Source organism: Myxocyprinus asiaticus, chromosome 34 (genome assembly GCF_019703515.2).
Source record: "Myxocyprinus asiaticus isolate MX2 ecotype Aquarium Trade chromosome 34, UBuf_Myxa_2, whole genome shotgun sequence".
Classification (NCBI taxonomy): Eukaryota; Metazoa; Chordata; class Actinopteri; order Cypriniformes; family Catostomidae; genus Myxocyprinus; species Myxocyprinus asiaticus.
The window spans coordinates 15853344-15997522 of NC_059377.1; the positions used below are offsets into that span (position 1 = coordinate 15853344).

At 38.5% G+C, this 144179-nt stretch overlaps 5 protein-coding genes across 13 annotated transcripts; 3 read left to right on the top strand and 2 right to left on the bottom strand.

The window, feature by feature from the left end:
• The first annotated feature begins 8823 nt into the window (after positions 1-8823).
• Positions 8824-14532, top strand: LOC127424814 (syncoilin-like). 2 transcript variants are annotated; one of them, XM_051670260.1, is made up of 5 exons: positions 8824-8972; positions 10775-11531; positions 13372-13797; positions 13901-14029; positions 14162-14532. In XM_051670260.1, exons 2-5 carry the CDS (start codon positions 10788-10790, stop codon positions 14213-14215), a joined length of 1353 nt encoding a protein of 450 aa, XP_051526220.1. In that variant the 5' UTR covers positions 8824-8972; positions 10775-10787; the 3' UTR covers positions 14216-14532. The 2 variants fall into 2 exon arrangements, with proteins under 2 accessions (XP_051526220.1, XP_051526219.1); XM_051670259.1 differs by having other exon boundaries at positions 8829-8972; positions 10772-11531.
• A 2278-nt stretch (positions 14533-16810) lies between these two features.
• Positions 16811-24377, bottom strand: LOC127424816 (histone-binding protein RBBP4). The gene is made up of 12 exons (XM_051670261.1): positions 24211-24377; positions 23437-23584; positions 22190-22335; positions 21908-22081; positions 21609-21724; positions 18545-18705; positions 18252-18378; positions 18058-18135; positions 17902-17978; positions 17704-17761; positions 17353-17463; positions 16811-17107 (listed from the first exon to the last, which is right to left on the bottom strand). The coding sequence occupies exons 1-12, from the start codon at positions 24224-24226 to the stop codon at positions 17045-17047; spliced, it is 1275 nt and encodes a 424-aa protein (XP_051526221.1). The 5' UTR covers positions 24227-24377; the 3' UTR covers positions 16811-17044.
• Positions 24378-31461: 7084 nt separating this feature from the next.
• LOC127424817 (eIF5-mimic protein 1-like) lies at positions 31462-79756 on the bottom strand. Of its 2 annotated transcripts, none has more exons than XM_051670262.1 (12): positions 79662-79756; positions 57290-57360; positions 51476-51652; positions 44458-44561; positions 38306-38371; positions 37938-38073; positions 37646-37755; positions 36475-36645; positions 35381-35527; positions 32082-32220; positions 31871-31993; positions 31462-31780 (listed from the first exon to the last, which is right to left on the bottom strand). In XM_051670262.1, exons 2-12 carry the CDS (start codon positions 57351-57353, stop codon positions 31752-31754), a joined length of 1266 nt encoding a protein of 421 aa, XP_051526222.1. In that variant the 5' UTR covers positions 57354-57360; positions 79662-79756; the 3' UTR covers positions 31462-31751. The 2 variants fall into 2 exon arrangements, with proteins under 2 accessions (XP_051526222.1, XP_051526223.1); XM_051670263.1 differs by lacking the exon at positions 79662-79756 and adding an exon at positions 57570-57698.
• An 8542-nt stretch (positions 79757-88298) lies between these two features.
• LOC127425191 (ankyrin repeat and MYND domain-containing protein 2-like) lies at positions 88299-99534 on the top strand. 7 transcript variants are annotated; one of them, XM_051670905.1, is made up of 7 exons: positions 88299-88395; positions 91356-91438; positions 92163-92301; positions 93940-94049; positions 94138-94308; positions 97309-97439; positions 97877-99534. In XM_051670905.1, exons 1-5 carry the CDS (start codon positions 88368-88370, stop codon positions 94153-94155), a joined length of 378 nt encoding a protein of 125 aa, XP_051526865.1. In that variant the 5' UTR covers positions 88299-88367; the 3' UTR covers positions 94156-94308; positions 97309-97439; positions 97877-99534. The 7 variants fall into 7 exon arrangements, 3 of the variants coding, with proteins under 3 accessions (XP_051526865.1, XP_051526866.1, XP_051526864.1); XM_051670906.1 differs by having other exon boundaries at positions 91374-91438; XR_007894578.1 differs by lacking the exon at positions 88299-88395 and adding an exon at positions 90452-91239.
• A 4359-nt stretch (positions 99535-103893) lies between these two features.
• Positions 103894-106215, top strand: LOC127425186 (sclerostin domain-containing protein 1-like). Its single transcript, XM_051670899.1, has 2 exons — positions 103894-104107; positions 104972-106215. Exons 1-2 carry the CDS (start codon positions 103909-103911, stop codon positions 105379-105381), a joined length of 609 nt encoding a protein of 202 aa, XP_051526859.1. The 5' UTR covers positions 103894-103908; the 3' UTR covers positions 105382-106215.
• Positions 106216-144179: the final 37964 nt, after the last annotated feature.

Here is a 144179-nt window from a genome sequence, read left to right on the forward strand (position 1 = left end):
TTGATGTGGTTTACCTACTCTATGGCTGTTACTCAATGTGCATTCCTATGTGTTCTTACATTCTCATGGACTCGTTCAAGGTCATCATCCACTGCCAAAGTTCAATTTCAAAACTCAGAAATATGCATTCTACGTCCTCCTGTCATTCCGAGTTTGTTCTTCCAAGATAGCTTGGCAAGACTGGTCTTTCATAAGAATACAAGTCTGTTCTCTGTGTTCTTAGCATTGAGAAACACCCTACGTTTCAATGTTTGTGTAATATCATGAGAGAGTTATCTGATGTTTTAAGAATGTCAAAAATGGCAATTCATATTGTTATTTTCAGACAGTAAAGGATTCTTATCACTGCAATCATTGCTTTTCATGTGACATTCATGCCTCAACATTGTTTTGAAGAGCCACAGAACAATAGATCTGCTCGTGGTATGTTTTACAACACAATGGGGAAATATTTCTTCGAACTTAAAATGTTCTTTGAGATAAGCCGCTTTGTCTTTCTCTTGCCATGTGTTGTTAATGGTAGTTTATATGTTATTAGAAGAAATTGACACCCAGCAATAAATAAAAGATCAAAAAGCTAGTCTTGCTCCAAAAGCAGAATGTTTCTCAAGAGTTATAGTTCCCCAAAGATTTTTATAACAATACAACAATTGTACAAATCACAATTCAGATTGCATGCACAGAATGTTTGGGTTACTAAATCAAAACAAATCAGAGATTATAATTTCAGAATAATTGTGCTGTTGTCACGTTTAATGTGTTTTTGTTCATGTTTTATGTTTCATGTCATGTGATTTCCTGTTCTATAGTCATGTGTTTCCTGGTCATGTGATATCCTGTTTCCCTCCATGTTCATGTGTCTTGTTTTCATTGGTTCATTGCTTGACTTACTCATTATCATTCTTGTCTTTTCATTGGTTTTAGTTTATTAGTCTTATTATCTTGTTTATAGTTCTGTCTGTTCTTTGGTTGTCTTGTTACCCTTGTCCATGTGTTTATACCCTCATGTTTGCCATGGTCCTTTGTCAGGTATTGTAAGTGTAACATTGTTGTGTAACATTGTTGGATAAGTCAAGTGAAGTCAAGTCAAGTCCATGTTTCTGTTCACGGTTTTTGGTTTTCACGTTTATGAATAAACTGCACTTGGGTCTTTCACATCATCATCGTCTTCGTCATTGTCATTGCCAGCCATCGCTACAGAATACCTGACCAACAAAATGAACCCAGCAGATATCCTTATACGTCTATGTCAAGCAAAGCGATCTATAGAAGATTACATGGAGGACTTCTGCATCCTGGCAGACGAGGTAGGCTTCAATGAGTTCGCCCTCAAACACTTCTTTCGTGCTGGCTTGAATGAGCCGGTGCACTCCTGGATGCCTGCCAGTTGGAGTACCTTCAATCTGGCTCAGTATATCGACCTTGCCCTGTGGATAAGTGGTTCAACTTTCACTGTGGGTGAGGTGGATAACGAGCCAGAGATCCACGTCATGGCCACCAAGCCAGAGTTCCACGTCATGGCCGTCGAGCCAGGGTCCCACGTCATGGCCGCCGAGCCAGGGTCCCAAGTCATGGCCACCGAGCCAGGGTCCCACGTCATGGCCTCCGAGCCAGGGTCCCACGTCATGGCCTCCGAGCCAGGGTCCCACGTCATGGCCACCGAGCCAGGGTCCCACGCCATGGCCGACAAGCCAGCTTCCCACGTCATGGCCAACGAGTCAGTGTCCCACGCCAGGGTCCCACGTCATGGTCGCCGAGCCAGGGTCTCACATCATGGTTGCAGAGCTTGCACCACCTTCTGCTCCGGATCCTGAGTCTGCTCCATGCCATGTCACAGCCACGCCAGAGTCTGCTCCATGCATGTCACAGCCACACCAGAGTCTGCTCCATGCCATGTCACAGCCACGCCTGATTCTGCTCCATGCCATGTCACAGCTACGCCTGAGTCTGCTCCATGCCATGTCACAGCCACACCTGAGTCTGCTCCATGCCATGTCACAGCCACGCCTCAGCCTGCTCCATGCCATGTCACAGCAACGCCTCAGCCTGCTCTATGCCATGTCATAGCAACGCCTCAGCCTGCTCCATACCATGTAACAGCAACGCCTCAGCCTGCTCCATGCCATGTCACAGCAATGCCTCAGCCTGCTCCATGCCATGTCACAGCAATGCCTCAGCCTGCTCCATGCCATGTCACAGCAACGCCTCAGCCTGCTCCATACCATGTAACAGCAACACCTCAGCCTGCTCCATGCCATGTCACAGCAACGCCTCAGCCTGCTCCATGCCATGTCACAGCAACACTTCAGCCTGCTCCATGCCATGTCACAGCAACGCCTCAGCCTGCTCCATGCCATGTCACAGCAACACCTCAGCCTGCTCCATGCCATGTCACAGCAACGCCTGAGCCTGTCACAATAACGCCTCAGTCTCCTTCACGCCATGTCACAGCCAAACCTCAGCCTGCTCCATGCCATGTCAAGGCCAAGCTTCAGTCTGCTCCATGCCATGTCTCAGCCAAGTCCCAGACTGCTCCATGCCATGTCACAAGAAAGCCTCTGCTCCATGGTCCAGACCCGCCTCTGCTCCACGGTCCAGGCCCACCTCTGCTCCACGGTCCAGGCCCGCTTTCGCTCCATGGTCCAGGCCCGCCTCCACTCTATGAGCCAGCGCTCATGCCTGCCACGGCCAACGAGTTAGCATCCACGCCTACCATGGCCAAGTCAGGATCCTGCTGTACCATGTTACCACGTCATGCCATGTAGCCACATCAAGTCACTACAAGCATACATACACTGCAAAAAATGATTTTCAAGACAAGTATTTTTGTCTTGTTTTCCTGTAAAATTATCTAAACATTCTTAAAACGTGATTTATTTACTTGTCAAGCAAAATGGGATAAGATATTAAGTCTTGTTTTAAGATAAATCTGACAAAATGTGTGAACTTTAGACTTAAAACAAGAAAAAAAAAATCTGCCAATGGGGTAAGCAAATAAACATGTTTTTTAAGTCTAAAGTTCACAAATTTTGTCAGATTTATCTATATATATCTTTTATCTACTTCTTCTGTAGAACACAAACAAAGATTTGTGGAAGAATATTTCAACTCTGTTGGTCCATACAGTGCAAGTGAATGTTGACCAGACATTTCACAAAGGCAGCATAAGCAGCATAAGCAGGGATGCGCCGTCCATATAAGCAAGGCAGTGCTTACCTAACTGAAGGGTGAAAAGTAAAATGACACTATGATATATTTAAATATAATTGTTAATATAAACTACTGTTTTCATTTAAATGCGTCATTTTTCATCTCAGTTGAGCAGCACATACAGTTATTCATTTATTCGCTTTGGCGCCACCCTCAGGTATAAACACTTTATGTTATGTTTTCTCTTGTTCCATAGTTTACCTGTTAAATGGCCAAGGTAAACATACTTACCAAAACGAGTAAGCCAATCAGAACCTCCTTCCTTAAGTCATGCTATCTGAAAGGCTAGATTTTTTTTGTCAACACATTCAAGTACACGTAACTAATGTGTTATTAAGTGCTAAAATAGATATCTGCGTAACCATCTGCGACCTACGGGGATTTTAAACTTGATTTCAATGGAATTGAGAAAGAGAGGCTATTGCAACTTAAACAAGCAGGCGACTTTTACAGCAAAGTGATGGAGATGTTCATTCGCAAGGAGAGACACTTGATTTTGTGTTCAAGTAAAGTTAAGTTCATATATTTATAAAAAATCTGTGTTATTGCTTACTTTATGGCTTTATGGTAATGTATGGATGAAGAATATTGAGACATAGTTTGTACTTTCTATTTCTGAAATAAAGAAAAACAAGAGTATTTTTGGATTTGAACTCAATTCTTTATAGCATGTCACAAATGAGAAACTCCCTGGCTTAGTCTCTCATTGGCTTTTAGTCTGTCCCTTAAGTAGCCGCTATAATGTCCTTCTTGTGTTATGTTCTGTCTGTTTTATAGTTCTAACATTAGGGCGCAGTGTCTGTTTAAAATAATATATTAAGGGATGTAGACTGCCATGTCTATGTTACAATTCATTCAGGTTAAGATTGTTGTCTTTGGTGGTCAGATTAGTTAATGGTAAAAACTGTAACATAATTGTTTCCATTGACTGGTGGGTTATAGGGCATTATAGTGGTTATATTTACATCAATAACATTTCCGCGAAATTACATTCACCCGTATAATGTGTTTTAGGCATAGCATTTAATAATGTGTATTACAAATCTTTGATGCTTACCCAGTCTCAAAGCCCATGGCATGTGCCTGGACTCCAGTGGTTAAATCTATATCTTCAGAAGTGATATGATAAGTGTGGGTGAGAAACAGATCAATATTTAAGTCCTTTTTTACTAACAATCTCCACTTTCACTTACACATTTTGAAAGTGACATACAGTAACCCCAAAAAGTATTTGGGCATTTCAGCCACATTTATAAATGTATGAATGCCATTATATTACAAATCACATTATTCACTCTGTGGCATTTATTTTAAAGAAAGTATGTTTTTTTCCTGCTGTTCAAAGGTCAGACAAAAGTGTTTAGACATTTTCTGGTTGTGATACACTAGTGGAACACGTCCACTGTTAATATGATAAACTACACATGTGGTTACTCTGAGTCTGTTAGGACACCTGTGTAAACCTGAAGGGAAACTGACTTCATACGTCCACTAAAATTATCTTTGGACCAGTTTGTTAAAAGTAATTTCAAAATGCCTCAGAAATGTGAACTTAGTTCTGAGACAAGAGCTGTGTCCCAAATGATGCACTATGCCATCTAGTGTGTGATTTTTCAAAGTGTAGTAATGTCTCAAATGGAACACAGAGTTTTTCAGCTGATGGAAGTGATGTTTTAAGAGCATTTCACGAGTTGCCGCTAGCTTAAGCTCGTTAGCCAACTTCAGTCCAGCACTTACGTCTCAAGTATTGTACATATTTACACTGCGTGTAGTGATGGTAAAGCATTCAACTCACATTTCCAAGATGCTGTCTTCACAGAAGTTTCAGTGCATTCACCATTAATTACAATGTTTTGTCAGGCCAGGATCGCAGCCAAGTAATCCTGCTCCATCTTCTACATAAGAAAAGTGCATGAAGTGTCCAACATTCCACACTCTGTTTTATCGGTTGAAGAAGTTTATTATCTGGGTAGTCAGTGCTGTGTTGTAACGGATTACATGTAACCTGTATTGCGGAAGGTTACAAAAATCAAGTACTTAAGTGTAAGTGTATTAAATTATATATATTTTTTAAATAAATGCACTTTTACAACAACTTTTGTGACTTTTTTTTTTTTTTGATGTTGATTCACAAATATAACTGGCCTGATCTGTTACCACACATTGGTGGTGTTTGTAATGGCACTGGAGTAAGAAAATTTTAAGTGCCTTTTTAATTTCACTCAGAAACAAATAGCAAGTAAAACACACACAAATAAATAACTAAAATAAAATAATTTCTCATATTTTGATCCATAAATAAATTCTTGCACCTTTTTTTTTTTTTTTTACATCTAAGCAACATTGTTAAAATGGTACAAGCTTATCCTACTCAAATGCAAGTGACATCAAATAAACAAGAATTAGGCCAGAATTAATCCAGAAGTAATCTAAAAGTAGATCAGTTAAATGTAATCCAATAGATTACTTTACTGACACCGGATGACACCATCCAGCTGGCTGAAGCCCACATGGCAGCCTACCTGCAAGCTGGCGAGCAGCAGTCCAGATCTCTCTCTCTCACTCTTGCTTCTCCTACTCCATCCAAGATGCACCCAAGACCGGCATCCAGCAATGGAGGTGGAGACGTGGATTCGGGACCCCAACATGCCATGGACTGTCCCCAATCAAGCAGGGGCGTACAGGATACCGGCAAAAATTAAGGGCAGTACATACAAAGCCCTGATGGATTCTGGTTGCAGTCAAACCTCGATTCACCACGGTTTGGTTCATGACGAGGCTTTGGGTACAAACCACAAGGTGATGGTGAGGTGTGTGCATGGGGATATTCACAAATATCCGGTAGTGACTACCATCATTCAATTTCGTGGGGGTAAAACATAGAGTGGAGGCCACAGTTAATTCCCACCTCACCCATCCACTGATTCTGGGAACAAATTGTCCGGGGTTGAAAAGGTTATTAAAAGCGCTGTGTGTGGATGGGTCCTGCAAACCAAAATCTCAGTGTGTGAGGTGTGACGCGATGACTGGGGAGGCGGAGCCGGGGCCATCCACGTCTGCTCAGTGTCAGAGTGATTCCCCCTTCAAGCTCCTGTATGGACGCTGGCCCCACGGCGTGCTTGACGTCATACGGGAGGCGTGGGAGGAAAATAAAAACAATATTGCATTACTCGTAAAAAAAGTAATCTGATTACTTAATGCGCATTACTTGTAACACGTTACCCCCAACAGTGTGTCGGACTCTAAATAAACACAATAAACATGTTGCATTGATGCTGCTATACTGTATGGTAGTATTTAATTAGGGATGCAAATAGCATCTAACACTATTTGCATTTTGTGCAAAGAAGATGTCTTTTGTCGCTGTTTACACTAAGCAACAAAAGTCTCTGCTTTCTATATCTATTTTATACTTAAAAGCTGCATATTCACACAGTTTAATGAGAACCTATAAAGGATGTATTTTACACCTTACTAGCTTTTGGTATCGTTTGTTTTTACCTAATAAGTTCATTCTTAGGAAAAAATAAATGTAAAGAGGCTATTAGGCAAGGGTAAAATATCAGCAAATAAAGGCTTAATAAATACCTTATAATCCTAAACAAGTCAGTAACTAGTCCCTTACAAGTCCAGTTATTAGTCATTAACCACTGTCTAATTTTTTATCCCTAAATTAAAGTGTTACCCATTTTTATTATTATTATTATTTTTAAGTATGGCTTATGTATTCTTTGAGGCCGGTATTGTATCTGCTCTTCGGGCTTGTTTCCATTTCCACAGCATTATTACTCCATTGTAATTCATGTATAAGAGATATATAAAACATGGACACCTTATTAAAAAGCCATTAGGAATGGAAAACAACTGTGATTTGTGATGTGACGGAAACAGTCTTGTCCCTAAAGATGGAGGAGGAGTAAATGTCCTAAAAAGGGGCTAGGATTCTTGATTTTTGGAGGAGCAGAACATGAATGTGTATAATTACATTTAACAAGCTGATCTAATCAGAGTAAATGAAGCTGATACATACTATGCTATAGTGGTCATTACTAAGTTCAGTCAGACCAGCCATCACTCAACACTGGTTTATTACGCTCAAGCTTAAGTTCCTCTGCATTTCACAGCAAAGGCATATTATTATTATTTATCCTGCCTTCCTATAAGAGATAAAGACAGAGAGACACTACTTGGGCTGATCAAAACAGTAAGAAAAGGGAAAACAATATTCTTCATTATTCTTGTGTTGAGTAGTCTAGTTGCAATCTTTGGAATAGTTTATTTCAGGTCCCCATTGCACGAAGTATACACAAGCCTAATTTAGACAAGACTAAATTCATAAAAAGAATGCAAATATGCCATGTATGAGTAACCATGGAGGTGCACAAAGAGAAGAGGGTTGAGATTTATTTGTAGATGACCGGCTAAGACACTGGAGAAGTTTGCAGAATGTCAAGTTCATTCACAGCACCTCCAAGTGGTTCTGAGAGGAACACAGCTGAGGAAAACCAGGTGTTTAATTCCAGGAAAACTCCTACAAAAGTTGCTGACCCACAACGATTGCATCCCATTGTAATATGAAGCTGAATGTTCTCTCTGTAGTGGATCAATCCCTACAGAAATCATTTTCACCATTCCAAGATCTATCTTTTTCAGTCAGTCTCTCAGGGGATTTTCACACTATGCTTATCCCTGGGTTAAAGCACTTTTTAGAATGGCACTACAATTTAACGTGTGAAAAACCCATCAGAAATAGTTAATTTCTCCGAACTACATCAATGAGAAAACATTAAATGTCCTAACTTCCTCTGATTGTTGTTGTTTTAAGTAGATTATTTGGACCAATAAACAGCATAATACTGTTTTAAGAAGGAATCAGAGATGGCACAATGGTTCAGATGTATATAGAAATACTTGCAAGATTATATTTTCATCCTATTTTGGAATCACATTCCGACCCTATCCTGGTTTGCATAGCCAGTGTTAAATGTAATCTTTTAAGCCATGTTTTCACATATAAATGATCAATTTTGTGGTGAAACTGGCTGTCTGAAAATATCTGCCTTGTATCAAATAAGCTGTGAAACATCTATTTAGATCGGTTCCATCTATTTAAAGTGGATGGGATAATCAGCAGGCATGGAGGGAATGTGGCACCGTTAGCCTTCGAAACAAACACTCACTCTTTGATTATGTTTGTCTAAAATGACTCTCTCCGAGCTGTCTGCTCCCACTTGGTTTCAAGCCTCTCCATGCTTAATGATAGCCAGGCTTTCAGGTCATAAGTAAATGTAGGTCAGTGCTGTTTTGGAAACCACATAAGTGATGTCACTTTTCACAGACTGGTACCTATTGGTGACTGCAGCATGTCTCACTTGTGTAGCCACCCCTCTTGAATTATTTTCCTGTCATGTCCATGTGCAGACCCTGCACTTATCATCCATTGGGTACAGATTTTTTTATTTGCATAACATTTTCCCCTTGGTTTCTTATTGGTTCTTGAGAGCAGGTCACCTCCCAAAGGACCCCATGGTTACTGATTAGCTCGAGTTGGAGCCCGCGTTGTACAAGCTCATGTTTCTTTCTCCAAGTGTTTATTAATAAATGTAAACAGACTAAAAGTTGCCTTGGAGACCTGCAGCATATGTTTAAGCTCAGACAGAGAGAGGCCAGGCTGTCCTGTTTTCCTGTTCAGTTGGCTACCAGCTCTCCACTTTGGGTCAGCTTCATGGTTATTGTCTTGGAAACTTTTTATTCGAGATAAGGTGAGTTTATACATTTATAACAGGTTTCTGCTCTTAGACATTGCATATTAGCCTATTTACATTGGCACGGTATCCTACCTCTATCTCTTGAGCTATCCTAAATCTCTGCCTACTCAGTGCATATGGAAAGCTGGAGGCAACTTATTCAAAGGCAAATGTACATCTACTTTGTGCCTTGATTGACATTATTTCTTATAGTCACCTCAAAACAACACACATTTAAGTAACTCAAAAAACAGCTGAAGAGAAGAAAATATTAATATTTTATATACCGTGCATGTGTAAACATGATGAGCAGTTGTTCGGGATGGGAATTTTGAGGCACTGGTGGAATGTGCTCTGTCTGTTCATGCTGCCAGCAGCTGCTCTCTGTGCCCCACCAAGACTGGCATGAGAAATACCAGCCCTGTCTATCAAGATGCATGGATGTCTATCAAGATGGTGGATGAGAAAGTTAAAGGTTTTTTAGAGGTCCAATGCCAGTGATTGACTATATTTTGATGAAGTTATGTGTATGTTTACATTTTATTCACTTCCTGGTTATTCAGGGTCATGCATGTACATGTTCTACATCACTAATCAGAGGTCCATTTGCACACGTCAATCTAAGCTCTTCATGTGGTCACTGAGTTTAAGTATGTTTCATTATCAGTCAGCTGTTCATCAAGTTTACGCAGCTGTCCCTAAATGACGCATTAGCTTCAGATTTCCCTTGCGGCAGCAGGTGCTTTTCAAAAGTGGGAAAACACAAACTATTATTTTTTGTGTCTGCAATGTTGCTCCCAAAAGCTGCTCAAACTATTATTCAGATGGTGACATTGCTCAACAAAAATAAAAAAAAAAGTTTAAAACTACTTTTGCAACAAACTTTCCGATCAGGAAAGCTGAAATAAATGTGTTACATCAGATTGCAAATATCAGTGTGTGAACACTGCGCTCGACTGCTTTTACACGGCATACGCTGTCAATCATGTACATTACCGTTTCAATTATTGGTCAACCAATCATCATATAGAGCAGCCAGGCTTCCAGGCAGGACAAAAATACATTAAAGGAATATTCCGGGTTCAATACAAGATTAAGCTCAATCGGCAACATTTGTGGCATAATGTTGATTACCACCAAAAATTATTTCGACACGTCCCTCCTTTTCTTCAAAAAAAAAAAAAAAGAAGGAAAAATCGAGGTTACAGTGAGGCACTTACAATGGAAGTGAATATTTCTTTAATTTAAAGCCAATGTCCAATAGGCATGTAAATATTGCGCATGAAGATCCTATAGACTCCAAGAGAAGCATGGCATCTGGACAGGACTCAAAGTGACATGTTTAGAGCCTGTCATCTTTACTCCAATGAAATCTAATGGTACAGGTATCTGCCATAGACTCCCATTGACGCACAGCTTCAATAACTTTTATTTACTAAAATACTGAAATGCACAAAGAGCAAAATGTAATTTATATAGTTTATTTGTACATATATTAAACTCATTATTGCCACATTTCTTATGAAATGTTAGAAGTCGTGCCTTTCGTGTAGTCTAAAAACAATCGCCACTGCTTCATTGGTCTCTCTTTTGCATCACACAATCAGTATGTACAAGTCCATTGCACAAAGTACATTTGTTTACAGATGTTTAAATTTTACTTACTGTATGTGTTCTCGCTAAACCACAAGGATGATAATATTTTGACCAATGTATCAAGTCTTTCGAGCAATTTAGAACTCTCCAAGTTTTTGTCTGATCTAAATTTAACTGGTATTCAAATAACATTCACCTAATTTCACCTCTGGTCCTAGTAGGGAAATATATACAATGGAGGATCAGGAGGTTGACTTTGAGCAAGCTTATGGGTCTCTATCAGAGACAGAGGGAAAATATGAACCCTTATTTATTGATGAGGAAGACGAAGACTACTTTGAAGATTGTTTGGAAGAGATCGAGGCTGCCCTAGCTCTGCCTGGAGAGTCCTTGCCTTACTCACGACAATGCAGAGAAGCTTTACAAGCTGAGTTTAACGGACTTATGCACCAGATGGTGGCACAGTTCGATATTTTTGAGGCAACCCATCCAAACACATCTACACCACTGCCTTTATTTTCAGAAACAGATAAAAAGGACACAGATGGACTCACAAAAACAATCACATTTGGAGAAACACACATTCCAGAGAAAGAGAAAACTGTGTTGTTGGCTAAAGACGAAGCTCTTCCACTTGAGGCATGGCCTGAGTTGTGTACTACCATGGAAATAAAAAATCTGAGAGCAGCATTTGAGAGCTGTATTGAGGAGGTGGGCAAGTTGGAGCGAAGAAGGGATGATTTGGTTCAGGAGCTTTTAAAGCTTGAGGAGCCCATGGCCCAGGAGCTGCAGACTGTGAGGGAAGCTTTGGGGAAGGAACAAGGCCTCCTGTCCAAAGTCAGACTACAGAAACAGAGCCTGCAAGAGGAGACTCAAAGGACAAAGTGGCGCCTTTTCATAGTGGCCCGAGACTGTACACAAAAACAAGTAGAGCTTGAATTGCAACAGAAAGAGGTGGAGCAGCTTAACCAAGCTCAGGTAGTGTTGAATAAACCATACTTTGTATCGGTAGGACAAGTGACATTCTTTTTTATAATTGATTTAATATAATTTAAAGCCCTCCTTATATGTTTGTTAGGTGTACCTCAATTCCTGTCACTCATCATGTCACATCAATAGGCACTCTATTGCTGGGTTCCAGAAGTAAAATTCACAATCATTTTTCCATAGGGGAACTGATTATTAACAATAACTAATAAACCTTTAAAAACAGACCTACCGTGAGCTCAGAGGTTGTTAATCGATGCTTCTTGAAGCCAGAAGTTTGCATTATTTCAACGTTTTTTTTTAAATCATGTTTAATAGCAGAATTCCTAAACTACACTACCCATGAATACTGAAAAGAAAGATCCACCAATCAGAGAGTCGTAGTAAACAAAGAGCTGCAAAAGAGCTCTGCAGTGACCGCCCACTCCCAAAATAAAGGCCCTAAATGTAATAGCATTTGGTCTTATATCTAATAAAGGCCTTAAATGCAAACATTTTGGTCCTAAACATAATTAAGGAGTCTAAATGTAATGACTTTTGGTTGTAAATGTAATAAACACCCTTTATGAAATAACAGAAATGAACCAAAACGTTTGGTCATAAATGTAATAAAAGGGGTACTTTTGGTTTTAAATGTAAAAGAAATTGGTCCTAAATGTTATAAAGGGTCTAAATCTATGTTATATTATAAATATAACTGTTGGGCATTAAAAGGTGTAATTGTAATAACTTTTGGTCCTAAATGTTATTATTGTTAACACTTTACATTAAGGTTCTCTTTGTTAAAGGGTTATAAATAGGTTTGTTGATGACTAATAATTCTGTCAGTGTTGGGTATGTTACTATAAAAAATTATCCACTACAAAGTACTAACTACTTCTCTAAAATTATAATCAGATTACTTTACTGATTACTTCATTGGAAAAGTAATCAAATTACTAATAACTTTACTTTTAAGTTACATTCTAAAATGCTTGTCACATTTTTTTGGTCCGCTCAACAAATTCAAAATAATGTCTATTTTCTCCTTGTTCATTATCACACACATTTTAACTGTAATACACAAAAAATTACTTAAAACTTTCATTGAAAGTCAGTAACTGTAATCTGATTACACTACTTTTTGCCCCTAAAAGTAATTAGATTACAGTAACATTTTGCTACAGGTGTCAAAAAAAACAGGGCTGCTCCACATGATCTCAACTGCTTGTAAACATTTTATAACTCTAACTGATAAATGGTTAATTGGCGGAAAGTGTTAGAATTATTACAATTAGGGCCTTTATTACAAAATCCCATGTAACAAAAAAAATTAACAAAACGTAACAAAAATTATAAAATTCCAGATTTTTATTACATTTAGCACAAAATGTTATTAAATGTTATTAGGGCTATTATAACACTTAGGACTAAAAGTGTTTGCATTTGACCGAAAGTTGTTTCATTTAGGGCCTTCAATACATTTAGGTCTACATTTTTATTACATTTAGGGCCTTTATTACATTTTAATACATTTTAGAACATGTATTACATTTGTGCCCTCAGCAATGCTTTATGGGGTTGTAGTTCATTCCTTCATTAAAGACATTAAGTACACGGTATTGTACCTTCTTCTTTTTGTCTGATTTTCAAAATGTTGTTTTTATTTTTTATTATTCAAATCAAAGCTTGTAATCTTGTGATTCACCTTGGTTCTGGTTAATTTGGTTCATGGCTTGGAACTCTTTTATGAAGTACTGCCTTATGCATATGTTGTGCTCTATAATGATAAATGAGTGTCCAATCAACTTTTTTTTTTAAATAAATTATATTCAAAACATCTCTGACTCAGGAGGAGCTGAACGCCCTTGCTGTTAAGCTGACCGAGGATCTCGCCAAGCTTCATGCAGATCACAAAAGTGACTTGCTGGCCCTGCAAAAGCAGCAGAACAACATCACTCAAGAGTCAAGCAAGAAGAAGACGACCCGCTCTTATGTGACACAAGGACGAAGGGCCTCTTGTGACCTACAGCAATACCTGCAAGGAGGGATAAAAGCTTTGGAGGAGTTTTACGAGCCCCGGTTAGTGTCCCTACTGAAGAGACGGGAGGCCACTGTGGATGCCCTCAGTAAGGCCAAAGAGCAGTGCCAGGAGCTGAAGGCCCAACTAGGGCCACTGAGAGAAGAAGAACAGCTGCTGAGACTTCACAGGACTCGTCTAGAGGAGAGGATCCGACTAATGGAGGAGCAGAGGATGGAAAATGTGGAACAATATCGGGTAATGGAGATAAAGTTGGGATTGTTGCTGAGCTTTTTGATTTGAATCACATATGTGTAACATTAGATTGCATAGTATTAAACGTTTCAGGTTCTTTATTCAGAAGACAGCTGACCTCCTTGAGGAGAACAGCCGAGAACTAAAAACTGAGCTTCAGATCCAGATCAAGAAGACAGAAGAATTGGAAGTGCTGAAAAATAGCATGGCCAAAGAGCTGCTTCTCTACAGGCAAGTGCTAGCACTTTTGCAAATGATTTTTACTCATTGCATTCTTCAAAGTAATATAAGAGAAGAATAACCGGCATGTGGTTGGGACATGGTGTTAAACGACATATATTTTACACCCTTATTGTTTTACAGAGAGAGCGTAAAGGGTCTCTGCAAGCAAGAGAACACTCTGCTGGTAGAAAAAACCTAACTATCAAATATTTGCTTTTGATTAATTGTTTTCATAGATAAATTCAAGCTGCCTCTCTTTCCTATCATTTATAATCATTAATCACAACGTATCAGACTATAGACACGCATGTTGATGTATTCCACAAACTTCAAGGCAGATTATTAGAAATAAGAATAGACTGCACTACAGCACTTGGACCAAGCATGCCAGTAACTGAGGGCTGTTTGTGTCCAGATCTTTATCTGACAAGTCACACAGCGCCGAATGTTCTTTATTGTTGTTGTAAAAGTTGTCCATCAGCCAATGGAAAAGAAATAAAGCTTTTATATCCAGTGGTACTTGAGAACTGAGTGTTTTCTCTTATAAGTGAGGTGGGCATTAACAAGGACATATTTGGGTACTGTAAGAGACCTCTCTAAACATACTGACAGGATGATGGCAGAAGGTTTAGGGACTATGAGAAGACTGATTAAGCAATTTGCTGGATTTAACATGTTGATAAGGTCAACATGTACAATTTAAACATTTTGTTTATATGATTCATACCTGATTGCAGAGATACAAACTCAGTCAGTGACAGGTGGTCCTGGGGCAATTTTTTGCTCTGTCTGTTCTTTTTGGCTTTCATGTGTGAAACAGAATCCACTAAACATTTGATCAATGCAAAATTTGATTTTTTGGACTGTTTTCACTTCAAAGTAAACATAACAGACAGAGAGACAAAGGTCTCAACAATTATGCTTATTCCATTCTTCATCTTTAATCACATTGTAAAACTGTGACCTGCAAGCTATGCGAGTAATTTTACTTCATTACTATACACAAATATTATTTTGGGGAATTTGTGCTTTACTCAATTACTACTGAAACATTTGTAACCATACATTTTTGACCTTCAGAGTTCAACTTTAATTTTCTTTTGAATTTTACACCTCCGTATGAGCCAAATAATATCTGTGAAGACTATCAACTTTCAAATTATTTTTAAATTCCTGCTTTAAAGGTGCACTCAGTAATTTTTCCCTTATTTAAAAAGTTTTACTTCTAAATAAATGAATAGAAATTACATTTAAAATCCTGACCACTCACGTGAGATGATGACTCCAGACATATCAATAAGTTTTTAAAAAGCCATTTTATTCTACATGGAGAGGGTCCGCACATGGGGGCTGCCATTTTAGAATCACATGACCAGCCAGACTTGCTTAACCCTTTCATTGGACACTTTCACTAAGGAATTAAATGAATCCTGGCTGACTATGAATAATTAATTTCTACAATGGCATTTCCTTAAAGGTGCTGTGAGCATATGGGGGGCCTGGGTACCACCCCTGGAGTTCCCTAGTTCGAATCCCAGGGCGTGCTAAGTGACTCCAGCCAGTTCTCCTAAGCAACCAAATTGGCCCGGTTGCTAGGGAGGGTGGAGTCACATGGGGTAACCTCCTCGTGGTCGCTATAATGTGGTTTGTTCTCGGTGGGGCGCGTGGTGAGTTGAGCACGGATGCTGCGGTGGATGGTGTGAAGCCTCCACACGCGCTTTGTCTCCGTGGCGACGCGCTCAACAAGCCACGTGATAAGATGCTAGGGTTGATGGTCTCAAATGCGAAGGCAACTGGGATTCACCCTCCGCCACCCGGATTGAGGCGAATCACTACGCGACCACGAGGACTTAAAAGCGCACTGGGAATTTCAAATTGGATGAAAAATGGGAAGTTAAAAAGAAAAGAAAAAAAAGTGCTGTGAGCGATGTCTGTGCCATTAGCAAACCCAGTATTTGCATAAGTTACTGAGATTTCTCAAACACTCCCCACCCCTACAGGTAGAAGCGCCCAAAGTCACATTATTAAAAGAAACTAGCCTCCAAGTTTTCTGATTGGCTAACACATGTGGGCCAATATATTAATTTATTTTTTGAATATTATAAAATCTAAAATAAGTGTTCAAGACACATAATTCAGTCATAGCCATCTGGTAGTAGGAATATTTTGAAGCATTTTCAAAATCAAAAGCCCTTTAGGACATATGCGAATGACCAGGTACAATGGGTGGCATACCCCTTCTAGATTTTCAGACAAAGAGAGATCCTATTGCCCACCCTAAAGGACTAAATGCCCCTCTGAAAATCACATCCTAGTGCCGGCCCTGCATATGAGTGGCATATTTTGGATTCAAAACAGCACATTTCACTAAAGCTGACTAGTGTGCATGAATCCAACTAAACTGTATCAACAAAAACTGTTTATTCTTAATGTTCTGTACAACAGAATGGACATATAGGAGAAAGACACTGAAAAGTCACAATATTAAAAAGACATTAAACAACATACCACTTCATCATTACATGAAGCTCAAGAATACACAAGAGCTTAAGTTATCAATATATCTAATCATGTATTTAAATGGATGCTTGGAATTTCTTTTTTTGCTTTTGTGGGACAAGTTAAAATCTACTGAATATTACCAATGTACCACTGCACTCGTGTTACAACAATATACTACAAATCAGTATACATTTTAAATATTTTAAGTAATACTTTTAAAGCATTCTTAAACTGCAATGAAATCCCAAAGAGAAAGTGGTTGGAAAGGGGAAAGGGTTATTTCTCTCACATTCTGGTCAATGCTGATGATCAATTAATGGATATAGCTTAGAAAAATATTCTATTAACATAGTAGAAAAGTGTTCGATGAAGATATAGTCAATTGTTCCTATTTCATTATGTAGGGTCGAGCACTTAAGATCTTCACAACATTCTAGATGTGACAGAGTTTTGAAAAGAGCCGTCTTATGCTGTGACTGGGGTGGCGTGAAGATTGAGAGCTGTTGTGTTTTTTTTTTTGTTTTTTTTATCCCTGGACCTCAGTATCTGCTGCCCCCTCTGGATCCTCATCATTGTAGATGTTCTCCGCCTGAATAAATAAAATACATAAAACATAACTTTGAATTACAAATCTGAAGCATTTATTTTTGTTAGACTTAAAACTTTTTCTCTAACATCCAAACACAAACATATTAGCAGGTGGCATACATAATTAGAGGGAATAAAAGAGGTTCTATCATGAAGGAGCAGATGTTGATTAGTCACTGATGCAATCATGTGTAAAAAAATAAAAAAATTAAGAAAAAAGCCTTAACAAGCACATAACGTTCTCACCATCTGCCAGACTTGCATGATATTGTCTTCAGACACTGAACAAATCACCCACGGTTCATTTGGATTCCAGGAGAAGTCTGAAATCTTTGCTGTATGGCCTCCATGGATAAACTGAATTTAAAAAAAAATAACAATATATATACATATATATGTGCAATAACGGGATACTGATATTCTGCTTCTGTCTTTGCTTTTCTTGAGACAAAGTGTAAATTTGCATTAAATATTCAAATTCATACTGAGCACAATTATTTAATAGCTCAAATAGAAACAGTTATGCAACCAGAACTTATATATATCAACATAAGCAATAAAAAATAAATAAAAAACCTGTAGAGCATCAGTACTCACCAGTAGCTCTGGAGGTCCGTCCTCTGCATCTTCTGGTGACTGTTCCTCACCGATTTTACTGCAGAAAAAACAAAACAAAAAAAACATGCCAAAACTTATTCACACTGAGAAAAGATATTTCAAACTAACAATGAAGGTTTTTTTAGGTACATTTTTAGAGCCACAAGTGGTGTGTACAATAACAATGAGACAACCCACCTGAGGTCCCACACATTGAGTCTCCTGTCTGTTCCACTGGAGGCCAGGATGGTCTCATTATGGGGTGACCACTGAACCTATGGACACATTCAGAGTCATGTAATCTCATTGCAGAGGTTGAAACATTTGCACTAATGTTAAGAGAGGTGTCAGTACCTGGAAGATTTCGTCTTTGTGTGACTCAAAAGAGTGAAGTTTTAGCTTGAGGTTTCGCAGATCCCACAATGCAACAGTCTGTGACAGAGAAAAAAAAAAAAAAAAAACACTTTCACCCAGAGTCCTACATAAAGAACCACATTTAATGAGTTAACAGGTACACCAGAACTTAAAGGCCTTTTTATAGTTCTCACTTTGTCAGCAGAACCGGTTGCCAGAATGAACTCGCTGTAAGGGTTGAAGGACAAGCAGTTGACCTCTGCAGTGTGTGCATCCACTGCATGACTGGGCTTGGATGTGTTATTGGAGCGTGTGTCCCAGCTGAAGAAAAAGAGATAGATTAAAATATTGCTCATTTTACATAGCCACAGGTTGAACAGATACTGATGGCACACTACTGTTACAGCTTTGACACTATTACACTGTTATACGCTGAAGGCAAAGAGATTTGTTAGAAGAAACATATAGCGGAAGAAGAATTACTTACATCATAAGCTTCTGGTCATCAGCCACAGACCCAAAGAGTGACTCGTGTAGCAGGTGCCAGGACACATCCTCCACTACAGCAGTGTGACCAGTGAAAATTGTCTTGGCGTCCACTATCTTTCCTTCCTTAGGCACTGTGCTGATGTCCCAGAGACAGATAGTCTGCAGAGAAAGAGAACACGTGGAAACATGAACACAAGGCGTGCTATCTACAATTAATGCATAAACCATAATTGCAGAATAACACATGGAAGATCAGGTTTTCCTGCTGAAAAACAAAGAGTCGTCAACATATAAGTAAACCTCTTCAACTATGGGGCATTTTTGGGCTGCCATCTTCAATTTTTCACACCTAAATTTAAAAACTCACCATTTACTAGGGGTGTAATTCGCAAGATTGTATCATAATGAAACTTACATCGATTCTCTTAGCCAGCAATCCGATATTTTCCGATACTTCAAAGTCTGCCGCGATACGCTTTTGATTCGATTCAGGGGCCTGCGATCGATATTACGATATTATGTGCTTATATTTTATGAATCAATTACATTTATTATCTCACAAATGCAACCAAATTATAATTTGAATATTTTGAGCTCTTTGAAAAATGCAAATCCAGTATCCAGATTGGGACATCCACAACAAAATAAGGTACTTCAGTTGTTGAAAAAAATAAAACAGAAAAATAAATACAAAAAAATAAATAGTCACATACATGTGATCATAAGTCGTATGATGACAGCTCATTGCCTTGTGGAATGAGCTAACACTACAGTGACAATTTGTTATCTCTACAACAATTAAGCAAGTCTTTCAATCCAAAATACATACATACCCACGATAGGAGTGTAAGCGCTATCTGTGTTTTTCTTGGCTACAACTTCCACAGCTGTACTGAAAGATTCACAGTTCAATGTGATAGTGTTAGTAAGTGTGCTTGTGAGTAGATGTGAAAAGTCTTGTAATTGATGCCGGTGCAGGGCAGGTGTTTTCTCTTTCCCTTGTCAGCGCAGTTCAGAATATTGCAGCTGTTTATCCATTTAAATTGGTTGAATTGCTCCATAATGCTTTAAAATAGAAAATTCTCATGTAGAATTCAAATGTGTTGCATGCGCAACAATATCGAGGGAAGCCCGATTTAGTCGTGCATGTAAGCCACTTGCTATCCTGTCGCTGGATCTCGCATCCCTGTTGACACGCATGCACATATAGAGCACAGTGCAACTTCAGGCTTCAGTCACTCCAACCACATCCGTGTCCCACATGAGAACCATATTTAGCGCTTATAAAGCAAGATGAATATCATAATGTTGCTGCATCACCTGACAGAAATACGTACGGACGTGGCTGGCAAGAGAATTTCAAAATAAAGCTGCACCTTAAAAAAAAAAAAGATACATCGATGTTTACGCATTGAATTGATGCATCGAATCTTTAGTGATTTGATCGATGCATTGATCCAGATCGATGGATCGTTACACCCCTACCATTTACACATACTGTGGACTAATTGCCAAAAAAATTGGTCTTTGTTTTTTTTTTTTTTAATCAATAGTCGATAACATTTCCAATGATTTGTTTAGCATGCTTTTCCTGCTGGACTGCATATTTTGTTCTGAACATCTAAGATATAACATTGGAATATTCACACAAGCAAGCCCACACACAAGTAACAAAAAGCTAATTTTTTAGAAAACTGCCTAAGGTAAAAGTAGATACAAAGTTTAACTATTTGGGGCTTACAGCAGCAATGATCATGAATAAAAGGGACATTTGTATTTGATGTCTTACAGAAATCACATTTCACTTTGTGATTTTTTTAGAAAATCTTTCAAACTGTGGAATTAGGGCAACAAAAGAAACTATAGTCGCATTTCTGAGAATGAGAGCATTCCGCATTTTATTTTTTTTATTTGATTTAATTTTTGATTTCTTGTCATAAAAAAATAAAATATAATGCTGTATATAATATAGTAAACGTGAACATATGGGTTATTGTGCACATATGGGTTATGTCTGCTGTACTGTGTTTTATTTCATTTTTATAGCTGCAAAAAACAAATAATATCATCAGTCCATTGTGTATGTGTGACAAGTGCTAATGTAAACAGACTTGGCTGCATGCATCGGATAATCACGCTCGATCAGCATGTTTTCACTGAGTATACGAGTTTTAAATGGTTATTGTGGTGCTTTTGTGATAGTTTGGCTGTCTGTTTCAGAAAACAAACATTTTATATGCCTAAAAAGATTGTTTGAGTTGCTGTTTGTGTGAATGAAAACCGCATCTGCACCTAATAAGTAGACGTAACTGTGTGCATGGAAAGATTGCAAGTTTAGATATGATGGCTTTGCATATACAAGCTGTGAACTGTTATTGTGGTACTTTGGTGACAATTAGGCTGTTTGCTACATAAAATAAACATATGTGCTTGAAAAGACTCTTTGAGTAGCTGTTTGTTTGATGAATGACAACCGCTACTAATGGAAACAAATGGCAGAAGCATTGGAGGAAGACCGCGTTTGATGTATTGACTGTGTGTATAAGAGCTGTAAACGTTTTATTGTGGTACTTTGGTGATGAGTTGGATGTTTGTATATAAAATAAACTTATTCTGTGGTTTAAAAGACTGTATGAGTAAATGTTTGAGCTAATATAAACTACAGGTGCTTGACCAGTGCAGCCTGTGTCGGTGCAAAAGCCAATTTGAGTCTGGCAGCTTGTAATGCAACTGGCTGTTGCAGAAAGACATATGTGTGATGCTACTATGTGGGGCCCAGTTATTAGAAATAACACATATGTGTGACAGTACATATGAAAGGGTTAATATTTCTACTACATGACCTCTAGGTGGCGCTGATGTGTGACGCGAATGTTTTCAGGCATAACAAATGCAGAAGTGAAGGTTATCTATGGAAAGTTCAGATTCAAAGTTTTCAAACAATACCACATATGCATGACTTATACATTCGGAGACGTGAACATTTTAAGCGTATACTTTTGGTGGGTTCGCAGAGTTGAAGAGGTTAAAGAGTTTATAGGGATTGTGCAAATGTGTCTTACATGATCATCAGATGCACTCAGCAGACAGCCGCTCAGGTTGGGGTTCCAGGACAGACCATAACCCTCTTTCTGATGCCCCCTCAGACGCAGGTCAGGAGTGCACTCTCCAGAGGGGTCTCCAATGGAACAGAAGGAAGAGAGTTTATAAATGTAAAACAAGTATTAAAATTCAAGCACCTGATATTTATAATATGCCTCAAGTCTCCCATAATGATATTTTCATATTGTGAAAGGACAAAATGAGTATATGGTTATCAAATAACCTCAGAACAGAACAATGTTTCCAGAAGTGCCCATACCAGGTTTTGAGGGGTGCTTGGTGTAGTCAAAGACCAACACATCACTTGTGGGGGTCTTGGTGGCAATGATGCAGGGGTTCTGTGGCATGTAGCGAGCCCTGTTTACCTCTCCCTCGTGATTAATCTTAATCTCAATCTCTATCTTGCCACTCACTGAGCCAAAACCACCAAATTCTGTAAACAGAGAGAGTAATGGACGTGATTACATGACATTGATTAGTGGAGAGATGCATTCATAATTTACAGTTTTTGATCCATATACACAAATAAAGACCCCCGCACCTCCTTTTTCACTGTCATAATGCGAGGCGTCAAACTGGGCGTCATCATTGGGCAGCTGGACGCTGGCAATTACCAAGTGATTCTGCTCGTCAGAGGTATGTGTGCCAAGAACCAGACGGTGCACACTAAAATCCTTCCCTTCAGGTCTGTGAAATACATGACAAAGGTGCATATTATTTACCCTGACCAACTGAACATGTAAGGGGATCAAACCTTTTATAATGTAATAAACAGTAATAAAACTATTGTAATAAAAGTATTGACACCGGCTACCTTTAAGCACTATACTGGACAATGACAAACACAAAAAAAATCACAAAGAGTAAATAAAAAAATACATACAAACATTGAAAAGAGGGTAAAGGTCCATCAGAAAGGTTAAAAAATGTATTTAGTAACCATCTATATTTTTAAAATTAGGGGTGTATAAATGCATCGTGGTGCATCGATCTATCAACGAAATTCTGATGCATAAGAATCAATTATCATTACTATACTAATGCCCAATGTGATGCCGAGTTTGGCTTTGTGTCATTATTCGAAACTGTTTGCATCCATTTGACCAAAGTAAGTTCGTCGTTGTTGCCTTCTTCCCCGATTACGACATATTATGTTAATATTGCTTTTGTATCCCCATAAAATGTGTTATTTCTCCATAAAACAGAATTTAACCATGAATAGAACTTGGCTTATATAAATGTAATTGGTGGGCAGACATATGGCTGTGAATGAAAACATGCACTTTTTCATCTTTAATTATTGGTGTAATAGTTACATAATATGCAAATCTATTACGCTTATTTCACAGTTTACTGTCTGTTTGTGTGTGTTTGCATTAAGTCATTATCTGACATAGTTATGCTTTATTCATATCAGATATGTATTACGCATTTATCATATCTATATGTTCAACACTGTGTCTTCATGTCTATAATGCATATCATGTAAAGCATTGTTTGTTAATATATGCAGCCACACATATAAGCCAAATCTCCTCGGTCCTAAATGCCTTTATGACTCTAGTATTCAAGTCTGATGCATTTCTGTGCGGTCTAAATTACGAATGTTCAGTAAAAACTTTTAATCTTTTTTCTGCATAGTTTTGAAAATAATTATGAATTGCTCCAAAAATAATCAAGTCATAACCAAATTTCATATTTCACGATGCATCGTAATCGTTAGGTCAAGGATCGTCACACCCCTAATTACAATGTATTCAATGAAGTCTAATGGTGTGAATGGGGTACCTGGTGACATCTGGCAACCACTGAGCAGTAAGACTTGGCCACTCCAGTGCATGGGTCATCACCAGATCATAGAGAAATGGGGTGTTTTTCTTCCATATTTTGTATTCTTCATTTATCACCCTCTCCTCCACCGCGTCATCGAATGCAGCTGTAACACAAGGGGGCGGGAGAACGACAAGAGATCTGTCAAAACGGCTTTAACAGAGGGACTTCAATGAAGCTCAAGTGAAACATACAAGTACTTTTTGTCTCATTTTTTCAACAGCTGTTTGACAAATTTTTTTATTTTCCATCTAACCTACATGCAGCTTAACTAGAGACTGTCCAATCTTGATTTAAAGCACGCAGCATAATCTTATACACATTATCTAGATACACAAATTCAAAACAACAATGAAAGCTTCCAGGAACATAGTGATAAATCTACTGAATGCATACACACTTTCACTTTAAAGTCAAACAAACTAGCCGCAGCTAATTCTGTCACACAGTTTCAATGTCTGATTACTATCTATAATGTTCCAATAATGAACTGAATGATCACAGGGGACTTGTGCTGAATAACCAATTGTTTTGCGAGTTAATACAGTCTGCAGTGTAAAACTGTAATGATGTAGCAATGTAGTGCAGTTATGGCGGGATTCGGCCTGCTCTTAATGTACACACACTAAAATCAGCTCAGCTCAATCAGCTCACATAAGTAGCCGCTACCGACTTCATTTTACCCGCCACCGCTAAAAGGAAGTAAAACGACTGGCAAGGAAACATACTAACCTTCTTTATCAGCCATTACTCCTCAACAAACAGCTCTCACACGTAGACTGAACCGATAGCGGGTTACCGGTGAAGTTTCACGGGAGTGCAGCAGGATGCTCTTTGTCTCGCGCCGGCGTGCACGTTCGCGCCAACTCCGACAGACACAGCAGAGCACGCGCCACCAATGAACGGCGAGGAGAAGAAGAGACGATGATGTTTCCACACTAAAACCAGCATACTGCCCTCTATTGACACAACACGTCTATAGTGCCCATTTGGACCAAGTCGGTTTTATTCAGAAACGTCATTTTAATTATTGGGGGGTATTTTCCCCATTAATGTTAATCAAATTGAAGTGATCTTTTGTAAGTTATGAAATATGATTTCAGCTTGTAATTAAGAGTTCTAAATGAATTAACTTTATAATCAAATTCAAGATTCTTGTCTTTCTCTCCATTTCAAATATTTAAAAACAGTAATGTCAGTGTGTACATGACACAGACAATGAGAAAGACGTCTATACATTTTCAACATTGTAGTAGACTGTTACCAGGTGTTAGCCTACATATTAGAGTTGGGGCACTCGAGTTTGGACTCAATGTAAAAGCCAATGTACTAGAAACTACACAGAAGTTTCACATGACACGGGACCTGACAACTGGTAAAATCGCACGCGGCGTTTGTGCAGCCAAGATGGTGCTCGCATCACGGTTTCATCATGGTTAAAAACTTCATTAAGTCAAGTCACCAACATCATGTCTCTCACAGTTTACTAAAACAACATATAAAATTACAAATTAAGAAAAATATGATAAATATTAGGCTATTAAGTGTTTTTAGGCGTAATGTATCCACACATGTAGTCATCTGTAGTCTCTTGTGGTGCACGCAGTGTTGTCAACTTAAACTGGTCCTTGATGAATTAACTCTAACTTTTTAAATAGTCAGGAAAATGTTGTTATTGCTAAAGCAGACTGCAAATCTGAAAACAGATAAACAGCACCTATTTATTGTTTTTCTATTTTAAAAGCATTGACGAGCTGCTTAAAATATGTTCTTTTATAGTTTTTTCCACAATAAAATGCACAATGAAATATAAAGTTATTTTGGGCAGCGAAATGTTTTGTTTATAATTTAATTATAGAGTGGGTGACCAGGCGTCCCTGTTTTTGATAGGGTCACTGATGTTTTTCTTAAATTAAATCGACCCATTGTCCTCGCTATTGTCTCTGGTGTCGTTTGCAGAGAAGAAAATCAATTTAGTTGCGTCGCACGTTGATTTGACGATACTTTCATTCTAGTCTTCAGCAAATCCGCTGAAATGTGTCTGGTTACCATGGCAATGACCTCACAATGCGTTTTCAACAACGGGCTGAAAGAAGCCGATCCATGTCTTCGTGCAACACGTGAACATGTAAGCGGGGTGTTTTCTGAATGTCCATTTTCCCCGCGAGAACGGAGGTAAATCAGAAAAGTCTCACATTCAGACAGATACACTGCACTTTTTACATAGTACATGCACTTAAAGGAATATTCCGGGTTCAATACAAGTTAAGCTCAATCGACAGCATTTGTGGCATAATGTTGATTACCACAAAAAAATAAAAAAAAATAAATAAATAAATAAATAAATTGACTTGCCCCTCTTTAAAAAAAAAAGAAGAAAAAAAAAAACTGTTCCAGTGAGGCACTTACAATGGAAGTGAATGTGGCCAATTTTTAACGTTAAAATACTCTCTGTTTCAAAAGTACAGCCAAAAGACATAAAGGATATGCGTGTAAACATGATTTTAGTGTGATAAAATCACTTACAAACATTTTCTGTGTAAAGTTATAGCCAATTTTACAACTTCTTTGCCATGACGTTGTACAAACCCTAAAGCCCTAAAATGACTGTAAAAATGACTATTTAAACAACTTTACAGCTCAAATAATACATGAGTTTTAACTGAATAATTAATGCAAGTGCTTTTATAAAATTATAAGCTTCACATTTATGCCTTTAAACCCTCCAAAAATTGGCCACATTCACTTTCATTTTTCCCATTCACTTCCATTGTAAGTGTCTCACTGGAACACAGATTTTTGCTTTTTCAAAGAAAAGGACGTACAAGTCTAAATACATTTTTGTGGTAATCAACATTATGCCACAAATACTGTTGATTGAGCTTAACTTGTATTGAACCCGAATATTCCTTTATATGTTATATGTGAGGATTGTATTTTGAATTTTGGGTTCCAATGTTGTGAATTTTGTGTTAAAATGTGTACCTAACATGACTACTCATAATTACACATGCAATATGAAATTTTATGGATAGAATAGGCTATTTGTGGAATTTGTAAATTAAAAAAAGCGTAAATGTGGTTAAATAGAAAAACAAAACATAAAATAAAATCGAAATTTTCACAAACTATATATTGCAGAAGTTTGCATACCCCTATTGTTTCAGGCCTATATGTTTTCACACCCCTTTCAGAATGTATGCAAATATAAGAGATAAAAGATTATATATGTAGTACTGCCCTTCAAAAGCTACATTACACAAAATGTACTATAATTTACACAAATCATCCTGTTCAAAAGTTTGCATCCCCTTGGTTCTTGGTCCTTGTGTTGCCTTCTTGAGCATCAATGAATGTTTGCACATTTTGTAATAGTTTTGTATGAGTCCATCAGTTGTCCTACATGTCAAAAGCTGGATGTCTATATCATTTAGCCACTGTTGGGAAGAACTCATATGTGCAGAAGATGCTGGGAAACCAAAGAATGTATAATATTTTTCTTAAGAAAAGTGGGCATCTTCACAGCTCAGGATAAAGCAGGGACTCATGAATAATTATTACACATAGTCATTAGCAACACACCATATTAAAGGGTTTGCTCTCATGCCAGCAGCTCTAAAGCTCTCATGCAGTCTGTCTCATGAACGTGCACAGATCAACAGTCGGTGAAGTGTTTCACTTAATAATACATCAGATTTCGGTTTGTTTCTCACCAAACCTTATCGTATTCCTTCAGAACAAGACATAAGTCGCATACAATAATTTGTTAGACTTCTGAATGATACTTTTGTGTCCTTTTGAAGCTTGAAGAGGTGGTCACTATAATCTGCCATTGTGTGATATCACTGAGCACAATCTTTGTTTTTCACAGTTTCTCCCTTTGTGTTAAGAAAAAGAAAGAAAATCATATGAAGTTATAACAAAACAGGGGTGAGTAAACAGTGACTGAATTTTCATTCTTGGGTGAACTAATCCTTTTAGAACCAAGGTAATGTAAACTTTTGAACAGGATCATTTGTTTAAATTCAGTTAGTATTTAATCTTGTGGAATATATGTGAGTATCTGTTGTCAAATAGCAAGGTAGTACTAAATACATTTTTATGATCCCTCTTATTTTTTTTAAATAACACATGGACACATCAGGGTTTTAGGTGCACCAGCAGTGCATAGAACTGCCCCATGTTTTCTGGGAATTAACAATCATGTCCATGTTAATAGGCCCTAGTATTATCAGTGGGCTTTTCCAGTGTTTTCTGATGTATCATTTGCAGTCAAGTCATGTGATGTAACTTCTCAGTGAGTGCTAATTACTACTGTGTTGACTTATTTTCCCAAACCAGTCAGCAGATAGAGACAAAAAAGAAAACTCAGTTTATATTATTTATTTAGATAGGGATCATTTTAGATAAAACTAAACTAAATTGAAAGGACAAATTGAAAATGAAGTAGAAATAAAAACAAAACAAAATTAAAATGTGAAACAATAATAACTGGTTGTAATGACTAACGCAGCTTTCACTTTCTTTAGTCTATGTTTGAGTGGAGAGGAAAAAGCAACAGATAATTGAAATGTCAACAGAACGCAATAAAAATTGTGCTGAAGGACAGTTTTGTCTTCATACACCTAAATTCATTCTGAAACCACTTTGAGGTTTGTTCGGCAGGAAACTAATTATAAAATATAAAGGTGTTTTTGTTACATTTATATTAACAATTGTTTTTTCTTAGTTGTGAAAGTTAAAATAAGCTTAAAATATTGATGTTGAGTTTACGGTTACAATTTGAATTCAGATTCATGAACAGATTCATTCGGACTCGACTCGGACTGTTATGGACTCAGCCCTTTTTGGACTCGAACCCAACACTATAACATATAATTTTGTATTACACTCATCTGCATACCTGTTTTGCAGAGTTGACTTTTTGCACTATTTTCATGGTTTATAAATTTTATTTGCACATTTACATTATTTATACACTCACTAAGCACTTTATTAGAACACTATACTAATACTGGGTAGGGCCTCCCTTTGCTCTCAAAACAGCCTCAATTTTTCATGGCATGGATTCCACAAGATGTTGGAAACATTCATTTGAGATTCTGGTCCATGTTGACATGATTGCATTACTGCAGATTTGTCAGTTGCACATTCATGCTGCGAATCTCCCATTCAACCACCTCCCTAAGGTGTTCTATTGGATTCAGATCCGGTGACTGGGAAGGCCAGTGAAGAACACTGAACTCATTGTTCATGAAACCAGTTTGAGAAGACTTTTGCTTTGTGACATGGTGCATTATCATGCTGGAAGTAGTCATTAGAAGATGGGTAAATTGTATCCATGAAGGGATGTATATGGTCAACAACAATACTCAAACAGGCTGTGGCATTCAGGCGATGATTGATTTGTATTAACAGGCCCAAAGTGTGCCAAGAAAACATTCTCCACACCATTACCAGTACCAACCTGGACTGTTGACACAAGGCAGGTTAGATCCATGGATTCATGCCGTTGGCATCAAATTCTGACCCTACCATCGGTGTGCCTTAGCAGAAATCATGATTCATCAGACCAGGCTATGTTCTTCCAGTCTATAACTGTCCAGTTTTGTTGAGCCTGTACCCACTGCAGCCTCAGTTTCCTGTTCTTGGCTGACAGAAGTGGAACCCGACATGGTTTTCTGCTGTAGTAGCCCATCCGCCTCAAGTTTCAACGTGTTGTGCATTCTGAGATGCTATTCTGATAACTACAATTGTACAGAGAGGTTATCCGAGTTACCGTAGCCTTTCTGTCAGCTCAATCTAGTCTGGCCATTCTCTGTTGACCTCTCTCATCAACAAGGTGTTTCCGTCCGCAGAACTGCTGCTCACTGGATGTTTTTTGTTTTTGCCACCATTCTGAGTAAACTCTGATACTGTTGTGTGTGAAAATCCCAGGAGATCAGCAGTTACAGAAATACTCAAACCAGCCCGTCTGGCACCAACAATTATGTCAAGGTCGAAATCACTGAGATCACATTTTTTTCCCCATTCTGATGGTTGATGCGAGCATAAACTGAAGCTCCTTACCCATATTTGCATAATTTTATGCAATGCACTGCTGCCAGATGATTGGCTGATTAGATAATGTAGTAGTAGTCTTTATTTATCCCCATAGGGACATTTTTGTTTCAGTGAATTTCTAAACATGGGCATTCTTTTTTTTTTCTCCCCAATTTGTAATGCCTAATTCCCAATGCGCTCTAAGTCCTTGTGGTGGCGTAGTGACTCACCTCAGTCCGGGTGGCGGAGGACGAATCTCAGTTGCCTCCGCATCTGAGACCATCAATCCATGCATCTTTTCACGTGGCTTGTTGAGCATGTTACCGCGGAGACATAGTGTGTGGAGGCTTCACGCTATTCTCCGCGGCATCCACGCACAACTCACCACGCGCCCCACCAAGAGCGAACCACATTATAGCGACCATGAGGAGGTTACCCCATGTGACTCTACCCTCCCTAGCAACCGGGCCAATTTGGTTGCTTAGGAGACCTGACCTGAGTCACTCAGCATGCCCTGGATTCGAACTCGCGACTCCAGGGGTGGTAGTCAGCGTCTTTACTCGCTGAGCTACCCAGGCCCCCAACATGGGCATTCTTGACAGTAAACAAGCAACTGGACAACATAGAAACCCATCCGACATCTCTAAAAAAAATGATGTACACATTGCACTAGATGAATTGTCACTCCTTTGATAATAGTAACACACGATGATGGCTCTTTCCTGAAATCTGTACACATCTTAGTTTTTGAAGTATTGAGAAGGAGATTAGAAGCATCACACCAAGAGAAACTCATCCAAAATAGGTCCATGTCTGTCCTCCTCCCCCTGGAGGAGACTAACTAATGCAGTATCATCTGCAAATTTAACTAAATAACTTCCTGGAAATAAACTAGTACAACTATTTGTATACAAAATAAACAACAAGGGTGAGAGGACACAGCCTTGGGGAGAACCTACATTGGTAATCACTTTGTCAGACAAAGAACAACCCACACGCACCTGCTGAACTCTGCAACTTAAAAAGTCCAACAACCACAATACCATTCCTCCATCTAAGGAGAACTCTGTTGCCAATCTTTGGGCCAAAATATGTGGTTGAATGTTATTAAAAGCTGAGGAATGACATGAATCACATGAATAAGTAGGTGTACAGATTGTTCCTAAAGTGCTCAGTGTGTGTATATTGCATTTTTCTCTTTAACTGCTATTAGCTTAATTTACATTTAACCCTTAGCTTAACTATGTGATTCAATGTATTTTCTTCTCTGGAGCCAACAGAAACTACATTTCATTGCCATGGTGTATCATTGTGAATTTGATAAACTTTGACTTGACATTCAATATAAAATGTTTTAATATAATCTTAATCAACATAACAAATGGCAGAGGCTGCATCCAAATATGCAAACGTCCCTATTATAGTATGCGAAAAACAGTAAGCCAATGGAGTGGGGTGTCCGAGTCCTCAGTATTCATACAACAGTAGACGAGAAATACCCGGATGACCTACTATGTGCAGCAAGATTCTGAAGCGCGCATCTACTGGATGTTTTACTATTACATTATGTCACGCAAGCTTCGGAGACGTCACATTCAACACACTGAATAATAAAATAAAAAGAACGAAGAAACCTGCGTCAGGGCGGCTCTTTTCAACTGTAACTGCAATACAGTATATAAACTAAAAAGTAGTTATTTGTGCTTAAACTGTACTTGATTGTACCAGAGTACATTACTTTCATGGTTGTTGTTATTACGTCATATATTCGGGTCACAAGATAATGCCCACATTACAGGATGTCCAGATATACATTTAAACTACTCACTTGCATACCTTATGAACATACTTTTTACCGGCCTTCATCAAATACAGTACATACTGTGATACCCGTGTTTCCAGGGTGTAAAGAAGAGTTGTCCGACAAATTAAAGAGGCACATTCTAGTAACACATAAAACATCTTTTAATTCATAAAAAGATTAAAAGCAGTCCTATGACACGTATACACGTTTGTCAAATGAAAATCGGCTGAAGGAAACTGATGTCTTTCAATACAGTGCCTGAACAGTGTTTGTATGAAATCCATGTTAAAGTGATTGTTATTAAAGGCTGTCTATATGCAGTACCCTGCACTCTTTACATAGAGCTCAGAAGCTTTTCCCTGGATTGTGCTTCAGTGTCTAGGAGTTGACAGTGTAAATCCCTACAATCTTCAGGATCCACATTATTTTAGTCTTCTTCCCCCTCTGACTCAGACTCTGTAGGACAGAAGTAAAAAAATAAGGTGGTTGAGATTCACAGCTTGTATGGTAGAGGCTGTTATTTATATGCATATATAATTTCCTTACCTTCCTCCGCATTCTGAAGCCACTCCACAAATGTTTTCATTTGCTCCAGAAAAACGCTTTTCCCTTTGGCAGCATGGGCATCTTTGTACCATTTTAAAATAGCTTCCTCACTAAGGACATCAGCTGTGCAACGAGAGACAAACACAATATCTTCATGTCTACATTATATTAGTAAAATACTCAGTTAGTGTGGAATGCTGTCAATATGTACCTTTGTAGAAGAGCACCACTATTTTGGAGAAGGATTTCATGAAGTGGATGTTGTCATAACAGTACTCCTGAATCTTCAGCAGCAAGACCAGCTCTGATTGGCCCTGAGTACTGAACACAGCCAGTAGAGGTGCATAGTGCTATGGGAAAAGTACAGGGAAATCCTTAATCACTAAGAAGATAGAGCACAGCCATAAATACAACTGACATATTATCATTTAGGAGTTAATTGATAAGCGATTCTATTGTAACTACTGTAGGATTGTCAAAACAATTAATACTGTATATTTAATTTATCTCAATTTATTTTGAATTTAACATGCTGCATTCAGTTCTCTTTTAAGAAAACAAAATATTTCTGTAATTATTGGCTATATATAATGTATATACACAGACACTGCATTAAAATACACTGAAAACAATGCAAATCTTCAATAATTAAATATAGCAATTTCCCACACCTTATGGACACAATCTTCTATATGTAACAATGATGGTTTTGCCGCTGACCTACTGCTGTAATATTCTGATTCCCTTCTTATGCATGTTTGTACAAAAGATGGTGTGTTTATGTCATAGGTGATATTTCACACTTGTTGAGGGTATATGGCAATTGTATCATTTTTTAGACCTTTTAGACAGAATGAAACTGTTATAATGTTAAAATGCATAAATGCATAAACAGAATTAAACTTCCCTAGTTATAACTGTTGACAGTTATTGTTATTAAGTTTGTATTATAAATTATAACTAGACAGTAAAGTTCATGGAGACAAAATTTGATGTTGGCTTGACAAAGATTTGTCCGAAAGTTTAAACTAGTTTATACAGACATTACAGTACGACAAACGACAGACAGATAGACAGACTGACAGAAAGACAGACAGAATGATGCTGCAGGGTATTGCTAGCATGTTGCTAGTATGGCCCTGTCCCAATACCCTCGCTTGCGGTTTTGGATTTGCCTACTTACCCACTAGTCTTACCAGGGTTTGTACAGATGCTTCAGTGTTAAATTCAAGGCACATTTTTATTTGTTTTCAAGGTCTATGCACGAGATATCATTAAAACTAATTATTGTTACTTTTAAATAAAAATCTTTTATTCATTCAGTTAATTTACTTTAATAAAACACCACGTATTACAAGTACAACATATCTCAATGAGCATCTTTAACTACATATTCTCAGTAACAATTCTTGGTTCATTCATCCCTTAAAACGCACTTCTCTTTCCAACATTAGTCCATATGACTCATGTGCTGTGTTCCATGTTTTCTAAAGTCACACAACAGATTTATGTGAGGAACTGACCCAAATTGAAAATGGGTCATTCACAAATTTTTTTTACTTTCCAACTTAACTCCGTTCAATTCAGTTTTTGCCCATAAACGCTAATGGTAAACATTTTGTAACATGATGACATAATTTTTTTTTCATAAAGGACAACTTGACTGTTGTTTTTTCTTTTATTATTTAATTTTGTTTAAAGAATGAAGTTAACACTAAGTTAAAACTAATGAGGGTTAAATGGGTTACAACACCACATTTTGAGGGTTCACTGGGGTAAAAAACCAAATATTTATGTGTGAAAATATTAGTTAAAATGTGAATTAATAACATTTTAACATGCTGGAAAAAAAAATCACTATACGCATATTTAAGCAGCCTCTGAACTTTGACCGTAAAAATTATTTTCCACAACTTTTTGTATTTAAAAAAAAAAAAAATGTTAAAACATAAAAAAATAAAAAAAATAAAAAAAAGGTTTTAACACTGATAACACCAATGTCATGAAATCAAGGGACAAACTATTACATTATTTAAATTATTAATAATCATTTTGTTTTGCTTTTTTTGTACACTTGTTCGGCCTTACACTAATGCTTGTATTACAAATAAGTGCAAAATAAATACATAAATAACTTTACATGTCATAGAAGTGGTGTACCAGATGAAAGGGACAAGGATTTTTTTTTTCAGGCAATTGACAATTTCAAAATATATTTATAAAAATATCAAATATATAAAACAGTCAAGCCATTTCATATCATTAAATGTCAGGTTATAGAATGATACCTTTTATTTATTTATTTATTTAGTATGCTATTTTAAAGCTTTTTATGACTTAAAAAAAGTCAAAGGACATGTTTGTCAACATATTTTTATACTGACTCAAATGTTGTCAGAAATAACCTATTTTGTGAGACACTAAGCTTTCTATACACAAGGGGGCGCAGACGGCTCACAAAACTGAAACTGAATCCTCCATTGATCTGCATTCAAATCTCAGAACGTTTTACATCTCATATAATTTTTTTTTCACTCTGGAGAGTAATTTTTAATTAAAACTGATTGTTGCAAGGATTCATACTAGTTAAATCCCCCACAGCAGTATCTATAAAATATATTTTTTTAATCCTCCAGTAACAATTGGTTGTGATTGGCCCATTCTGAACAGCACTGCCAAAAGTAACAGGTGACACGTTAAACGTATACTTTCAATACATAAATGCATGTACAGATGAGATAGAAACAGTGGTAGTAGTTAATAAAATGTACTACTGTAAATTCTATACTGTATGCCACACTGGCTAATAAATGACCAAACTGTCTAACAGGATTAGGTGAGAACAAACAAAATCAGGTGATTATTAGGCGAGATGAGAACAAAGAGGCATATAAATATACACATAAATATTTTGTAATAATTATGATGCTGTTAAGTAATCCCAACCAGTTGTGAACATTATATTGCACTTTATGTTGAATATATTCATAAATACAACAATAACATATGCTTCACTTCTGTTTTTACCATCTGAGTATAATAAATAACTTGTATTGAAAAGCTTTCCTTGACGTCATCATGGCGAAGATACAGCGATCGCTCAGGTAGGCAGGGTGTCGGCTCCTGAACGTGATGAACTCTGGGATATGCTTAGCCTGAAAGACCGCTAAGGAGCGGTATTCAGGCCAGTGCGGATTTAGTGTGGGTTACGTGCTCTGAGCTTTGGCATGTTTCAGACATGGGACAGTCTTGAACAGTGCCGCGTGCATGCACACTTAAGTTTCAAGACCGCAAGTGTGGGTATTGGGACAGGACATTTTTCTAGACGTTGCAAACATGTATTTCCACAAAGTTAGGTGTTACTAGCATGTTGCTAGGTGTTGCTAGCCTGTTCAAGTATGATGCTAGGCATTGCTATTATGTTTTAGCATGTAGCTAGGCATTTTTAGCATGTTGCTTGCAGTTGCAGACCTGTGCATGGCTGTAGAGTGATGGGTGCTGATACAGTACCTTCAGATGTTTGAGGGCCTGCTCAGTAACCAGCTCTTCCTTCTTATTCCACTCAACTGCATTCATGAGGCAGGTCCACAGTAAACCAATCACAGCCTGCTCCTGCAGATCATTCTTCTTCATCTCCTCTTTCACATACACCACGATCTGAACACAATTCACAAGTCTGTTCAAATGGCAGTGTAAGGCTTAGTGGTACTGCCAAGGTTACAGAGAATCTGTTTTTTCTTTATACATGTATTAGAACACAAGGAAAGACAGTAGTTAAAGGGATAGTTCACCCAAAAATGTAACTCATGCCATCTGAGATATGTATGACTTTCTTCTGCAAAACACTTTTGAAGATTTGTAGAAAAAGATCCAGGCTCAGTAGGTCCTTAGAATAGGAGAGGATGGCGATTAGATATTTGAAGGTCCAAAAAGCACAGATAGTCGGCAAAAAAGTAATCCATCCTGTCTCCAGCGGTGACATTGTCTTCTAAAGCAAATCGATCATTTTGTGTGTGAAAAAGAATGATATTTCTGCACTTTTTAACTATAAAAGATCGCTTCCAGTCAGGCATTGACAAATGGCTGAATTTACCCGAGTGCTACTTGTGACGCAAGTGCATTGGCACGTTCCTTCGACTCATTGGTTGTGTGTCTGTTACGCATCAGTTCATTTGCACTCATGTAAATTCGCCCATTCATCAACGCCTGACCGGAAGCGATCTTTTATAGTTAAAAAGTGCTTAAATATTGTTCTTTTTCACACACAAACTGATCAGTTCACTTTAGAACACAATGTCAATGCTGGAGACAGGATGGATTACTTTTATGCCGACTACCAGTACATTTTGGACCTACAAATATCTAATCACCATCCTCTCCCATTCTAAGGAACTGCTGAGCCTGGATCTTTTTCTACAAATCTTGTTTTGAAGAAGAAAGAAAGTCATACATACTGTATCTCAGATGGCGTGAGGGTGAGTAAATTATCAGAGAATTTTCCTTTTTGAGTGAACTATCCCTTTAAAAATTTAGTACAAGCACTACAAGGAATGATATGCAAATATGTTTATAGTGTGTGTGTGTGTGTCAACAGTAGGATTCACCTCTCTAATGGGACATTGCTGGAACAGGCGCTCCTGCAGCTCTTTCTGAAGTTCCTTGCGTGTGCCCAGAGACTGTTGTGAACGCAGAAAGTCTGACAGCTCTTTCAGTCCTGCCTCAGTGAAGTACTTTGAGAAGTGCTCCACATTCTGCTTGTTGACAGGGAAGAGTTCCTGAAATTAGAGCAGATTCCACAATTAGATTCATTACAGTGGGAACTCACTGTAAGCCAAAAATGCCTTGAAAGACATTGGGAATAAAAACAATTTTGAACATAAATAAAAAAAGTCAAATTATGACTTCTAAAAGGTAAGGTTTGTAATTTCTGTGCTACTAGTGACAACAAACACAACTGCAAAAATAAACGGGTCTCCTAAAAACCCCCCTGATAGCACAGGTTCATCCTCCAGACGTCTATTTGATGTGTGTGTGTGTGTGTGTGTGTGTGTTTACAACTGGAAGACATATTTTTAATGTTGTTTGCTCATCTGCAATATGTCTATAAGACGTACGTCAATAAGTATGTCTTGAATGTCATTCAACAGACGCCTTTGAGATGTTTATCCTTTAGAATGTTTGTAAATCAGATTTTTTAAAGATGTTTAGCAGATGTTAAATAGAATGTGATTTCCAGATGAAAAGTTCTAAAACAGACATCTGAGATATACGTGTGCTATCTGGGCCCCCTCACCCTCTTCCATTGGTTGGATAAACAGATAGCCCCCCCCAAAATTTATGCTATTGGTTGAGCCAATAGTCAGACAGGTCTGGCTGTTCAAGAAACAGAGCAATGTATTGATAGCACCACAGAGCCACAATGTTTACACTTTTCAATAGACATAATCCTTTGAATATCTTACCTATAGTTGTCAATGCACATTAAGTCAATGGAAAGAAATTTGCTTGTCATGCTCATTAACTGGGATTGAATACCAAACCCATATTTTTACAGAAGTCAGCATAAATTCTGTGGCACCCTCTGCTTCAAGGTCATGGGGGAGTTTAGAGGTATTATAGCACATGTCTGCCAGGTGATGAATGTCTCCATGGAAACATAACTTATCAGCATGACAGCTCATAATTTCCTCAACATTTTCAGAGGTTAAGAAATTCAGTATCAAAATGGATATGCACTGCAAGCTATCACACACACCACACGATCATTCTCCATACCAGCAGTTTCTTATCCAGGTTGGCTTTCCTAAGAGCAGATGTGACTGCATTGGCATCCTTCTCTGCTATCCATGCTTTAAACATCTTCACAGCAAAGGAGGCAGATATTCCTACAAAAAAGACAGAAGGGAAAACCACTGACTGATTAACAATGTTTTGCTTGAACAGTGTGTGCGCCTGTGATATCTTTCTATAAAAATATATAGAAAAATATTGTTTTATTTTCAAATCTTTTACTTTGTTCCTACTTTTATTTTAGAAGAAGCAGACATGATCGCTAATAAACACCAACCTTCTTTGACAATGTTATCGCTGAAGAGGCTGGTGAGGATAGGTGGCAGCAGTGTGACATTGGCCAACAGGATTCCTGTTAGCATGGCCAGTTTGGTCTGCTCGGACTCAGTGAAGGCTTTCAAGAAGAGAAGCAGCTATGCAGGGATATGAAATATGGATCAGAAAATATATTAGTCTTTTTGGCTTACAGTGAAACTGATTAGCATTTAATGAATATTAATGGCAACACCATGGTAGCATCGAGTTCGTTTGTCCTGCAGTGGTACATTTTACACATGTGGGTGAAACAATACATCCTCCAGTAACGCACATCTCTTATTGATGCGATTGCATTAATAGCAGGAACATGATGTGCACATTAGTTACCTTTTTGATCTCCTCTTCAAATGCCTTCTCCAGATATTTGTACCTTCTGATAAGTTTATTGAACACCTGCGTATAGACACAAATTTATCCATCAGTCTCTGCATCAATGTGTCTTTAGAGTGGTCATCGTATCATATTGTACATTTGCGTAGCTGCGTCAGCTCTATTGTTTTTGTTAGCAAAATTTTACTCTGCCATGGGAGTCTATGGCAGCCCAAAGAACCGTTTGGAGGAAAGTTGTAAAATTTTGCACACTGATTAGGACAGGTCTAAATAGTCCCCTGACCCATTGGGAGGTCTCCAAGTCAAACCCTCCAGGACCAGCATCAGCTCAAAATTGGCTTTTTATCTGGGCAGTCCAAGTTTCTGAACATCCAGTTGGTGTTGTTCACATGTACATGTCAGCCATATGTCAATATGATCAATGAACTCTTTAGGGAAGTCATTAAATATTGATATACATAGATTATTGATCGGCACATTATTTTATCGTTATATTTATGAGGCACCAATATTAATGATAGCTGACATTTAAATTAGAAAACTAATCTGCATGATTTACAACTCACTCCGTTGGCCTTCTGTTTAACAGTCTAGCGTAATTGCATTGGGAGACCACAAGAGGGTGATATAACATTTACTGAAGCTGGTCACGGGTAAGAAAGGCACAGGTATCACAAACACAGGACAACCTGATGTGGCGCAGCAGATGGCAGTCCAAAGTTACAAAGGTGTTTCTACTTCTTCAAGAATGAACAAAATTAAGTTGATGAGTTTGCAGGTTAGTATATGAAACTGGTGTAACCACGCAAACCAAACGATTACAAATGGTGACGTTTATTATGCAATTTCTCTGTATGTAGCCTTGAACTGGTCTTTCATTCAAGCTGTTAAACCACAAAATGACATACTTGTACTGCAACTATAAAAACATTATGTAGGCTATATGAAAGATACATGTTCACAACAGATCATCTAATGATGGCTAGAGTAAATACCCCTGAGTCTTCTCTTTATTGTTGTACATGAAACTGGTGTTGAGCGGGTAGAATTCAATGAAGCTGTCAGCTGAGGATATGTGAGGCGTCTATTTCTCAAACTAGAGACTCTGATGTACTTATCCTCTTGTTTAGTTGTACATCTGGTCTTCCACATCTCTTTCTGTCCTTGTTAGAGCCAGTTGTCCTTTGTCTTTGAAAACTGTAGTGTACACCTTTATATGAAATCTTCACCTTTTTGGCAATTTCAAGCATTGTATAGCCTTCATTCCTCAAAACAATGATTGACTGATGAGTTTCTAGAGAAAGCTGTTTCTTTCTTTTTTGCCATTTTTGACCTAATATTGACCTTAAGACATGCCAGTCTATTGCATACTGTGGCAACTCAAAAACAAACACAAAGACAATGTTAAGCTTCATTTAATGAACCTAATAGCATTCAGCTGTGTTTGATATAATGGCAAGTGATTTTCTAGTATAAAATTAGCAATTTAGCATGATTACTCAAGGATAAGGTGCTGGAGTGATGGCGACTGGAAATGGGGCCTGTCTAGATTTGATCAAAAATTATTTTTTTCAAATAGTGATGGTGCTGTTTTTTTTACATCAGTAATGTCCTGACTATACTTTGTGATCAGTTGAATGCCACTTTGGGGAATTAAATTAATAGTTTCCTTCCGAAACAGCAAAATCTGTACAAAGATTTTTAGAGTCCAATTTGAAGGACTTCTCGGACTTTACTCAGACTCGAGCCTTTGGGACTCGGGATTTTGTTCCGAGTCCAGCTGAGTCCATGACATTTGTGATGCAATGAAAAAAATTAATAAATAACAAAACAGAAATTAATGAACACATCTCTGTCTGCATGCAGCTGTATTAGCCACTGAAGTCGTAGACATATCCAGAGTTGTTTCACTGTGTCTAAGCAAACACATGCACACACATACACACATGCACAGGCACACTAATCAGTCAACAAATAACCATGAATGTTACTACAGAGACTACTGTATAACATCGCCTACCGAGGCAGCTGGCATGACGAAAACATAAAGACGGGTATGTATCCAGTGTAATATAAACAAGGCAGTTTCACATGACTCGGGACCTGACAACTGGTAAAATTGCATGTGGCGTTTGTGCAGCCAAGACGGTGCTCGCATTGCGGTGTCATCATGGTTAAAAACTATAAATCAAGAACTTCACAGTTTACTAAAACCAGCATATTGAAATAAAAATAGTATTAATATTGGATATTAAGTCTTTTTAGGCATAATGTATCTACACATGTAGGCTTCTGTAGTCTCTTGTGGTCCACGCAGTGTTGTCAGCTTGAACTGGTCCATAATAGCTTGATGAATTAACGGTGTAAATTTTTAAATAGTCAGGGAAAAAAGCATTTATTGCTAAAGCAGACAGAAACTCTAAAAAGATAAACAGCACCTATTTATTATTGATTGACTATTTTCAAAGCACTGACGAGCTGCTTAAAATACATTCTTTTACAGCATTTGTCCACCATTCACAACATTCAACCATGCACAATAAAATATTAGGATATTTTGGGCAGTGAAATGTTTTGTTTATAATTTAATTATAGACTATAAAATAAATGTATTATTCGATGACAGAGTTTGTGTATGAAGCTAAACTTTATGTTACAAGATGAATTTAGTTGGTTTTTATTTTAAATTTTTATTTTATTTTTATTGTAAACCACCGGGTAACTTATGTACGTATTTTTTTTAGCCTACATCTGTGACACTTTTTTGAAGGACAATTCTGTTAAATTTATGACTCAAAATTATTATTCTCCATGTTTTTGTGGCTAAAGAAGAGCTCAATTAAATTTTCTTTGGTTGGTATTTAAAGATTTCAAACTAATTGCAGACCAACGCGGCAGCCGCTCAAGCAAATATATATTTTTTTATCTTCTGCAGCAGCAGCTGCGAGACGCACACGGACGCATCAGGGATTTGGGTACACGAGCAGCACGCAGAACTGTCCTGCATTGTGCAGTTTCCCACAAATTAACTAGAAAATCATGTCCGTGACGACATGGCCCTAATATTATCAGTGGGCTTTTCCAGTGTTTTTGGATGAAGCATTTGCAGTCAAATCGTGAGACGTAACTTCTCAGCGAGTGCTAATTAATTCTGTGTTGACTCATTTGTATGTATTTTCCCAAATTAGTCGGCAGATTGAGAAAAAAAGATTTTCAGTATAGACTATTATTTCTGTAGATAGGGATCATTTTAAATAAAACTAAATTGACAAAAACTAAACTGAATTCAAATTCAATTTAAAAAAGTAGAAATAATAACTAAAGTATATGCTTTCATTCTGAAACCACTTTGAAGTTTGTTCAGCTGGATACTAATCATAAAATGTATATATGAAAGGCAACAGAGGTGTTTTTGTTACATTTATATTGACAAACTGTTTTTCTTAGTTTTGAAGTTTAAAATAAGCTTAAAATATTGATGTTGAGTTTACGGTTACAATTTGAATTCAGATTCATGAACAGGTTCATTTGGACTCGGACTCGGCCTGTTATGAACTCGGTCTTGTGTCCAACTCGGCCCCTTTTGGACTGGGACTCAACTCGGACTCAATTGTTTAAAGACTCTGACTTGACTCGACTAAGGTGGACTTGAACCCAACACTAATATATACATATACATACATACATACATACATACATACATACATACATACATATACACTACCGGTCAAAAGTTTTGAAACACTTCATTCTTTATTATAATTTTTTTTCTTCACATTTTAGAATAATAGTAAAGTCATCAAAACTATGGAATAACATAAATGGAACTATGGGAATTATGTTGTGACTAAACAAAATCCAAAATAAATCAAAACTGTGTTATATTTTAGCATCTTCAAAGTAGTCACCCTTTGCCTAGAATTTGCAGACACTCTTGACATTTTCTCAACCAGCTTCTTGAGGTATCACCCTGGGATGCTTTTTAAACAGTATTGAAGGAGTTCCCATCTATGTTGGGCACTTCTTGGCTGCTTTTCTTTATTATTTGGTCCAAGTCATCAATTTCAAAAACTTTTTTTTAAATTAAATTTTAGTTTTATAATGAAATAAATTAATATGGTGGCACAATTATATTTTTGTCTACAAAACTAATTTCAAACATTAAGCATACACCTTCAGATCAAAAGATTTTTAAGATCATGAGAAACATTTCAGTCAAGTGTTTCAAAACGTTTGACCGGCAGTGTACGTGTGTGTGTGTGTATATATATATATATATATATACACACACACACACACACACACACACACACACACACACACACACACACACACAGCCGCGGCCCATGCATTTTAAGTCTAGGCCTTCAGTGCAATTCATGCCATTAAGAAAACACAGTATCACAATGAATAAGACACCGTATGCCTATCATACATTACGTGGCAGTCAACTAATAATACCAATTGACATTTTAAAAACACGTCCACGCATGAAAGCCAGAACCAAGGAGGTCTAATACCAAGAAAAACTATCTAATAATATTTGTGATTTAAATTTTGCTTGCAATAAATTGTTTCGCCAGGGTACACAGTTACTTTTCAAAACTTGATCCGACACTGTATGCTCAATCAGCAAGTTGCTATAACAATGCATAAAGCACTTACCAATTTGCTTGAAATGAAAATCAGTCCTCCTTTCCCGTTTAATTAATCAATCACACGATCATGCAGAACATCTCGTGTTTTTAAATCCATAAGGATCTCTTTCTTAACAGCAATAACAGCAGTGATGACAGCCGACTCGTCAGCAAGATCTCGTGCTCTTCCCTTTCAAATTATGTCACTTAAAGCGTGGTTGCGTCACTCAAGACCAGCTAGAAGGCCTGGACTGGGACATATCCTGAAGACCACACCCACAAGAACAAATAAATCAATCTGATTGGCTGATGAATCTGACAGTCTGACTTTAGATGCTTATTCACTGCTGTGTTTAGGGATTCTGTGGAAATTTTGAAGGCCTGACGGGGTGGAGCTCAGACTCACGTGCTGCTTCGGATAAGGAGTATGGCTTCGGGCATGTGATTTGTGAAACAGTTGTCACACTTTGCTTGTAAGCATCCAGGAATAAATTCTGATTGGATAAACTTTTTGTTCTTTGCTATTCATTTGTAGATGAATTAGGAGTGGAAAGCAATTGAAAAACATAGGCAAAAAGATCAATGAGAATGAGAAAGGATGAAATATTTTTTTATTAGGCATGTTACGCCAGCAGAGAAAGCTTTGCTGGCCCTGAAAAATTGCCAGTGTGTGTGTGTATATATATATATATATATATATATATATATATATATATATATATATATATTTATACACTTTCTAGTGCATTTAGTCAACTTTAGTCTGGTGAGCACTGACTTGAACTCTTAAAGGGATAGTTGACCCAAAAATGTAAATACTGTCATAACTTACTCACTTAATGTATTGCAAACACATATGACATTTATTCTTTCATCCTTGGACCACAAAAGGAAATGTTAGGCAGAATGTTAGTCTCAGTCACCATTCACTTTCATTGTATAGAAAAAGATGAATGAAAGTGACTGGGGCTAACATTTTGCCTTTGTATTTCATTTAAATTTCTCTCTTCTGTGGGCTTGGAACAACATGAGGTTGAGTAATCATGACAGAATTTTAATTTCTGGGTGAACTATCCTTTTAATGACCTGTTTAAGTATTTGATTTGCCAAGAAAAACAATGTTTATGTAAATTGGTACATGATTGTACCACGTCTTGCTGGAAAACAAGTGACTGAAGAAGAATATTGATGAGAATATTGCTTGAAAAAAATTTCCTTTTTTTTTTTTTTTTTCTTTCCGGACAAGAGAATGACCAATTTATTTGTCTGAAGGACAAGCACATGACAATCCTAAAGAGAGAGACACTGTAATCCAAGGGATTATTTTGAAATTACACAGTATGAGTGACATACTAGCTTTACCCAGGGGATTTGGAGCCAACATTAAGTACATCTAATGCAATTTTTAAACATGATTCCTCCATCGTCCTGCCACATTTGTATCAGTTGCTTATTTTTCATATAACAATGGGATAAACCAGCTCATTGAACACGGTAAAGTGGGGTATTCACCTGAGCATAGCTGCGAACAGCAGTGTGGTTTTCCTCTGTCTTGAACACACAGTGCTTCGTCACCTTGGTCGTGTCCCCGTCGTCAATGCGTGTTCCCCCGGGAGCTGAAAGAGGGAAAGTGAGGTCACAGGTTAATGTGGTAAATCCTTGAAGAGCACAGTGCTGTCATTGCTAACCCCTGCTGAGAAAATGTCACTGCCTACTGCACACTTATAATTGAGATGGACAGAGGCCAATGCAACCATGGACAAAAAGGCTTCCCATAGAAAGGTTTAGAATTTTAGAAAGTCTGTAACACTCTTTTCAGAGATGCATCAACAAAACACGTTGACCAGAATGTACTGTTCCATAAATAACTTTACTTGCACTATAGACAGTATTGTTGTTTATAATGAGAGTGATGCAGTTAAGATATGGATAAGAGTTCAAAGGACATTTATATCAAGTGAGAGAATGGATTATTTCACAATCACAATCAAACTGGGACAGTACACTGCAAAAAATAAAAAATATTGGAAAAAAAATCTTAAATCAGTATTTTTGTCTTGTTTTCAAAACAAAAAACTAAATTCTAAACATCATTAAAATAAGATCAATTTACTTGAAACTGCATTTGATAAGACTTTTTTTTTTTTCCTGCATTCGATAAGAAATTTTGTGATGTTTATTTTAAGTACAAGTAAAAACAATTCACCAATAGGGTAAATAAACTTAATTTAAGGTATATTTCTTGAAGTATTATTATCTTACACAATTTTGCTTCTCAAATATATTTAGATATTTGTACTGGACAAAAAAAAAAAAGACAAAAAACAAAGACTTTATCACTGTATTTTTTACAGTGTAATAAACATACATAATTGTTAAAATATCTGCTTTGCTTCCGTTCCAGTATGGGGAATGGTTTCTCAATCTGCTCTGTAAATATAATAATGTAATACCTTTTGGTCAAATCCACAGGTGTCTAGGTTAATACAGTACACGAAGTTAACTTCAGATCCTCTTTGGAGATCTGCTACGGATTACAGGCTTAAGCCAGTGATGCATTGATTGGCCAATGCAATACCTCTTATTTGACCATATTATAAATTCAGCAACAGAGACAGGCTTTGCATGCAAAAACAAGAAACAAAATATTCAAATGAGATGAAAGTGGAACATTGCTTTTCTCTTTTTCAGTTTAGCAGAAGTTTATTCTGCTATTGTTCTATATGATGGAATGATGGAACACTTTCACCAAATGCAAGGAGTACCTAAGTAGTAACCAATTACATGTAATCCAGATGACAAAAATCAAATACTTGTAATGGGATGAAATTACATTTTATAAAGTGCATAACCAGATTACAGTTACATTTTATGGATTACCTGATTACATTCTTGATGCACCAATCAGCCAAAGGTAATAACTAGTGTGTAATTTACTAATTATGCTCTCAAATTGTAAAAAAGCGGTCTGAGCTAGAGCCTGAAATCATAGGTGTCATTTATGGGTGGGACTGGTGGGACATATCCCTTCCATTTTTTGCCTTGGCCAGTTTTGTACCCACCACTTTTTAAATACCTTCTGTCAGGTAAGTGTCTAATGCAGAAGAAACATAGCCAATGCTCGAGCAGGAGGTTACATTTCATTCATTAAAAGATGTATTTTCATTAAAAGATTATTTGAAACTATCTGTGCATAACCTAATTAATATTCACAAGTTTGTGATGTCACAATTAGCACCCCCCTTTTTTAAGGGTGACGCCCGTGCCTGAAATATGTGCAACCTAACCAGGTAGAACTAAATACATTAAAGACAGTGCAGTCTCATTCCTCATTTTACAACATACAGAAATAACTTGACTTTCAAAGAGACATGGGGGAAAATAACTGAGCAATGCAATCTATGCCTTACAAAAATCACATCCATTGAACAAGACTCCACATCCAATCTTAAGAAGCATTTGGAGGTTTTGTATGTTCTCTATATTTGTACTTGATTATGTTCTCTAAATGTAAAGTATTTTAATAATTATTCTATGTATCATGACTAGATGTGTGCATGTTACCCTGCATGTAATTGGTACACTGCACTGAAAGCACTTAATGCAATCTGCAAATACACATAGGACATCTGTTTTCTGTTTTAAATTTAGATTCTAAACTATTGCACAAATAAATGCCAAACTATTTATATTTGCACCCTGCATCAACAAATTATACATTTCAAACAGGCCTTGTCCACCTATCCACATTTTTAGACACTCTTCTTTAAAAAACATGTTGCAAACAAACATTTAAGAGGTGTCGATCACATGCAACTTTGTTCTTTTGTACCATGCAAATGCACTTCGGGTCTTCAGCTCATGCTTCAGTATGGCAGAAAACTGTACTCTTAGGTTATGGCCACACCTTCTCATGAACAATTATGAGGTACAAATCGTACATCTCTACATCATTTGCTTTCAAATCTGGATAATAAATGTCTAATCACCATTCCTAATTTCCTAAATAATATACATTTTCTTAAAAAAACAAAACAAAAAAAAACAAGCATGTTCTCATTGTCTTCTATCTTGAGATCCTTGCCCCTTTAGGCACCTTTTTTTACTCAGCAACTGACAAATTGCAAGTTTCCATTTGATTTTATGTTTACTAATGTTTAAAGAAAGGAGTGTAGTATTAATACATTTAAAATTTATGATTCATTTTTTATCAAATTATACAATGAGTAATCCAACAGCAATCAGATTAGATTACCTAAAAAGTGTCATTTTAAAGATAACGTAATGGATTACAATTTAACTTGTGTAATTTGTAATCAGTATGCGATTACATTTCAGAAGTAATCTATCCAGCACTGGGAGTACTGTACAACATTTTTAAATGGCATTCGTAACCCATTTTACTTCTGTAATGTGACAACTTTCTGATGTTTAATAAAAAATAAAAAAAAACTCATCAAGTAGGACGAGATTCATCAGGAATTGATTGCATCAAGAAAAATGGTCTCTGAATGCCAGGTGGCTGAAAGGAGTGGTTGAAAAACAAATGGGCTTATCGCATTTTGATGAAATGTAACCCTAACACTTTTTTCCCTTTGGAATAACATGCACCAATCGTTGTGCACCCAAAAATTTTAAAAAGAAAGTAAATGGGTGAATTTGACTTTAAGTATCATCACATTATCAAAGAGCTAACATCTAACACTCAATGTCACAGAGTGTTTAGAGAAATCAATCAGTGTTTAGGGCTTATTATGACCAGGGTCACCTTAAGGAAGTCCAGTGATCCACAACATAGGATTTGGACTTTAACTGTCAGATTTAAAGGCAGTCTTCTGTACACCAGGGCTCTATACATAGATAACAATCAGATGGGGTAATCTGATTGTTGACCTGACGCTTGACTAGGCTACTGTCCTTCCTCTCTCATGTGCTGGCTCTGATTAAAGCACCTATCTGGGGGCTTTATATAGACCCGGAGTAAACCTTTTAACTTTAATTGTGTTGACAGAGACAGACCCATCCTGAAAACATCTCTTCGAGAGCCTGAAACTGAACTGATTCTAGACAGATTATACAGAAAGTGTGTAACGTGTGCAAGAGAAAAATGTAAACAAGTGAAGTGAAGCTGAAGATAAAGCCTAAAGAGAATTCTCCTATCTAATGATTATAAACCAGCAGAAGGCAAGCTACAGTAATAAAAAATAAATAAATAAATAAATAAAAATGGAAGGGCCTAGATTTATACAAGTAATAGTTTATTTAACCCTTGTTTTGTGTTTGTTTGTGCTAACACCTTTTGTGTTCTCAGTCAAAAATAGCTGGCCCACTAAGATTGTTAATAAATCTCTCACTGCATATATTGTCCCAAGATATTGCATATGATATTTTTGTCAACTTCTTTTTTAGTAATTATGACAGGCTTTGAACTTCTTTTTTTAAAACATATTTAAAAATATATATATATTTTATTGATAGAATAATTAATTGAACTGAGCTTATACCTGGCTAGTGGGGAGAACTCCCTGCAGAAAAAATTTAAAATATTATTATTATTATTATTATTATTAATGTAAAAAATGAATAACCACTGATTTGATCTAAACAAAATAGGTGTCATTTTAAAGCGTATAATCTGGACTTTGCAATGCATATAGCTGAATAATAATAACAAATTTTAACATAATAATAACAACAACAACAACAACAAGTAAACTTTTTGTTTTGAAAATGATTAAATATATTTTGTGTGTTTAGATGTCCTGTGTGAACAAGTCATGGAACTTTTTTTCCCAACTGGATGAAATAAACTGCAGTTTTCCGAAAAAGAAAAGTTAATCGGTCATTTTTGACCGGAACACAATATATGTGTTAAAGACAAAATTTAAAAGGTAAACAAGTATGCACTGTCTAGAAGGCCATGCCCACACTAATCCGTTTGAGTCTGAAACCTCAGTTTTTCATTTGAATGAATCTGCTTAATAAAAATAATGTTTTAATGAAAATAGTAACTGTTTAATAAAAGCAATAAGGCACTCTGCTTCCTGTCATGCCTAACAATGCCAAAGACTATTTAGCAGAGATGGGCCACTTCTATCTAAATTAATGGGAGGAACTGGAACGCCCAACCAAGAAGCTCTGAGCGCCCAACAGTCAATGGATGTAGAAAGGAAGTCCCGCCTTACAGGTAAAAGAGCCAATCACCTTTTAGAAATAGACATCACCTGTCAATCAACTCACTAACACAGATATGCATTAGCTACAAACCGGGAAAATTGCGTGTTTTAGCGTAATGTGAGGTTAAGAAGCACAATTTATGATTCCAATATTATCACATTTTATTGCTGATTTGAAATGTTCTTTGATCGTCATCTTGACCAACTGTTTTTGAGATTTTGGTATTTCCCCATTCAAGTGGATAGGAGCTGCACTGGCATGTCTGGAAATAACCTCCCGAGAGCGTTCCAAAGATGGCCGACAGTGGTCTGACTTGCTAGGAAGACTTTAACAACGGCCTCTAGCCGCAACAATATAATGTATAGTATAGTGTGATGTGGTATAGCATAGTATTGTACTGTCTAGTGTGATATAGCATAGCATAGTACAGTATATGTTCTGAAGTAAATGCTGCTGCTCAACGTATAATCAATATCCTAAAATTCAAAATTCACAAGATATGCCTTTGCTCTGGTCTCTACACTGGCTTCCCATATCTGTTAGTACCAGTGGTGGAAATGGACGAGATTCACTGGGGGGATTAAATTGATTGAAAATAATTGAAAAATTACAGTAAATGCATTTATAAATATTACAATTGATTATTTTTTATGTATTTTTTTATTTTCTCCCCAATTTGGAATGCCCAATTCCCACTACTTAGTAGGTCCTCGTGGTGGCGCGGTTACTCACCTTAATCCCCATTGATAGTGAGAACCACTAATTGCGACCACGAGGAGGTTACCCCATGTGACTCTACCCTCCCTAGCAACCGGGCCAATTTGGATGCTTAGGAGACCTGGCTGGAGTCACTCAGCACACTCTGGATTCGAACTCGCGACTCCAGGGGTGGTAGTCAGCATCAATACTCGCTGAGCTACCCAGGCCCCCACAATTGACTAATTTATTTTAAAATAAATTATGTATTCTTCAAACTCTGTGCATCCAAGAATCCTCTACTTGCAGCAATGCAACTGTTTGGTGTGTACTGTTAATTAAAGCTGCTAGTTTAGGATCCGTGAGGAGTATTTTTCTCAAATTAGAGACTCTGATGCACTTGTATTCTCGTTGTTGTGCATCTGGGTTGTCCACTTTTCTCTCTGTCCAGGTTAGATCAAGTTTGTTTTATTCTTTCAAAACAGAAGTGCATGGAATAGCCGCCTTCTTTCAAAAGAACAATATATTGATGAATTTGAGGAGAAATATGTTTCTTTTTGGTTACTTTTAAAACTGAAATTTGACTTGCAAGTCTAAAGTAACTTTACGGTAAAGTAACAAAATAAAAATGCAATACCTCAGCTGGAAGACACTATATTGCGATTTTTCTGGTGTGTGGATTTGTGAATTGAGCGTGTGTGGATCTGTTGCGTGCATGCGTGGATCGGTTGCCCGTGATTCCCGTGTGCATCTGTCGATCTGTTGCATGAATGTGTTGTGGCCACTCACGATGGTCAACACTGCGCAACCACAGATGCAGAAGATCTCATGCATTTATGTGTGGAACCCGCAACGCTTTCGTAGGATATTTAGTGGAGAAAAGATAGAAATATCCTTTATTCCCCTGACAAATGTAGCCAGTTTGAATGGGAATGCTGTTCCCCCATGAAATTCACTCTGGGAAATCTGTCCCCCCCGCCCCCATTTCCAGCCCTAGTTAGAACCAAATTCAACACTTTGCTTCTGTTGCACAGCAAAGCCACCCACTCATATTTGCAGCTTGCTCATGTGAAAAAGATCTGAAGATTTCCAACTGTATGTGAAAACCCCCCGGAGACTAAGAAAGGATACAATTGTGTAGTGCATTTCCTGCTGTTTTCATCTTAATGATCAACAGAATTTTAAGATGATGGCCTGGAGGTACTGCATTAAACACTTTGATCCAGAGAAGTGTGGTGAGTGTTGGAGAAACTGTTGGCAGGGAGGCGTGAGCTAATGACCTCTTATTCTGTTAATCCGCTAAAGACAGCAGTGCAGTGCTCACTTTTTTCCTTGCATAAGTTGGTGGCAAGGCAGGTTCAGATGGTTCTTGGCTAACAGGGCCAAATAGCACAGGGCTAAAGTGTGCACAGGATATGGATGCCAATATACAACAATTACTTCAAGACCTCTAATAACATTGGATAAGCATTGTTCCAAGAGTTCTGATATTTAGTATAACAGCACTGGGATGCTTCACAGTTTGTATCACTCCTCTTTGTTTGCTGCGTTCAAGAATGACTGCCTTTGTTGAAACAGTTTTCATTAGCAGAGCAAAAATATACAAAACAACTGTAAAAAACAAACAAATTATGCACAAGATTTTGAGATATCCTACCGAGCATGCTCCCAGCGATGAGGATGTCAAACAGGGTGTCGGCATAGCGGCGGTAGTCCAGTCTCGACCCAGTGACATCCAGAAACTTGGCTACAGCATCAAGATCACCACCTGCTTCGTTGAGGCCTTGAACAATCGTGTCTCGGAAAACCGTAGGCTCAAACTTCTCCTTTTCATCTGCAGCAGAGAACACAAAGACTTACATCACAGTCAGGGTCAGCGTTACTTTTCTTTCAGTGCATCACAATAGATCTTCACAGGACTAATGCTTCTAAAAGTACAGTACTTTCACAATATAATTCTCAAAAAAGATTTTGATTAGTCTGTGTAGAGTACTTGATAGCGGAGCAGACAGTCACACAATAGTGGAGCAGACGGCCACACAAAGAACTATGCAATGGCATACAGTCACCCTCATACCTAATATTATGTAAATGAGTTCCCACGCCTAGCTACTCGCTAGGGATTCTGATTATAGCATACACTCAAGAGCACATTGAGTGACTTCCTACGATATCTCACATTTGAAGAGTCAGTCGCACCTACCACGCAAGCCAGTGAAGCTGAAATCTAATGCACAGTTGAAAAACGCCCTCGCAATTGTTATTATAGCTATTAAGTAGGTAACACTTGTAAGTTGCCCGCAGCATCTAAAACAGTACTTAACTTCTACCCATATCAAACACAAATATGCAAGATTCAGTTTAGTGAATGACAGTGGCATTTATGACAGATAAAAGATACAAAAAATGCATAAACTTGACTTGGTTTTTATAAATAGTCTGTTAATATTAACATACAGAAATATTATTGTATTGTATAGTATTGTATGCTTGTTAAAAGTATAAAGCATATTCCATATTAATTCCCATACATAAATATGATATATGGCCATAAATATATAAAACAATAGAACATATATTTGGGCATTTATGTAGATACTGAAATTCAATGAGATGCTCGGCATGGAAGGCTTTTCAATTCTCAAAACACAACACTTACAAAACTTTACCATGGATTTACTGCAGTAACAGTAACTGTACTATGGTAGTTGTGGCAGAAAAAAAAAAACTTTCTAAATGTATTTAGACTGCTGTTATTTCATTACAAAAATGACATAGTTCTTGATATAGAAACCATAGTTACTAATCATGGTAGTGAGGAGCCATGCATGGTTTTACCTATGGTTACCATGACCTACTACAAATAGAGATTGACCGATATTGTTTTTTTTAAAAACATACCCACATCGTCACACACCCACAACGCCCGATTCAGGCCAGGGAACCAACCGGCATGACCTACCACTACCCCCGAACTGGGCATTCCCCCCCCACCCCGGAGGGGAGAAGTTGCCCCTTCGGCCATTCCACCGCCGGCTGGTCTTCCCCGCCTCCTGGAAACTGAGTAGGATGAGGGGAGGAAGAGGGGAGAGAGAGCGAGAGAGCCCGAGAGAGAGAAAAGAAAAAAAAGAGCAAAAAAAAACCTCTGGTTCCTGTCCATGCCGCCATTCGGTCCTCAGCCAGGTATGTAGCGGTCCCCCGCGATGGCAGGCAATGGCAGCAGGCTCCTCCGCCTCCTGGTGGATGGCAGCGGGCTCCTCCGCCTCCCGGCAGCCCGCTCCAGTACCACCGGATTGATCACATCCTCAGTATCGAGATTCTCCGTCAGCAGCGAGGGCTCTCTGATGGTGTGTATTGCTCCAATCCTGGGTTTTGGCACCACTGTGGCAGACAAGTCTCTTGTTCATCGGAAAGGAGGACGCGGGAACCGGGTTATCAACCAAAAAGACTTTTAATAAACAAACAGCTCCATGTGTCTCTCTCTCTCTCCAAATGGTGTCTCCGGCTCCTCCTTATCTCGCTCCCGCTGATTGGTGCAACTCAGCACCAGGTGTCCATCGTCACGGCCTGGCCATGCCCTCCTCCTCGTCACAATACATTTTTTATTTCATCTTTATTTTACAGTTCAGCAGAGAAAAAAAAACTGCAAAAATTTAATATTACAATAATAATAACATGGCATGTTTTTATATAATAAATACAATAGGCTTAAATTGACAACGTCTGATTTCAAACGGAGAACATAAACGACAAGGGAGTCGTTGCATGAATATAATCTATTTTAAACAAGGCCTACAGTTTAAAGGTTTAGGTGTTTTAATAGGATAAAGGCAAATAGTTTGCTGGAATAAGTACACACTATCAGGAAAGTGAAAAACAATAAATACAACGCTGCGATTAAAGAGTCCATCCCGAATGGCATCAGAATTATTAATAATGTTTCGTCTGGGGGGCCTGGGTAGCTCAGGCTGACTACCAACCCTGGAGTCACGAGTTCGAATTCAGGGCGTGCTGAGTGACTCCAGCCAGGTCTCCTAAGCAACCAAATTGGCCCGGTTGCTAGGGAGGGTAGAGTCATGGGGTAACCTCCTCGTGGTCGCTATAATGTGGTTCTCGCTCTCGGTGGGGTGCATGGTGAGTTGTGTGTGGATGCCGCAGAGAATGGCGTGAGCCTCCACACCCGCTACGTCTCCGCGGTAACGCGCTCAACAAGCCACGTGATAAGATGCGCGGGTTGATGGTCTCAGACGGAGGCAAATGAGATTCGTCCTCCGCCACCCGGATTGTGGCGAGTCACTACGCCACCACGAGGGCTTAGAGCGCATTGAGAACTGGGCATTCCAAATTGGGGAGGAAAAAAAATAAAAATAAATTTAGTTTTGTCTGTCTTTAGATTATAGCAGCTGCCTCACGAAACACCTGCTGACAGAGCTGACATTTTTTGATTTACAGTGAGCAGCATATCTGCAGCCTATTTTGCAGCAAATGACACACAAATCTCATCAATGCTCTCATTGTCACCCGACACAAAGCTATTTTAGACACGTTTGATTGTGACACGAGTATTTTGCCCCATGAATGTCTATGTGTTTACGTGAAACTTTTACTCGAACAGTGTCGTGGAGATCATTTCTACAGAGCTGTAATCGTGCAGATGGTGATTCATAGCAAAATAAAGTTTAATAGTAAATATTCATATAATTTAGGGAATTTTAAACAAGTGGGTCTTGTTAAAAACTGCGCTGGTATACGGAGGCCATTCTGGCATACGGCCAATCATTCCATTGGAACATGAGCATCTTCCTGAATGGCAACTTACTTTAAGACTGAAAAATTAAATTAAACCATCATGCACTCATCCAAGGCTCTTCGAGTTGATTAATGTGAAGTAATGTTAGGTCTTTGGGACTTTACAGGATATGTCTTCACGTGAGTTCGTCTCAGTTTCTTAGCGCTTAAAACTACACACCAAGCATTTATGTAACACATCTGACTAGAGCATGAATGGTTGTTGCGTTTAATAAATTGTATTAATTCAAGCAATACATTGCAAAAGCAAGTTACATTACCTGTGGACAACCCCAAGCATTGTTTCCTCTCACATGCACTGCTGCAATGGCCATCTTACGTGCAGTTTCAGAAAATCCCACTAGATGACGCCAATTCTCGGTTTATCTTTGTTTGAGATAACCGCGATAACTGTGCACTTCAAATTCCAGTATGTGTGCCATTCAGTTGAACTCAGAGCATCACTGAGCCGCGGATGTCAATCAGAGCTGCTCCTGTCCAGAAGAGCTTGTTAAGCGCTTCTCAAGCGCTCTGATGCGTGCAACGTCAGCAGAGGCTTGTGCCAAACTACCGCGAAAATATAAACAAACAAATATAAACTTTGATAGTGAATGCAAAGCACTCTGACTTCACTTTAAACAATCGTGTAATGGCAGGGATGGATTACTGACCGGGCCAGTGCCCAGGGGCCCTTGACTGCCTGGGGTGTCCTGGGCTTAAAGGTTGCACGATCCAGTTTGGCGATCCCCCCCCCAGCTCAACAACATTTGGGACAGTTGCTATGTAAAAAAAAAAAATGGTGGTAGGGGAGGGGGGCCCTTGGAGACAATTGGCCCCGGGGCCTTTGGAAGTCATAATTCGTCCCTGTGTAATGGCAATTGTTCCTGGTCAAAGCGGGTTCACACACGCAGTGTTAATGACATGCAGTGACACAGAGGAGGAGACGCATGCTTACTCTATTTCTGTGGAGTGATAAAATGATGAAACGAAATCTTAAAGGTTTTGCTTTATGAGAAGTAAGGGCTCGTGGGTCTAATCAAAGTGCATTAAAAAAACGTGTGAAAGTGAAGAAATTACGACAAAAATATTTTACTATTGCATAATATAATAACAGAAATGTATAACAAATGTACATTTTAGTTTTTATAAAAAAACTATATACAATATATGAATTCCAAAAACAACAGTGTAAATGTAAAATTGACCAAAACTAAAGTTGACCAAAAAGTGACATACTGTACGTATTAAGTATTTAGAAATATTTTGATATTTAAAACATTATTTTTCATGTCATTGTACATTTTTAAAGCCTTAAAAGGAAATCACATATCCCTATTTTATTATTTGATTCATATATTTTAAGTGGAATATGTAAAAATCACTTCTTAAGGTGTATGAAGCACACACACACCTTAAGAAATATGAAAATTAATGACAATTAATCGCGAAAGCCCTAAAAGAGGCAATTAATCGTCATAGCCCTAAAACAGAAAATTAATCGTCAGCCAAATTTCATAATTGTGACAGCCCTAATGTTACATATATGAAAACTGCATTTTTAAAAATTATTTTATTCAATAATTGTTGCTGCATATATGTGCAAGTATGTGACTTTTAATTTAAGTGTAAACCATACATGAACTTACTGTACATTCAGTATATGTGTAATAAAGAAATCTGACAAATCAAAACATATGTAAGAGTTTAATCTGAAGATGTAAACATAAAATGGAATGGTTATATGAATTTACACTGGACTTCTTGCTTTTGAGGTCATTGTTAACTTCAGAGATTGCATCTAAAGCCCAAAGTATCCTTTGGTCAGAACGCTGAGCATCCGCGTACAGTAACGCAATTCTTGTCATCAGCAGAGAGTCCAATTTTTCTAACCGACCGTCTTGGAATGCGCAGAATGCGCATACGCCTGGAGTTATTTGCACTAATTAGTGGGTCCACAAGGTGGGAACACTCACATTTGAGCCATTGCTGTCACGAAGAAGCGCTAGAAGAAAATGTAATCTCATCAGGAGATGAAGGTAAAAACAACAACAGTGGAACAGTGGGTGTGCAAGTCAAGAGCGCATGTGTGAGGAGGTCAGGAGATACCTGCATTTGTGTAACTTGAGTCTGAAGGACTATAAAGCATCTTTATGGGTCTAAACTCCTGAAGAGAAATAGTCCGGTGTCTCATAGCAGTCATAGCGCGCATGTGCCAACCACCTGTGTATGCGTGCAAAATTATATGGAGTATATTTTAACAGGCTCGCGTTCGACTGTACGCAGACGCTGAACATTCGCGTCAAATTGGAAGTATACCTAGGGCTTAAAGACCACGAGATGGAAGCTAGTGAAACAGCAGAGGGCCTGCAATGGTCACAGTATTGTGTAAGACATTAAGCAAACAGTAGTACACAAACATGCTATTAATGGAACGAGGATTGAGCCCTGAGTGCAGCACAAGTGTGCAGGTGTATGCTAAATGTATGTGTGTTTCATGTATTAGGTTAGACTTTGCAGCAACGTTACTCTACTAACAATATCAAGGGCGTGGCACATCCCCCACACTCTTTAAAAAGGTGATTTTTGTCCCCTGCACTTTTCCAAGCTAAACCCATACCGAGTCCAAATGGTGGATTTGTATACAGTATAAAAAGTGTGTGTGACAGAGTGGACAGAGACTTACCCCTTTTCCTGGTCTTAAACCGCTGGCCTGTAAGCACTGGCTTCTGTTGCTTACCGGTATTCATAAAAGACCTTCATATGCAAAGAAACAGAGAACCTTAAATGAACATACACAAACATACAATACATTCAAACCAACAAAAACCAAGATGACCCATTTTGTGTGCCGTGAAAACAGATGCAACAAAGAGACACGTTCTGAGCCAAAACAACTCCTGACCCAGTAATCTGTGCTTTACCCAACACATCTCCCACCACGACACCCTCCCCAAATCACACACCTTGTTGATAATAGTGCACCGTACTAAGAGTGAAAAAAGCTTGCAGTCTAAATGCTCATCAACTGAGAGGTCCTCTCCAGCGCGGAGTGAGTGCTCCAGCAGAAAGCGAGTGCTCTGGCGAGCCTTTCGCTGGCCTGTGCTAAATATAGAGGGGCTCATCCCCGACTGTGTAAACTTCAGTCACCCAAGCCCAGGACACATATTGTATTACAGCAAGGGCATGTCTGACCACAGCTGTGTGTGAATGTATACAAGCAAACTCACAAAGCAAGTATGCACATGTGCAAAGTACACATACACAAACAAAAACACTGTTTTCCAACAGATGGTTCTGATGCAACTTGTTGATGCTCAGAATTTTGTTGTGCAGGTCAAGATTTTGTAAACTTATGAAAAGAAGCTACAAAACAGTATGAGGTAAACAAAGGCAGTTGTTATGAGCCCAGCGTAAATGGAAAACCAAAAGATGTCATTTGATATCCATTATTAACATACCTGGGTAGTTGAATAATGTGTCCATGGACTATTTTTTTTAGTCAACATCAAGGTTTTAGGTTAAAATTTCTAAGAATGTATAAGAGAAAGTCTGTATCTTAGGACCTTTAACCAGTATCCATTTCTTGTATGGCTGCAACTAACGATTATTTTGATAACCAACTAATCTAACGATAATTAAAACTATTATTTGACTATTCGGGCGATTATTGCAACGATTAATCATTCGCTTTTAACCGACTATTCAGCTTGTGCCCCAACTTAAAAGGCTGTATTAAATATGCTTACTAACAATAAAGAGGACAAAATCATCTTTTAAAAATACCTCTAAATGACATTCACTGAATTAAAGGGAAAAAAATACTTTTTATTAAGTTTAATTCAGTATAAAAATTCACTGCAAAAAATCCTGTTGTTATCAAGTGTTTTTGTCTTGTTTTCAATTTAAAATTGTCTAAAAATACATTTACTTGAGAAGCAACATCAGATATTTAGACTTGCTTTAAGAGACAAATGAGTGTATTTTGTATATAAGTGTAATTTTTTCACTTGGTTATACTTCTGCGAGTGCAGTAAAAACAAAATATACTTATGTTCAAGATCTATTCTCTAAAAGCAAGTCTAAATATCTTAAATGCTGCTTCTCAGGTGAATGCATCTTTTTTTTAAAGGATTTTTAAATATTCTAAAATATTTGCATTTTTAATATTATATTCAACATTCTCAGATAAAAAAAAAATTATTCTGCAGTATAGCTGTTAAAGTAAATTTACATTGTTTTAAAGGAGTTTTAGATATTTATACTGGAAAATAAGACAAAACAAATCAAAAACTTATTTTGTTTGTGTATAATGGGGCGAAGACTACCCTATCTCACCTTTCTGTTCACTTCAATCCATCTTTAACTCACAAAAAATAAACTCTCATTAATAAAGCTGCGTATTGCCAATTTTCTTCATGATAAGTAATGCACAGTGACACATATATTATGATACAATAAGTCGCGAGCCATCACGTTATAATCTAGGTGCAGCAAGTGCGCGCTCAAGGGACAAGTGTCCCCGCGACAGAGTGTGCATCAGCCGGGTGCAGTTTCAATCTCTCCCCCCATAGATCGGGACACTTCTATGGAAGTAAATTCATGTCTAAAGTCTTTGAAGCATAAAAGCATGTTCAGTTGCTCTAATCGAAAAAAATAAATGCATTGTATTATCAGTGCTTGCATTTAAATGTGTTGAATTTACAGTGCTTGCATTTTGGAGGCTGAAATTTAACATTGTTGTATTTTTAAGCATTGATTATTTCATTTGGAAACATTTCAAAACTAATTTCATTATTAAAAATTCAACAATGAATATTCACTTTGTGGAATATTCATATCCAAAGTTAATTTCCAAAATATTCAGTTCATTTGAAAATACCATCTAGATTTTTCGACAGGTAAAATTCAGCCCGTTCTATTTCACTTAACAAAATTAGCTTCCTCAAATTCAGTGGTTCAAATTCGGCTAGAAATTCAAGCTTCTACATCCAGGAACTGCAAGAGAAGCAACAGAGTACTGATGCACAATCTCAACAGGGTGCTATTCGTTCTCACCAGTAGGTGGTGCAATGCAATTGGGTGTTGACTGCTGAAGACCAAAGCTACAGGTAGAGAGAACAGCCCTGTATGTTTTGATAGTTTGTTTTTCAATTTGAAAAGACATGAGCAGAAACGAGATAAGAAAATTAAATAAAATATTACAATAAAAATAATAAATTATTAATTAGGCCTGAATCAACAAACAATAGGCCTATCTTTGTGCATGAGTTGGCACAAAGTGGCTGCATGATATTCTATTATATTCAGAAGGAATGATGTCGATGTTATACTGTATTTATGAGGAAAATTGGAGCATCTTCCCACATTCCTTCTCTTTACAAACTGCTCATCTTCTTCTCTGACTCCGAAGGGCGCTGTCACACGCACATTGTTATGCATTGATGTCACTGGTATTAGTTTGGGCGCAAAGCACAGATCTCCAATTATTCAGTTAATATTTGTACATTTACCCTATGTTAGTGCTTCCACCGCCCTATTGTGCACATGAAATAGGGCTGCCAACACGTTTACCTCTTTATACTTTTTAGATAGTCTTCACATACCGTAGAAGCTTGCACCCTGATGGCCAATCCACTGATGATAAATGAAACATTGCAAACGCACATTTGATGAACAAAGCAGCGATTGTGTAAAAACAGTAGATCTTAGCCTCCAGCACAAAAATTATTTCAAAACTAAGTATATAATTATGTAGTAAATAAGTCTGATTTCGATCTAATCACAGTATGATAAAAATAAAATAAATTAATATAAGACATAAGATACTATAAACATTATTATTAGAAACTTTTCAGCCTTCCTGAAAAACACGAGCCTGGTGCATTAATTGTTCTACTTAACAGCTGTTCTATAGTTTTGTGCAGTGTAGGCGGTGCTCGCGTTGCGGTTTCAAGAGCGGCCATTGCCATATATACAATGAACAAGAACTCAATTGCGCCAAGTCACACACACGTTTGTATTTACTAAAACCAATGTAATTAAACACAAATTTCATTATCCAAAGTCGTTTTGGATCTGTTTTACCTTACCTCAAGGAGAAATGCCCAGTCATCACTCTTTAATTAAGATGCGGTTGACCACAGATTTTAAACTGGGCTCACTTTGTTTCTTTAACAGTTCATATAGTAGTTAAACCAAATCAGCAGATAGTAAGTTAAATAATAGAAGTCAGTTGAATCATAAACGGTCGTTACATGAGATAAATGATAAAATAAAAACGGCACTTGTGTTTATTGTTGGTTTGTCTGTCTTTGATTTGTCTATGAGAAAACGATGCAAATTTTGCGCAGCATACAACCATCAGAATCAGAATTTACTTTATTGCCAAGTAAGTTTTCACATACAAGGAATTTGCTTTGGTGTTTGATACATACAATGACAATAAACACAGTATGATAAATAAACTATAAGATACAATATATAGAGAAAAAGTAAACTGACTGGTTTTAATAAAGGAGCTGTACAGTTGTGCAAAATATGTGCAAACAAATTTGCAGAATATGAACCATAGAATGTGCAAATGTTCAAATATACACAACGTATTTTATTTGTTGTTTATAATTTCATTAGAATTAAGTTAAATATTTTGGGTATGGTTTATGTTTAGCATTGACAACATGGCAACCACTGAATTCAGTTCATTTTAAAATTAGGATTCATTTTGCATTTTATTTTAACCTGGCAAACCAACTTGTGCACTCATATGTTCCCAAGCCCTGGCTTTCAAGTAATGGCTGGGTATCCCGAAGCACTAAGTAGAACGTTAGCAGCACTTAAGTAGTACTTAATATCAAAGGCGTGTTTCCCAAAAGCATCGTTATCAAAGTAGCTTGTAAAAACGTAATTAACGAGAGCTTTGAACCACTCATAAGTCCATTAAATGCAATTTAAACCTATATTTCTGGCATCTTTCACAGTTTATCAAAGACAATAGGACATTTAATAAATTGTATTAATGTATTTTGATCGTTGGAAAGCCATTGTAAACCACGTATTTTAGAGGATAAAAAAGTTTTGACAAAATCGCTATGAAATTAATAGGCAGTCTCTGCAGTCTGTTCATGCAATGTGATAGGTCTAAACTTACAAGACACGTGATAAAGTACGTTATATTAGCCTTCTTTGATAAGCATAATTGTAATGGCAATAGAAAGATGATATGTTCTTATTAAACAGATTATTTAAGACAAATGTGAGTAATGTGACCACGTAGTTTAAATTGAAATAAATATGCCTTAATAAATAATTAAAATATGGTTAACAGAGGAGATTAGATCGAGAGTGTGCAATGAAAGATTCCCTCTCTCTCTCTCTTCACCCTCCTCCTCTTCTTTCTTCCTCCAATGGCTGGTTCAAATCGGCTTGCCTATTAGAGGTCGACCGATAGTGGATTTTACCGATAACTAAGTTGGGCAGTACCTGCCGATAACCGATTAATCAACCGATAGTTTTTCAAATTTATCCTGAATGAAAAAAATAACACTCAAAGTGAAATAGTGCTGAACTTTATTACAAAAATAAACAGTACCGACTGAACCATGAAAATGTATTGTACTTTTTAAAATGAAATATATATATATATATATATATATATATATATATATATATATATATATATATATATATATATGAACTAATATTCTAATTTTAAAGTCAGCTGTTTTTTAAATTGAGGTTGTTTCCTTAGTCCACAAGAAGGCACAATAAATACATAAACCATTCAGCACCGTTATATTATTGCATAGAACATTCCTATCCTGGCTGTTAAAAAAAGAGCATTTCATTTTCAGCTAATGTGCATAAAATAAAGAAATTAAGATGTAGTCCAGGAGAAAACTTCAAAATAAGAGTCCTTGAAAAAGAAGAGGGAGACAGACTGTGACACTTATGAGGTGCACAGGTTATCATCACTTTATCAGATACTGAAGTGTTGTTTAGAAGTTACCAGGCTGCAACAATGAAAAAAAGCAGTTAAGAGTACTGCTTTAAACATATTGTTAAAGTGATTATTTGAATGTGCTACCACTTTGTTGTATGTTATGCCATATTTAATAATAAAAATAAGTAAAAAAAAAAATTAAAAAAATAAATAAGAATTAAAAAAAATAAAAAATAAATAAATAATAATAAAAAATAAAAATCAACCTTTCGGAGGGCCTCCAAAATAAATTTTGCCTAGGGCCTCTCAATATCTAGAACTGGTCCTGAATCACAGACTGCTGTGTAGGTAGACATAGGCATAATGACATAGGGTGACCACTGTACCGAAAGTGGAAGCCTTGTCCTGCTTCCCGTAAGTCATAAGCAGTGTCCCGCATTTCAATTATTTGTCTATATTAATTTTTTTTGTAAAAAATAAATAAATTAAAAAAAAAAAAACATTTACAGCCCTTAAGTTCGTGAGGTTACTGGAGTCTATCACAGCTACATGGGCCATATCAAGGCAGGGAAACAACCTTAACAGGTGGATTAAATTAATATGTATGATGCAATTATTCCATTAATATGATTTGCTGGAACACGTTTTTTTTTTTTATCTAACACTGTACCATGGTGAAAACATTTTGTTGTCAATATCAGCATCCTGTGTAAATAATTCCAAAAAACCAAGGACTTCTACACAGTTGAGGATTTTTAAAATCAGAAATGTATTGACAGACATACATTTTTTTAATAAACATTCAAATAATCTTATCTATGCTAACATTATATTAATTTCTAGCAGAGACATCCCTGCATATCTTCATTTGTAAAAGTCAAAGCTCAGTTTTCAGCTTTTCTAATGTTAGAAGAAAAAAAAAACATGTTCCTAGGATAGGCTCCAGTACCTTTGCGACCTTACATAGGATAAGTGGGAATAAATTAATGTGTATTTTTTACAACAAAAAACAATATAGGCTGAGTTTCCTGATAACAAGTTGCAACTTAAACTTTTATGGTCATCTTAATTAACACCGCTCATTATTTTATATAGAGAATGATATGTAACCTTGTCGAGCAGCCGAAAGTTAATGACGATCACTGCATTTAATTAAAGAAATAATGATGACTTTGGTAAGATGAGATTTCAGAATGATACTCAAATTTATAGAGATTATAATGATAGAAATGCATGTTTGTGAACGCACACAATGTGAATCATAATAAGGGGCTGTAATGTAGCCAAAAGTTTTTTTCTTTTGCTGGAAACTGAATGCACACGGTATTGTAATTTTTCTATTTCATAAAATGCATCACACATTTATTTATTTTCCTAAATTATGTTTTGTACTTCCTGACGCTAGGGTGGTGCTTCATAGTGGATGTTCTCTTGCGGTTCCCATAGATCAAGAGCTGTATACCAAAAAGGTCACTCTGTGATCTCTGTGTGTGACATCACTGATGTTATAATATGGGGCGTCACACAACAGACTTCCTCATTTTTCTGTATATATAGATAAATACACACACACACACACACACACACACACACACACACACACACACACACACACACGCATTATATTTGTATATACATGTATATATACACACACGCACCTGTGGTAAATTCAGTTGATTGGACATGATTTGGAAAGGCACACACCTGTCTGTATAAGGTCCCACAGTTAACAGTGCATGTCTGAGCACAAACCAAGCCATGAAGTCCAAGAAATTGTCTGTAGACCTCCGAGACAGGATTGTATCGAGGCACAGATCTGGGGAAGGGTACAGAAACATTTCTGCAGCATTGAAGGTCCCAATGAGCACAGTGGCCTCCATCATCTGTAAATGGAAGAAGTTTGGAACCACCAGGACTCTTCCTACAGCTGGCCGCCTGGCCAAACTGAGCGATCGGGGGAGAAGGGCCTTAGTCAGGGAGGTGACCAAGAACCCGATGGTCACTCTGACAGAGCTTCAGCATTTCTCTGTGGAGAGAGGAGAACCTTCCAGAAGAACAACCATCTCTGCAGCACTCCACCAATCAGGCCTGTATGGTAGAGTGGCCAGACGGAAGCCACTCCTCAGTAAAAGGCACATGACAGCCCACCTGGAGTTTGCCAAAAGGCACCTGAAGGACTCTCAGACCATGAGAAATAAAGATTGAACTCTTTGGCCTGAATGGCAAGTGTCATGTCTGGAGGAAACCAGGCACCGCTCATCACCTGGCCAATACCATCCCTACAGTGAAGCATGGTGGTGGCAGCATCATGCTGTGGGCATGTTTTTCAGTGGCAGGAACTGGGAGACTAGTCAGTATCGAGGGAAAGATGAATGCAGCAATGTACAGAGACATCCTTGATGAAAACCTGCTCCAGAGCGCTCTGTTCCTCAGACTGGGGCGAAGGTTCATCTTCCAACAGGACAACGACCCTAAGCACACAGCCAAGATAACAAAGGAGTGGCTCCAGGACAACTCTGTGAATGTCCTTGAGTGGCCCAGCCAGAGCCCAGACTTGAACCCGATTGAACATCTCTGGAGAGATCTGAAAATGGCTGTGCACCGAAGCTCCCCATCCAACCTGATGGATCTTGAGAGGTCCTGCAAAGAAGAATGGGAGAAACTGCCCAAAAATAGGTGTACCAAGCTTGTAGCATCATACTCAAAAAGACTTGAGGCTGTAATTGGTGCCAAAGGTGCTTCAACAAAGTATTGAGCAAAGGCTGTGAATACTTATGTACATGTGATTTTTTTTTTTTCGTTTTTTATTTTTAATACATTTGCAAAGATTTCAAACAAACTTCTTTCATGTTGTCATTATGGGGTATTGTTTGTAGAATTTTGAGGAAAATAATGAATTTAATCAATTTTGGAATAAGGCTGTAACATAACAAAATGTGGAAAAAGTGAAGCGCTGTGAATACTTTCCGGATGCACTGTATATATACATTATATATATATATATATATATATATATATATATACACACACACACACACACACACACACACACACACATACACACACACAGTACTAAAAAGTACAATTTTAGTACTTTTGATTACTGGACAACCATGGATAAACCACAGCAATGTGTCCAATGCGCCAGTACACTGGAGTCTTATGACGGCCACCAACTTTGTCCACCATGTTTAGGGTTAGATCATCTTCGGGAAGCATTCACCAATCCTTGCATGAAATGTACAATAATGTCAGTGGCTCAGAAACAGGCTAGGCTCGCTAGCCTTGATAGTGCATATGAAGAGTCTGTGACCAAGCCTACCCAAGGGGTAAAAAAGGCTTTGAAACATCACACATCGGATAAGGTTGAAAGGCCTCAAAAGAAGAAAAGATCGACTTAAGGATTAGCACAGCAGGTGCAGTTGCTGTCATCTGACATGGAGCAGATAAAATCTCTCTTATTGTAATTAAATAAAAACCCTGCCAATGTCGTAGCTGAGGAACCTGCGTTATCATACAGGGTATACGAAAACATTGACGCCCTCTCTACAGCATGGATGACCTTATTGTTAAGGCTTACAATACAGTGACCCAGGTGTACCGGCTCTCTAATTCCCTGGCTCACCTACTACTAGCCTTACAAGCCTCATTAATAAACAATGGAGGAGACCAGGCACAGGATGATCTTCTGAGTACAGCCCTGCAGACGATGGGTTACATAGCCAAAGATTTAGGCAGACTGGTAGGCACACTAGTGCATGGCTGCCGCCAGGTCTGGCTTGCTCAGACCCCTCTGCCTGATACATGTAGAGCCACGATCCGAGCCTTGCCTCTTATTCCAGGACATGTTTTTGGACCGGCAGTGAAGGACGCTCTGGACCATCGCGCTTCCCTAGCTGAAACACATCAAAAGTAGAGTGCATGGAGAGCCTTTCAATCTAGACCCCCAGTACCCACTAGGAGCAATACAAGCCTCTCTCGCTTTCCCAACCCTAGACAGATTAGGCAACCACGCTACGTTAGCCACACAATTGCCTCCCATGAGCGTCGAGCATGGCCTCCACGACAGCCACCTCAGCGTCAGGAGACATGACACCCATCCCAACGACTTACATTGGACATTGGGGTGAGGAAAACCAGACGTTGACCCGCCCGGCCAATGATGGGGTTCCTATCGACCCAAAATATAGCCTACTGGCTAAGTTGTGTCAAGGACCTCTGGGTGATACACGCAATGACAGAAGGCTACAGACTGCAATTCCGTCATCGGCCCCCTCCAAGCGCTCAACCCAAGGTTACCACGGTTCGAGAACCATCTCGGGCCTCGATAATTTCTCAGGAGATTGGTTCCCTTCTGGAAAAGGGAGCAATAGAGGAAGTGGATCCCCACAAAGGATTTTATTTAACTTATTTAAGAAAGGAGGGGGTCAGCGACCAATACTGGACCTCCGCCAACTAAACAAGTTTTTAAAATGTATTTCTTTCTATATGTTGTGCACTGTGGATGTCCTACAAGGGGTTCAACAAGGGGACTGGTTCACCCTGGTGGACCTAAAAGATGCCTACTTTCACATTCCAATAGCACTAGAACACAGAAGGTTACTTCGCTTTGCCATCATGGGACACATATACCAGTTCAGGGTTCTTCCGTTTGGCCTGTCTCTGGCTCCAAGAATATTTACCAGATCTATGCAAGCAGTACTGACCCCCCTGAAGCATTGGGCCTCACAGTAAACAGAGAGAAAAGCAATCTGGCACCCTCACAATGATGCTAGTTCATAGGGATGATAATAGACTCTCAGTCAATGATGGCCTCCCTACCACCGGACCGTGCTCAAACAATCATTACACTGATCAGGAGACTGAGACTGGGATTACGAGTACCCTACTTAACCCTGCTGTGTCTGCAGGGACTGCTTTCAGCTGCAGCACATGTTGTTGCACTAGGGAAGCTTCATGTCAGACCCTTGCAGCAATTAAATCCTGTATGTCACAAACATATTTTGGTTTGCATCTCTCGGAAGTGCTGGGCTGCTCTTCAAAGATGGCAATCGAGGAACTTCCTTCAATCCAGTGTGACCTTGGGACAACTCCCATCACATAGGGAGGTAATAGCAACAGATGCCTCCAAAACCAGCTGGGGTGAAGTGTGGCATCACAGAGGAGGATGGGGCGAATGGTCAGATCATATTGCACAGGAGCATATAAATCTGCTCGAGTTGCAGGCAGTTTGGCTGGGACTAAAACATTTTCTCCCTGTCCTACGGGGTCGTCCTGTGTACCTTCTTCCATATAAACCACTACGGGGGAACCAGGTTACAAGCTCTGCTTGCTCTCACACTGAATCTCTGGACATGGGCTTACCCCAGGTTGCTCTCCTTAAGGGCAATGCACCTAGCAGGGGTGAGGAACAGCACAGCAGACACCGTGTCCCGCAATGCACTGAATCCCAGCCACTGGAGACTGCATCCAGAGGTTGTAAAGAGCATTTGGTAGACATTTGGCAAGGCACAGATGGACCTGTTTGCCAGATACAACTCACTGCCATCTATGGTTCTCAAAACAGGACCAAGACAGCCCACTAAGTCAGGATGCATTCGCACACAACTGGCCAGACCTATTGCTGTACGCTTTCCCACCAATCCCTCTCATCCATGCACTTCTAGACAGAGTCCAGAGAGAGAGACACTGCATTCTCCTGGTGGCTCCACAATGGCCATCACGGACATGGTTTCCTCTTCTGCTGTCACTCCTACATGGGACTCCGTTGGAGATCCCTCCATGGAAGAACCTCCTATCACAGTTGAGAGGGCAGATATGGCACCCTCGGCCAGAGTTTCTCCAGCTGTGGGTGTGGCCCATAGGACCAGTGCCAGTCTACCTTCATGCACTCCAGAAGTTAGACACACTATTTTGAAAGCAAGGGCCCCTTCCACCAGTGCAAATGTATGATAACAGATAGAAGATATTTCAGGATTGGTATAAGGACCACCAGTTAGACCCAACATCCTGCTCAATCGAGCCAGTGTTTGCATTCCTGCAATTGTTTCAATCCCTGTTTGAAACAGGGAGGTCAAAATCCATTCTTATGGTATATGTAGCGGCACTCTCTAGTCACAGAAGCTTCATTGAGGGGTCCTGGGCTCACATCAGCTGGTAGCCGCTTTTCTCAAAGGAGCAAACAGACTGCGACCACCTCGGTGTGCAAGACCACCACCATAGGATCTCCCCCTAGTCCTGGACTTTTTATGTGGAGCCCCCTTTGAGCCCCTTGACCAAGCCTCTATTAAGTGGTTCTCATTAAAGACCTTTTTTTCTCCTTGCAGTAGCAACTGCCAAGTGTGTCGGTGAACTACATTTGTTTTCTGTCAGTCTGTCATGTCTCCACTGGGGAGTGCAAGACATGAGTGTTAAGTTGAGACCAAACCCAGCTTTCTTGCCCAAGGTCCTTACAGCAGAGTTCATAAATCAGTCCATTGACTTGTGAGCATATACTGAAAGTGATGATCGCTGCCGCCTACTATGCCCAGTCAGAGCACTGATGCATTATGTCTCAGTAACAGCTGGGATACGCCGTACGGACCAGCTATTTGTGTGTTTGTGTGCAGCAAAAAAGGGTCTCCCAGTCTCTAAGCAGTGTCTTTCCCACTGGGTGATGGAGGTTATACAGAGAGCTTACGAACATGCTGGTCACACATTACCTGCTCCTACTACAGGCAATTCTATTAGAGGTGTCACAACATCCTGGGCTACGCTTAGAGGAGTTCCCCTATCAGAAATTTTTTATCAGAGACCAGAGTGACCCCTAGTGTCACTACATAGACACAACGTCTCATTCCCTCCATCAGGGAACGGAGGTTACACAAGTAACCATGACATTTTTACGCTAATAATTTGATAGCGATGCTTTTTGGGAAACACGTCGTAGAGGTTAAATACTACATTTGTGATACTAACGTTCTACTTAGTGCCATGGGAAACCCAGCCATGCACAAATAAGTGAAATGAGACAAAAAAGCTTCCAATTCAGGACTGGTCACCCTACTACATTATACGTAATGCCTACCTACACAGCAATCAGCACTTCAAACATCTGAGTTATGTAATAACCTGGATATTTGTATCGGCAATCTTTTTATAAACATTTTTAAAAGCAATGCATTCCACATACTGGTCTGCACTTCACTACAGTGGTCCAATGGGTTGCAGCTTCGCCACACATTTTGATAGAGATTTTGATAGCTGACAGATAAATGAAAGAGGCTGTGTGTCTAAGAAGTTGGCTAAGTAATTTTGTGTGCAGATGCGAGGGACATCAATAAGCTTTTTCTAAAACAGACAACTAATATTTCTCTGGCATATGTAGGTTGCAGAACCCATGCCTACGCAGAAGAAAGTTGGCACGAAGTCCTGTGTAGACCCTTCCCTGACTAGTACGGTTTGTGTCACAGGCATTCGTTAGTCAGGTTGTTTGATGAGAGAGAGATAATGTGTAGTTGCAATAAAAGTTGAGCAGTGGTGGATAATTATTCTGTTGCACGGCATTGAGGAACTGATGATGGCGCGGGTTGACCAATCAGTGGAAAGGTGCGTTTCATGCCCACCCACATGTGCAAATGAAATATTTATCCATTTTCTACCCATGAACAATTTTGAAAAACAAACCATCATACACGGCTGTTCTCTCTACCTGCAGCTTTGGTCTTCAGCAGTCAACACCTGATTGCATTGCACCACCTACTGGTGAGAACGAATAGCATCAGGTTGAGACTGTGCATCGGTACTCTGCTGCTTTTCCTGTAGTTCCCAGATGTAGAAGGTTGAATTTCCAATCGAATTTGAACCACTGAATTTGAGGAAGCAAATTTTGTTAAGCGAAATAAAATGGGCTGAATTTTACCTGTCGAAAAATCTAAATGGTATTTTCAAATGAACTGAATATTTTGGAAATTAACTTTGGAAGGTGAATATTTATTGTTGAATTTTTAATAATGAAATTAGTTTTGAAATGTTTCCAAATGAAATAATCAATGCTTAAAAATACAACAATGTTAAATTTCAGCCTCCCATTTAAATGCAAGCACTGTAAATTCAACGCATTTAAATGCAAGCACTGATAATACAATGCATTTATTTTTTCTATTAGAGCAATTCAACATGCTTTTATGCTACAAAGACTTTAGACATGAATTTACTTCCAAACACTTTGCACAACTCAGAAGAGGCGCTGATCGCACAAAGAAATGCCAGTTTCAGAGTTTGTAGTTATTTACATGACCCGCTTCCTTATTATTTGAACTTTAATAAAGCTATAACGCATTAAATATAACTGCATTAAAGATGTAACACCGGGGAGTTTCCTTTAAAGACTCTCGACACGCAAGTTTTGCTTAAACGGAGCGGCAGCTCCGGCTCCGCTTATTCCACAACGAGAGTGCTTCTGTATTTACTTATTTGGTATTTTTGTATAATTCCCTCATACTTTGTGATCAACATCACCTGAAGCTGTTTGGAAAGTCTAGAGTGCATCTGGACTGCGAGTTGTGTTTTCTTCCTCTCCTCAGTCAGGCGCGAGCTGCAGTGCTGCTCTCGTGCGCCATCATTAGAGTTTCATATGATCACATGTTATGTTTAATGACATCAAACGACTATTCGACAATGAAAATTGTCAAAAAATTTTTGTCGACTAATCATTTCAGCCCTAATTTCTTGTAAATTATTTTATATACAATTATTATACACGCCTTTTTGCATTCACAATTTTTCCGAATGGACTTGCAGTGTGACAAATGAATTTTTAAAAGTACAAATATTCCAGTAGTCCATGACTTATTATGTTACAAAAGGTGCATGCATAATAATTATAAAATGATTTGCAAAATGTTGTGTAAAATAGTTTTAGAAGGCGTATAGCATGTCACACCACAGGACAAGACAACTTCCCAAAGTTTTTCCATGTCAACTCCCTATATCTAACACAAAATGAAATAATTTTCCATTTGGTGTAACTATTACAGTATTTCTATTGATTAAAAGAACACTAAGGTGCTAAATTTGATTTTCTTTTGAGAGCTTTTCCCAAATTTAGGACCCCATGAAATCAATTAGAATTGTTCTGGATTTCATGTTTTAATTAAATTTTTTCATCAAAACTGTGCCTTTAATCAAATGAAAATTTAATAATACATTTTCAACAAATGATTGCAGTTATTTTTGGTCAAATAAAGTACTGCAAAACAGCTGTATAATATTAATGAAAGCACAAAGCTGCTATTGTTGAATCACAGCGTGCTGATATTAATTACAAACTTGCATGAGTTTTATTGCTTAAAAATGTATAATAACAATAATAATTATAATAATAATCACTACTAAATTAAATATAAAAAATTTAAATACAGTAGCAATAGATTTCTGCAATAATCTCTTCAATTCCAGGCATCCAGTTAAATTGAGCTTTTATTTTGCCAGAACACTGAGTGAATACCTTTTAGTTTCTGTGTTTTTGATGGTATAGTTTTAAATAAGCTCCACATTTTAAATGAAATGCTGAAATTCTCTGAGCAGCAATGGAGAAGGGGTTCATGTGGAGCATTCACAGCTGTTTATACGCTGAAATAACAGCATCATGAGCATCACATGCCCTCTGTGTATGCATGTATAGCAGAAAAAACTGAAATATCACATTGATATCAGGGGCGTGTCTATGGGTTAGCTAGGGTGGGCATTGCCCACCCTGACGGTTCGTCTGCCCACCCTAGATGATCGGACAGACTGCAAAACGAAAGCTGTGCAGTGTGACAGATTTGATAGTTTAGTTTAATCTCTGGTGCTTGGAAAATCCACAGAAGATGCATATTAAGAGTACTGCAACAAAGAACATGTACAGTGAGTCTTATTTACTTTGCTGTTGCGAGATCTCAAGTGCTCAAACTTTAGCGCCTGATTTGTGCTGAAATAAAACTCGCTGAAGTGCAGCAACTGTTTAGTGAATTTCTTGTTTTGTAATTACAAAGCAGGAAATAAAAAATGAGGACTACATATTATGTGTTGTTTTGGAGTTTTAGATATAGCCATTATTTCTTAATAGTAATAAATTATGTAATTATATAAAAATATGTTATGGATAATGAAAAGGTGATTATTATTTTTTTCCTCCCATTTGTTTTAGTTGATAATGTAATGTTTAGTGTTTTACAAGTATAACTAAGAGGAAGAAGTTTCAAGGACATTTAAGTTAAGAAGTTACCAGGCTGCTACAACAAGCACCTCTGAGGAAGAACTAGTCTAACACTTTGATTAGATCTGTGAAAGCTGCCAAAGTTAATGGCATTGAATCTTTGAAATAAATTAAAGAGTGTTGTTTGAAGCAGATTATTTGATCAAGTGATTATTTGAATGAGCTACCACATTGTTGCATGTCGTCATAGTAAATTATAAAATATTAATTCAGCAAATGGGGGGAATACACTAAGAATGAATTGCGCCAGGCAAATGCGCTATTTATATTGCGTGCTATCTACGCTGGTTTAGCACCCCATTCACAGAAGGAATTACACAGTAGGGCTGGGTGTTAGGACAATGTACTCGGCTCTCGACAATGTCTTACAAATCTCCTGATGCCGATTTCGATATTCACTGACAGATGATGATCAACAATATCTGTAAATAACAAAACCATGGATCTAGGAAGTTGCCAGATATACTGAACAGTAACCCAGGATGTGAAATTTGCACCCGCCACCCGCCAAATGCGACGAGACTGAATCCAGCCCCCTATTTGCAAGCTCCTCGTCCAAATGCAGGTACTTCATGAGCGGGTTGTTTTGCTCATCTACCCACAGCAGTGTTTGGATACCTGTAAGATGTCTCGGAGTAACACATGACAAGCAATGCTGTTAAACACAAAGACACCCACTTGAAGAAACTATTTTTAAGAACAGACAAAAGAAAAATGCTGTCAATGCCCGTGTCTGATGCGCTGTTTGTTCAGAGGTGTGCAGCGGGAGCCTGTTCTCATGGAACACAGACATGTAAAGAGTTATCAATCTTTCTTCTCTGTTTCAGTCATCTGAAAACTGTTCGCAAGTATAATGTCATGTATGAGAATGCTGCAAATGACCTAAAACCATCAGGAGGTTCTCAAAGTTTATTTAATTTTATTTCCATGGAGCAGTTCGTGCTTAACATGCATTGTGAACGCAACTCTGCAGGTTCACTCAAATATATCTTTGTATTAAAGAAACAGAGACAAAAGTGATTAAATCATAAAACAATACAAGACCATGTTCACATTGAACCTAAAATTTTGTTCTATTTTATTTTCTTTAGGCAGCATTAACTGTATTAATGAAATGCAATAAAAACCCAAATTCAATAAGAACACACATTTGGCATCATTATTTTGGGAACACAAGGGAATTCTTGTGTTCCCATTCTTCTCTGTAGATCCTCTCAAGCTCTGTCAGGTTGGATGGGGACTGTTGGTGGACAGCCATCTTCAGGTTAGATTGGGTTAAAGTCCGGGCTCTGGCTGGGCCACTCAAGGACATTCACAGAGTTGTCCCTAAGCCACTCTTGCATTGTCTTGGCTGTGTTCTTTGGAAGGTGAACCTTTGGCCCACTCTGAGGTATTGAGCGCTCTGGACCAGGTTTTCATTAAGGATATCTCTGTATTTTGCTGTGTTCAGCTTTCCTTCATCCCTGACCAGTCCCTGCCACTGAAAAACACCCCCACCACATGATGCAACAACCACCATGCTTCACCGTTGGGATGGTATTGCTTAGGTGATGAGCGGTGCCTGGTTTTCTCCAGACATGACGCTTGGAATTGAGGCCAAACAGTTCAATCTTTGTTTCAGCAGACCAGAGAATCTTGTTTCTCACAGTCTAAGAGTCCTTTAGGTGCTTATTTATGTGTCTTGCACCGAGGAGAGACTTCCATCTGGTCACTCTGCCATAAAGTCCAGATCAGTGGAGTGTTACAGTGATGGTTGTCTTTCTGAAAGTTTCTCCCATCTCCACAAATGATCTCTGGAGCTCAACCAGAGTGACCATCAGATTCTTGGTCACCTCCCTTACCAAGGCCCTTCTCCCCCGACTGCTCAGTTTGGCCGGGCGGCCAGCTCTAGGAATCCTGGTGTCCTGGTTGTTCCAAACTTCTTCCATTTAAGAATTATGGAGGCCACTGTGCTCTTTGGAACCTTCAATAGAGCCAAAACATTTTTGTAGCCTTCCCCAGATCTGTGCATCGACACAATCCTGTCTCTGAGCTCTACAGGCAGTTTCTTTGACCTCATGGCTTGGTTTTTTCTCTGATATGCATTTTCAGCATTGAGACCTTATATAGACGGGTGTGTGCCTTTCCAAATCATGTCCAATCAATTGAATTTGACACAGGTGGACTCCAATCAAAGTGTAGAAAAATCTCAAAGATGATCCAGAGAAATGGGATGCACTTGAGCTAAATTTCAAGTGTCATAGCAAAGGGTTTGAAGGGGTCTCAATTTTTTTTATTTTTAATACATTTGCAAAGTTATCAAAAATCTGGTTTTTGCTTTGTCATTAAGGGGTATGGAGTGTAGATTGATATGAAACAAAATAATTGAAAGCATTTTAGCATAAGGCTGCAACATAATAAAATGTGAAAAAAAATGAAGGGGTCTGAATACTTTTTGAATGCACTGCATTAGGAGTTGTTGGGCCTCATGTATTCAGATAGAAGACAAAGGCAGGCCTAACACAGTTGTAAAACCTAACTCAGGCCCACATACCAAGTCATAAATCTTACTGATAAAAATCGCACCAAAATCAAACAAAGGGAGTCCAAAACAGACTACAAATCCCACGAAGCCTTGCTCATTAAAGGATCGAACTCTCAACTCCTACTGGATGAGGCACACGACAGAACGCACCTCAACCATGACATCATCAGGAATAGAAATACCTCTGAAATGCTTCCGGGATATGCTTCCAGCAACTTTGCTCGCCGTGTGTAGACGCAGCTCATTGCTGCTCTCAGGTGTAGCCTCATGGCACAAGGAAGTAACGTACGACTTGAAACTGTGGCCATACAATCTCCATCTCGCTGGACGAGTTGAGATTACTCTGTGTTCCACCGAACACTCTAACGGATCCGAAGGAGACCGCTGAGCAATCCGCATCTTCATCCGTTTGCCTGCAGAAGTGAAGAGAAAAAAGATTTCTCTTCCATCTTCAATCAAGTCGACGTTGCTGATTTCTCTGCCAGCCCGCCGAGAATCAGCAGCCGTACCGCCCGCCAACAGAGCGAGGAAACGACCTCCCGTCATCACCCGAGCCTCGAGGAACCGAGTCGGAGTTAAAGGATGGATGAACACACATTCTGCATCCTCGTGCGATTCAATGTGAGGTTTAGCTCTGGGCAGAGATAGAATATTGTAGTGTGTTATTCTTGTGTATCAAGGTTATTGCTTGTACAGTTTACAGACCACCGAGTCCGCTCATTGCGATTAATACTCAAGGTATTTAATTATCACGAATGAGATTTGCTGTGTTGTAGTCCAACCACATTGGACTGTTGTGCATTTCCGCAATCGCGGGTGAGACCGGCACACTGAGTTTATCCATTAAAGAATTAAAGACCGCGGGACGGTTTACAGGCCGGCCACCACGTCTCTGATTGATAAACAAACAGCTGCTTTCTCTCCCTCGATCGCGAAACTGGCTTTGGGGCTGTCACTTAATTCTCTCTCTCTCTCGTACTAACCACACTCACACACACACACATGCAACCCCTCACAAACATTCTCGCACACATTTTTGGCTAGTAGATAGCTTCGTGATAAAGCTCAGCTTTGTCCCTAAGCTATCGTACAAGCGGATACACGCAGTAAACTGGTAGACACCACTGACCGGTTTCTCTCTGCCCACATTCGCGGCCATATTCTCTGGCCGGAAGTCTCGCGTGACATACTCTCCACGAGAGTCACGTCCGCCATTTTGTGCATGTCCCTCCTTACACACACACACACACACACACACACACGTGTTATAGGATTATTTTAGTTTCCATATCTAATCATGTCACTGTTTAGTTTGTAGTTGTAAGTCTGAAGTTTATTGACTGCATTGTATTAATTATTAATTGATATTACTGCATAAATAAACTTTGTTATATTACAAAGAGAAGTGTTTTGGTTTGTTTTGCATACACCTGTGTCATGCTGATGGGATGTCAGTGCTCGGATTCAACCCTTCATTCATTGTTTTTTTTCCGAAAATCGATATTCTTCGGATGTCGATTTTCCTAAGAAAACAAACTAATATTGAGACTGTTATACTATTTGGTTATTAGTCCCTGATTCCAGGGTGGTGCCCTGTCAATATTAATCCTTATTAATATTCTATTGATTTTAATAATTAATAATTACCTTTGATAATTATTAATTATTGCTAATAACCAAACCCACTCCTAAACATAGCGCACTACATTTACTGGAGCCCCATATGAGGTTTTAATGAGTTAGATTCAATTAATTAATTTAAATATTAATTAATAACTAAAGAAATAATTATTAATTATTTCTGATAGTAACACTGATCTAAACAACCAACAAAGCCCTACAGAGTTTTTCAGATATAAATAGGGCTACTTGTTGCACAATAGTCTTTGTCACTGGTAAAGTGTGAGTGGCAGGGTAGCAGATGGATGACATGGCACGTTCTAAAATTCAAAACAATAATTTTCTATGAAGGTATGTAAGCACACATCGCGGGCTCGCAGTCTCCGGAGGCTGCTCAAAATTCTGCAGTGCCACGCAGCATAATTCGCATGGTTTTCCATTAAATTCAACCCAAAAAAAAAGGACAGACTATTTACTCTAGCCATCACTGGATGATATATGTATCTTTCATATAGCCCACACAATGTATTTTTAGTCTTTTTGTGGTTTGACAGTTTGAATGAAACCTCTTCAAAAGATACACACAGAGAAATTGCATAATAATGTCTAATCGTTCAATTTGCGCAGTTAAACCTTTCATACACTAACCTACAAACTCATCAACGTCACTTTCATTCCTGAAGAAGTAGAAAAACCTTAGTAATTTTTGTGTGTATGCATCCTATGTTGTGATACCTGTGCCTTGTGACCTGCTTCAATAAACGTTATATCACCCTCGAGGTCTCTCAATGCTATTATGCCAGAGATGCAACAGAAGGCCAACTGAGTGAATTGGAAAGCATGCAAATTAGGCTTTTAATTGAAATGTCAGCTAATGTTAATATATATCGATGCCTCAAAAATATATTGATATATCAATATTTTATGAGATGCCTATTTTTACGCCACCTATTTTAAAGGTGCAAATGTGCTAATGGTGAGTGTTCGCATCGCATTTGGTGGGAATTCGTCTCTCTTTTTCATGTCATATTCAGTGTGAAAGGGCCTTTACAAAGTTATATTAATTAGCATAGTACAGCACGGCTTATTATATTTCTAACACTGCGTCCTTTCATGCAGCTTTGAACAATATGTACTCATGTGCAAGTCCCATGTGAACAATAAGCGATATCAACAACCATGCTCACCACGGAACAGCCCACAATGGAATAGCCCACAACAGAGATGATTAAGCCAACTGTCAACCAACCTTAATCCATTACAATAGACAATGCATTAAACTGCCTTTAGATCAGCTCAGAAGGATGTTGTCCAGAGCACAAGTCTTGACAGGACCGGTTAGAACAAGTGTCACTGGAAACACAGTGCGAAACTCTGTAGAGAGTGTTGCTGATGCAAGTCAGAAGTCAGAATCAGGTCTTAATTAGATTACAAGAGGCAGGAGTCCCTGTGGGGTAAGTGGGGCTTACACACTATCAGACTCACTCCGTCCTCTGACACTCGAAATCACTCTCCAATTAATGCATTACACCACTAATGCAATGCAGCTCTTTGCTCACAATATGCAAGTTATTTTTAACCTGACCATTCTCACATTTGCTACCAATGTTTAGGTGACATTCCCAGTCATGAAACACATTCTAATAAAAACTATGGACCAATATCACCTTGAATCTCTGCCGACCACAAAAGATGTTCTATCTAGGCTATTGGAGACTTGTGTGTGCTGTCACATAGATGAATGTTTATGTCCATAACACCCACTTTCATCTAGTGTCGCCAGTCCCAATTTAAAAGTGCTTCAGTGCCAAGAATAACACATCGGCTATGCTATTCCAGGAAGAGAATGCAACCTGGAACCAAAGCCAGAATGAGGTGTTGGGACACTGCCCAGGACGAAAAGATTTGATGGGATACAGTAAATCAATCAATCAGGGTATTCATAAATAAATCTGTTAAAATAAATGGTAACACTTTAAAGTAACTTTCCTTATAAAAGTATTACATTATAAATCACAACAGCAAAATATCAAACCAAGTAGTATTCATTTTAAAGAAGATTTTTAAGCAAAAGCACACTTTGTCGAAGCAAAATATTCCACAAATGCTATTTGTTAGGTTTCAAATAAAAATAAATAAATAAAAAGATATACTGTTCAAAATAAAAACTAAAATATCTATTAAATTCAGTATACTTTCAGTATACACTATCATTTATATTGAGAAGTAATGCGAGTCTGATTTTAGCAAGCAGAGGGTGAGATCAGTGACAAAATGGCAAACATTGAATTTTATCTACTTAAAATGTGCCTGGAGGAGGACATGAGTTTTTGTTGTCGCAGGTGTTTCAATATTGCTTGTACATAAAAACATTATTGCATATTATAGAAATGTCACTGAATACGTTATGACTGCAATCGAATATAAATATGCTTAAAATCATAAGGATCCAGACTAATTTATTAGAAAACCCGGCAACCGTTTCTTTGCTCCACCAATTAAAAGCTTCCGTATCCTTACCAATATAAAAAAAATTGTGTTAACTTAATTAAAATACAGAGGTTCTCAAAAACATTTTACGCTTTAAAACCTGCAATAGCACAAATGTAAGCGCCATCCAGACACACACACACACACACACACAAAGCAGGATGAGACATGACCCAAAACTTATGGTTATTATAATCTGATCAACTTTGCATCCCGACATTCCGTCATGAGATTGTATTTACCTGTCTGTGATTCACTCCGTGATGATCTCGTACACCGGTGCGCGCACTCTCTCACGCGACTATTTGAGCAGGCAAGTTAAGTACGACTGGTATGATATATCTTCAAGAGGGGTAATTCGCGCGACATAAATTATTGATGGACCTTGCTGTTAACTTTATTGTAATTAAAACGTTAACAGTTTTATTTAAAAAATATTCGCAATAAAAGGGAAGATTGGAGTCGCAAAATATTTATGACGACTCTTTTACATGTTTCACTCTGATATCCGTCCCCCCTTTTTAATTTTCAAATGTGGTATCAACCAAGAATGTTTTCTTTTTTTAAAAAATCTTGAGTACTGTAGTGTTATAAATTGGTCAGATTCTCCTGCAATTACTTATTACATATAACGCTTAACCCTCATGTTGTGTTCCGGTCATTTTGACCCGAAGAGGATTTTGTTTTGCCTGAAAATCCTAGTTAATGTTATACTAGGGATACTCAGGGATGCGTTCTGTCTCCACTGCTTTTCTCCCTGTGCAGGAATGACTGCACTGCATAGGGCCCCACTGTCAAGCTCCTGAAGTTTGCAGACAACACGGTGACGAGTCTGCATACAGACGGGAGGTTGATCAGCTGGCTGTCTGGTGCGGTCACAACAACCTTGAGCTGAATTCACTCAAAACAGTGGAGATGTTGTACTTCCTTCACCAGCTGAGGAAGTTCAACCTGCCACAGGAGCTGCTGACACAGTTCTACTCTGCTGTCATTGAGTCTGTCATGTGTACATCTATAACTGTCTGGTTTGATTCAGCCACCAAATCAGACAGAAGGAAACCACAACAGACAGTCAGGACTGCTGAAAGGATTATTGGTGCCCCCCTGCCCACCCTCCACCTGTACGTCTCCAGAGTGAGGAAACGTGCAGGTAAAATCACTCTGGACCAGAGCATGTGAGCGGAGCGGTGATAATTCCACCTGAGCGGAGAGCGCTTTTTTGAAGATTCCACCCTGCTCGCTCAGGCCGCTCAGTGCTGCTCGCTCAACCCAGAATGCGCTTCGTGATATGCTGATTGGGGAATCTGCGAAAGGAAGCAATAGGCCTGAGGTTATGGAGCTCTAACCTTGTTTTAGTGAAGTTGCAAACCTTATAGCCTAAATAAATGCAAAGTATAAATCAAAGTTAAGAACGAGGAAATCAAAAGGGAGTGTGGAGAGACCGTGAGAATTAGCAAATATTCGTTTTGGAATCGTACGCATCACATTGACAGAGAGCACGAGGATGTGCTACGCGAACATGGTAGTGCAGCAAAAGGTGAGCTAGTAGGCTACACTACTATTTGATAATAAATGAATAGACAAGTAATGTATCTTGTTGTTTTGCAATAATGTCAGTACAGCTGCCAGCTAGATGCAGGCCCGGTTCTGCAGGGTTGCGAATGTTAGAGCACCTTCAATTGAATAAGCTTAATAATACTGTATATTGGCAAAGCATATTTTCTTGAATCCCAGTGAAAACACACACACACACACACACACACGCACACACACACACAAACCCTGCATCAAAACCAATAAACATGTTTGATCTTGCAGATCAGTGTGTCCTAATTTGCAGGCGGAGCATTCTGCTTTCATGCCTCTATTGTACAATTGAGCATTTGAATGGTAAAGATTTCTGCTCTCGCATAGAGTATTTCATAGTGGAATTATCTCTCTTAATCGACTGCTTGTTGCTGCTTTCGATTTCCACTTCAGGATAAAGTGGCACATAACTGCTGGTCAGTTTCCCAAAGCCAAATCCACACCTTAACGATAAGTGAAACGTAAAAAAAAAAAATGACTAGATTTTTACCTGCAATATTATTCCTGGTACCAGTCCATGTTTTCATTATTGCCATAAACGACTGGAACAAACTTTAAAGTTGAAAAGATTGTGGTTTTCTGGGTCGGTTGTATCACTCAGGTCCAGTTTAATTTGTGCATATGCGAGTTTCTGTGCCAACGCACATATGTTTTATCACTTGTAGAGGCATGTTTTTTTGGGGGGGATTTTTCCGCTTTTTCTCCCAATTTGGAATTCCCAATGTGCTTTTAAGTCCTTGTGCTTGCATAGTGATTCGCCACAGTCCGGGTGGTGGAGGACGAATCCCGGTTGCCTCTGCGTCTGAGACCGTCAACCCGTGCATCTTATCATGTGGCTTGTTAAGCGCGTTGCCACAGAGACATAGCGCGTGTGGAGGCTTCATGCCATCCACAGTGGCAACCACGCTCAACTCACCACGCGCCCCACCGAGAACGAACCACATTATAGCGACCACGAGGAGGTTACCCCATGTGACTCTACCCTCCCTAGCAACCAGGCCAATTTGGTTGCTTAGGAGACCTGGCAAGTTCATTCGAACTAGCGTGCTAGCGATCTCCACGGGTGGTAGCCAGCGTATTTTACCACTGAGCTACCCAGGCCCCCTTTAGAGGCATATTTGATGACTTGTTTAACGTAAATAAAGGTAATTTAGAACAGAAAATTTTTAAGGCATTATTTGAAGATGTTCAATAACATATGTGCTAACAGAGAAATATTTGACTGATTACAAATAATAACGAGGGTCTGGTAGACCCGATTATCAAACAGTCGTTGTAAACCAGTCCAAAATAAACAGTGAGATTATATATACAAAATCACAACAATTCAATCGCATAATTTCAGATGTGTACATTACTAATCATTTGATAATTTAATAAATGTCAGCCTATAGTCTATATTTCACCCAGAGGGGCATCTCAGCCCATGTGGGTAAGGGGGCAGTTGCTTGGGCCACTGTAGCTACCCCCTGTGTACGTGCTTGGAACCAAGTATACTACAGAGACATTTAATGTCAGAGCGGGATTTGAGCGAATGTTTTTTTTACCGGTGAGTGTGAGCGGTACTTGAGCGGAGCGTCCGCTTGGGCCATGAACGGCATGGAGCATGTTATTGAGCGGAGTGTCACACCGCTTTGCTTCACTCACATGCTCTGCTCTGGACCTCACACAACCTGCCCACTCCCTCTTTGAACTGTTGCCCTCTGGCCAGCGCTACAGAGCACTGAGTGCCAGGACATCCAGGCACAAGAACAGTTTTTACCCTCAGGCCATTTTTCACATGAACAATTAAACTGCCTCAGGACTCTCCCATAGTGCAATAATATAAATACATATCTCACGTACATATGTAAATTCACATATTTAATTCAATAACTGGACATACCCCTAACTTGCACATATATTACCTCTTGCACATGTACATACGCCATTCTGTTATATGTCCTATTATTTGTATGTCCATTTATACTCTTACCTTGTTTTATATTCTGTGTCTCAATGTAATGTTCTGTATGCACTTGTTTCTCTAATCACCAAAAATAATTCCTTGTGTACGTGAGAACACTTGGCAATAAAGCTCACTCTGATTCTGATTCTAATTCTGATTTTACTATTGGACTAAAACTTACTGAATTAGCTCACACAGGGTATCACAACTTCCACAAAAATTTTTGATAATTTATATGATAAATTTTTGAATTTTCCATGAAATGTCCTTTTTATTAAAGTGTTAACTTGTAAATAGGCTTAGGCTAGTTTTCTTTGTCACAGTGGTCAGATTTGACAGGAAACACCACAAGTGTTACTTTGTCCCCCTTTTCAGAATATGAAAGCATTTAAAAATAAAACCATTTAAAAAAAAATAGCCTTGTTTTTTGTGATCTTACCCATTCATTTTCAAAGGCTGGTCATATTTGACCGGGAACACGTACCACAATTCTATCGATTCTATTGGAGAGGGGTCACTGTAGGGCAAAGACATTTCTGGTTTGTGTGTGTGCATGCATGCATGTTTGTGTGTGTGTGTGTGTGTGTGTGTGTGTGTGTGTGTGTGTGTGGTAATGTTGGATGGATGATTGGATGTTGGATGCAGTTCAGGGTAGGGTAAAGTTCATCTCTGTGAAAAAGAAAGCATGTGTGTGTACGTGAGTATGTGTGTGCAGGGTTGGGAGGGTTACTTTTGAAATGTATTCCACTACAGATTACAGTATACACAAAAATACATTCTCTGAAAAACCTAAATATCTTATGCAGTGTTGTTTCTAAAACAAGATAAATCAAATTGATCTTGTTTTAAGGATTTTTAGATATTTTTACAAGAAAACAATACAAAAATGATTATCAAGAATAAGACTTTTGCCCTAATATCAAAGGTCTTACTAGAAAAAAAGAAATTATGATCCAACATGAATTTTCTTGATAAAAAAATATGATCGTGCCTGGTAACGTGTGCAGGTAAAATGGCTAGAAATAGCATTTTAGTTTAGCGTAAAGCTGACAATTTACACAAGGTTTATTTCTGTTTCTTCTGCTCCAAACTTACTTTAAACTTACTTCTCTGTCTGCTCGTATGAATGTAACACATCATAAGAAAGTGTTTCACCGCTGTTCAAATGCACTTTGGATCACATCATTTATATGTATAAATGTTTTCCATCTGAAAGGACTAAATATTAAATGAAACAAATGACAATAAAATGCAAAGTAATCTCTTCAGTAATCACAATACTTTTTGAATGTAACTGTATTCTAATTACAAATGATTTAAATTGTAACTGTAGTGGAATACAGTTACTTATATTTAGTATTTTAAATATGTAATCCCGTTACATGTATTCCATTACTCCCCAACCCTGTGTGTGTGTTCATCCGTGCACGCATGTGTGTGTGAGAGAGTGTGTGTTAGTGTGCATGTGTGTGTGTGTATGTGCACGTGCACAGGTCCAAGGCCTTTATGTTTGCAAGCACACATGCACATATGTGAACATGAACATGATGAACATGATGAACATGCTCCTGAACACTAAATTTTTGTCTTATTTTTGATCTCCCCCATTCATTTTCAATGGCCAGTCATTTTTGACCTGGAACACCCCAAGTGTGACTTTGTGCCATTTTGTACAAAATAAAAGCAAACAAAACAAACTTCATGGTTAAACATTAAAGCACATTAGTGTGATAAATAGTACAGAATGTTTTCATATTTTATTTAATATTGCCAAAATTATCCACAAATAATGCTTTTTTTCAGTCAAAAACTGAGGTGCATAAGCTCAGGTCAGTGAGGCCTATGATCAATAAGCTCCAAAAAGAAATACAAAACCTGTGCTAATTGAAAGAAAACAAGTTGACAAAAATATATAGTCCAATATTTTGTGGTAAAATAGCATAACAAGAGATTTATAAGCAATTTTTAAAAGGCCAGTCATTTTTGAACGGGAACACCAAATTAGGTAATAAATTTAAACACAGCACAAGTGTTAAGCTACCTTGTGTTCTGAGTAAGCAAATTTCATAGCAATATACTATATATTTATATTCTAAATAACGAATAATTTATTAGTGTTGTAAATAATATGTTGGCACAGCAGAGTATGTCTCCTCCAAAGAAAGGTGAACTGACACCTGAAGAGAGATGCTACAGGTGGCTGCTGCAGGTATTGGAAATAACTGTTTTGCTTTCTTCTGTTTTTCAGTTCTACTTTCATTGCATTTAAGATTTTAATGTTAAATCATTAATTCGTTTAGTAACACTTTACAATAAGGTCAGTTTAATTTGTTAACATTAGTTAACAACATTAGTTTACATTAACTGACAATAAACAATGCTTTTATAGCATTCATTAATCTTGGTTAATGTTAATTTCAACATATTTTAATACATTTTTAAAATTTAAAAAGTTGTATATGTTAATAGTAGTTAATGCACTATGAACTAACAATGAACAATTATATTTTTATTAGCAAACATTAACAAAGATTTAAAATTTTTAAATATATTGTTCATTGTTAGTTTATGATACCTAATACGTTAACTAATGTTAAGGAATGGAACCTGGAAGTGTTACCAATTATTATTATATATATGCAGTATAGTGTATGTGCTTTTTTGTTTTTGTTTGTTTATTTGTTTCTTTAGATGTGTAAATTGCTTGTTTGAAGTGATAAAGATTAAAGTTTGATATAACAAAGATGATGATGTATGGTTTGTTTACATACTCTGCATTGATCACATAACACAGAAATGCACTTTTTTTTTAAAGGAACTGTATTTTACTACATCCTCTCATAATATGAAAAAGATAGATCGGTAGATAACAAGACTTGCTTGAAAATACCCTTCTGTGCATGCAGGATTTTACATTACAGTGTGCTGTTATATAGAATAGAGCAGGACATGGAGACTTTCTCAGGGTATATAATTTTGGTTAGCAGATCATTAAGAGAGATGTGCATGATGCCTAATGCAGCTTTTCAGTTTCAGTAGTTCGTATGTTAATGTATAGAAAAGGTAAATGTCTTTGGCTTGCGGTCCGTATACTGAAGGGCTCGGAGCTCGAGACTCTAGTGTGCCGTGAAAGATTGCCAGGTGTGCTATGGTAAATTATCAAATTCCACAAAATAAATAAATGCATGAAATAATAATAATAATAATAATAATAATAATAATAATAATAATAATAATTTCAGGAATACAAACTCCTCACCTTTCGGAGAAATTTGCCGTTTTGAAACCATAATCGGTCACTTTTGTGATTGTGAAGAGAAATGGTTCATGTGCAAAAGTGACTGATATTTAAACGTGTTATGGGTCTTTCACATGACTCGCATCAGTGCTGCAGAATACATTGAAGTCTATGAAGTGACGCCACTTTACACCAAAGACACGTTTTTGCTTCACCAATAATGTCTTTGAGAGTACTAAGCAACAAGAAATATTTAAAAACTGTCCAAATTTGTGAAGAGACATTGAATGTCTCATAATTTCTTTTAATTAAATATTACCTTATCGTTTACGAATATCAGAGACCCCAGTTATTGAACTAATTTAAATTCACCAAGAAAACGCTTAGACCTAAACATAAACGAGTCCTTTTATTACTTTCTGCTATCAAAGCAACTGCAAGCTTTTTTACTCTCTTCCAAATACGTTTTCAATGTTTATTGTGCACACCTCCCACTTTTTACATGGCAAACTATTGCCCCTCTGTGACACTTTCTGTAACTCTTGTCATGTGGAGGGCAATGCGGCGCTTGACGCTGGCGTTGAACGGAGCGTTGATGCCTCGACTCAACTCATGTGAAATGCGCTTTACAATAAAGAAAGAACATTATTGAAACTCAAAATTGTTATTATTTGTCTATTATTGTGGTCTTTTCTGATAAAAGCCATGCTCAGCAGTTTAAATAGGCTACTGTAGGAAAATGATACTGTAGATCTGCTTTGTGTTTATAATTCTTATATTGAAGTCAGAAGATTTGTAGCCATGCAAGTTTTAATAAAGGAGAAGGATGTTATTGAAACTCACTATTATTAGACTATTATTGTTGTCTTTTTGGATGAAAAATAATGCTCAGACTGAAGGAAAACTGTAGAACTGCTTTGTTCTTTTAATGCTTAAACACTATAAAGTCTCTTGGTAGATTTCGGTCATGAATGACTCAGAATGATTCACTGACTCACTCACAGCACATAAGACGCTCATTTGTCGCCACCTAATGACATTTCCAGAAGGGGTCACTGAACTAATCAGTTAACTAAAATTGAACAAATTTGTGAAACAGAAGCAAGCCTCACCAAAATACTCTTTATTTTGCAGCTAATTCTGCACAGTTGTAAACTTGAATAAACTTGAATCACTAAAATAGCTGGAATTGGTGCTTTTAGCTTATTCTTTTAAAAAAATATCCCCAGAAAAAATGTTCATGGACCAGTGATTGTCTTACCTTTTTCACCCCTCATGAGTTTGCATCCCTTTAATTTGTTGTGGCATTGCAAGAACAAATCTACAAATTAGAAAAGAAGCAAATTTTTTGTTTTTTCATTACCCATTTAGCACTCTTGCCACCTGTGACCTCACACAGCGTAGCCTACTTATGTGACTTGTTTTTTTTTTGTTTTTTTTTTTGTTTTTTTTGCATAGCCGAATTTCAAACATTACAAGTAAACATGCTACTAAGACGGACAGAAAACATGGACAAGTTCTTGAAAAGGAAAAATATTGATGATGGTTAGCCTATTGTGGGATAGTGGTGTGCCGTAGAATTTTTTTGTCATAAAAAGTGTGCCGTGGCAGAAAAAAGGTTGGGAAACACTGCTTTAGATAAATGATGAATCTGGAGAACAGGTGGAGATGGGGTAAAGGAGGGATGTCAGGAGAATTGTCACAAAAAGCAGGTAAGCAGAGGCTTAAATACCTGTTCTCCTACTAATGGGCTGTGATTTGTCAGATTAGAATTAACATGCTCCCCCGAACCTCTGTTAATTAACTCCATTTCATCTTGTATAGAAGAGGTCAACTTTGGCTTGCTGTCTGTACACTAGAGGGCTTGAAGCTCGAAACTCGACTCGAGTCCTGATTATCCCCCAAAAAAGGCATTAAAGTGAAAGATCAGTACCATGACAATGGCATGAAATATTTAGGACAGCGAGCCAGCAACAATTCTATATGGTAGATTGGCTTACAGGATACTTCTGAAAATGTGTCCCTCCCCTCCCCCCCACAAAAAAAAAAAAAAAAAAAAACTATATATAGGGAGCGCCTTGTGCATTTGTTTGAAGCTGCGTTCTTGAACGATGGCTGGTCGAGAGGGGCTACACTGCGATTAGAACGGGAGACCACCACTCATCATAGAAGTGGATGGGCCTGTGGCATTCAAACGGGGAAGGTAAGAACGAGAGTTGGCTCGCGCTGCATTCGAAAGGGAGGGCTCACACTTCGATTTGAATGGGAGACTGCTCTAAAGAGAGAGTGGTTTAGCTTGCAGCATTTGAACGGGTAAGCCCAGCATGCATTCGAAGGGGGGGTCCACTCTGCATCTGAATAGAAAAGCCCACTCAGCTCTTCGAAAGGGGGAGCCTGAGATACGAGGATGTGGATGAGCTCGCGTGGCATTTGATTGAAAGGGGCTACACTGCGATTCGAATGTGAGACCTCCACTAAGCATGGAAGTGGATGGGCTTTTGACATCTGAACGGGGAAAGTGAGAAGGAGAGTTGGCTTGCGCTGTGTTCGAAAAGGAGGGCTCACACTGCGATTAGAATGGTAGACTGCTCTAAAGAGAGAGTGGTTTAGCTCGCCGCATTCGAACGGGTAAGCCCAGCATGCATCCGAACGTGGGTCCACTCTGCATCTGAATAGAAAAGCCCACTCAGCTCTTCGAAAGGGGGAGCCCGCTATACGTGTGAACTTGGGTGGGCTCAATGGCGCATTCGAACGGGAGGGCTCTTACTGCAATTCGAATGGGAGGACCCTGGTTTTAATATATATATATATATGTGCACACACATACATATATGCATACTAAAATACGCACGCGCACACACGCACGTACATATCCGAGAGCACATCCACGCAAAGACATACATACACATACTCGTGTGTGCATGTAGGATGTAGCGAGACGGTGGCAGGTGGTGACATGAGTGATAGAGACAGGTGGTACTGATAAGGGGATTAGCTGATTAGTGATTTATGAGCTTTCCTGGTGTGGAAAGTGATATGCGTCTGAGGACGAACGACCGAGAGATTGAATTTGTTGTTCTGATAAACCTTTTTGGGCAGCTGTGGTTGCTGCGCCAATACGGAATGAATGACTTGAATATAATTTGGCCAGAATGTCAGATTAGAGGAGGACTGATTTAAGGTGCTTTTGGAACCAGAATCTTGAAGCTGCGTGGTTATTATCATCGGTGAATAACGGATCAAGGGGGAACTTAATGTGGGAATATCTGTAAGCAAGAAATGATGCGAGAGATTGGTAAGGTTGGATGGGGGTGGACAGGTTGAAAATGTAAATTGAATGCCCCTTTTTAACTTGATCTGTTTTGCTTTGTTTGATGAAAAATCTGGTTGTTTCGTTGTCTATGATTTGAAGGTCTGAGAAGGTGGGATGGATGTTGGGACTGAATTGTGTATTGACAGTGATTTCTGAGCAATGCAGAAAGCCGAAAAAGGCTTGGATAAACATAGTGTGGAGCGTGTGGGCTGTTTTTACTGAATGGTAACCAAGGCGGAGGGTGGTTAGGCATTTTGTTAAGATATCGATGGCTAGAGGCATTCTGGTGTCTGGGCGTGTGGGTTGGGATTTTTTTATTCCTTTAATGAGCAAAGAAATTTGGGGGTTACTGATTGCTGGGGCAGACCTGCCGACTATTAATTTATGGAAAAAATGGATGCCGCACAGATAGCTTTTTATGGTACCTGGTTGAATGCCTTTGAATTGGTTTAGGAATGAAATGAATGATGAAATGGATAGTAGAGAGAAATTTGGGAACTGCAAATTATGGCTGTCCAGTAGGTTTGGAGAGTTCTTGGTGAAACTGCTCAAATTATGGAGTCAAGTGATGCAGTGAGAAGTTGTTTGAGGGGATGGTCTATAGGAAATCCAGCTCCGAACAGGGAGGTACCGGGATCGGAGTCAAGTCCGCCTCTAGAGCTGATGCTCTAAATTTCTGTTAATATTTGGGTCCGGAGTTATTGGACACTTGCGGAGGCTCCGGGTTATGGTATTTGGGGGAATGGCTAAGGGCGTAGCTGTATGGAGGGTGAAAGTAGGAGGGCAGGCTGGTTGAGGCCAATCAGAAAGGAGTGGTGGTGGAGCCGGTGCTGAAGGCGGAGGCTTATTCATACCTGGGGCGGCTCCAAAGGCAGGATAGAGTGAGGTGGGAGGGGCTGGAAAGGGTAAACATTGGGCTGGAGTGTTTGTCATTATCGGAGGCAGCCTCACGCTCAATTCCGCTTTGGCAGCCCAGGGGTAAGACAGAGGGAAAGACTGGGGAAGGCTGGTAGAGGAGAGGGATTTGGGGCCTCTGAGGTTGGTGATTCGGTGAGCGCACAGTAAGCGGGGGCTGGAATGGGAGAAAAAGTAGAGATGGCTTGCTGGGCTTTTAGCCTAGCATGGACACCGCACTAGCTGAAGACCTTTTATGGGATGGCAGTTTGGTGAGGGAGAAGTGGCCTGTTCCTGGAAGACCGGAGGGTTGGGAGCAGTCGGGGTGTTTGTGAGCTGAAGCAGTGCGTCTAGAAGAATGGGTAGAAGGTATAGATTGGGTTTTAACAATTACAGGGGTTTCTGAGGTAGAGGGAAAGTCAGGTTGGGAAGAGACATACAAGTCATGCAGTTGGATTTTACTTAGCTTGAGTAAAAAGTGGATATTGGAAACGGCTAAAGCGTGACGAAGTCCGTTCATTGTCCATTTTGAAATGTCCAGTATAGATGGGGGGCAGCAGGAGGTGAAGATCTGGATGATCTGGATGGCGGAGGAGAGGATTGATTCCTGTGTCTTAGTGTGCGGGTTGCTGAGTAAGAAGCTCTGCATCCTCAGTTTGGAGCATCCGGATTGGTGATGGCGTTGGATGGAGGAATGTCTTTGCTGGGATCAGATGGCTGTGATGGAGTATGGAGGGGGGGATTTGAAGAATTCCTCGTCGGAAGGAAAGAGCTCTAGTTTGGACATCTTGCTGACTTGAGGGTAGGGCCAATTGTCAGGAGAATTGTAACGGAAAGTAGGTAAGCAGCGGCTTATATACTCCTACCCATGGGCTGTGATTTGTCAGATTAAAATTAACATGCTCCTCCTGATCCTCTTTTAATTAACTAATTAAAATTTTGGTTTTAAACTCTAGATTGTGTTCTGTCAACAGAGGATGTGCACAAGGCATCTCAGCTGCTCAGCAATTCAAATGTGCAAGTTAACTATTTGGATGAGGTAAGAACATAAAGATGACAAATTTTTGCAGTAATTTACAAGCCATTTAAGCACCAGTTATGGCTCATTGGGATTCACCAAGCTGGAATAAAAACAAAAACAGGCAGTGTTTTCCTCCCTTATGGCTGGCTGGCCAAACATTACCCATACTTACGTAACATATAATAATGCTTCTAATTAACCCTAATTTAGCAGATCTTAAATAATAGTATGATAGAATTGTTTACATGATGATTTACTCTTATGTAAACAAATGCCATGGCTGGTGGGCTGGTTACATGGCAGCATATGTTCCACATTGTTATTCAGGCACATGGCAGAGACTCTTGATTGGCGGATGTGGTACTTAAAGAGGTGTGATAATGGAGACCTGGCACTAGACGTAACCTACAGACTGCTTGAGGTCCTTTGTGGCCAGAATGGTTAGAATCAGCAGTTGAGAAGTGTATCCAGCCTGTCAAAATCAGATGTGCTGTACGTTTGCTGTGCCACCAACACAGTCTTTAAACTTCAGCCAAGGAACAACAAAAATTGTGACCAACTCATGTGACTCTCAACAAGTGCCAGTGTTATGTCAGAATTGCCATACTGCAGACACATTTCCTGGATATTCACAATTTGTGAGAGATTTGAACAAGGGCAGATGTTATTTGTTTCTAAATCATGCAGCTGTAAAGAATGGTGAAAAATCTATTTTTAAAAATCATTCTCCTTGTCTTCTCAGCATGACATGACTCCTCTCATGTACGCTGCCAAGAAGAGTAAAGCAGAAATGTGCAGACTGCTACTGCAGCACAGAGCTGACTTCAGCTCCAGTGAGCATGAATACGGTTATACTGCATTCATGTTTGCTGGTCTCTCAGGTAACCTTACTCATGCAAATTGTGATGTGAGAAAGTTTCAATTTATCTAACCTTTATTAAATAGGAAGGTAACTTAAGAATGAATATGATGTATTTTCTTTCCTTTTACCCCTCATACTCCCCTAGAATATAAGCACAAATAGGAAATAACATATGTGTTTGTAAGCTTTAAGGCCCTTTCACACCAAACATAAACAAGATTTCAACAACAAACCAAAGTTTTTTTCTTCTGAGAGTTCTTTTGAAAACACAAGGACCAATAAGATTTGAGCATGGGTCACATGTCCAGAGCTGCTGCAGCTACACGTATCATCATATTTATTAACCGGCATTAACCTTGCGTGACCCCGCGCAACGTCCATGCATACATGCATGGACGTTGTATTTTGGCTTCGCTATATGCAGCACATAATTTAAATTCATTTAAACCAACTGATCTCAGTTCTGGAGACTCTGTACTGTCAGTAAATGGTTATAATTTCAACACACGGAGTTATGTGACAAAACAACATGGCGCCCACCACAGCAGAGTTTGTCTTTGGGAGAAACGGCAACAAAACTACATCTAGTGAGAAAACTAATTTAGTTTTTACATTGAAACCTTTTGAGTCCAAAGATTAGAGTCTCTAGTTTCTCCCGATATGCCATTTTAAAAATGTAAGGGATTTATCGTGAAATGCCACGCTTCTAAACACAATGTAATCTAATGTGTATTTTAGCACATTTTTTCCTTAGAAATCATATATTTACTGTGCAGACATGGGACAATGGTAATCAGTATATAGATTCAGAATTTATAATGTATATATATATATATATATATATATATATATATATATATATATATATATATATATATAACATGGTTAGCAGTGATTGGATGATGCTGAGCATTACTTTGAATCAGAATTAATTATGCTTATTTCTGATGTAATGTCTGTAACGTCTCAAAAACATAAATAACCAACACTTGTGGAAACAAAATAAACAATTTGATAAAAAAATATCAGACTTTCTATAGCTTAATATTATTTACATTTCACAGTGTAGTCCTGCTATCCACATACTGTATGTTGCCATTCATTTTTAGGAAAAATATTTGCTCTAGAAATTGTTATTTTTTTCATGTTTATTAGGTTCTACTAGTTACAAATCAAAAGAGGAAATGGAAAATGCACACAGCTGTCATGCTTGGGTTTCAGGATGTTAAATAACAAAAGATGGTGATTAAGAATCTGGAAACGGCACTAAAGATCAACGCGGAATATGCTGCATTTTGATGGCAGCATCACTCAATGGAACCTTAGATGCGCATCCATAGTGTACAGTTCAACAAAAACAACAACAACAACAACAAAAACAAAACTTTACATTTCACTTAAATTAAAGTGTTTAAGGCATAGTTCACCCATAAATTAAACAAAAGGAACGCAAAAGGAGATATTTAGAAGAATGGGAACACTCGTGGTCAGCATTCATTTTATGAAAAAGCGCATTTTGGAAATTCACCTATATAACTCCTTTTGTGTTGCACAAAAGAAAGAAAGACATTCAGTTTTTGAACAACATGATGGTTTTCATTTTTAGGTGAGCTATTCCTTTAAGTGAAAGTCTAAGTTCATTCACAACATTTTCCAGCTCATCTGAAATATTCTCCACAAATATTCTCTGGAAATTATGGAGATGATATTAGATGCTGGGGCAGAGACAGACCTTGTCAACCCTGTAGGACGAATGGGCCTTTGTGGGTGAGAGATCCATACTGAATACACATACTCACATTTCCTTTTCTAATAAATGAACACTTAAACTCTAATTTTCTCCGTCTCTTTGCAGGTCAGCATGACCGTGTGACAGTGATTAACAATTTCTTCTCTTGTGCAAGGATGGAGTTCTACACCAGACCCCAGGGATCAGAAAGAGAGCCCAACTACCCCCTAAACTAGCAGGACCTTTATATAAAATTTACATAAAATCATCATGACTACTAACCTTAACCCTGTCAAGGTAGGATGTTCCGAAGTGAACAGACAAGTGTGTTATAACTCTGATTACAGTGGAACAACTCACCCTAACCCTAACAATGTTACTGGAATACAGTGGTCTATGGTTTTATAACACTGACCCATAAGAATACCATACAAGGTCACATGACTGGGGTAAGCATTGGTTTGCACTAACCAACACCCCTCCTGCTTTTATTCCATCTAAATATATCCTTGTTATATGTCAGAACAGAGCAGTAACATGGCCTCCCTTTGAATACAGCACTGGAACTCAAAGTGTTCTGCAAATCTCTTAAACCAAAAGTGCACCATCTTTGCAAGTTTTAGACCACACTGAAAATCTGGGATTATGCTTATAGTATCATTTACAATGAAAAATTAGGTATTAAATGAGAAAAAGTGTAAAATAGAAGCATTTTTACTAGAGGTCTTAGAGTTTTTTACCCTACTGTTTATTCCTGATGAGCAATCTTTGTTGCATAATTTAAAAAAACTGTATCACTGTTAACACTGAAATACATAAAAAAGATGAGTGTTAGTGGGAGCAGGGAGTAAATTGCTATTTAGTCCCACAGGGAAGACATGCATGCGTGGTTTGTGGCAGATCTTGAATGGCATCTATGTGCGCTATGTCTCCTTTACACATATTTCTGACGAGTAAGGTGTCTGACTCCACACACAGCAGGGTTAAGTTAACAGAATCATGCGACGTGAGAACTTGTTTCCTCCATAAAACTTGCATTGTGAGTTAAGCTAGTATCTCTCTGCTGTATTCACTTCCCATTTTGGGAGACCTTTTTCCGGCTTTTAGATGGTGATGCTGGTGAAGGAGAACCCTTTACTCGTGGATCTGCTGTGTGTGAAACAACAGGACATGAATGATGTTCTGGCCATGAAGATGCACTTAATCAGCTGCATGCTGCAGAAGTGTCTGGCATTCTTGCATGAACGTGATGACAAATTAGATGCCCTCTTGAAGAGGTTACATCATCATTAGGCTTCTTATGTGGTCCTGCAAATGCAGTCACAACAGTATATATATATATACAGTATACTGTATATATATTTTTTTATCCTTTCCAAGCCTTCTGAAAGGAACAGATGGTGACGGCTTCCCTCAGTACCAGGAGAAGTTCATCTGAGATTGTATCTGTAAATTTCCTTATTGTGAGGCAACTCTGCGATTGCGAAACCTGAGATTGTTAGTATTCCTTTATAAGATACAAAACATGTTTTACTTTTTGAAGACCCCATTTCACTTGATGAGCATAGTTTTGAAACACAGGCAACAAAATGTATTCATAAATATTAAATAAACATTGCAATCATACATAAAAAAAAAAAATAGATTTGATAAAATATATAAAAATATATGTATTTCACATTAAGCACAACTTACAGGGGAAATGGAAAAATTATGTAGAAAAATATTTTATGCTGTTTTGTAAAACAAAAACTAAACAATGGAAAGATGACAGGAAAGCCCCGTCATCTTGTTCTCTTACTTTATGCTTGCACATTAATCATGAAAAAACAAACAAAACAAAAAAAAAACATTAAAACTAATATTTTCTTCTGTTTCATGCTTATAACTCTATACTCTTTGCAAACTTTCACACGATATACACATTTACATTTGAAATATTTTGATTAAAAACTGAATTTTTATCATTTTTGGGACACATTGTTTGTCTTGTGCATCCACAAGTGTCTGATTGGCAAGTTTCTAAAAACTTTAAGCTGTTGAAAAGCTGTTGACCACAGAAGGTCTACCACACCGATGATAATCGATGATTATTTCATCATACAGAGAGTGCAAATGACATGTTAAATGTCCCATCCCGTCCTGCGCATATGCACACGTGTGAGAGAGACACTGAGAGAGAGGGAGGATCAGCTCTGATATTGCTAGAAAATCACACTAAACAGAAAAGAACATTTAGAGGTAAAATTGAATATATGCATTACTACAGCGTTAAAAATAACTGCATTAAAGTATTTAATTAATCGTATGATTTGGGGGCCTGGGTAGCTCAGCAAGTAAAGACGCTGACTACCACACCTGGAGTCACAAGATCAAACCCAGGGTGTGCTGAGTGACTCCAGGCAGACTTCCTAAGCAGCCAATTGGCCCGGTTGCTAGGGTGGGTAGAGTCACGTTGGGGTAACCTCCTTGTGGTCGCTATAATGTGGTTCTCGCTCTCGGTGGGGTGTGTGGTGAGTTGTGCGTGAATGCTGTGGAGAATAGCGTGAGCCTCCACACATGCTATGTCTCCACGGTAATGCGCTCAACAAGCCATGTGATAAGATGCGTGGATTGATGGCCTCAGACGTGGAGGCAACTGAGATTCGTCATCCACCACCCGGAGTCACTACGCCACCACGAGGACCTAGAGCACATTGGGAACTGGTCATTCCAAATTGGGTAGAAAAGGGGAGAAAATTCCCCCAAAAATAAAACAAATAAAAAAATAATCGTATGATTTCAAATGATAACCCCCAAGAATGCGCAAATTAGCTTTCCAAGGGGTCTCTTACATTTAGGGGGACCCCCCACTAGACCCCCCTTAATTTGCACCATACCCTCACTATTGCCTCTGTGAAGTACCATTAAAAATAAATGTGCTTAAAAGATATATATATATATATATATATATATATATATATATATATATAATTTTTTTCTTTTATAATTGATATAATATTATTTGACTTACTGATTTTTGAAAAGGTTGCACTTAGGAGTTACTCTTGGGAAAATTATCTGTTTATGTCTCATTTCAGTACTTGTTGTTTCCAATTTCAGACCATACAAATCATAAAAGTGTTGCATTAATATACTGATCATTACCCTACAAAGATATGAATGTTTCTTTCTAAAAAAAAAATTATGTTTTTGTTTATTACATGGATGTATATTACATAATGATGCCAACCAGGGAAAATCCAAATGGTTCAGTGCAACATACTGTATGTTTCACACTCATTGTCACATTTCCAGGGGAACGACCCAACAGCCTTCTCGGTTCTGACCCAGGCATTGACGGGCCAGATGGTGCTCATGGACACAGAGGAGTGTGCTACATGTGGGGAGAGAGGGGTGCCGACAAGAAGTGCTCCTTCTGCAAAATGGTACCATGTGTTTCCTCTTTCCTGGAGTTATCATGAGATATCATCAACATTTATTTTATTTAATAATAAGTTACAGATCATGTTCTAGCCAAATGTCGTACTGTAAATGCAGGGATTACTTCTTCACAGTTCTGAATCACTGTTTTGCTATGAATTCTAAACATACATTGAGTTGGTACGTAGCAGATTCAGTACTTTAACCGTTTTAAAACATTGCTTTGTTTGTTTGAGCATCCCAAACAGCAACAGGGGCTCAACCAATGACATGAGTTTGGGGGCTGGACAGATGGGGGGAGTTTTCGGGAACCCTGTTTAAAACAATTCATGTTTAAGTTAGCTCTCATTTGGCGATATGATTTGTTAGAGTTTTGCATCTTGCTGAAAATCTCATTTAAACTAATTAAATCTCATAATTTCTCATTTCTATCTGTTTGCAGGTGATCTACTGTGGGCAAGTGTGTCAGAGGCTCCACTGGTTCACCCATAAGAGGCAGTGCAGAGCCCTTGTGCAACAGAAAGAAGCTCGACACAACAGCCCTCCCAAACTGAGAGAACTCTTTACCAATGTTAAAGTTCAAGACATTAGCAGATTCCCTAAGGAGTGAGATTTTTATAATGGTGCTTTTGGTCCTGGCCAGTATGAGGTGTTATCTAATTACAAAGTAATTAATTTGATTATCTAATTACTTTTTAGTACAAAAAGTACTGTAGCGCATTACTGTACATTTCAAGTTCTTGTAATTAGATTACAGTTACTGACTTTCAAATAAGGTAATTACTTTTAATTACTTGGGTTACACATATTTCTAAAATAGTATTATACTGTATATGTATAATACATTTATATCATGAATTACATTAATATGTACATCTCTTTGTAAGACTGCTGAAGGGTGTGCACCCCTAACGAGCCAAACACACTGAGGAAAACATACATTATTTTGAATTCGTTGAGTGGAAAAACTAAAGTTTTTCTGTGAAAAGTGTTTTAGAAAGTAACATAAAAGTAATTAGTAATGTGATTACCTTTTTGATGAAGTAATCAGTAATCTGATCACACTTTTAGTGTAGTTCACACCAAGAACTAAAACTATAATGATAGTCCACACCACAACTATAATGATAAAGACACAGAGGAATGAAATCATTGGGATCACTTTCAGAATGATTTTTTTTTCCAGCTAATGAACTATAAAAACATTGACAGGCAATCAAAATCCATCCAACTTTAAAGGGCTTGAGCCGCAACGTGCACTCATCTTCAAAATAACACATTCCAGCACCGCATCGCCACTTATTACACACAAACTAAATGGAAACTGCTGCCCAAGAACCGGCAATATTTCCTCTGCATTCTTCTTCAGTATTAACAAAGGTGAGATAATGAAAGGCTAACGCAAACTGGTAGCATAAAATTACCTCACGTATCCAGCGTCTCCTTTGAAGTTGTATCCGCCTGTTTTTCTTTTGGTTTCTTTGCGAAACATAGAGCAGTAGCAGGTCATCTACATCCATTTTCTTGACTGTGAACATAACTGCAGGGTGTGCTTAGAATAAACAGAATGTTATGGCCCATTGGTGTGGATGCTAATATAGTTATCGTTATAGTTCTTGGTGTGAATGGGCCTTTATATTAATTAGTAATTTGTATTGAATTACTTTTTTTTTTTTTTTTTGAAACCTACTCAGCTGGTCATGGCATTGAAGGTGTGAGAAGAAATCTTGCTTGATGATGAAACCAACTTCTTTAATATAAAATATTGGCACTTTCCATGACTACATTCATTAAACTCAACCATTCAACCCTGTTACCCAAGTTACTGTAAGACAAATTGATTAAACTAATACTTTTCTTCATACTGTATATCTAACAACGTTTATAGAAATATTCCAAATTTTGGTGACAGGGTTGCATGATTTTGACCATTTAAAACCCTTGTTTAAAACCCTTTTTGACCTACTGGGGCTGAAGGCCCTAATTTGTACCCTATTCTTGAAAGCATATTAATGTTGATTATGGAAATATATTGTTTACAGTTTTACTGTAATCTCCAATGTGACTCTTGTTATATAAAATATTCCTGCTCCTTTTCAATTATTTGTGCTTTTGTGCTTCCTCCCAACTAATGTCAGTGATGCAGAAGAGACCGCAAACTCAATGCTGGCTCTTCGTATGGGCTTTTCAGTGTGTGCACTTCCATGCTATTCTTCTGATGATCACCATGATACATCTGAAGAGGCTCTGTGTGCTGAACAGAACTGAAGCACATAAAGATCTATTGATAGGTGAATGTCTATGAGCATCCAGTTCAGGCTCAGGGTATGATTGGTACTCTGTGTTTTGTATGACACTGTCAGCCGTTGTTAATGGTACAACATTGTCAGACCTTAAGCTCATTCTCAGTGCCACACAGACAACAGGATATGCACTGTAGAGTGCAAGTAAGCACTTCATGCTGATTGAAGGATGTCCTTCTTGGATATTGCTCAGAGAGAAGAGCTTTGAGAATATTTTCTATTATCCAATTCTTTGGTTTTTAGATCTATTTAGTGTTGAGTTACTTTTTTGTATTTTATTATTCGTATGGCATAATTTATGATATTTTTATTTAAAAAAAACAGAATCTTGATTAGTCCATAATCTTTTGAAAGCTTCTGTCTTTCTAAACATCGAACATTTATTGAATAAAGCAGGGGTCTTTAACTTTTTCAGGCCAAGGATGCCTTTGGTGGATTGAGAGCAGGGACCCTCTGTTACATAGTGTAGACAATTGAGTGTTGCATTTTAAGCCTGGCCTATAATACCAAGTATATAATGCTGTATTAATGTATTCATTTATTTTGTAATCAAATCAAATCAAATCAAATCACTTTTATTGTCACACAGCCGTATTCACAATTGCAGTGGTGTGTGAAATTCTTGGGTGCAGTTCCGATCAATATAGCAGTCGTGACAGCGATGAGACATATACCAATTTACAATAACATCAGATTAACACAACACAATATAAAGTCTAATATACACATAATTACACACAACACAATATACAAATAATAACATACACTGTACAGTATACAATACACACAATATAGATACACATTATTCAATAAAAAAAAGTTTATGTAGTATATATAGAATGTACAGTAGGTTGTATTGTACTGTATTGACATTCAGGCTGTCGGTTGATAGTGTGTTGTTAAGAGAGAATATAATATAATAATAATATAATTTATGACAGTCCGGTGTGAGATATAAGAGTAATAAAGTGCAGTGCTGATGTATTTTGATTGTGGGAGATCAAGAGTTCAAAAGTCTGATTGCTTGGGGGAAGAAGCTGTCATGGAGTCGGCTGGTGCGGGTCCTGATGCTGCGATACCGCCTGCCTGATGGTAGCAGTGAGAACAGCCCATGGCTCGGGTGGCTGGAGTCTCTGATCCTCCGAGCTTTTAATCAAGCAATGTAATCATGCTTACATTAAAATAATCATTAATGTCTTATACATTCATTGAGCACTTTTTAGGAACACCTGTTAGGTTAATCACGGCTGCTAATCGTGTGGCATGATTTCTGGTGCCAGATGAGCTGATCTGAGTATTTCTGTATTTCTCCTGGGATTTTCACACACAACAGTCTTTATAGTTTACTAAGAATGTGCCAAAAACAAAAAAACATCCAGTGAGCGGCAGTTTTGTGGACAGAAACACCTTATTGATGAGAGAGGTCAACGGAGAATGGCCAGACTGGTTCAAGCTGACAGAAAAGCTATGGTAACTCGGATAACCACTCTGTACAACTGTAGTGAGCAGATTAGCATCTCAGAATGCACAACACGTCAAACCTTGAGGTGGATGTGTTACAACAGCATAAGACCATGTCTTGCACTTTGGATAGAGCTTTTGTACTGTAGAACTTGCTCGCAAGCCATAGGTGATGTCTGATTTGTGAGCGAATCCTTATTTAGAGTAAGTTCTTTTCAGTTAATTGATCCGAATGATTCATTAGTGAATCAGTCAAATAAAAAATAAATAATAATAATAAAAAATAAATAAAAAAAGGTTTCCAGAAATCACAAACAACTGGAAAAATCATGGAAAAGTCTTGGAAATTCATGGTCAAAAAGGCTGGGAACCCTGAATAAAGAGATTAATTATTGCCACTAGAGGGCAGCGTCCATCTTTTGAGGGTCATGTGTGAACTCCAAAACACTGTCAGTAGACTGTCTAATGTTTACTTCTTTAAATGTGTCAAATCATGCATGCTTAAATCTACAGGTATTTTAACAGAATTTCAGTGTTCATGGCAGACATAAGCCTCTTTCAGGTAAAACGTTTGATGGCACTATTAAGGTCAAATGTTCAAACAGGTGACAGACATTGTATGAAGGGAAAAAGTATAAACATTTTAAATGAATATGCATCATCATCATCATCATCATCATCATCATCACAATCATCATTAATATAATCACTAGGTTTGTATATCAACATTTGCTCAGAAATATTTGTAGAATCTCCTATTTAAAAATCAGGCTGTGTTGTAACTGTACCGTGAGTTTTTTGAGAGCAGGGATCTCCTCTGTGGACTTTCCCACACTTGGTCCTGTTGCACACATCCTAAGGCACTCGCTCAGGATTCTATAGAGGCTTCTGTCTGTTCCTGAGCGCTTTGTTCCCTGTCTCCACATCCCCTCATCTCAGGGGACTATCAAACCCTGTAGGCCAAACGAGGATCTATTTAGCACACACTTGTCACGTCGCATGTCAATATACCCATAACTCAGTGCCGTAACCTCTCTGTTTCCCCCGAGATTCATTCCTCTCCTGTCTCCATCTATGACCATGTCACAGTCATTACAGTTGCATAAAAGGACTATCTCAAATATCCGGTATTCAGATGCAGAAATTAGCGAATTACTTTGATATTCCCATTTCAAGCCCCGAGGTTGCATATTCAGTGATCCCCAATAAACCCCCCACCAACCCCCCTTCCTAATATGACTAACAGTGCTTTTTAGGTAATAAGAGATTTTTTTTTTAACAGCTTTTAGAAACACTTTTTTTTTTTTTTTTTTTAAGCCTTTCACAGTAAGGCAAGTCCTGCACAATATTAAGGTGAGTTTTTTTTTTTTTTTTTTTGAATCAAAGGAAAATGTACCTGTGGACAAGCGAAATGAATTAATCGTAAATGCCCGAGGAGAGTGTGAAACTGAACACTTTTTGGGGGAGCAACACATTTTCAGTGGAAGAAAGTGAGCATTGGGCTTTTGTGTTTCCTCCATGTCATTTGTGTTATGCACGTTCATTTGGTGAGCTCATCGGAGGCACCTGTTTGGATAATTTTGGGGTAAAATAATCCAGGGCTATCCCATTTCATGGGTTTTGTCATGCATGGCCGTACTTTACAGCACAGACTGAATTCATGAACCTTAATGCATCAGACTCACCTGTACTTAAAATCTCATAATTCAGCTTTGAAAGTCGTTTACACCTCTCTTTTCAAGAGTGTAACATCCTCATTGCAATGTCTATTTATTAAGTGTTGCAGTATAGTGTTTGCTCTGTTAAGCTTAAACTTATTCCATAAACAGAAATATGTTATCTTATGGGGTACACAAAAGGGGATGGCTCCAAGACCAAAATTATAATACTATGATTATATGTTGAAATATCCTTTGCATTTGTAAAAATGACTTTTTACTATATAAAATGCAGATAAATTACTCTTTGGCCAAGTACTTGGGAAACCATCAGAGAAGTGTAATAAGTATATGGATATTTTTTTTTTTCAATAACTAAATTCAAGATTAAAATATACCCACCAGCAAAATATGTTAATTCAACATAATTTGATTACAAAATATATCCAGAATTTTTGCAAAAAAAAAAAAAAAAGCCAAAATGTTGATTTTCAGTTTGATGTGAATTGCTTCAAATAGGATTCATTCTCGTTTTGATTATTTTACATCGCAGTATACTAAAACATTTTTGTTAGATAACCAAAAATGTGTCTCATGTGGTAAAATCGAAATAAATTGGTATTCAAGTCTTTTTTTTTTTTCTCTATGAGGATGTTGGTGTGTAGTGTTCTTTCCATTTTGTGTGGTGGTAGCAGTACTAACTCACATGTAATTAATAGATGCCCTTATAATAATTCAAAATGAATATAAATTATATAAAATGTTATATAAAAATATAATAATAATTGTCATCATTGTCTATAAATTGCAGAAATGACATTATTTAATCGAGTCATATTTCATCAACGATTTCCTCATATTAAGATTATTGTTTAAAATTGTATTTAAATGTACATAAAGTGCAGACTAACGTGTAGGCGTACCTAAGCGCGAGGAGGACACACCCATTTCCAGCACACTCATCATTCCACGCGCTGCTGCTGTTAAAAGTGTGAGTAACAGGTAATATTTCATATTATTTTCAAAGAGACACTAAACCCAACTCTCCTGCAATGCCCCTGAACACATGCGAATACCAGATGCTCTTTCTGCTCTGTTTTCTGCTGAAAAGCTGTCACGCTTTAAAAAACGATGGCACTGAAGTGGTTCGTGGGCATATGGTGTCATCAGCATCCCACGAGACTCCGAATAATGCCTCTTTAAATCGAGCGCGCAACGGGGGAAGACGCGCGGACACCCGAGACCCAACCGGTGCGTATTTAAATGGCATGTTCACTGTTATGTTTATGATAGAGCTTTTGTACTGTCCAGTTACTAATAATAAAAATCCATGATGGCGTAAATGTTTTAAAAACACACGCAGTTAAATATTTTTGTGACTCCAGTCACATTTTAATACATGTTCATGTGTTATTCATGTGTTATTACATATGTAAGTACTGAGTAATAGACTACTAAGAAATTACACTAAATATATGCCTAATAAATGCACTAAATTAATATAAAAGCTTACTAATAAACTAACAAATGTACTTAATTGTGTTATTATTTTGTGAATTGTTCATCATCACTATAGAGCTGTTCAGCTTGTAGTCCAAAAACCCAGATGAGATTCTGCCATGGGTTTCCTCTGGATTTTCCTATGGGTTTTTATAATGGGGGCTTTGAACTTAGGTGTAAAATAAGGTCTGTGGTAAACATTACTTGACGATATGTGGACGTTTTGTTCTATAACATAAATTACACACAGTCATACCTCAAACGTGTAGCCGCCGTGCATTTTTAAAAAAGTATATAATTCAATACAGCTTCGAAATTCACATTTGAGGTATGACTGTGTTTAATTTATGTTGTAGAACAAAACGTCCATGTATCATCAAGTAATGTTTACCACAGACCTTATTTAACTCATAAGCTCAAAAACCCCATTATAAAAACCCACAGGAAAATCCAGAGGAAATCCATTGTGAATTAGACTTCTGGGTTCACCTACAAATTGACGTCATGGCTGAACAGTGATATGTAATATATGCAATGTGCACTTGTTGTGTAAAATGTTAACATAACTCCTTATCCATCCACAGTTTTTTTTAAAGCATGACATTTCTTTTGCAGAACAGCACCAGGTTGGTTGCAGGGAACTGAGATCCACTAAATACATATCAGATGGCCAATGCACCAGCCTGAATCCCGTGAAGGAGCTAGTTTGTGCTGGGGAATGTCTCCCCACCCACCTGCTGCCCAACTGGATCGGAGGAGGTCATTACTGGAGCAGACGGGATGTGCAGGAGTGGCGCTGCGTCACAGACCGCACACGTACCCAGCGCATTAAACTCCAGTGCCAAGACGGCAGCACACGTACCTACAAGATCACTGCTGTCACATCCTGCAAATGCAAGAGATACACGCGCCAACATAACGACTCCTCTCATGCATCTGAGAGTCCTTCGAAAGAGATTTCTCTCCTGGACCCCAAGAAGAAAAAGAGCAAAAATGAAAATGCAAACCTTAACCCAAAAAATTAACAGATATGAACTATTCTGATTCAGACTTGACCAAAACAACCCTGCTCCTTGAAGGAAAGTGACTTTGAACCACAATGACACTGACTTGGATTGGGAAAAGATGTACAGCTGTTTTTTTTTTCTGCATTTCAGATGTGGACTCTTGTGTGACTGTGCATGAATGTCTGCAAATGTATGTGTGTTTGAGTATTTCTGAGTGTAAAATTGGTTGTGCTGTGCACTTTGTGAATCTAAAATTGTTTATGATTTATGACAAATAACCAAATTATAAAAAGCAATAATTACATGTGATAGAAAAAAGTTACATTTTCATCTTATTAGCAATATAATATTTGAACCAATATTACTACAGCTACAAAAGTATTTGGACATTTAAGGCAAACTTAAAAATGTGTCAATGTTTTTGCAATGATAGCATAATATTAAACCAAGTGGAATTTATTTAAAAGAAAGATAGCACAAGCACAACAAGGTTTGTTGGGTTATAAATAATTTATTTTATGCCCAATGTTAATGTGATGAACTACACATGTACAGTAGTTACTCTGCTAGAGCACCTGTGTGAAGGGGAAATGACTGAAAACATCCACTTAAAATTACCTTGGGATCAGTTGGCTAAAAGTAATTGCAAAAACGGCTAAAACAAATTTTGTTCTGAGAAAATGTCTAGCATCGTACATCATAGTTAAGTGTCCAAATACTTTTTTGGAGCCACTGTTTGTGAATATTTGCATTTCATATTCACTAGTTTTCTTTTAAAGAATTACATCTATATATTTTTATATAATAGTTAGTTTATGAACATTTTAAGTTCACATGTATACAGTTGCAACTTTCATGTACAGAGTACAATAAATCAAGTTGTTTACATAAACTGGTTTGTATCATTATTTTGGCAGTGTTTATAAAGTGGAGACCACCGACAGTAACTGAAGGCAAGGTTGTAGAATTACATGGATAGACTGTAACTGTGTAACAAATGAGGAATTAGTTCAAGAAGTGAATGTGTTCATAACTCTACGCAGCATTGTTGTGAAGGGCTACCCTTACATGCAGGCACATCAGCGACTTTTTGGCTGCAACATGTTAAAGCAATGCTATTGTATCCCGTATCCTTCCATTATGCCATTCTGAAAGTCATGATGCTTTGCCTCAGGTTATATTTCCAAGTTATGAAACAGATTCCTCATGTTACGAATCCAGAGGAAGGTGACACTGCATAGATTGCACTGCTAAATATTGTAGGATATTAAAAATACAAAAAAGTAGCAACTGCAACTTTTCACTTGTCCTGTTGTAATGACTGGGAGTCAAAGTCAAGTCTGTCCAAGGTCAATTGTTTACAAGTCTTAAGTTGAGTCTCAATGTCCTTCTCTGTTATAATGTTTTGAGTTCAGTCTGATGAAAAGGGTGTAAACAACGCTGACAAACTGGTGTAGGTAAAATCATGAGTCAAAGGGAGGAAGCATTTAAAAGATGTCTACTAGTGTCTGTGTTGTGTTGACAGATACATTCAGAACTAGGAGCTTTAGTCACAGCAAGCTCAGTCTCTATAATTATACCTGACAACAGATTTGCCTCCAGAGAGCTAGAGATACAGGACCACCTGCTGTTATTTATAAGCTCAATTACCAAATACACTCCCTAAAGAGAGGGTTGCTCAGTTCCACTAAAACTCTGCCTACTCCCACATACTATGGTATTTCAAACACAGGTAAAACAGGAAATGTTTTACTAATGTTTACTCAAGATTTTGAACTAAATGCATCATCAGCATAACCCAAACAATTGGGCATATGGTGTATTGATAAGTATGTATTTTTTTAATGTTAAAATACCCTCTCCTAACCCAGTTTTTTGTGCTGAGACAACTACTGTATATAACAACTATTGCCATATGTAGGTTGACTGTAAACACTGTTTCAACAACATAATCACATAGGAAACTGACACGTTGCTTCATGTACCCTGAAATACCCCCATGGACCTTATTCACAATAGCGCCATCCAAACTTTTGATGGGAATGACAACGGACTGTGAGGGATAGACTTTGCCTGTTCAATGGGTTGTGCAGTTGTTTTAAGGGTTTTAGATTGTTCTGCTGATGAAATATTGAAGAAAACAGTTAACAAAAACTAAAGAAACATGAGTTCAGTCATGACAACTCTCTGAAAGGTTTAGCATATGAATGTGGGTATGACATATTGATTGGATATTGGTCTTGGTGGACTAGATCTGCTAACACTGCTGCTGCTGCTGCTACAGAGGCTTACTACTGCTAGAAAATACACATACATACTAAGTTAAGCATGTGTTACATGCTGCTGCACAATTAGACAAAACACAAGACATGTTAATTCATTTAATTTTTAAAGCAAAACCAGTAAAGCAAAAATATTCAACAACTCTCGGCAGGGGGTTGATGATATAATCAGATATCATGATATTTTTTAAGGCAATTAGCGATTAAATATTTTGTAGATATCACCCAGCCCTAGTGGTTATGGGATATAAATTATAGGATATTGGTCTTAACGTACTAAATCTGCTAACGCTGCTGCTGCAGAGCAATTACAGAGACTTGCTTTGCTAGAAAATACACATACATACTGAGTTAGCATGTGGACATGCTGCTGCTGCACAAAACACAAGACATGCTGCATTGATCATGTATTACATGCTGCTGCACAAATACACACAACAAACAATCCCCCAACAAAGCAGGGAAGCTGCACAAAACGCATAACACATAAACACAAACACAATTCCCCAACCAAGCTGATCTATCGGCAAGACATATGTACTGCTGCTTCTCCAAAGAGAGCAATATGCACCGAGTGAATATTATTTAGGTGGGCCACATGCCAAATAGCATACGTTAATTAACTACATTTCTATCTGTGGCCCTAAATGGCCAATGACCTGACTCATAATGTGTACCTGAGCCAAGAAATTCCGAAAAATTATTTAACTAGTGACTTAGACTTGCTATGTGTGGATTTATTTAATCTAATGACCTAAGATAGTGATGTGTGCCAGCCAGATTTGGCTAAGGCTTACCTTATTAAGACGTGCCAAAAGCAGACCTTACCATTCAAGCTGTTAGAGGAAAGCCCCAGCAAACTACCTGAGCAAATAGTATTTTCAGAGAAAAAATCTCTCGCAGTGCGTTGCAGAGAAACCAGCTTATCTGCAAAACTGAGCCATTTAAATGTTAGACAAAGAGAGAGACACAAGTTGATTGGCTACCTGATAAAAAGTCAGAGGACCAATCAGCTTAAACCATGCAAGCCAATTGGCTTAACATGTCACATGTGAGTGAGCCATTTGGCTAACAGATAGCAAGTCAATGAACCTATTAGCTTGTGCCACATAGAGTTACATAAAGCCACTTTTTGTATGTTTTAATCAATGCTTTACTTGTCCGCCACAATAATGCAATATATTTTAATCTAAATATATTCATTATATATAGTACATTTATAATTATTTGAATTATTATGTGTTATTTATATTGAATAATCTTAATTTGTGGGCCTTTCTCAGCAGATATTGATATTTGCCCTTAATTATTTGAATAAATTATATTAGTTAATCAGCATGCCATGCAATTAATTAAATTTAAATGTTTAATCCTTGGTAAAAGTCTATTTATTTTTGCAATTACATTAGTTGTACAGGAATTACATACATAAAGCAATTTGTTTTGCTCACGTAAAAAAATCCATTACTGACTCCTTGGAACTTTGAAAAACTGTTTATTTGTTTTTCCTCACAGGGTTTCATCACCCCCAGTAGTTTATTTTGTTGTGCATCATTTCACAGCAATTGGCAGTTCTCCACAAACTCCCATTGTTTAAACCATACATTTATAACCATACACTATACAGTCAAGCTTAGACCCAGCTAATTCCTGAAGCAAGCAATGTTTAACTCACTCTGTCAACTAGGTACAATGTGCCAAAACTGCTTGCTGCTTCGTAACTCTGACACCCCTATTGCTTGGACCATTACCATAAACAACTCAACATCCTCACTGTCACATGACGACTTCTAGAAGCCACTGAACTTCATTATGTCACATTCCACTACCTGCCTTATTCTAGATTTAAAAGTAGTAATAGTTTGTTAGAACAAAACCTACAAAATTTGTATTTTCATGTTTTGAAACAGTGTAACACCTGTGAAATGAGCTTATGAGGGTATATTTGAATTATTCCTCTCAGATCTGCAAACATGTGTTAGACGGTTGCATGTGGTAACAGTTCTCACAGTAATGGTCCACAAATAATGATGATGCACTCTCTAGTTGTAACCTGGCAGAGGGCCAGACTAGGATCTCAGGGAGTAAAGTGCAGTCACAATACTAATCTTTCTTTTAATAAAGGCCAGTAAGCCCCAAACAAGAAATCCAAATGTGTCTATTTGTGTATGAATGTGCAGTGTGCAGAGAAAATATGTATCAGAGAACTGCATCGAAGAAGACAGAGTGCTTCATTTAAAATATCAAAAGACAATGGTAAAATGATTGTGCTCACTACCAACTGTGCCACCCTGCATCACACTTTAAGACCGCGGACTAGATAATTATTTGCATAATATATTATAAACTTCACATAGTTATGAACCGCTTATAATGTGTCTTCTAAAGGTCCTTAAACATGTCTTATCAGTGCTGCCCAAAGTATGGACCTCAATGGTGTCAGGTACAGCATTTCCACAGCACTGTGTTGCAATGACAAGTCCAACTTTGCACCTATGTTTGTGATTTTCACATGAGCTCATGTCTTTTGGGCTGTTTTCAAACTTGGTTTGATTGCTTCGTCCGAAGATGAATTGGATCCATCCCCCTCCCCTCTGCCCCCACTGGTCTCTTTTCACATTGTACTTTTGGGTCTGAACTGCAAAAGTTTGCATGAGTACGATCGTGAGTACTAGCAGCAGCTGTTTAACTTTGTAGCTGGTTAACAACTGAGGATGAGAAGATGCCAGCTTCACTATTTTAATCATGTTTTTGTCCCTTTGTATTTACCACTAAAACTTTACACATTTGCCTTTGTCTGCTGGGGATGTACTGCAAGAGATGTGAAGAATGTAAGTTGCTCTCTGAAGGCAAATTATTCAAAGAAATGAGACCGAGAGCATGCAAAGATGCAAATTATACAGTATATGTCGTCAGTAGCAGTTGAATTTTTATTTAAGAGGGATTGCTTCCATATATTTAAAAATGTTTAAAATGAAATGCCCCATCATTTCCTTTTGTTTCTTTTTAGTCATGGTGTCTCAGTTCTTGAGCTAATTTAAATTCACCATGAGCATCTCAAGACAGCAAAGCTTCATGGATCCATGTTCCACAAGTCCTTTTATTCTTCCTTTGATTTACCATAGTCATTGTCAGGACTTTCTTCCTTTCTTACTGTAGGTTCATCCCAAACTGCAAACTTCTGCACTATTCTACTATTTTGAAGTATAGGTAGTGTGAGTAGTATGTTAACCCTTAAATGCAAACCTTGTGTCTTTAGTGACCCAGGACCTCATTCCACCCCCTGTACCTGATCAATTTTTTGGAGTTGTGCCACACCTCTTTAGTATTATATATATATATATATATATATATATATATATATATATATATATATATATATATATATATATAATGTTTTAAGTAACAAAAGTGGGTCATTAGGAACCCTAAGTATGTAATAGTGTCATTTTATTTATTTTTATTCATTTATTTTTTTTGTGCACTTCCATAAATTATATTTTTATGATTATTTCATATCTATATAGTAGTTTACTATCACAGGATAACTATTTCTTTTTTTATTATAAGAAAAATTAGTACTATATTCATACAAATAAACTACAAATAAAATCACATTGATTTTGAATTATTAACAATCTGGGACACAGCTTGTTTGTTGTGTACACTTCCTGCTTTCTGCTACCATAGTGACCTCATTTAATCCCTTCTGTGATGCTATCTGCAACAGTTTTCATGTAGAGGTCAAAGTAGCACATGACGCTTGTGTTGAGCAGTGCGCTGAAGCCCTGACACGAATAAAGCATTAAGATGGGTGTTGAAGGCATCTGGCTGATTAATCTTAAACTGTCCATTCAGAGACATGGAAGAAATGTGTCTGAATGCAGCCACACCTGTTTCTCATTCAACCAAGATGCTCTTGAGAGATGGCTTCATCCTCCAGCTTAGCCTCATCTTGTGTAAAACAAAGACCCTCAGTGTTTCAGGGGCCCTTGGTTCCTATTTTATTACATCCAATTATAAACTGTTACTGTTATTTGAGTTTGGACCTTGCAGGAGCAGGAGCAGAATAAAATAAAAATGACAGTTGGAATGTTAGTTGAGATGCAGAATCTGAGTAAACAATGAACTGGAAGCTGGACTGGTCTAATAAACAGTATATGTTGTATTGGGAAGGAGACTTGTAATGAATGAATTGAAATTTAAATATACTTTACTTCCCCTGAAGTAAAATGTTTGCTCTATACATAAAAACATTGTCGCTCTCCTTCAAATCATAAATAATGATAAGCTACCATATAAAACATTCTGTAATATAAAATTTATAAAAATCCTGTTTCTTAATAAAAATACATTGTAAAAGCATATACAACATTATAAAGTATGACAGCGTTTTAGTGCCACACAATAACAAAAAATAACATTTAGAGAATAAAGTCATACTATTTTGAGAATAAAGTCAAATTTCGAGAATAAAGTCATAACATTATGAGTTTAAAGTCTTAATATTTTGATAATTATGTCAAAATTACGAGAATAAAGTCGAAATTACGAGAATATAGACGTAATATTTCGAGAGTAAAGTCAAAATTACCAGAATAAAGTCGTAGCATTATTAGAGCTCTCTGCAATAGTAGCCTACAGAAGTTTTCAACCTGTGGGCGCCTGTCAAGGGAGGTGCAAGATACAAGCTGGCACTCAGGTGAAGTGAAAAATAATTGGAACTGCCGTGAATTATATAGGTCCATTTCAAGACATTGTGCAGAAAAGTTGTGCAACTTTTGCACATGGTATTTCAGTGCAAAAACCTGCATCTTATTCATTAACCACCTGCAATCTATTTAAGCGGGCACGTTCAGCACTGAAATGGCACTACGTCTTGAGTATTTAAATGAAGCCATTGTCAATTCTTTTGGTGCAAACACACTCCTTTCAGTTTAAATTAGGCTCATTGTATATTGCGCTTCATTCACAAAAAATGCCTGGAGGTAAATGAATTTTATTTAAAAGAGATGTTTGTGAACATTTTCAACTCATCACATCCCAGCAAACAGGGGACATCCCCCGGACGTTGCGAATGTCCACACAGGTCCGCATTAGGTCCGCTTTGTAATGTTCGCTGGCGGACGTTCCGAGGATATTCTGAACATTTGCTACCAGTCCAATTTTCGTCTGGGGCAGAGTTTGCGACCGTCCCTATATTATCCCTCATCTGACATTTCCATAACAACACTCGCAAAATCCATTCGCCCATGTGTTCCCTTTTATCATCAGACCTGACACCTTGCAACTCAGACAAAGGAAGAATTAAACTAACCCAGCTAACAAAAAAAGGTCCTCAGGACATCCCCCTAAATGGCCTCTGTGAACGTCCCCTAAACGTCCTGAATGGACATCCTGTGAACATCCCCTTGAACGTCCGGAAGACGGCAAGAGGACCCTACACATGGACGTTCATGGGACGTCATAGAGGTCATTTAGGGGACGTTCTGAGTACCTTTTTTTGTTAGCTGGGATCAGCAGTAATTCATCAAACACTGGTCAAATGATGGAGAAGAGCATTATAGCCATAGCCTACCCAGATGCGCTGTGTTGTCAAACACACTTTTTCAGCATGTTTAAGAGATGATTTAGGTGTCTGGATCACAGTGAACATACAGTCCTGGCAGGATCAAATATGGTGGTCTGTGAAGTGCTAATAAATAGCACATTTACCGGGCACAATTAATTCTTAGTGAATGTCGTAACATCCCCTCAGTTATATTATTGTTTTGAGAGCAAAAAACAACAAAAAAGCAGACCATACCTGGGTTTCCCAATAACGTTGCAACTTAAGCGTTATTTTAAGATGGAATTTCTCAAACCAGCACGCAGATCGCTTGTTAAAGTAGGCTAGAACTTAAGTGTTATGGAGCTGTCCAGTCCAAAGGTGCTGAAACTTTGGCAAATATGTCCAGGAGTTTGTCTTCTCAAAATAAAAATAATGTGGAAATACTGACAAATATGGAAGTTGTTTGAAACCTCGCCCCTCGAGCCTCTCCTGGCTCCACCTGCCTTCATCGAGCCTCTCCCGGCTCCGCCCACAGAGTCTTCCACAGCTCCTCCCACAGAGTCTTCCTCGGCTCCGCCCGCTCGTCCAGAGACTCCTCCTCCAGCGATTCCATCCACCTTACCAGTGACTCCTCTTACAACGGCTCTGCTGTCTGGCCCAGTCCCTGTCCTGTGGCCACCTCACAGGCCTCCTGACCCTGTCTCGGCCCTGCGGCTGCCTCCCAGGCCTTCTGACCCTGTCTTGGCCCTGCGGCCGCCTACCAGAACTCCTGAACCAGTCTCCACCTTGAGGTCATCTCCTTGGTCTCCTGGCTGTCCGCCTGATCTGCTCTGGTCTCCTTGGTCTCCTGGCCATCCGCCTGATCTGCTCTAGTCTCCTGGCCATCCGCCTGATCTGCTCTGGTCTCCTTGGTCTCCTGGCCGCCCGCCTGATCTGCTCTGGTCTCCTTGGTCTCCTGGCCGCCTGCCTGATCTGGTCTCCTTGGTTCCTGGCCACCCGCCTGATCTGCTCTGGTCTCCTTGTTCTCCTGGCCACCTGCCTGATCTGCTCTGGTCTCCTTGGTCTCCAGGCTGCCTGCCTGAACTGCTCTGGTCTCCTTGGTCCTCACTCCCACCAGCTCTGCCTCGGGCTTCCAAGCCCCCAGCTCCTCCTCAGCCCTCTGAACCTCTGGCTCCAGCTTGGTCCTCCAAACCTGCAGCATTGCCCTGGACCTCCATTCCTCTGGCTCCGCCTTGGTCTCAAGCCTCCCTGACTTTGCCTTGTTCTTCTGCTCCCCTTGCCCCTTGTGCCCCCATGAACTGCCTGTTTGCCCCTTGTGCCCCCTGAACTACTTGTTTCCCCCTTCCCCCCACACCCCATGAACAATTTTTTTTTGTGTAGCGCCTGGAATCCGCTCCTTAAAGGGGGGCTCTGTCATGTATTCCCTGTCTTTGTCTAGACTATTATGTTGAAATTCTTGTTTAGTTCCCCATTCCTGTTTCCTGTGTTAGTTTTGTAGTCCTTTGTAGTTTTATTTCATGATTGGTTCTCCCTGATTGTTCCCCCAGGTGTTCCTCATTCCCTGATTGTTTCCCCAGGTGTTCCTTGTTTCCCCTTGTGTATTAAAGCCCTTGTTTCCCCTGGTTAGATTGTCAGTCTTCACATGCATTGTCATGTTCTGTACCTGGTTCCCTGTGTTTTGTTTTCATTTAATTCTGAGTTACCTTGTTCATCTTTTGTTTACATTAAAGCTGCATTTAGATCCTCCATCCTTGCCTGCCTTGTTACACTTTAATCTCATAATGCTACAACTTTATTCATGGAATTTGAACTTCATTCTCAAAATTTCATGACTTTATTCTTGAAATTTTAGATTAATCAAAATCCCTAAAAACGGTTAACCCTTTTTCACGTACTTTCTATTTTTCTGACTGTCACCCTCCGGCGTGAGTTTTTTATGCGCTTGAAATTAAATGTAACAACATGTAACCCTCTAAATTCCATCTTGATGCAACAAGCCAATCACAAGGCATTCTGTAGTCACGTGACACTTTGCAGCTGGCGTGTCAGGAGGAGATGTAGGTGAGTGTAACAAATTTCAGGTCAGGAGGGGAAGGAGGACACAGCGAACTGGTTTCTTCCACTCACAGGTAAGGGTTTTTAATGAATAAACTCCAGCACTTACAGCTTCACAATAACACATCAGCTTTACAACTTCACAATAACACATCAGCTTCACAATAAGTCTTCAGCTTCACAATAGGTCTCTGGACCCAAACTCTCTCAGTCCTCTTGGTGCTGGCGTGGTCCCTTTTATGCTGCTCTCTCCAAGCTCACTACAACTGGAAATAAGTGTTAATAATTAACTGGCTCAGGTGTATGCACCCTTACTGCTTTCTCTCTCTCTGGATGAATGCTCCCACGCCCCCACTGCCACTGTGATTAGCTCAGTGTTTTCTTCTCCCCTAAGTGACCTGCCATAGGATTATAATAAGCCGCCTGGAACAACATTTCCCGGTGTCTCTGTGGTATTAACAGCTGGGTTGTATCCTCATTTGTTTGAGCATCCTGTGTCACTCGATACAACCACTCTCTTATTATTGCAACATACGGTTATGAAAGCGTGATGTTCAGCTGGAGTTGTTGACCATCAATATCTTTCACTTGATCAAGGGCGTGCCTGAGGGTTTCGTCCCTCGACTGCTCCAGAGGGAAATCCCCTGAGGATGGGAGGGGCCACAGCCTCCCCCTCCCTCATGTCACCCTGATGTGGAGCTGACGAAGGCAGCCCCGGCTCCGCCTCCCCTGCCAAAGCATCGCACATTTCACATCTAACAGCCTTCATGCAGGACCAATCCGCACATATTTCCTTCAACACATTTTTGAATTCAGGCCAATTAGTTCCCAGGATTAGTGGATGGGTGAGATGGGGACTAACCGCCACCTCCACTCTATGATTTGTTCAATGAAATTTAATAACGAGGGTCACTACAGGGTAGTTGTGAATATCCCCATGCACAAACTTCACCCTCACCCTTTTGGTTATGCCCAAAGCCTCGTGTTGAACCAAGCATTGGTGGATAGTGGTCTGGTTACAACCGGTGTCCACCAAGGCTTGGTGAGTACTCCCATTGACACTTACCGGTATCCTGTACGCTCCGGCCCAATCGGGGGAAGCCTGTGGAGTGTCAGGGATCTGGACCACAGTTTCCAGCTCCATCACAGGGCATTGATCCTGGAAGTGCCCCAGATCCCCGCAACTCTAACATCCACCTGAGGGGGAGAGCGGTGAGGCACTGAAGTTGCCGGGGGAGGGACAAACCCCTGTGAACGGGGAGCCAGCTTCGGCAGCGAAATACCATGCCTCCGTGGTACTGGGCTGGGCTGTGGAGAGAGAGCAGAGTGAGAGGGGAGGGGGGAAGTAGAAGAGATCGGGGAAAACACGGGGTGGGGGAGAGAGTAGGAGGGCTCTTCTGCCCTTGGGTACACCATCATATGGTCCTCCACCGGTTGGACCGCTTCCTCCAGCAACGCCAGGCGATGGCACTGGACCCATTCCGCCATTCCTTTCGGTAGCTGACGGATCAGCTGCTCCAGCACCACCTGGTCGACAACTCCCTCAACGTCACGGTCCCCCGCCAGCAGCCATTTCTGGCAGGCATCACTGTGATGTTGAGAGAAGGCAAACGGGAGGCTTTCCAACTTCATTTACCAGAAGAGCTGACTGTGCTGTTCTGGGCTCCGGCCAACCTGCTGCAGGATGGTCCTTTTCAAGTCACTGTAAACCAGGAGACTAGCCGCCAGCAGTTGTTAAGCTGTGAGTTGGGCTTCCCCGGACAAGGGATGAGCCGGGCTGCCCACTGAGCATGCAACCAACCCCAGATCTCAGCAGTTTGCTTGAATAGATTGAGGAAGGCTTCTGGGTCCCCCATCTTCATGAGCGAGGGTGGGGGCATGGGGCTGCTGTTGTCCGAGGTCACAACCGGGGCTTTCTCCTGGCTGAGGAGCCTCCGGATCGCCTGCTGGTCCTCTGCTTGAGCTCTGAGGATCTCGTGGAAATGGTGATCTTGGTCCTGATGAAGCTCAAGCAGGGCCTGTTGGTTGGAGTGGAGCAGGCCGGCGAGGGACTTGAGGACTTCAGCAAATGGCGAGACTCCATGAGGTGTACTTTCTTCAATTCAATCCTGGGTTTCGGCCAGTGAGTAGTGAGTGAGTAAACTAGGACATGTTTAGCTTTATTTTTAATTCAAATCCTCTAAAAATTTAAAATATCTAGAAGCTATAATAAACATATTAACCAACAGTTTATGTAGCCATTATTTTCACTTTACTTGAGCCTTGCATTTTGCTTGTTTGTGGGGTTTTACAGCCGACGCACATGGGAGGACTAAACATTGGTTAATTTACCAGTTAAATAAATTCACTTAGAATGCACTATTTGGTGCAATGTATGAAATGAGGTTCAAGATTCCATATAACAACACTTAGGGTGTGTTCACACTTGTAGATCGGTTCTCTTGGTCCGGACCAAAAAAGAAAATGATACATTTAGTCTAGGTTTGCTTAGCGTTCACTCTGGCATTTTCTGCTTTTTTTTCACACTTGTTCAAATGAACCACACTAACACAGCAATCGCACCAGAGTTCGTTTAATCGAACCAAACCTGCCAATTGTGAACACACCATTAAATGACAAAGTATGACATCATTTTTTTTCTCCAAAATCTTTTTGAGCAAAATGCACATTATAATTTCTCAACAGAACAAAATTTAAATAATTTGAGTTTCTCATATACTGTAACTTTCTCTATAAGAAAAGTGGTCTTCTTCTTTTTCTTTTTTGACCCCTCCACCAAGCAACATGTTCCCACAGGAATTCGACATGTTTCTTCCAAATGTTCATGTGCCCTGAAATCATCCCATCTCCCAAATGACCTACAAGTGTCACCCCCCCGTCAGCCATTTTTGCATCAATTCAAATGTGTTTACCTGTAACTTTGACGCTACTGATCTCAAAGACACAGGTTCTCGTCCCGTGGAAACAAGGAAGTAATTGTGGTGACAGTGGTTTGAATTTCGGTAAACAGACAAATTTCAGTTGAAGAACTTTCAAAATACTGTCGCCGAAATACCAGTGTGATCAGTCTGCAGCAAGAGAAATTCCTCATACTTTCTATACTTGACAAATAAAGTTCCTTAAGTCTATTATGTCATATACTGTATTAGTACTGCTGGGCACTGTAATCACTGTCCTGTCTCCCCAAGCCCAATTACTATTTCTAACCACATACATTTTTCATTCATCATCTTTGTGACAGCAGTGACTGCGCGCACACTTAATCCTTGTTATTAATGCAGAGTTGATGATCAGTTCCTTCGATGCCTAGATTTAGGGTCATCTAGCACTGTGATGTATTTTTCCATCATTAGAAGACGTGTTGGTTCTGTCACATCATTTGAAAAATATGACTTGGAGTTTGGTACGACAGCTGGCAGTAGCATTAAGGGAAATATAGCATGCAGTGCTGTATGGCATTTGGCAGTAGTTTTGAGGGAAAAGAAAATGTCACATTAATATACTGGTTTCCTTTGAGAGTATTTTGAGGTGTTGCATGTATTTCTTTCAACTGGCGGTGAAAACGCTGTCCTTGGATCCTTTGAGTGATCCAAGCTAGGCACAAGAGCAGAATTTATAAGCCACGCATAGCTGTTAACAAATGAATATCAGACTCTGCTGTGGTCACAGGATTTATAACTATGCATCATAGATCAATGTATCATTGAACGGACTAATGCATTCAACCAGTAAACCTTGGTAGTGCGAAATATTTTTTTTTCTTTCTCCAAAAATATCCAAGTGCTGCAGATATAAACAAGGTGAACTCTCCCAGTGAAGAAAACTCTTCCACTAGTGGTGTTATGATTGTTTACACAGCTGTAATGATGCCACAATCATTCCACTATAGTAGTAATCAGAGTGTGGGGTTAAAACGTTTTCTATCTTTTGTTACCAGAACATTGGGATATAAAAACTATGGAGCGTATCTTCTTAGACTGATTTTTGCCCTCCAAGTCACTGCAGACATCCAGATGTTGTTTTTTAAATGACAACAACATGAAGCAAATATTTTTATTGAAAAAATGGGTAAATAAACTGGTCTGAATTTGACCACCCAAGTAAATATTGGAAACAGCTAGAAGAACATATGAAATTGAGCAAGTGACAACAAGTCTCCTCATCCCCCTTGAGCCGTCTCCTCATATTAGAGTATTTTCCAATCACCGCCATATATTTAGTAAGCGTCAAAAGAGCTTACTTTGTGTATGCCACACTTTTCAGTTTAAATGCCATGTAGAAGACTCCATGAAATGGCTTGACAAGTGCAGGTTTCTGTCCTGTGTTACTGAAACAGGAAGTTAGAGCAAATACATTTCAATGGGTTCATTTATTAAATGAGTTTGTGTCTACACTGTATGTGTCGAACTGTCTAAGTACACTAGCATATTAGTAGATAACTTCAAAGCTTAAATACATGGAAAAAAAAATCTAATTATGTACTTTTTTGCATAACAATTATGCAGATTTAAAAAATAATGTTTTATACTGCTTTAGATCTAATGTAAAGTTTCTGTGTGGATATTAAAGATCTAGTTCTTAAAATGTGATGCTCACTTGATTTAAAATTCATGGTTTTACCCATTTGCTCATGCAGTAAGCTTAACTTGGTGTTGTGTGGAGTGTGTGTGAGTAGGTGCATATGTGTTTGTGTTTATATACGTATACAGTATGTGTGTAGCTAAGTTTCATCACCGATGATAAGCTTTTTCCTCTTGTCTTCTGGCCTGCATGAGCTCTTGTGACATCATCACTCATCACCATCAGAGATCACTGAGGCCAACGTGGGTGGGCTGGACTAGGTCAACATCTGCAGGCAGAGAGCTTCCAGGATTCTTCTCCTTTTTATTCTCTCTGTCTTGTTCTCTCACATCTTTCTTTCTTTTTTTTTTTTTTTTTGCCATCATTTGTGTTTCATTGTCTAATTTTTTTTAAGTGTCTGTTCATATTAGTTGATGCATATGTGGCACGATAAATCTCTCCCTCAAAATTCACATTTTGAGATCACCCCCATTCGTCTGAGTGTGGCACTTTTTACAGGATAAAGTTCTAACCTAAAACAAACAGCTTCCTTCAAGCTGGTTAACCTCATTGCCATAACCTTAATAAACCAATATTCTGGTTCCTAGAAATCCCTGTTAAAGAGCTGGCACATTCCTGAATTAGGCGAGGGTGTTTCCCACAGATATTTCAGATAATATAGAAACTGTTGTATTGATCAAGTGAATCTTGCTCTGATACAGCTCAATCCTTTGTTGCTAGTTCGAAAACGTCACTTTAGAGCTAGCAACGGAGTTTCTCGGCATTGGAGTAACAAGGTAGTGCATGTGGGTGTGTGCGTGTGTGTGTGTGAGCGAGAGAAAGACAGAAACTGAGAGAGATCGCGAGTTGAACTGCATGTGTTTAAAGTGGCTCTCGTCAGGAATAACATTGCGTCAAATGGCCAAAGTGTAAGTTTAAGTCTCAGCAGCGAGTGTTACTTTTCTTGTACAGCTTTTCTATTGCTAAACAACTGTTTACAATCCCAGTGAGTCGAGGGGGTGTGCTGACTTTGCTCCCGAGAGAGTTTGTGTGAGAGCGAAAGAGATGGGTAGCCGATGGTGCTTTCCACTATAGCTATGCGATGCTGATTAGGGCAAGATACATTGAAACATTAAAATTTGCACATATTAAAAGTTATTTTAGATAATAGAAACTGTATTGATCAAGTCGTGGGAGTGCGGCTCTGTTTATTGGTCGCGACTCAAGTCTCTGAGTGTGTTTGTGTGTGTGTGTGTGTGTGTGTGTGTGAGTGAGACGAGGGAGCGCGAGGGCTCTTTTTAACCGAAATTGAAATATATGTAGGATATTTTAGACATTGTTTGACGATCTTAACCGATTAAGTTTAACCAATGTCTTTGTTTTAATTTGATATTTTGTTGTGGTAGCCTGCAGGGCTCTTTGAAATAACTGAAATAATTTGGCAAAGTGACATGGAACCATTATGTGGTCAAGACCTGGAACTCCATTATAGCCATGCGTTTACTTGAAAAATAATTGCACACCTTAGAACGTCTGTGAACCAATCAGAATCAAGCATTTAACAGACCCGTGGTATAAGGGAAAATAACAGATTCATTTTGAAATTACTGTTATTATTTTTACATGTGCATCATTGGAGCCACTGGGACCACAAACATTAAAACAATTAAGTCAATCCCAAAGGTAAAAGTTTTACATAAAATCATAATTGTGAGAGTGGAAGAGAGGAAAAGACAAAGTTCAGAGGGAAAAGGTAAAAAACTGGCATTATGTACCACATCTGTTTGAAAAATACACTCTTCCCATACAGTCACTGTGCCCCACGGTCATTGCTGAAGTCTATTGGCTGCTTTTAAGTGCAGTGAACCTACTGATCCTCTGTATCTCTGGTAATGATGAGACCACTTATTATGGTAAATGCATATCCCATACACGAGACTGTTTTTGTTGGTGGAGACACTTGATCCAGGAAAAGAGGAAATGCAGTTAAAAAAACAGCACTATTTGTTCCTCATTAAGTATTATGTGTCAGTGCTGTGTGTATGGAAGCACATGATACCACTGTTCCTGTGCCTGTGACCTCATGTTTGGAGCAATGCCTTTCTTCGGTTATCTGTATTGCATCACACTCTGAAACCTGCCTGAATAGGATCAGGCCACAATGAGACTGTGGCTCTTTTCTCTTTTTTCTTTTCTTTTTTGTTGGAAAATTCAGGTGAAGTATTTTTGTCACTCTTCCTCTCTATTGTACCATGTCTCTTACCAGTATTTGTATTGCTAACAAAACTACAATGAGAACTAAAGGAAAAAAAAAAAAAAAAAAATGGTTTTCTGAAATAAAACTAAAAACATGATTGGAAAAAATGAAATTAAAATACATATGAATTTCTTCAAAACTAACTAATATAAAATTATCAGAATTTAATTTTAGTTTTTGATAAAAAGTATATTATAAAATGTTATCTTTACAACTGCCCTCAAATACCACTAGATAGCGATAACCTGTGCTATCCTATTTGGCACCCTAAGCGAGACCCTCCAGTCAACCCCCCACTCCCCGCTTGATAAAAATGATTAGAGAATTATGTATTAATTTTTACACAAAAAAGAGTACAATTTAACACATAATTAAATACATCACCAATGGGTATAAACTCAAACCAGCACAAACATTAATAATAACAATGTTGGGAAGAAATATAAAAATATAAAAAAATAAAATAAAAAATAAAAAAAATATTAAAAAAAAGCAAAGGCACACTGCCCTAAAGATCTATGCACATTGTACAGTATGCTTCACAGCAGGGGCATTTGTAGGCTTTCGTCATTACTGGGGAGTCTGGGGCCCATCAAGTACACAATCTATTGTACCATGATGTTGTAGGGGGGTCTGGGGGCATGGGGGATTATTTAATTAGTTATTTATTTGCTATTTATTTAAAGCAAAAACAGCACCAAATAATACATTTCTGGTGATTTTAGGAGCATCGTTTGAACATTTTCTTTAGTAATCTACATATATTGTGTATCATTAATGAAGCTATGGATTAAAAACATATTGATACCTTTTTACATTACACAGCACAAGATGTAGTTTTTCAAAAAAGCTGAAAAAGCCTGCTGTGGCAGTATCATGGTACAGTGATGGTACAATATGGTAAAATCTTGGTATTTTTATAATATATCATGGTATTTAACCCTTGTGCGTCAATTTAAAACAGTTACTCAGAGGTCCTTAGAGGACAAAAATGTCTGCATCAAAAAACTGCCAAGATAATATTATATATTAATATTATTTTCCACTTTCAAAGAGTTAATTTTTTTGAACCAACATAAGTCCTGATTATAATTACCAAATATTCATTTATTTTCAGGATTTTAACCCTTTAAATGCCAGTTTGATTATATAATGCCACTGTTGTTGTTTTGTTTTGTTTTTTTAATGAAAAAAGTGAATTATTTTCCATATACTAAATGCTAAGGGAATTTTTTTTGTTTTTTTTTTGTTTTTGTTTTGTAATTATTATTACAGTCTGGGATATGTCAATGATTAGCAATAACATTGATTTTGATGCATTATTATTTTTTGTACAGTGTCAGATAAAAACATCAGTCCTGATTATAGCTACCAAATATTCATTCATTTTCATGATTTTAACCCATTAAATGCCAGTTTGTTTACATAATGCCACTGTTGTTTTTCACACACACACACACACACACACACACACACACACACACACACACACACACACACACACACACACACACACACACATTTCTCAATACACAAAACACACTCTGACATCCATACCAACACACCCACACAATTTTAGCTGCATCATTTATTCAACTGGCCTGCAGTGCTCTATAATACAGCAATCAGAAAACAGGAAAAAAGCATGTATTTGCTCCATAGGCTAAACATGAGAAAAATGGCACCATCTGGTGGAAAATATTAAACATTTACATTTTGAAGCCAGGGTTTCGGAATGAAAGCATAATATCATAGAATTTGTGATTTTATGCTTAATGGAATTGGGATCAAATATTGCAGTTTTAATGGGTTTCAAAGGGGACATTTTTATCCTTAAGGTCTTGAGTGTAACTATTTTGTGTACACAGTGTATTATAAATGTATTATAGGAACTGAAGTTGAAATATCAAAATTTCCCAAAAATACACACCTTTGGCTAAATTTATTCCGTTGGCATTAACACAGCCAAAATGATCGAAAAATGAAAATGAAAAAGACAAATATGTCCCAAAGTTCGCACAAGGGTTAAATGGTAGGCTACTCTGAGGAACATGTCCAATAAACATGGTATTGGCTTGGTAAATTTTGGTACTTTTAAGTGCTTTCATGTAATGTTGGTATTTTGATAATCTTTTATTTAGAAAATGTCTTTACCTGCAGTAGACAATTGCTCACAGGCTGAACACCTACTTGCACATGACCTCCTTTATCACTGGCAAATGACTGAATGCAGTTGCAGGTTTTGTTTCAATGAATTGTAAATATATATCCACTTCATTTAGCATCACTCAGATTTGTGAGTCTATGGCATACTATCCATACTCTCACTGTTTTTGCCAAACACATATATAACAGAAACATTAAGAGTAGTATGGTAGTTAGGCATTCAGTACACGGTCTACATGTTCCACAGAGGGCGCCACGACAGGTTATCGGAATGCACAGGATGCATTTTGTTTGACACAGATTGGACACATGCTGAAATTGGCTCGGTGGATCGGCGCCCCTGAAGATATGGCGCCCTAGGCGCCATATGGGTTGACCGACCCCTGCCGATAACACTATATGTCCATAATACATTTAATTGTCATATTTAAACTTTATCACTTATTTAACTGATATAATTTAAATATTTAATATTTAAACATATTTAAATTATATCAGTAAACCAATTAACTTTGGCAGCCCAAAAATAATAAATCATCACACACACAAAGAACTACTTACTGAAAAAAAAACCACTGAAAACTAAATTAAAACTAGCAGTCATTGAGTGGAAATGAACAAAAATGAAACTAAATTAAAAAGACAACAAATATATAAATAAAGAAAATAAAGAAATACAATTATTAACTCTGTATCTTACCTTCTGCCAGTAAAGACATCCTACAGCTTGACACATTTGATTTTACCCTTTATCTGTGGTAGTCATGGTGACAGAAAGTTACACCTGGCATGGCCTGTACAAGGATGCTGGCAAGCAGTTGGCCTCTTTTTGAAGATTAATTGAAACTTGTTGAACCGTGGTGTGAAAAGCTCTAATGTTTACATGCCTAACACTTGCAGCTGGTCAAACTGCTTGAGATAAAGTGACTTAAACATGAGCTATTAGAAGAGTGTCTGGTTTCAGACAGGTTTGAGGTCAGCTCACCCTCTCACCTCACCCAGGCCAGGTGCTAACCTTACTATCCAAGTCAATATTCATGAAAAGACTCAGACAGAAACTAAAGCTGCCACCAGTGACAAGTCTGGTTTTAGGCCACTTTCAAAACAAATAGCAGTAAACGTTAATGCCCCCTTCAAGTATTTTTTAAGAATTAGCAACAGATTTAGTGAGCTCATGATTTCAAAGCCAAACCAGCAACTGTTTATTGGGCTACATGGAACCAAATCCATGTATACTACTTTTAAAGGGATAGTTCACCCAAAAATGAAATGTTCTGGTTACTTTCGTAACCTCCGTTCCCTGATGGAGGGAATGAGACGTTGTGTCGATGTAGTGACACTAGGAGTCACTCTTGGGAGCCCCAAACACCTCTGCTTTTTTGAAAAAAGGCCAATGAGAATTGGCAAGTGGAATTTTCATGCCACTCCCCCGGACATACGGGTATAAAAGGAGCTGGTATGCAGATTTTGTGCTGAGGAGCCGAGACCAGGTCCCGGCCATTTCAGAGGGTAGTTCAGCATTGTGGCAAGAGGGACACAACGTCTCATTCCCTCCATCAGGGAACGGAGGTTACGAAAGTAACCAGGACATTCCCTATCTGTCAGTCACTCGACATTGTGTCGATGTAGTGACACTAGGGGTCCCTATACAAAATGCCACAGCTAGCTGAACTGTGTTGCATGAACTGGCGGTGTGTGAAGAGCAGACTTCTGTGTGCCTCGTAGCCAGCGCACCAGGCCATCACGTAACCTCCCCCGACGCTCTTATGAGCATCGAATGGTCCATCAGGAACAAGTCGACTGCCCAACTATAGGGACAGGCTAGCCCAGCGAGGCCTCTTTTCCCTCTCTTTTCTCCCCAAAAAGAGTGGAATTTGTTAACTGACTGGGAGCCATAAGTGTCTGCGTCGGGGGGTGTCCCTCCCAAGGGGAAGACACTGCGAAGACCACACCCCACCCTTTTGATGGAAGTGAGCGCAGTCAGGAGGGCAGTTTCAAAGAGAGTGCCTTAAGCTCAGCTGACTCCAAGGGCTCAAAGGGAGCTCCCTGTAGACCCTCGAAGGACTACTGAGAGGTCCCATGAGGGGACGAGGCATGGTCTGGAGGGATTCATCCTCCTAGCGCCTCTCAGGAACCTGATGATCAAGTCGTGCTTCCCCAAATACTTACCATCTACTGCATCGTGATGCGCCGAAATAGCGGCTATATACACCTTCAGGGTGGAGGGGGACAGCCGCCCCTCCAGCCTCTCCTGCAGGAAAGAAAGCACTGATCCGACTGCGCATCTCTGTGGGTCCTCGCATCGGGAAGAACCCCACTTAGTGAACAGATGCCACTTCAAGGCATACAGGTGCCTCGTAGAGGGAGCCCTAGCCTGGGTGATCGTGTCCAGGGGCCAGACATGGAGATTCCAGAGGTCTGGTCGTGGGTGCAAGATGGTGCCCCGTCCCTGAGAAAGAAGGTCCTTCCTCGGGGGAATTCACCGGGGGGGTTCTGTCGCAAGGGGCGTGAGATCCGAGAACCACGTCTGGGTGGGCCAGTAGGGTGCTACTAGGATGACCTGCTCCTCATCCTCGTGATGTATGCTACCGATGCTGTGTTGTCCGTCCGGACCAACATGTGCTTGCCCTGGATCAACGTTCGAAACCTCCGCATGGCGAGCAGTACTGCCAACAACTCTAGGCAGTTGATGTGCCAACGCAGCCGCGGGCCAGTCCAGGAGCCGGCGGCTGTGTGCCCGTTGCATACGGTGCCCCAGCCCATCTTGGAGGCATCTGCTGTAACCACGACGTGCCTAGAGACCTGCTCTAGGGGAACCCCTGCCCATAGAAATGCAAGGTCGGTCCAAGGGCTGAAGAGGCAGCGAAAGATCGGCATGATGACCACGCGATGTGTCCCGCGGCGCCATGCCCATCTCGGGATTCGAGTCTGAAGCCAGTGCTGAAGCGGTCTCATATGCATCAACCCGAGCGGTGTGGCCACCGCTGAGGATGCCATATGCCCCAGGAGCCTCTGAAAATTTTCAGTGGAACCGCTGCTCTCCGTCTGAACGCCTTCAGACAGCTGCAGGCGCCACTGCTATCCGAGGCATATCTTATATAAAGAAACAATAAATATAAGAGAGTTACATTTTAAAATTAGTTTTGAGAGACAACCGGTTTAAGCCACGCCCACATCCGGTTCTATCTGAATACAGAGACAGATAATTTTGTCATAGTAACATATACAAATACAAATGTTTTATATATATATATATATATATATATATATATATATATATATATATATATATATATAAAATTTTATTTATTTATTTATTTTTTTCTTTTCTTCAATTTTTCAAATTGACCCTAAACAGAAATGTTGCTAAAATGGGAATTGGCCACTACATAGTAAAATGAAGCTAATTAGATTTAATTAAGTTGAATTAAAGCTTCAGTACTAATTGCCTACTAGGTTTTGATTAGGTCAGGGGAACAGATTACAAGAATATGTTGGAAAAATATACATTTTCGGCCAAAATACAGGACGTCCAGGCTAAAACAGAACAGTTGTCAAACCTATTAGCAACAAACATTGCATAAGCCACCTCTCCCATTTTTTAAGCCGTTGTCTGTGACTAATGTGTTTATTTTTGATACTGCACTCAAGCTAAACGTAATCAGTGCAGAGAACAGACTTGCATTCTTATGAAGACAAGTCTTGCCAAGCTACCTTGTAAGAATGAACTCTGAAGGACAAGATGACGTAGAACACATCTACTGTGAGCTATATGCTGCGATCTTCCTGTTGAGCAATTGCCCGTCCCAGCACATTTGTAGCGAGTGAGAGAACTACGGCCATTATCACACACCAGTGACAGCATTACTATCATCACACCAGTGAGGTTTTGCAGGACTAGTGACATGTTAAAGGAATAAAGTCTGTTAACACTTGTTTTCTCAATGTGTTTATTACTTAAACAAATGTTGATGGAGTATGATGGCTCATGACATTTGTTTACAGTGGGAAATTCTTGAGGGAAAACACAACAATAAATGTCCTTAGTTGACCACCATAGTGCTGCCATATTTCCTGGGAGTTCAAATAGGTTCTTGCCCACAAGTCACCATCCAATGCATCTTTGATATATCAGCCTGATCAAGAACACATCCGGGCAATTTTATGCATTCTCGGCACTTGCGTTCTTGAGTACTGGAATTGAATTTTGGCAGTGGATGAGCGAGTCCACAATATTGTAAGAACACATAAGAATGCACATTGAGAAACACCCTTAGCCGCTGAATTAGACATGCTCCCTCTTTCTAAAATAATGCCCTTCAAAGATAGTTGAGACCAACACCGAGCAGCAGTGCGTCTTCTTTCAGTTGTCAAACATAACAATAGCAAAATAAAGCCTACAGCTGTTATGAATCTGAATTTGGTGTTAAACCTGAATGACTGGCTTCAACTACTACTCAAAAAACTGACAGACAGAAAGCACATCAAAGTCTTCTGACCGTGGCCCGCAGTAATATGTTTATATGTTTATGTATATCTATCTGTCTGTCTGTCTGTCTGTCTATCAGGCCTCTAAAACCTTCAAACGTTTAAATTATATAGAACTCTCGTTTATTAAGACTTTATTAAGACAATATCAAAGTTTGTCTCTACAAACCTTATCTATCTTTCAAAATTACTATTATTATTATTATTATTTTACATCATGGTGATCTCTGGGACTTCAAATATAAAAACATTAAAGTCAATCTCAACAAAACATAAGGGTTAATCACTAAGTTTTTTTTTGGACACAGTAACACAGAGTGAATCTTACACTTAATTACACTTACACTTAATGCACTTATCAGGGGCTGGGAGCTGAATTACAATTGCAACTGGAAATCATAGGCATTTAAATAGTTTTCAAAACAAACATGTTTTTGACTAAAAGTCTGTGGGTGGTTTCATTGATGATTGTGTGTGTTTGGTACACACTTTGTGACCACTCTGATATCACCTGGCTGTATCTCCTCTTGACAAGCACTGTGGCCACCCACAGAGGTCATGGATAGGATTTCTGAAGTCGTGGTCCACTGCTCTCCTGGAAGTAGATGAGAAGAGTTCGGGGTGAGGACACTGTGGTTGATCTTTTTTCATCTCTCTTTCTTGAAGTGTCAGTGATCTCATTGATGACTTTTCTCTGTCTCTTTGAGAATATTAAATCACTTTGTGCTAAACAATTCAAAATTGTATTAATCATTTTCAAATGTTCATGTCAAAGATCATATTTTCCAGAAGCACTTAATGAAGTTTGGCAAACATCTGGTAGCAATACTGTTAGCTAAAACAACTCAGAGACAGACAGTGATATGTTCTGATTCTGTGTTGACTGTTATTTTAACTGGTATTTAAATTTTCTCTTATTGACGAGTTAATGATGAAGAGACCATTGATGACCATGTTGGTGTGGCTATCCTTATGAGGATTCTCCACAGACATAATGATTTTTATACTGTATGAACTATAGATTCTATCCCCTAACCCTACCCCTAAACCTAAACCTCAAAAAAACATTGTTTAGTATTTATTTTTTAAGCGATTTGAATTATGGGGACACTAGAAATGTCCTCATAAACCACATTAATAGCATAATACCCTTGTAATTACCAGTTTATAACCTAAAAAAAATGTCCTCCTAAACCACCCGAACACACACACACACACACACACACACACACACACACACACACACACACACACACACACACACACACACATATACAATTGAACTGCCACCATTTATTTATGACCATTTTTATCTAATATGGGGACTGATATTTAAGACAATAATTGGGGTAGTTCTTTACATCTCAAAGCTCAATTGTTTGAAGGCAATTCATGCTTAGCTCCAAGCAACCAATCAAATTGACTTTAATACCACATAGTCAAAAAAGCATGTCTGTGTCTTTTCAGAAGTAGTTAGTGGAAAATAAATAAATCTCTTGACATCCTACCACAAAGCTTTGTGCATATAATTATCTATTTCTTAGATCTTCATGGTGTGCTTAAAGTTCAAAGCCACTTCCTCTATGACAGTGTTTTCTGAGCATGCTCAGCATTATTAACAGTGATATGAAAGGATGAAAAATTAAACATCTGTGATCATTTACTTACCCTCATGTTGTTCTAAAGCCATATGACTTTATTTTGTCGAACACAGTTGAACACGGTATGTGTACTAATCACTATTTACTTTCAGTGTATGGACAATTGATGCAATGAATATGTAGAATTCTTCCTAACCGCTCCTTTTTTGTTCCACATAAAAATATTCCTTTATGGGTGAACTATCCCTTTGATTGTTAGACTTGGCCAGAGCTTGTAGCCTTTTTGTGACGTCCACCGCAAATATTCCCGTTTTCATTCTGTGGAGTATTTTGTGCATGTATTGCTAAATTCTGTCTATGTAATCCAATCATCTGATTATTGTTGACTGGGTTTTCCATTGTTTTGCTGAAAAATAATGCATACTCCCAAAATAAAAAGGTAAAATGTTGTGGCATGGTAATAGACATATATTTGTTTTGCAATCTGCCTATATGAGCATGTTTGTGTGTGTTTGTCATGTTTAGTTCATTCCTTATATATCTTCCATGTTCAACCCTGAATATATCAGCGATGAGACAACATAAAATGAGGCAAGGTTATTATTGTCAGACAGACTGTATATTTCATGCTTTTCACACAGTCATAGTTACTGTCAACACTTCAAGTGCTCGTTTTCTTAAAGGCACAGTTTGCTTAAAATGAAAATTCTTTCATTATTTTCGAACCCTTAGGTCTTCAAACACAGCTCATGCCATACAGTGAAGTCAGTCATTCTCCAAAGAAGACAAAAAAAAAAAAAAAAATAGACAAAAAAAAAAAAAAGGTATAAATAAAGAACCATATACTGTTGAAGTCAAAAGTTTACATACACCTTAACCAAATACATTTAAACTCAGTTTTTCACAATTCCTGACATTGAATCATAGAATACATTCCCTGTCTTATGTCAGTTTGGATCACTACTTTATTTTAAGAATATGAAATGTCAGAATAATTGTAGAGATAATGATTTATTTCAGCTTTTATTTCTTTACTCACATTCCCAGTGGGTCAGAAGTTTACATACACTTATTTGGTAGCATTGCCTTTAAATTGTTTAACTTGTGTCAAACATTTTGGGTAGCCTTCCACAAGCTTCTCACAATAAGTTGCTGGAATTTTGGCCCATTCCTCCAGACAGAACTGGTGTAACTGAGTCAGGTTTGTAGGCCTCCTTGCTCGCACACGCTTTTTCAGTTCTGCCCACAAATTTTCTATCAGACTGAGGTCAGGGCTTTGTGATGGCCACTCCAGTACTTTGACTTTATTGTCCTTAAGCCATTTTGCCACAACTTTGGAGGTATGCTTGGGGTCATTGTCCATTTGAAAGATCCATTTGCTACCGAGCTTTAACTTCATGGCTGATCTCTTGAAATGTTGCTTCAATATATACACATAATTTTCCTTCCTCATGATGCCATCTGTTTTGGAAAGTGCACCAGTCCCTCCTGCAGCAAAGCACCTCCACAACATGATGCTGCTACCCCCATGCTTCATGGTTGGGATGGTGTTCTTTGGCTTGCAAGCTTCACCCTTTTTCCTCAAAACATAATGATGGTCATTATGGCCAAAAATTTCAATTTTTGTTTCATCAGACCAGAGGAAATTGTTCCAGAAAGTAAGATCTTTGTCCCCATGTGCACTTGCAAACTGTAGTCTGGCTTTTTTATGGTGGTTTTGGAGCGGTGGCTTCTTAATGCTGAGCAGCCTTTCAGGTTATGTCGATATAGGGCTTGTTTTACTGTGGATATAGATACATGTCAACCTGTTTCCTCCAGCATCTTCACATAGTCCTTTGCTGTTGTTCTGGGATTGATTTGCACTTTTCACACCAAACTATGTTCATCCATTTCTTTTGATTTTCCCATGATGTCAAGCAAAGAGGCACTGAGTTTGAAGGTAGGCGCTAAAATACACAGGTACACCTCCAATTCATTACAGCTCCTATCAGAAGCTAATTGGCTAATTGTCTAAAGGCTTGACATAATTTTCTGGAATTTTCCAAGCTGCTTAAAGGCACAGTTTACTTAGTGTATGTAAACATTTGACCCACTGGATTTGTGATATAGTCAATTAAAAGTGACACATCTGTCTGTAAACAATTGTTGGAAAAATTACTCGTGTCATGCACAAAGTAGATGTCCCAAACGACTTGCCAAAACTATAGTTTGCTAATATTATATCTGTGGAGTGGTTAAAAAATGAGTTTTAATGACTTCAACCTAAGTGTATGTAAACTTGAGCACTATACCCTTTCTTAAGACATTCAAAGGTTTTCTGAGAAACAAACTGAAATATAAGTTGTTATTCACGATAATATTCATCTCTGCCGAAGATTGCATCTAGCTCGTGTCCAGATTCAATAGCACGAGTTAAGAAGTATGTGTACAGTACATGCACACAAATACACTTATAACTACCAAAAATCAGCTTATTTAAAAATTCGACAATGCAAGAAAAATCTGTTTATATGCGATTTGAAATCATCTGATTACTCTGTGCTTTTGACTTCAAAACATGAGAAGGCATGAGCACAATACTTGCACACATTGGATAAGCCTGTAAGAACGCCAGTAAAGGTGTTTACATGATTGCAAAATCAGAGTAATGGGCAAAAATCTATGTGTGTAGATAACAAGACCACACCTTTTGATAGCATATCTGTGTAAGACTGTGTAGTAACCAAACCCAATGCGCCATTTTTGATTTCTGGAGGCAAAAGTGCTAGCTTCGGCTGAGGGAAAGATTATCAGTGAATGATGATTTAATTACCTATCATATGGCATATGTTGTATGGACTAATTTTATGATAATTTGATGGTGCTTTTTTGCATCTTGTTCAAGTTCTTCCTTTAGCATGTAATACGAGCAATTTAATTTTTTCAACCTAGACAGCTGGTAAGTTTCCCATCATAGTGAAATTTGCAATTAAATGAAACCCAAATCTAATTGCCCAACAAATGAAATGTTTGATAACTCTGTTCAGAAATAATATTCTTCATTCTGTCATCAGTCATTACAAAGCAGAACTGTGGAAAGATAGTTCGTTGCTATATAATTAATGTAATTAGGCATACATATCACCTAGCAACTAAAGACCATTTTGCACAAACATTTAGAATAATTTTACAAGTGCAAGCAGAAACAGGTGAGCAATATGTGGGTTTACAGTCACTGGATGTGTTTCAATGTTGTTTACCAGGGCAGTTTTTATTCCCTGGAACTATTTCAGGATGGGTTTGACTAATGACCCATGCAAGTGATGATATGTATGCATAACTGAATAATGCAGTCCATTAGTGAACATCACAGGTTGTAAGAATGGAACAGACAAGTGATTATGTAAGATGCTAAAGGTGTTTATGTGAATAATAATATTTATTTGGCATTTAAATCTATCAGTAAAAGCATTTTGCTGCATAATAAGGGGTTTTGATCAAAAGATTTCTGTATTTTGGCAGACCAAAACTTAATTGCTCTGTGCTAAGGGGTAGTAGCCAGGCCCCGTTCCAGATCAAAATCACCATAGCCCTTTTCCACCGAAATTGCAATGGTTCTCGTGCCAAGCCTGTGCTCCGCTGGTTTACAGCCGGGGAAATCTCGAGCCTAACTTCAACCGGCCGTGCTTTTCCACTGACCTTAGATCCGAATGGTGCCATAATGGGTCACAATCTACGTGGTAGTTTCACGTGACTATCTTAAACGTATACAAACATGGTGCATCACAGTGTGTTTGTATACAGCTTTTACTCTTGTTTTTGAGGACATATTTAAACATACGGATTAATGCAATCCATTGTTATTACATTGCTCTACGCTAAAGACGACAGATAATGTAATTACATTATATTGTATGAACTATGGCTTAACTTGCTGAGTTCTGTAAACTGTTACCGTGGAATCATTATTAACATTGGTGTAGCAGATGGTTGTATTTGGATTTTTGCCATAACATATAATATTATTGATTGAGAATCCCACCATTTTACTTAACAGATAGCCACGATCTTCCAAACTTAGTGAGTAGCTGGTCAAAAATCCCCACACAGAACAAAACAATGCACAAAATAAGATGACAACAGTGTAAGAAAAGCTAACAAAGTTGGCAAGTATAACAACTTACTGAAATAAGCTGCAGAGGACACCGGCGATTCACTGTTTATCACGAGCATTACTGGTTGAATTCAATGCCCTGGTTAGTTAGCAGGCTGGTCGGTGTCCGAGTCCAAAACATAGTTGCTCTGTCCACTGTCGCTTTGATAATGTCCTTCCTATAGTCCCTATACTCCCTAAAGTGTTTTTCAATTTGTTTATGATTTGGTCAGTTGTCCGATTGAAGGCGGCGTGCATCATTTTGTGCTGTATCTTCATTCTTGTAGAGTATTTTTTCCTTTGCAATCTCTCTAGTTTATCTCGGATCTTCGTAAATACCATATCACAAGTAGAGCACTCGTTTCGTCGTGTTACCTGAACGCTTTTGATGTCTGATAATTTTGTGGGTTTTTAATTGTTGTTATAGAGCTAAGAAGTACTCCTTGCTGGTTAGTGTTAGGTGCTCTGTATAAAATGGAGATGTATCATAATTGCACATGTAATAGATTGAATCATGTTTAAATGCTACTATAACAACATAAAGAAAACTTTTTTTTAATGTACAAAACATTTATTGCTTCGTTTTTTTTTTTTTTTTCACATGATCTGTCACTGAAAATGACAGCAAAATGCTGCACCTGCAGATTAGGACATACTGATTTGCAAAACCATATGCGTTTATAAGTTTTGATGCAGCATTTTGTGCATTCAGAATTTTTGTGTGTTTGCTGGGATTCAAGGAAATCTGCTTGCCAATTTACAGTATTAGTCTTACATATTCCATTGAGCATGGGTGTGCAATTATTTTGGTACAGGGTGCCACATCAATCATTAAGTAGAACATAGAAGAGAGAAGATAAAAAGTTCTGCATAGTTGAATCTTTTAAGCCCAGAAGTACTAGTGCACTCATGCACTTAGTGAATGAAGTGTACACAGTCTTAATTCAGTTTTACTAACACATGATACAAAAGTAGCAGCAAAACTTTAAGCAATCACAGAATGGTCCCATCAGTCTGAGTATAATTATTGATTATTTTACCATACTTCAATGCAGTGGTAATTTAGTATTCAATTTAACACTCTACATCAGGTAGAGAAACCGGGCCCGGTAGTAGCCTACTTCTGGAAACAGCAATGGTGAAAAGTTACTTACTGTAAACCTATTAGTTTCCATTATAAATCAGTTAGTTAGTCTAATAATTGGACAAGCAATGTACCAAGAGTCCTCCAGCTTGAGTGTTTCACCACTTAAATATGAGACAAAAGGCGTCCCATACAGGCAATGTACCAAGAGTCCACCAGCTTGAGTGTTTCACCACTTAAATATGAGACAAAAGGCGTCCCATACAGGGCGTCTTCATTTCAGCTAAAATACGGGACGTCCTGGCTTATTTCTGAAACTTAGTATGGCAGGGCAACAGTCAGTCTTATTTATGAGGTTAGGTTTATCAGTTATGGATTTCTTCATGAATATAAATTACTCTTCCCTGCCATCCTACTTTTCGTGCATCCCGGCTAATGCGGGACAGTTGGAAATCATATTTTTATATAAAAATTCTATCATAATTTATTTAACCTCATGTTGTTCCAAATCTGTATGACTTACTTTCTTATGCAGGGCATAAAAGGTAATTTTTTAATAAATATCCTGCTCTGTCCATTCAATACAGTTGAGTCTTCTGAAGGTTTTGGTGAATAACAACCAGAAATGTAAATAATTTTTAATAGAAAATCTTGAAGTACTTTGTGCGTTATGAGAGCTACGTGAGAACCACGTTCACAATGGCCACCGTTTTTAAGCGAGAACTTTCATTGTTTATCACTAAGTTCTCACGTGAACACCAAATTTAAATTTGTGGGTTGAAAAATTTGAAAGGCCAATCTTTCAATGTTCCTAGCGTTTCTCATCACAATTGCATTTTTACTAGTAACACTTCTGTGGAGATTGGGGCGTGGTTGAGCGACGTTCTGTGTAGAGCGAGGCCGGGAGAGGAAAGCGGTAAGGACTGACATTTGGTGCCATGACCCGGATGGGAGTGAGGTTTAGGGGGGAGAGTGTAATGGTAGCCAGCTGGAATGTGATATCTGTGCAGTGTGTAAACCAAACTCTCCTTGCCTTAAGAGACTGAGGCTAGAGGCCATGGCTTTTCTAGCCTCCTTGCTAGCGCATCCAGCTCCCATGCTGGGGATCGCCGGTTCAAATCCCACTCGGGTGGGTCGAGAAGGACCGGTGACAACTTCCAATTACAGAGCTCTACAATTTAATTTTTAAAAGTAAAAATTCTGATTAGAGAACTCTCTAATTGAATTTTTACTAGTAAGACTTCCAATTACAGAGCTCTACAATTGAATTTTTACTACTAAAAATTCAAATTAAAGTTATGTTAAATTGCAGAGCTCTGTTATTTAATTAAACATATATTTAATGTGATTTTTACTAATAAAAATGCAATTGTGGAGCCCTGTAATTAAACTGTACAACTCTACAATTGCATTCTTACTAGTAAAAATGTCATTAAAGAGTTCTGTAATTATAATTCTTACTATCAATTCTAGATTTCTTTAATTGGAGTTTTTACTAGTAAAAATGCAATTGCAGAACTCTGTAATTCAATTGCAGAGATCTGCAATTGCATTCTTACTAGTAAAAATGCAAATAGTGAGCTCTGTAATTGGAATTCTTACTAGTTGACATTTTTTTGTAAAGCTCTCTAATGGAAAGATTAGACTACTAGTAAAAATGAGTAATTCTAGGAGCATTAAAAACTAAATGGGCTTGCCATAGAACAATTCCTTTAAAGGAATGTTCCGGGTTCAATACAAGTTAAGCTCAATCAACAGCTTTTGTGGCATAATGTTGATTACCACAAAGAAATTATTTTAATTTATGAGGCACTTACAATCGAAGTGAATGGGGCCAATCCATAAATATTAAAATACTTACTGTTTCAAAAGTATAGCCTCAAGACATAAACAATATGCATATTAACATGATTTTAGTGTGATAAAACCATTTCTAACCTTTTTTTGTCTAAAGTTATAGCCAATTTTACAACTTTGTTGCCTTGACGCCGTAAACCCTATAATCCCAGTAAATTAAGATTTAAACTTTACAGCTCAAATAATACACAAGTTTTAACAGAAGACATAATGTAAGTGCTTTCATAAAATTTGAAGATTCACATTTCTGCCTTTTTAACCCTCCAAAAATGGGCCCCATTTACCTCTATTTTAAGTGCCTCACTGCCACCTTTTTTTAAGAAAAGGAAGGACGAGTCGATTTTTGTTTTTTGGTGGTAATCAACATACCACATTTGCTGTGGACTGTACTGAACCTGGAATATTCCTTTAATTAGCAGAGAGCAATTGAGAAAATTAATGCAGTTCCACATTCATTCAAAAAGAAAGAAAGCATTTTGTGGAAAACATAAGCCCATATTTTGCTCTTGTTTCTTAATCCTGAGCATATTTCTTTAAATCTCATTGCAGTTTTAGGTCAAAAGGGTCCTAACCCTAATCTGGCCTCAATATTTTGACATCTATCGTTAGACTGACATCTGGCGTGTTTTCTAAGTAATTACAATTCATTTTAGCATCATGGAGTACTCTGTTTAAACAGCAGATGGCAATATAAACATACAAAATGAAATCACAATGATAGTCTTTTCCTACTCCGATTAGCTTCAAATAATTAAGGCAATTCCCCTTTTATTTTTCATTCACTATTCACAGTATTTTTTGTAATACTTCGCTTAGAAACAGTAACCAGCCATACATTTAATGTAATGTGAGAGATATATGAGAATTAACCAACTTGTGAGAAACCATCAGTTTACAGTTAGGAACTAAACAATTTCTGTCATATTCTTACTTGCAAGGTCAAATTTCAGGTCTCTAAAACAGAAATTAATTAAAGAAAGATGTGTGAAGTTATTTTCCCCCTACATTACACTGAAGATTATGAAATGGGCCTAAAGCACCATCAATATGCTATAAAGTTCACAAAAATATGATGGGAATCCACAACATCATCTTCATGGCTTTATGACATCTAGTGAGATAAATAATGTTCTAAGAGTGAAATACAGATATTGTGTTTCTTGAATATTTCACTGCACGACCGGTTCTAGGGTCAGTGGATATTTGGGGCTTGGCCCAGACCTCCGTGGATACATATCGGGCAATCATTAGATGAAATATCAGAATATAATATACTTTATAATAAAAGTTTAAATGTTACATCTGTGATGTGGCATTTATATAATACATCTTTAAATATTACTGAACCTAATATTAAGAGGTCCCACTAACTTTTGTCTCAGCCTCAAATACACTCAAAGATCAGAAGTTGTGAGCCTTTGGCCCTGTCCCAAATTGCACACCTGATGTGGACTTGCAGTCTTGTGGCCTTCATTTGTGAGTTCCCGCAAAGTCCACACGACTGTGGGGTGTCCATTTGACATTTTAGTGTTCTGAGACCTTTGCACCCTCAATGCGCCCTTGGACGGTCATGTCTAGAAAGGATTCCTCTCTCGTCAAATTCTTGCGTATGTGCATTCTGTTAAGATGCTTTCGCCTGTGCTTTTTTTGCTTGCATCTCAGCGTATTAATGATGGAAAGCATTAGAAATGTAAATAGTTTCAATAATATAACATCATCATCATCATCATCATCATTATTATTATTATTATTATTATTATCATAGAGTGACTCTAGATGTAAATACCTGCCACATAGTGTTTCTATTTGCACTGAAATAGTCTGGTGGGAACAAAGAAATTAAAGACAACTGCTCCTTGAGTGTCTCTACAATGGTTAGGTGTGATAAGACATTGTAAATGTGCTTTTTCCATGTGGATGACCTGGGTTCTAATCCTCCTTTTGACCCAGTTTTCCCCATCCTGTTTCCTGTCTCCACTCTTAATATAATAATAAATAAAATGAATGCAGTGATAGGGTGGTGTAGGGTGTCTGTCACTGTGGGACTCTAAATAAACACAATGCAGTGATGCCCTGTTAGTATTTAATTAGAGGTGCAAATAGTATCTGTCTAACAAAACTTGCACTTTGTGCAAAGATGTTGCTATTTACACTTAGTGCAAACAGCCTCTTTTTTATTATTATTATTATTAAGAAATCCTGTTGTCTTCTTGAAATCTCATATAGCATCCTATGTATCGTGGATACAGTAATATTTTGACATAAGTTCATGTTAAGGCATATATTACTTTCACGAGTTCGTTTGCCCATATAATCTTTAAGCTATTAAGGTTAAACTTATTTGGCTTGCTGTCCATGGTGGAGGGCTCGATGAAGCAGCTTCAGCTTGAGTTCTGAAGTTAGATTCTGTTATTAGTTTGGCTTGGGATAGCCAACCTACTGATATACTATTTAAACGTATTATTATTATTATTATTATTATTATTATTAGGTTGGCTTTTCACTCGAGCTACCAATCTGTCTTTAAATATCATCTTGGAATGGCGTAGCCATGCCCTAGCAACCATTTATGGCACCCTAGCAACCACCCCCATATACTTCCATTCAAAATGGTTCAGAAGGATATCTTCAAAACAGAATGTCTTAGAGACTCTTTTCAGTCAGGTTATTAAGAAGCCAAAAATAATCACTCTGGTTACTGGCTAGCCATGCCCTAGCAACCATTTAGAGTACCCTAGCAACCAGCCCTATTGACTTCCATTAAAAATGGCTGAGAGGGATATCTTCGGATCAGAATGTCCTAGAGACATGAGAGTTGGCTTGTTTTATTTGGGTGAGCAATCAGTCTTCAGGTATCCACTTGGAAACTACTTAGCCACGCAACCAAATCCCATTGACACCTATTAAAAAATGTCATGGTGCAGAGATATGGGCTTTGCAATACGGTTGCTAGGGTAAGCACATGTGGTTGCTAGGCAGTTTCCAGGGTGATATTAAGAAGTCTGCTTGCTGTCCTGATTCATACAAGCAACAATGAAGTCTCAACGACGTTCTGACCGGAGATATCCATCTAAGCGATTTTGAATGGAAGTCAATGGGGTTTGGTTGATAGGGTGCTCTAAATGGCTGCTAGGGCATGGCTAAGTAGTTTCCATGATGATAATTGAAGACTGATTGCTCACCTAAGTAAAACAAGCTAACTCTCATGTCTGTAGGACATTCTGATCCAAAGATATCACACTCAGCCATTTTGAATGGAAGTCACTGGGGTTTGGTTGCTAGGGTGCTCTAAATGGTTGCTAGGGTGTGGCTAAGTAGTTTCCACAGTGATGCCTAAAAAGTGCTTTGTATCCCAATTCAGATGAGCCAAGTCCCACATCTCTATGACATTCTGATCCGGAGATATGATCTGACAAATTTTTTGCCAATGTTAAGTCAATGGGACTTTTCGGGATGGTTCTTTGTCCCCCAGGGGTGCACCGTACCCCCAACCCCTTAGAAAAGTCATAGCACAGGTGTACTCAATAGGATGGTCGATTTGACACCTCATTTGTGAATCTACGCCAAACAGTTTGGGATGAGTTATCAAAAAAATGTAAAGGGCTTAAGACCCAGATGTATTGTCCCAAGCCCCTGATGATTTTTGAAGATTCACACATTCTTGATACCAAACCACTGGTACTTTTGACATCACTACAAGATGATATAAATATTCAGGGTCTAAGCCCTGGTAAGCCATCCCTTTCCACTGTCATTGCACATTATAATTTAAATGCATCTGTTCCAGAACACCTTTATTTCATGTTATATAATAACAGTACAGTTACCCGTCTCAACCTTCCTAACCCAATTCACAATTAATCATCCTACTAATTATACCCCCAAACCTGACCTTGACCAAGCTACTGAATTATGATTCACAGGACTGGCAATAGATGTCTAACTGCAGGTCCACAGTGTTGACTTATGGTAGGCTGACCCTGTGGTGCCAATCGGCAACTGGTCAGGGCTGCGTATTCTACCACAGATGACTGGGATGGGAAGTGTGCAATAAATCTATAGGCTCAAAATGTGTTCTTGTCTACAGCAATGCCAGCCTATTGATTTGTTTGGCAGGGAGCATTTTTTTCTGACCAACACTGATGTCATATCCTGGTTTGAGGTCCGTGTGTGCATGCATATACAGCCAAGACTAATTACAGACTGGGAAAAGAGGCCCTTTGAGGGACATAAGTAGAGAAAGCTTCTAGCAGGTCTAAGGTCTCCCAGATTATCCATACCATGGAAAGTGAGAAATACACACAGAGAGAGGAGCCAAGAGAGGCAGCAGTGGAGAAATTTAGGGAAGTGTAGGTGGAAATAAGGAGTAATGTATATCAATGGCTATATTTGGAATTGAATGCTTATATATTGTGCAATATACAATATATAATCAGAACTGTTCTTTTGTTAGCACACTGTTAGCACATTGCATTGTGAGTTACATTACTCAGCACAGTGTGCTCACTTGTACCTATACTACACATTTTTGCAAATGTAGTCATCCTGGTATTCTTTGTTAAAGGGGTAGTTCATCTAAAAATGAAAATTCTCTCATTATTTACTCACCTTCATGCCATCCAAGAGGTGTATGACTTTCTTTCTTCTGCTGAACACAAATGAAGATTTTGGAAGAATATTTAAGCTCTGTTGGTCCATACAATGCAAGTGAATGGTGACCAGACCTTTCAAGCTCCAAAAATAACATAAAGGAAGCATAAAAGTAATCCATATGACTCCAGTGTTTTAATCCATATCTTCAGAAGCTATATGATGGGTGTGGACGAGAAACAGATCAATATTTAAGTCCTTTTTTACTATAAATCTCCACTTTCACATTCTGAAAATGAAAGTGGAGATTTATAGTCGTATGGATTACTTTTATGATTCCCTTATTTGCTTTTTGGAGCATCAAACTTTTGGCACCCATTCACGTGCATTGTACTGACCTACAGAGCTGAAATATTCTTCTAAAAATCATAATTTGTGTTCTGCAGAAGAAAGGAAGTCACATCTGCGATGGTATGAGGGTGAGTAAATGATGAGAGAATTTTCATTTTTGGGTGAACTATCCCTTTAAAGTGATAGCTCAGCCATAATTTTATATTCTGTCATAATTTCCCTATTCTACCCACCTCTGCTGGCAAATGCGGTGTTGTCTGTCCAGATCAGTATGTGAAAGCCTTTCACGACTGATTCGAAAGCCCTGAGAGCCAGGAAGACTACAAGCAGTTCCAGGCGCATCTGTTCAGGTCCTGAAGGCTGGATGACCATTGCACAGGGCTCTTCAGCCTGTGTTGGACGTGTCCAGCGTGACAACTTTGCGTTTTGCCTTCTGACTGAGTGCAACGACTTTCTGATAAAACACAGGCATTTTCCAAATAGCTAGTGTGGCTAAACAGCGGCACGTCACCACAAGATGTAAGCAACCATGTCGCCATGAATGACGAGGCACCCTCAATTTGACCCAGCACTGTAGAGTCCTCATACCTAACAAACTCAGTGGGGTGACAGCGGCCACGATGGCCATCAACCCCAAGGCCCGCTGAAACTGCTTCAGCAGTAATGCTCTCCCCAGCTTGAAACTCATCAAGCATTGGAGAATAGACTGAGTGTGTTCGTTGATCAGATGTGCTAACATGGTCACAGAGTCGAGTTTCATTCCCAAGGAGAAAATTTGCTGGCTGGGCATCAATATACTCTTCGCACAGTTTTACTGTGCTCACACGCTTTTTCTTCTGACTGTTCTAAAAGCAGCCATGTTCGACTGTGCTTAGTACCCAAGTGGAAATGCCCTTGGAGAGTGGTCGTGCAGTACAGTGAGAACTGGAAATGAGCTCATTCTCATTCATATTTTTGTACCTCGAGCATCACAATGAGGTCTGAACTTTTTATTGGAACATAACAAACATTTGACATGGAGCCAACAACAGCATAAACAGTAACAGTGCTGTGAACATCTTCTTAATCCCAGCAATCGGTCGGTGGTGGTGAGAGCCAGAAAAATTTGCGGGGACACAGAGGAGTTTTCTAAGCCTTCGGAGCTGGAGCGAACAGGTCCAACACATTTAGATGACTGCATAGGTCACGACTGCTGGTCAGCTGGTCGTGCAGCTCAGAGGAAAATGGCACCGGATGACGAGACACAGAGTCGTGCCAACTCAGTAGGAACCGATCGTCAAGGGGAATGGTGGGAGGGAGGGAGAAATGAGGAGAGTCTTGAGGTTCATGCATTCACAGTGAATTCAATCAGTCTCACCTAGCGCCACTTCCACGCGAGCTTGGCCCAGACATAAAGAAGAGCTCGTGCCAGTCAGACAGAGGAATATTATGCTCACAAGGTGGAAAACATTTGTGAAATGCCATCTTGAAAAAGACGTTATAAGCAAAATGCTCTTTTATGTGCTTTACAGTCAATAAAACACAAATACAAGCAGAATGCAAAAGCTTTTCAAACACAAAAGCGATGAAGGATATGTTGTGTGTCGGAGCACAAGCAGGTAGAAAATATACTAAAATTCTGGGTTGTTTCTCACCAAAACCTATTGAATGCCTTCAGAAGACTTGGAACATGATGCATGTGTCACATAAACTACTTTTTTAATCATGATGTCCTTTTTGAAGCTTTAAAGCAGAATCACTTTCCAGTACCATTATTTTGCAAAATGTTCTTTGCTGCTTTTTTACATAAGAATAAATTAAATAAAAGGCACTACAGTATAATAGTAGTCCATGTTACTTGTC

Coding starts and splice junctions, on each gene's coding strand:
- LOC127424814 (XM_051670260.1), top strand. CDS start 10,788: ATGGAGGATCAGGAGGTTGACTTTGAGCAAGCTTATGGGTCTCTATCA. Junction 11,532..13,371: donor AGCAGCTTAACCAAGCTCAG/GTAGTGTTGAAT, acceptor TCTCTGACTCAG/GAGGAGCTGAACGCCCTTGC. Junction 14,030..14,161: donor AGCTGCTTCTCTACAGGCAA/GTGCTAGCACTT, acceptor TTTTACAGAGAG/AGCGTAAAGGGTCTCTGCAA.
- LOC127424816 (XM_051670261.1), bottom strand. Junction 22,082..22,189: donor TTATGACAGTGAAAAAGGAG/GTGCGGGGGTCT, acceptor CTCTGTTTACAG/AATTTGGTGGTTTTGGCTCA. Junction 21,725..21,907: donor CAAGCACCCCTCAAAACCTG/GTATGGGCACTT, acceptor GTTCCATTGGAG/ACCCCTCTGGAGAGTGCACT.
- LOC127424817 (XM_051670262.1), bottom strand. CDS start 57,353: ATGAATACCGGTAAGCAACAGAAGCCAGTGCTTACAGGCCAGCGGTTT. Junction 51,653..57,289: donor GTTTAAGACCAGGAAAAGGG/GTAAGTCTCTGT, acceptor TCTCTGCTGCAG/ATGAAAAGGAGAAGTTTGAG. Junction 31,781..31,870: donor GCTTCAGAATGCGGAGGAAG/GTAAGGAAATTA, acceptor TCTGTCCTACAG/AGTCTGAGTCAGAGGGGGAA.
- LOC127425191 (XM_051670904.1), top strand. CDS start 96,132: ATGTTAAATGTCCCATCCCGTCCTGCGCATATGCACACGTGTGAGAGA. Junction 96,253..97,308: donor ACAGAAAAGAACATTTAGAG/GTAAAATTGAAT, acceptor TCACATTTCCAG/GGGAACGACCCAACAGCCTT. Junction 97,440..97,876: donor AGTGCTCCTTCTGCAAAATG/GTACCATGTGTT, acceptor ATCTGTTTGCAG/GTGATCTACTGTGGGCAAGT.
- LOC127425186 (XM_051670899.1), top strand. CDS start 103,909: ATGCCCCTGAACACATGCGAATACCAGATGCTCTTTCTGCTCTGTTTT. Junction 104,108..104,971: donor GGACACCCGAGACCCAACCG/GTGCGTATTTAA, acceptor TTTCTTTTGCAG/AACAGCACCAGGTTGGTTGC.